We start from the raw sequence: 108838 nt of genomic DNA, 5'->3' as shown, positions 1-108838 counted from the left end.
AATGTTTCAACTGAGAAAATGTATCATTTAAAGAGAAAAATTAGGTGATTTTAAATTTTATGACAACAACACATCTCAAAAAGGTTGGGACAAGGCCATGTTTCCCACTGTGAGACATCCCCTTTTCTCTTTACAACAGTCTGTAAACGTCTGGGGACTGAGGAGACAAGTTGCTCAAGTTTAGGGATAGGAATGTTAACCCATTCTTGTCTAATGTAGGATTCTAGTTGCTCGACTGTCTTAGGTCTTTTTTGTCGTATCTTGCGTTTTATGATGCGCCAAATGTTTTCTATGGGTGAAAGATCTGGACTGCAGGCTGGCCAGTTCAGTACCCGGACCCTTCTTCTACGCAGCCATGATGCTGTAATTGATGCAGTATGTGGTTTGGCATTGTCATGTTGGAAAATGCAAGGTCTTCCCTGAAAGAGACGTCGTCTGGATGGGAGCATATGTTGCTCTAGAACCTGGATATACCTTTCAGCATTGATGGTGTCTTTCCAGATGTGTAAGCTGCCCATGCCACACGCACTAATGCAACCCCATACCATCAGAGATGCAGGCTTCTGAACTGAGCGCTGATAACAACTTGGGTCGTCCTTCTCCTCTTTAGTCCGAATGACACGGCGTCCCTGATTTCCATCAAGAACTTCAACTTTTGATTCGTCTGACCACAGAACAGTTTTCCACTTTGCCACAGTCCATTTTAAATGAGCCTTGGCCCAGAGAAGACGTCTGCGCTTCTGGATCGTGTTTAGATACGGCTTCTTCTTTGAACTATAGAGTTTTAGCTGGCAACGGTGGATGGCACGGTGAATTGTGTTCACAGATAATGTTCTCCGGAAATATTCCTGAGCCCATTTTGTGATTTCCAATACAGAAGCATGCCTGTATGTGATGCAGTGCCGTCTAAGGGCCCGAAGATCACGGGCACCCAGTATGGTTTTCCGGCCTTGACCCTTACGCACAGAGATTCTTCCAGATTCTCTGAATCTTTTGATGATATTATGCACTGTAGATGATGATATGTTCAAACTCTTTGCAATTTTACACTGTCGAACTCCTTTCTGATATTGCTCCACTATTTGTCGGCGCAGAATTAGGGGGATTGGTGATCCTCTTCCCATCTTTACTTCTGAGAGCCGCTGCCACTCCAAGATGCTCTTTTTATACCCAGTCATGTTAATGACCTATTGCCAATTGACCTAATGAGTTGCAATTTGGTCCTCCAGCTGTTCCTTTTTTGTACCTTTAACTTTTCCAGCCTCTTATTGCCCCTGTCCCAACTTTTTTGAGATGTGTTGCTGTCATGAAATTTCAAATGAGCCAATATTTGGCATGAAATTTCAAAATGTCTCACTTTTGACATTTGATATGTTGTCTATGTTCTATTGTGAATACAATATCAGTTTTTGAGATTTGTAAATTATTGCATTCCGTTTTTATTTACAATTTGTTCTTTGTCCCAACTTTTTTGGAATCGGGGTTGTACAGTATAGTGTTTTTTTTAAACCACACTGTAAAAAATCATTTGTTAACCATTGTCTCCTGAGTTTACTCTGACCTGGGAAACTGGGGGGGGGGGGGGGTTGGAGGCATGGCCCTTATCAGAATTTTAACAATTAATAATATGTAAATGATAAGTTAAAAAGCCTGGTTGCCATCCATAATCTGAAGGGTGAAGTTCCTGGTAGCTGTGGGTCTGTTACCTGTTTACGTGTCCCCCTCCCTCATTAGCCAACAGGGCCCACTAGCCAACAGAAATTAAGCCCATAACCACCCTCTTGCATGTGCCTGTGAATTTGCAGAAGCAGCAGTCAGTGATGCTGGCTAACAGGAAGGTAAATTATTTCTTGTTCTCCAAAACTGCCAGTTCAAATTAAAATCTGAACCATTATAATATCTGAAGCGGCACAACAAGTGAGTGATCTGTGCATTTCATCCGGAGACGGCGACTCCACATCACAGCATTGAGAGAAAATGAATTTAATTTGTGTTTCAGAGGAGTCCGGTCATCTTTCACCTGTCCGCTTGTTCTCATGTGATATTTGGGCTTGTAGTCATGGACAGGTTATGAAGTATATATGTGCCATTTGTCAGCAATTATATTACATTAATAACACTTATTGCCCAGTGGCCAGAGGCCCAGGAGATTAGATTAGATTAGATTAGATTAGATTAGATTAGATTAGATTAGATTAGATTAGATTAGATTAGATTCACTTTATTGATCCCACATCAGGGAAATTCACGTGTTACAGTAGCAAGAAAATGTCATACAGATAACAAATAAAACTGAAATAAAAATTAGACAAACGAAAGACTAAATACAGAGGGCTATTTACATTATCTACTGAGAAAAAGTCTAGAAATATTGCCTTATTGAGAGGCTCGGAAAAAAAATTGCACATTACAGGTAGACTCTGTATATATATATATAGAATAGTCTTTATTGTCCCAAAGGGATATTTGTTTTCACATCAGACAAGTCAATGTTATCAGGTTCAGCATTAATCAGATCTTTGTGACTCACATCTCATAAACAAGTACATACATACATAAACACCATTTACATATACACCTCCACATACTTCCACATACATATGCACATATACTCCTAGCTCCTACATACACCCCATACTTTCACCAACCCTTCTCATTTACCCAGCTATGCCACCATACATACATTCATTCATTGCCCCACATACAACACATATCTTCACTCATACTCCACCTCCACATTCCCTAATGTCACCATATTCAAGCATTTTTTATAACAAGTATTTTCCCTTCCAGCCCCCTGAGCATATAGCCCCACACTCAGCACCCCCACCCTCCCTCCACAGTTCAACTCCCTTCCTTTTCCGCATGAGGGGTGTATATTTGTCACAAAACTTTGTTTAATGCAGTGATCGCTGAGGAAACAAAACTTTTCTTGAAATGTGCTTTTTTCCAGTCCAGGGCTCTATATCTGCGGCCAGATGGAAGAAGGATGAAGAACCGGTTCAGAGGGTGGTCAGGGCTGCTTGCTATTGTGCGGGCTAGACGTGTGATGGCTGTGTCATTTGCTTCAGTGAGGCTGGGGGTGGGGAGATGTATTATCTTGGATGCTAAATTGGAGATTTTAATAAGCTTATTCTTGCTGGTGACAGTTAATATATTAAAGAAACAGGGGGAGCAATAGAGTAGAAGGGGTTGGATGATGCTCTTGTATAGTAGCAGAAGAAGATGGGGGGCAACAGACAGTGATTTTAGTTTGCGTATGATATACAGTCTCTGGTGTGCACGTTTCTGTGTGATGGTAACATGTTCATTGAAGTTTAATTTATTGTCAATTGTGAGACCGAGGTATTTGAAAGTACTGACCTGTTCGACTAGTTGACCATGAATGGAAATATGAGTAAATCCAGAGGGTGGTGTTGATGCATAGATGACCAGTTCTTTTGTTTTGTCGACGTTGAGTTGGAAGTAACTGTCAGAGCACCACTGTGCAAAGTCTGTGATGGACTGGTGGTAAGCTGTGATGGAGTTATTTTCTGACAATAATCTGACAATGGCTGTGTCATCTGCATATTTATAGTAAGTGGTGTTGGGTATTGAGCTTTGGCAGTCATTTGTGTAAAGTGTGAACAGAAATGGACTGAGAACGCAACCTTGTGGAGCACCCGTGTTGGTAATAATGGTAGATGATGTTGTCCCAATTTTCACTGTCTGTGGCCTGTTGCTGAGAAAGTTGTAAATCCAATGAATAAGGGGAGGGATGATGTTCAGATGCTGTAATTTCTTGATTAGTTGATGGCGTTGAATTGTACTGAATGCGGAACTGAAGTCAACAAACAGAACTGAGGCAAAATTATGAGTAGTCTGAAGGTGATGAAGGAGAGAGTGGAGAAGGCATGCCACTGCATCCTCTGTCCCCCTTTTTGGCCTGTATGCAAATTGATATGGATCCAGTTGTATGCTAACGGTTGGTAAGATGAGGTGCAATATGATTTTTTCCATGCATTTCATAACTACTGATGTCAATGCAACTGGGCGGAAGTGGTTGGGTTCTGAGGGACGTGGTTTCTTGGGAACAGGTATAATGGTTGAAGTTTTCCGAAGAGTGGGTATTATTGCTGTCCTGTAGGATTCCCAGAAGATGGAGTGAAAGATGGGGGCAGGTTCCATTGCACAGCTTTTTAACACCTTTGCCTAGATGCCATCCGGCCCTGGTGCCTTACCCAGTTTGCACCTGGCCAGCTCTCGCTGCACATCCTCTTCTGTGAATAACGGATAATGGGGTTCATGAGGGGGGAGAGAGCTGAGTAGTTCCTCACAGATGGAGGTGTGATCATAAATGTAAAACCGGTGGAAGAAACTGTTCAGGGAATTAACAAGATGAAGGGAATCTGGGCTCGGTAGGTGATAATGGCTATTGCCTTGATCTGTAAGTTTTTTGATCTTTTGAAATGCCTGTTTTGCGTTCATGTTGCTGAATTCATGTTCCAGTTTATTTTTATATTCCATTTTGGCTCTGATAATGTCATTCTTTATCTGTCTATTGAGTAATTTGAGAGTGGCCCAGTCCTTATTCCTAAATGCTATTCTTTTTTCTCTGAGTGAGTGTTTAATGTGGGGACTAATCCAGGGTTTGGAGTTTGGGTATTTCTTGACAGTTCTTGTAGGGATAGTCATGTGAATGCAGAAGTTAATGTAATCTGTAACAGTAGACACCCTCTCATCCAGAGTACCTTGGAAAATATCCCAGTCTGTACAGGCCAGGGAGCCCTGAAGTTGTTGTATGGCGTCCTCCGACCAGAGGGTGACACTGTACGTTATGGGCTTGATCCGTTTCAGATCCGGTCTGTACTGCGGGAGGAGGAAGATGACGTTGTGGTCTGAAAACCCGAGTGGTGGGAAGGCTTGTGATGTAAAAGTGCCGGCGATGTTGCCATAACACAGGTCCAAGGTGTTTTCCTTCCTTGTTGGAACATCCACGTACTGGTAGAATGATGGCAAGACGTCACTGAGTCTGCAGTTGTTAAAATCACCCAGTACAAATACTGGGGCCTCCGAATAGGTGGCTAGCATGGTGTTAGTGCTGTCAGCTACTAGCTCTGCTGCTACCTTAGCATTAGTGCTCGGCGCAATGTAAACACAGATGACAACTACCGTCGGGAATTCCCTCGGAAGATGAAAGGGACGCAGGCTCACGGTCAACATCTCTACGTCCGGTGTACAAATCTTATTGTGGATCTTGATGCTGTCACACCATCTGTTGGTTTTTTTTTTGTAATTCACATTTTTTTTTATTTTTTTTCAAACATATACATAAGGACAATTACAACACCCAAACACAACATAGCCGCACAGCAGATCCCCCCTTCTTCCCCTCCCCCAGCACACATCACAATGCACAGTACCTTAGGTCAGTTAGTATTGTACCTCATTTCTCACTGATCCTCCCCTTTAATATATGTAAGGAAACTATCCCACATAGCAGAAAACTTTGACACAGAGTCTTTCACTTTCAAATCAAATCAAATCAAATCAAGTTTATTTGTACAGCGCTTTTAACAATAAACATTGTCGCAAAGCAGCTTTACAGAATTTGAACGACTTAAAACATGAGCTAATTTAATATCTGCTTTAATATCAACAGATCTTCATTTAAGGTACGTGAATCTTTTCATCATGGCACCCCTTCAGCCTGTTCAGTGTGCTGAGTGCAGGATGTTTAGTCATTCTTCCTCCGTCACTAGCGATAGCTCTATTAGCTTTACTTGTGATAAGTGCAGATTAGTTAGCTCTCTGACGGAGAAGATTTCAGTGCTAGAAGCGCGTGTCCAGGCTTTAGAGCAGGTTAGTGAGCGTGAGAACAGTGTAGTTTCTGTTAGGGAAAGTCTGGACGCCCTAGGTGGAGTTAGCAATCCCCCAACTCCGGCATTAGAGCCCTTACAGCGGGGCGAATGGGTGACGGCTCGGCGGCATAAGCGTAGAGCCAAAGCTACCGCTGAGGCTCGCCCACGGGAGCACCACTCCTCTCCGCGTCACGTGTCGAACAGGTTTGCTCTCCTTAGTGATGCACCCACTGAGAAACCTGAAAGAGCTCTGGTTATAGGGGACTCTATCATACGGCACGTGAAATTAGCTCAGCCTTTAGGGGCACCAGCAGCTTTAGTCAGGTGTATACCGGGAGCCAGGGCGCCGGACATAGCAGGTAATCTTAGGGTCCTAGGCAAGCACAGGTTCTCAAAGATAGTTATCCATGCAGGAGCTAATGATATACGCCTTCGTCAGTCTGAGGTTACTAAGAGTAACTTTGTAGAGGTGTTTAAATTAGCGAAGGCGATGTCCGATGCTGTAGTATGCTCTGGCCCCATCCCAATGCGGCGTGGCGATGTAGCTTACAGCAGGTTATGGTCGCTGAACTGCTGGCTGTCCAGGTGGTGCTCTGAAAACAGTGTGGGCTTTATAGATAATTGGGCTAATTTTGAGGGCACTGCTGGCCTGTTAGGGCGGGACGGTATCCATCCCACTCGGGAAGGTGCTGCTCTCATTTCCTGCAGCATAGGTCATAGTCTCAGAACAGGCCTAGTTAATTTCTGACAATCCAGAGCCAAGGCCAGGGAGCAGACGAACAGGCTAAACCGACTGTCTGCTAGCTGCACAGAGTCGTCACTCAGGGCCCACTACATCGAGACTGTGTCTGTTCCCCGAGCTCAACAAAAAGGTAGAAATTTTCAGAGAGTTTGTTCCAGTAACCTAATCAATATAAAATTAGATCAGACTGACTGTACAGCTGCTGCCAGCACCTTTGATCTAAAGGTGGGGCTATTAAATATTAGATCTCTTACATCTAAAGCGCTAATGGTTAATGAACTCATTACTGATCAGGAGTTTAATGTACTGTGTTTAACAGAAACATGGATTAAGCCAAATGAATATATAGCATTAAATGAAGCGAGTCCTCCTGGATACAGTTATATACACCAGCCTCGTCTAACTGGCAGAGGAGGAGGCGTTGCGGTTATTTATAACGATTATCTAGGTGTAACACACAAACCTGGTTATAAATTTAATACATTTGAAGTTCTTCATACTCATATAATGTATGTAGCCTCAAAAAATAAGTCTACCCAGTTAATTCCATTGCTTATTATTTACAGGCCCCCGGGGCCATATTCTGAGTTTCTTTCTGAATTTGCAGATTTTATCTCAGATCTGGTTATTTCCTTAGACAAAGCTTTAGTTGTCGGAGATTTTAATATTCACTTCGATAACCCAGAAGACCCTTTAAAAACAGCGTTTGTGTCCATCTTAGATTCAGTCGGGATTAAGCAGAATGTCATAGGACCGACCCATAATGGTGGTCATACCCTTGATCTAATACTAACATTCAGATTAAACGTAGACAATATAGTCATACTTCCACAGTCTGAAGTTATCTCAGATCATTGTCTCATCTCATTCAAAATATTGTCTTTCACTTTGGCAAACATTAGTTCGTAAGAGGCTGTACTTGTCATGAGCTCGATCCAGTCCTTATAGCAAGGTGCACTTGTACTTTTCCATTTCTTTAAAATAACTTTGGCTGTAGTAAGGAAGCCTGCAAGAATTAATCCAAACTGTGCCTTTGTAAGATCAGCCGTTAGCACCGTTCGATCGCGGAGCAAGCAGAGCCGAGGTGAACCCGGCAAGGGCTGCTCCAACCACTCTTCCATAGTCCCAATCACTTGAGTCCATAAGGGAGAGACAAGTGGACAGTCCCACATGCGGTGTAGAAAAGTACCCCTAGAATTCTTACATTTCCAACATTCATCGCTATTGATTAGACCAAGTCACTTAAGCCTAACAGGCGTCCAGTAGTATTTATGAATTATTTTGTAATGTACAAATCTTGTCTTAACATCTCTCACTGACCAACCCATGTTATGCACAATATCATCCCAAACACCTTGTTCCAATTCAAGACCTAAATCTTTTTGCCATATTAACCTCAGATTTTCATTTTTACCATACAGAGCATTAGCAGCCATGTTATAAAAAACAGAAGATGACTGCCCAAACCTTGGAAACTTAAGGAAACTTTGCAGGACATTCTCAACCTGTCTTGTATTATAACCCATAGACAATACAGAACTTTGTAACTGAAGATATTTCCCAAAATCCCACTTGTCATTTACAATATATTTTTCTTTGAGCCCTTGAAATGAAACAAACACTCCCTCCTCAAAAAGATCAGCAATAGTGGTAATACCCTTATCGTGCCATGTCTTCCAGAACACTGGTCTCTTCCCTATTTTAATTGCAGGATTGTCCCATATAGATGAGTAAGCCTATTTGTAAGGACTCACTCCAAGCAATTTATGGACTTTTGTCCAGACATACCTGGAATGTTGAAATATGGGATTGACTTCTTGGGCATCTAGTAGTTTTTGAGACAAAGCATCTATGTATCTAAATGGAAAGGTCAGAGACCTCTCAATTTCTAACCATCCCAATTTTAAGTCATTCTGTGTCCAGTGCTCACACAGTCTGAACACTTCAAAGGAGATACTATACAGCTCCACATTTGGCAAAGCCAGTCCACCCTTTCTCCTAGTAGTAAATAATTTATTTAAACTAATCCTAGGTTTCTTTCCCTCCCACAAATACTCTTTAACCATATCATTATATTGCCTTATCAACGAATCAGGAATAGTCAGAGGAATCATCATGGAAACATAGTTGACCTTTGAAGAGACCATCATTTTAACTGTATTTATTTTACCCCACAAAGATAAATGTAATACTTTCCACCTATCAAAGCTGGTCTTAATATTCTGAAGAATTGGATTCGCATTAATTTGTACCAATGTTTGGAAATCCATGGTCAACCTTATGCCCAGATATTTCATTCCTGATGGTATCCAAGTGAATGCAAACGCCCCAATATCTGCCTTTGAGCAACTACTGGACACTGGCATTACTTCAGATTTTTGCCAATTGATTTTATAGCCATGTCCCAACAGCCAGCCGCTGTGTCCGGGGATCAGGTCGTCGAGGCCCCTGCCTTCGACTGCCACCCAATCCACATTGCACCAAACCCCTACTGCTACCTCTGTGGGTGGTGAACCCACAGGAGGTCGGGCCCACGTCACCTCTTCGGGCTGAGCCCGGCCGGGCCCCATGGGCAAAGGCCCGGCCACCAAGCGCTCGCATACGAGCCCCAACCCCGGGCCTGGCTCCAGGGTGGGGCCCCGGCTGCGTCCTACCGGGTGACGTCACGGTCCTGGATTTTTTCTCCATAGGGGGTTTTTGGTGAACTGCTCTTGGTCTGGCCTGTCACCTAGGACCTGTCTGCCTTGGGAAACCCTACCAGGGGCATAATGCCCCCGACAACATAGCTCCTAGGATCATTCAAGCACACAAACCCCTCCACCACAATAAGGTGGCAGTTCTAGGAGGGGACAGGCAGGGTCACAAACTGTGAAATAACAGGTTCTTTTGGCCCATTAGCCTACTGTCCAATATACATGATGGTGGTGTTGGGGGGGGAGGGTATATTTTAACATTTTATATTTTAAAATTGTGGCATGTTGTTTAAAAATTGATTATTATTGAAAGCAGCTCTTTGTCAGGAACCTCAGCAGTAACAGCAGAGTGTTCTGGAATAGGCACAAGCACTGACCTTGGGGAGCCAAACATAGAGCTGGGTGCCACACATTTCATTCAATGACACTTTCCCTATATTTTACTTATTCTGACTGAGAAATGTTTTATTGACAAATTTGATAACCCTTCACTTTTAATCCAGGTCTGTAGTATGAAATGTTCTCGGCTGTGTTTTTGTTTAAAAATGTTTTCCAAATTGTAGCTGTGTTTAATTCATATCCAGAAAAATATATATTCCAATATAATATACTCAGCATAAACATTTTAAATAGATTCTATATTTTTGGTCCATCCATGACATATTACTAAAGTAGCCTATTTACTGTTGTTGATGTGGGTCACTTGCTGTTAGCCAATTCACTTTCTCGTACCAGGAGAGCTGAAAGGAACGAGTATTATTCCCTACCTTTTTCACCAAGCCAATTTGAGGCGTTGGTCTACCCTGCTCTTTAATTTTAATTTTTTCCTCGAAAGGAAGACTGGCAAATGGCTTCGCCAAAATTAAATCAGCAATGCTTGGCATCCGTGCGCAGCTTTCTTGCTAGCTGACTAGCCCCCTCAAGTTCAAGTTCAGTCACTCAAATAAATGAAATTTCTGGAAATAAGATAGCAAACTTGACAACACTATATTTACACTTTATTTACAATGAAAATATATACAAACTAAAAAAAAGCTGGTAGAAACCGTATGTAATGAATGAAATCGAAATGTAAGCTGATCTCTTACAATACACCACAGCACTTGCGAATCCGCATGGGACTGAACTGAAATTCACCGCTGCCTGTCTATAGTTGAAACGAGCTGTCAATCAAAGAATATATCCGGCCGCTTTCACCAATCACCAGTCTCCTCGCGGAAACTGCCATGTCCCTCCCACTGTGAGGCTGGGAGTCCGTGGGCGGGCGTTTTCGCAGTATTTGTCCAATAACCGTCTTGCATTTTGATATTGAAAAGCGCAGAGCTCCCAAATGCCATTGAAGTGCACTGAGGCTGGGCTGCATCGCGCTGTCACGAGGGGGAAAAACTCACGCACACATTAGGTGAACTGGGGAAAGTTATAACGGAATGATTTCGCACTGTAGTTGGGTTGAGCACATATATTTCTATGATTCTGGATCTGAAATAGCAACGTTATAAGGTCGGCTATAACATAAGCCTAGCACAATTCATCCTACACAATGTTCGTCATTTTTAGAGGAGGCTGAGCCTCCCTCATTGTCTTAGAGCAATCGCCCGTGTTCTCCGGGTTACGCTGTAGTTTGTGCCCCTCTGAAGGTCTCTGTTTGGCCCTGATCACAATATTTCTGTTTTTGTCTTTGAAAATATTCTATCTTAAACACAGTGATCACATTTTAATCATGTGATGAAGGATAAACACTACTGACCAGTGTAAACAGTTCAGAAACTCAAGAACTGCACACTTTCACAGGGGAACTGTGTAGGAGCTTCAAGTACAAGGAGTCTCATCATCTCAACCACAGAAACAGAACGTAACGATGTCATTATATTTATCTCTTGTTTAATTCCTGCTTCTTAGTTTTACACCCATAATCACATCCCTAAATCACTAAAACCATGAAATTGAAAATGGAATATGTTTCTCTCTCGAAGATAAGAACATAGACAGCAGTGAGGAGCAGTAACACCAAAATTTATTTAACACGTATGATTATAAAGCCCATGATTTACAGTTTAACATACTGTAATAAAGACAAACTACACAGCCAGAGTTTTATTTAGAGAACGTATCATACAGTATATTAAAAAATGAGATTAATAATCATTAATAATAATAATTTTTAAAGCAGGAATTTTACTGAGCAACAATTTACCATTAGAACATAGATTCAGAAGCAGAAACATTTCTATGCATCATGAACTCCTGTTTACTTCCTGGTTTCTCCAGTTCTCAGTGTAGCGCCACTTTCCTCGGTCACACCCTCTCATTAGGGCCCGAGCACCGAGGTGCGCGGGGCCACATCGGCCTTGCGCACCGGTCAGTGCAAACCCTATTGTATTTGGAAGGATTATTATTATTATTCCCTTTTTTCCTGCCTCGTTTGGCCTTTTTTGAGCTGGTTCCCATGGTTCAAAACGAGCAAAATTTGGTACACACATCAGTCATCGTAACCACTACTCAGCCACAGAGATTTGGTCCCGGGTGTGGCTCAGGAACTCCATAGCGCCCCCTAATGTCATGGAGTCCCCTGATCGGCATATAGTTTCAGCTACACACACCAAATTCGGTATGTATGTAGAGCTCCCCAAGACGAACAACTTTCATATATACATTGCATTAGCCATGCCCAACAGGAAGTGAGGTAATTGGGCTTATATGCGTTTGGACACATCGTCAATTTTAATATACTCCTCCTAGACGGTTCATCAGATTCATGTCAACCTTGGTATACATGATGCCAAGATGTTGCTGATGTTACATTGTGAAGGGATTTTTGATATGTTGTAATATGTTGAAATGGCAATATTATGAATTTTAATATCTTGCCACATAAACAGCAAATATGTCAAAAAGTCATAGTACAGTTAAGGATTTGTCTGAAACTTCTCAGGTTAGTGGATAACGTGATTATGATAACATGTAGATGCCCAATATGCCTTTCTGGTATAGTGCCACCAACTGGCCAAGGAAAGAATAGCGTTTTGAATATGTGTGTTTTGACACATGATCAGTTTTAAGATACTCCTCCTGGACAGTTCATCAGATTCATGTGAAATTTGGCATACATGATGACGAGATGTTGCTGATGTTAAATTGCAAAGGGATTTTTGATATCTTGTAATATCTTGAAATGGCCTTATGATTTTAGTATCTTGCCACATATATAGGAAATGTGTCAGAAAGGCACAGTGCATTGAATGTATGGTCAGAAACTTCTTAGTTTAATAGATGTTATGATTATGATGATATATAGACACTCAGTGGACCTGCCTGTTATAGCGCCACCACCTGGCCAAGCAGAAAATATGCCAGAAATTGGCATTGCCTTAACTGATTGATCGAAAACTTTACAAAATATTGTATGTCATGATTGTGATGATGTTCCCATGTGTAGTCCACATGCCTAGGACAGCGCCACCATCTGGCCAAGTAGGAAATTGCAAAAAAAAATAATTGATGGATTTACAGTTGAAACCAGAACTTTACATACACATGCTAAAGTTGACTAAAATGAGGAATTAAAAGAATCATCTTTTGGGAATTGATCTTAATATAATGTCTTAATTGAAAAATTAGGAAAAATCCAACCTTTAAGGACACCAATTTTCTTTGTGAATGAATAATGTATTGTTATTACTGCCATCATTCTGCATTTTGTTGCAGACATATGCAAACTTTGCATGCATACACATACACACACACACACTGTGCAGATATAGGAAAGCTAAGATGACTTAAGATTACAGCGTGAGATGGAGATAAGGTGGAGACACGTATAGTTTTGTACATATACAAATGTACATTTTCACACCACAGAAACACACACACACATTTACAGTCTTTGTCTGTCTATCTCTCATCCATCAAGCAGGTCATGGCATTTGCAACATGCACATCACCTTTGAACATTTGATGAATATATGACATGTGATTGTTTTGTTGGGTGGCGGAATCTCCTGGGTTGCGGAACCGCACGTGCGAGGGCCCGTCAAGGCCGCTAGCGGCTTTAATGTAGGGGTTTTTTTTAAAGATATTTTTTGGGCTTTTTTTCACCTTTATTGGATAGGACAGTGTAGAGACAGGACAGGAAATGAGTGGGAGAGAGAGACAGGGAGGGATCGGGAAATGACCTCGGGTCGGAATCGAACCCGGGTCCCCGGATTTATGATATGGCGCCTGAGCCACGACGCCCCCTAATGTAGGTTTTTTTTCACTTTTTGTTCTTTGCCCCATATGTGCTGTTAGTTTGTGTGTGTGTGTGTGTGTGTGTGTGTGTGTGTGTGTGTGTGTGTGTGTGTGTGTGTAAACCTCTCTGTGTATTCTGTGTTCTCCACGTTCCTCAGGAACAGGAAGGTGACAGTTTGATTATTATTTATTATCCTGACCTTTGACCTGGCGTGATCATAATGAATCTATAACTGGATAACATAAAATACAAGCTTGTGTGTGTGTGTGTGTGTGTGTGTGTGTGTGTGTGTGTGTGTGTGTGTGTGTGTGTGCATGCGTGTGCGTGTGTGTGTTTATCCCATTGTGTGTATGAAAGTCTTGTGCACTTCTCTGTAGGCATTACGCAGCAGCACGTAGGGGAAACAGTTCTCCAACACATCCTGACTGAGGAACGGAGACTGTTCCACTATCTACAACACACACACACGCACACAAATTATTCATGAGCAACACTTACTCTGATGTAAATACTAGTTAATGAGGTGATGTTCAGGGTGTGTTTGTGTGTTAGCTGGGTTTAGCCATGATCAAATTCAGTTGTGTGTGTAAATAAAATAAATGTGTGATCACCATGTCCAGCAGAAGGTAGACTGAGTCTCTGTGTTTGATCTCCACTTTCTCTACGTTCTCTCCAAGCTGCAGTAATGCTGATGATGCAATCTGTAAACAAACAATAAACAAATCATTGTCAAACTCTGTTATACTTTATGATTGAGCTTAATGATTGTGTGTGTGTGTGTGTGTGTGTGTGTGTGTGTGTGTGTGTGTGTGTGTGTGTGTGTGTGTGTACCTGAAGGAACTCGCGGAGGTGCTGTTCGATGTTCTTGTTCTGAACAGTGAACATGGCAATAGCGAGGTGGTTAATGGCGGAGGCGAGACAGTGGATGTTGTTTTGGTGACCTGTAGAGAAAAAAAAACAGAAATGTGTTATGATTCAAATCCTCCTGTTTACTTCCTGTTTTAATTACTCTCTTCTCTGCCCACACCCCTGACCACTGCCTCTGTGTGTGTGTGTGTGTGTGTGTGTGTGTGTTCACCTCCATGTTCTCGGCTGTAGAATGAGTTGGGGTCGATGGCGAGAATGGGCAGTGAGACAGCAGCGAACACCAGCAGCAGACACGCTAGTTTATATTCCTCCTCCACTGAGGCATTGTCTAAACACACACACACACAATTAAATTATATCTTTAATCAAACTAGTGATTCAGTGAATGACAGTAAATCATAACTAATCAGTAAGCTGAGAGTGTCAGTGTGACTCACCTGAGCGCATGTTAGCGATGGCAGTAACGAGGGCCGAGTCGATATCACACTGCACTCCAGCAGAACACGCCAGCTCATACACACCCAACACCACCTACAGATCACACAGCACTACACGCTTATACACTTTGTGTGTGTGTGTGTGTGTGTGTGTGTGTGTGTGTGTGTGTGTGTGTGTGTAGTTATATATTGTGGTGACAGCTGGTCCTTGCACACAAGCAGAGCTCTCCTCACTCGGCTGCCTCAGTGGTGCTGAACAAACAGAACCCCCTCCACTCTGAAGAAACAGCACCTTTTCAGCATCACTGTTTTGGGCCAGCTGCAGCCACATGGCTGAGGGGCAGAGAGACACAACTCAGCGTGGCTGAAGCGCACTAAAGGGCACACCCACCTATCCTCCACAAGGAGCTGGGCGATCAGTGGGTGTGTGTGTGTGTATATGACCATAACACACATATGTGCTTGCTGAACATCCCATTCATTGTAGGAGCCAAATTTAGTTTAAACTTGCTTTGGTTTAGAGACTTATATTTTTGCTTTAGATTTACTGCCAATTAGCTTGGAACTTTTATTTTGACATAGCTTTAGGTCACCTGTTCAGGTAAGGATGGTGTCTTCCATGTGCTCAGTCTAGTCTCAGTTAGACAATGGAAGATGCTGGTGACCAATAGTTTTTTTTTTTTACCATTTCCAAGATATACTTGAACAATAAGCTTCAAAGATATACTTAAACAATTAGATCTTAGATTACTTTGATTTCACCCTTTGGAACTTACACCTTTGGAATAACCCTTTTGTGGATCTCTATAAACAATTAGATTTTAGACCACTGTGTGCCACCTGCCTGCTATCTACTCTTCTCCATCCCTGCCCTCTTCCTGCCATCATTGAACGCAGGTATGAGTAACAGCCGGACACAGTGTTTGAGATAAACAAATAACAACTGAACAGCATCTAAAGTTTTTGTACTTTGTTTGACCATTACACATCTAGTTGACTTGATTATTTGAATCATTTATGTGACTTGTAGAAGTGATTCAGTGTGACTCAGCTTTCAGAGACAGTGTGTGTGTGTGTGTGTGTGTGTGTGTGTGTGTGTGTGTGTGTGTGTGTTTCTGTGTGTCTGTGCATGTGTGTGTGTGTGTGTGTGTGTGTGTGTGTGTGTGTGTGTGTGTGTGTGTGCGAGAGACCTTGATGTCGGTGTCAGGGTTGATCAGGTCTTTTACACATTCGATGGGTCCCATCAGGAATGGACAGTGTTTGTGCATCACCTACACACAGAAAGTTCATAACAATAAACACACACACACACACACACACACACACACACACACACACTTTGACTGACTTTGCTGTGTGGGCTGTATAGAGCATTGGGTTAAACACTCACTGTCAGGATTTAATCCTGAATTTACACTCATCAGTATTCAGACCTCGTGTGTAAGTACAGAATTAATGCTATTTAGAAGTCATGTGATAGTTATGCATGCAGGAGCGGAGTTTATCTACAACAGAGGCGTGTCTCAGTTACGCTTGATTCTGATCTTGAACTGAAGCGAATGTTTCTTGTGTGATATCGGCTCGAGTGAGGAGCAGTGTTCAGTCCAGCGCCACCGTCTGACTGTTTGCTGTAACTACAGTACTGATGCTGAACTTTGTTTTAGCTGTAAATACACACACACACTGTGCAATGTCATTCAAGGTCAATATTAAAGACAAAACTATGACATTATTAATTATTTAATAATATCATCCCTTTAAAGTTAACTGAAAGGTTGTTTTTCCTCACAGAGGACATCAGAGGAGACACGTCCTCATCAGGGACATGCCTTATCTGGAGCAGTGAATTTTTATGGATAAAATTATGAATGAACTTAAAGTGAGCTGTAAATATTGGTGTAAATTTTGGATGTAACTCATCGGCTCTGAGCCTGACCCTGACTGTATAATTATTTCTTTAGCACACTGGATTAAATTCACTTTGTAATGTGGGGTGTGTCGACTCTCCTGTAAGCTGAAGGACAGCGTGTCTGTATGGACACCACTGTAATATAGATATATTATTCAGTGTGATGTTGGACTCTGGGCGGCACGGTGGTGTAGTGGTTAGCGCTGTCGCCTCACAGCAAGAAGGTCCGGGTTCGAGCCCCGTGGCCGGCGAGGGCCTTTCTGTGCAGAGTTTGCATGTTCTCCCCGTGTCCGCGTGGGTTTCCTCCGGGTGCTCCGGTTTCCCCCACAGTCCAAAGACATGCAGGTTAGGTTAACTGGTGACTCTAAATTGAGCGTAGGTGTGAATGTGAGTGTGAATGGTTGTCTGTGTCTATGTGCAGCCCTGTGATGACCTGGCGACTTGTCCAGGGTGAACCCCGCCTTTCACCCGTAGTCAGCTGGGATAGGCTCCAGCTCACCTGCGACCCTGTAGAGCAGGATAAAGTGGCTACAGATAATGAGATGAGATGTTATACCTCCTCCAGCGCTTCCTGAGCCATGGTGCGAAACGACAGAATCACTCCGATGATGGTCAAACGCTTCAGCACGTTCTCACAGCCTGTACACACAAAATCATAATAATATATAACGGGTTCTCAAACATTTGAGATCTGGGCCCCCCCGACTGTTGTTATTATTATTATTATTATTATTATTATTGCCCTGCGATAACCTGGCGACTTGTCCCAGGTGTACCCTGCCTTTCGCCCGTAGTCAGCTGGGATAGGCTCCAGCTTGCCTGCGACCCTGTACACTGTAAAAAAAATATTTGTTGTTTTAACTTAAAAAAGTTAGTGCAAGGGCTGCCTTAAAATTTTGAGTTCACTGGAATTCACATAGTAAGTTAAATAGTTGTGAACTTACTATATTAATTTCAGTGAACTCAAAATTTTAAGGCAACCCTTGCACTAACTTTTTTAAGTTAAAACAACAAATTATTTTTTACAGTGTAGAACAGGATAAGCGGCTACAGATAATGGATGGATTATTATTATTATTATTATTATTATTATTATTATTATTGGGCTGTTTTTCATTGTTGTGTATTATTGTAGTGGAATGTTACTAAGTTTAGCAGCGGCACTTTCCCCCAGCATTATTCTGTAAATATCCTGTGCTGCAGGCAAAATCAGTGTCTCAGCTATAGCATGTGGCTTCCCAAGTTAAGCTATTCTTTGGGAGACCATGTGTGAAGCTTCGAGACACTGACTAGACACTGTGGTATGCTTGATTATGGTGGACTTTTGTAGATGAAGGGCATCACGCCTTCTTTTGAAATAATCCACCAGTTTGTTTGTCATGTCAGGGTGCTTGGTGTCCAAATGCCTCTTTAATTTGCATGGTTTCATGCTGTCATTGGCGAGCACCTCCGCACAAACAACACATTGCGGACGTGGTTCCAGTGTGCCAGTAACAGAAAAACCGTATTGTAAATAACTTTCATCATATTTGCGGAATTTTGTTTTTTTGGGAACTGGTGCATCAGTGGGACCAGCTCTTTTTTCATGAATTAGAAATTTGTCCATATTGTTTATTAACCTGATAAAAGATTGTTATGCTGTGTGAACGTAGCAAAGGGACTTGCTCAGCTAAGAATGCTAGCACCTTACCACCACGCACCAGACATAACGCCACTAAAATGAGCAATCTACAAACCATGCTTAATGTAATTAAGTTAAAATATAATTAACTGTGATACGGTGTTGGACCTTACAATTTTTAATCGAAGAAAAAAGGTGGGGGAAAGAGAGAAAAAAGTAGGAGAAAGATAAAAGAAAGGAGAAAGAGTATGTTGACAAGTAAGCAAAAGAGACAAAGGAGAAAGTAAGTTGACAAGTAGGAAAGAGAGATGGTAAGATCGGATTTAAATGGAGTTTTAAAGCGAGAAAAGGGGGCTGAAATAGTCTTTAAAAAGACTTTTAAATTATTACTGCAGTAGCAGTGCTGGAAGGCTAAATATATATGAAGGATATATAGCCTTTAAAAAGGCTGCTGGTAAAAGGTAATTGAAAAGCTAATAGAAGGCGATATGAAAGCTGCAATGGTATGAGCTTCACTCGATTGCACAGTGGTGTGTTTCGGATGCCTGTGATCTCTTATGTACTTGAGGTGTGTCTATAAAAGTTCCTTGCTGAGATTTCAAAGAATAACTCTCCATTTTCATTGGCTGGACTAAAGACGAAGACATTCGTTATTTGTTGGTGCAACTGTAAACCAGACCCTTGCATTTGCCACTGATTGGTCTGTGACCACACGCCCCACTCGCCGAGTGTCCCCAGTTTGAGAACCACTGATATATAATATAATAAAGGTGGCTGTTCCGGCTCAGAGATGTAATGATGTTAAATAACCGTGTTCAGTGTGTTAGAGCCTCCTGTAACCTGCTGGAATTCCAATATCGGGATCTTTAACTTGGAATGATGTCACTCATCTAACACACCACAGGCAGTGTATATCAGCACTGGAACACTGATTGTGTGTGTGTGTGTGTGTGTGTGTGTGTGTGTGTGTGTGTGTGTGTGTGTGTGTGTGTGTGTGTGTGTGTGTGTGTGCTCTGTGTTCTTACCTGTGAGTCTCTTCTGAAGGTTGCTTGTGATGTCAGGGTTATCAAAATTTGCTCGGATCTGCACCAAAACATCCATGTTCTCAAACACCAGCTTCTGCTCAACAAAACCATACACACACAACACACACACACACACACACACACACACACACACACACACACACACACACACACCAAACATCACAACACTCAAAATTACACCACAGCAAATCAATAAATTCACATCAAATGAAAAACAGGTACAAACTAATAATAATAATAATAATAATAATAATAATAATAATAATGAAATATTGTACTCATATATGCTGAAAGAGTGAACAATGTGTTATTATTATTATTATTATTATTATTATTATTATTATTATTATTACAGGGTTATACCTTGAGCTCTGAGATCTGAGATGTGATGTGCCACATCAGATTCTCTCCTAGAAACTTCATTCCATACGGACCAATCAGTTCTGCCAGAGCACGCAACTCTACACACACACACACACACACACACACACACAAATAATAAACTAATATAAATATGGATCTACATTATTACATTTACATAATGTATTAACAGAAGAGTTTTGTTCAGTTTTGTCCTGTTAATAAATATTAATAAACATTGTTTTATTATTTACATTCTGAGCGTATTCTGATCAGCCATAACATTCTGACCACTGACAGGTGAAGTGATTAACATTGATTATCTCATGGCACCTGTTGAGGGGTGGGATATATTTGGCAGCAAGAGAACAGTCAGTTCTTGAAGTTGATGTGTTGAAAACAGGAAAAATGTGTGAGCGTAAGGATCTGAGCGACTCTGACAAGGGCCAAATTGTCATGGCAAGATGACTGCCCATTTTTCCTGTTTCCAACACATCAACTTCAAGAACTGACTGTTCTCTTGCTGCCGAATATATCCCACCCCTTGACAGGTGCCACTGTAATGAGATAATCATTGTTATTCACTTCACCTCTCAGTGGGTTTAATGTGTGTGTCATACAGAGACTGCGTGTATGTTTATTATTTATTACAGTCAACAGAGCAGAAATTCCTCAAAACATGAGAACCTAGAGAGTCTCACAGGTGTGTGTGTGTGTGTGTGTGTGTGTGTGTGTGTGTGTGTGTGTGTGTATACTTACCGCAGATGTCTGAGTACTCCTGGGCTCTGAAGCTGTGTTCGTTCTCCACACTGAGATTGATGAAGCAGTGCATTGTGGGACAGTGAATGATGACGCCTCCACTCGCCTGCCGCAACAAACTCTCCAAATACCTTCAGCAGAACCCTCAACCAATTATCATCTCATTATCATCTTATTATCATATCATTATCCCCTCATCACTAATTAACTAATGTAATGATTGAAGAGACAAACATGAACTCAGTTGTTTAAAGGTGCCACAGAACAGGAACCTGTATTTTTCTTTTAAATGGTGAAAAAGGAGACTTCAGTATATGGAACTGACAATGAACCTCAAATACTGCTGTCTCCTCCTTGAAACTCAAACCCACAAAAGAGGGCAGTAAAACAGGCCAAATCCAAAACCCTTAACTGTTTTGTGACAGTCCAGACTCATCAATATTCATGCCCCAAAATTTGCATACACCAGCCCATGTTCTAGAACCGGCTTAACTTCTGCATGCGGGAAGGTGTGTGCAGTGTGTGTGTGTGTGTGTGTGTGTGTGTGATTGTGTGTGTGTGATTGTGTAATGTGTGTGCAGTGTTAGTGTATGTGTGTAAAGTGTGTAGTGTGTGTGCAGGGTGTGTGTGTGTGTGTGTGTAGAGTGTGTAGTGTGCAGTCTGTGTGTGTGTGTGTGTGTGTGTGTGTGTAGAGTGAGTGTGTGTGTAGAGTGTGTAGTGTGTGTCTGTGTGTATGTAGGCTGTGTGTGTGCAGTGTGAGTGTGCAGTGTGAGTGTGTGTAGTGTGAGTGTGTGTGTAGGGTGTGTGTGTGTGTGTGTGTGTGTGTGTGTGTGTGTGTGTAGTGTGGGTGTGTAATGTGTGTGTAGTGTGGGTGTGTAATGTGTGAGTGTGTGTGTGTAGGGTGTGTGCAGTGTGAGTGTGTGTGTAGGGTGTGTTGAGTGTGTGTGTGTGTGTGTGTGTGTGTGTGTGTGTGTGTGTGTGTGTGCGTGTAGTGTGTGTGTGTGTGTGTGTGTGAGCGCAGTGTGTGTGTGTGTGTGTGTGTGTGTGTGTCTGTGTCTGTGTGTGTGTGTGTGTAGGCTGTGTGTGGGGACCGGCAATAGGCAGAGCCCAACAGACCGGACTACCGGCAGTCCCCTGCAGCTTGAAACAGATTGAAGGTCGTCGTGAGTCTCTCATGCCACTGGAAATTATTCTGCTAGGGCGAAGAATGGTGGGAGTGAGGATTGCGCACCCACACCCTCACCCTAAACTCTTTCCTCGCGCAAGCTCCTTGCTCCACCCACCCACTCCACCCACTAACCCTAACCCCGCCTCCTCCCCTACACCCCAACAAAGCCCTGTGGCGATGTGGAATGGCGGTAGGCACAGGCCAAGGATGTGGCTGGGAGTGCCTAGCCAAACCATACACACAGGTGGCAGTGGAGTGATGGTCGTTGTGTTACGGGATGGGGCAGCGCATCACCTAGGCAGCTTTCACTGCGTCTGAGCAGCTCCACACTGCTCACCCCTGACGGGGAAGGACCTGGAAAAGGTGGTCTAAAAATTGTCTGCTCCCCCAAACTCTGGATGGCTAGGCGCAGCCATCAGAGCATCCCTTACTGCGGCCGAAAAACCAGAAAAAATATACATTTACACATTGCTACCTGGAATGTTCGCACCCTTCTGGACACACCTGAACCATCCAACAGGCCTTGCCAAAGGACAGCTCTTGTAGCCCTCGAGCTTGCAAGATATAACATCAACATTGCAGCACTCAGTGAGACCAGGCTACATGGTGAGGATTCCCTGATGGAGGTGGGTGCAGGCTACACCTTCTTCTGGAAAGGGGTTCCTGAAGGTGTGCGTCGCATCCACGGTGTGGGTTTTGCTGTGAAAACCAAACTACTTCAGCAAATCCCAGAATCTCCTGTAGGCATCAGTGAGCGCCTCATGACATGGTGCATTCCTCTTGCCAAGAAGCGCTTTATTACACTCATCAGTGCTTATGCGCCAACCCTGGATGCAGATAACAACATAAAAGAAGATTTCTACAGTTGTCTTGATGCAGTCATCCAGAAAATCCCAGCCGCTGACAAACTCCTCCTTATGGGTGACTTTAATGCAAGAGTGGGCACCGAACATCTCATCTGGAAGAAGATCATTGGTCAGCATGGAGTAGGAAAAATGAATAACAACGGGCACTGTCTACTATCCCTCTGTGCAGCGCACCAGTTGCTTGTCACAAGCACCACCTTCCAGATGAAAAAACACCATAAAACCACCTGGCAACATCCGAGATCTAAACACTGGCACCTTTTGGACTACACCATCGTCCGCCAAAGGGACAGACAGGACGTGATGATCACCAGAGCCATGCGTGGCACGGAGTGCTGGACTGACCACCGCATGGTCAGATCCAAATTATGCCTGGTCATTCCACCTTGCCGCCCTAAGACAGCCCCAAACAGAAGATTGAACACCACCGCTCTCTCCAACCCAGACACGATTAATGATCTCTGTCGCCACCTTGCATGCAACCTCGCTCATATCCCGGAGGAAGCTGATCCCAAAGACTGGCCATCTCTATCTGTAGCCATCCACTCCGCAGCCTCAACAGCCCTTGGCGCCAAGGTCAAACAGCATCAGGACTGGTTTGACAATCACTCTTCCCATATCCACGTGACCCTGCAAGAAAAACAGCAAGCCCACAAAGCCCTGCTCTCCAACCCACAATCCTCCATGCTAAAAGCCAATTATACCAAGGCTAGAGCCAAAACACAACTGGCACTAAGGGCCATGGAAGACACCTGGTGGCTGGAGAAAGCAAAAGAAATTCAACATCTTGCTGATTGCAATGACATGCATGGCTTCTACGATGCCATCAAAGCTCTCTATGGACCAAGGAAGCAAATCTTCACTCCTGTTCAATCTGCTGCTGGAGACAGCCTCCTAAAGGACCGCCAAGAGATCCTTGAGCGCTGGGCCGAACATTTTAAAAGCCTCCTCAATCACACCAACCCTGCAGACCCGAACATCCTTGACAAACTGCCAGTTATGCCTCAGATGCAATATCTAGACATCCTACCACACTTCTCAGAAACATGCAAGGCTATCAGGAGCCTAAAAAACAACAAAAGCCCAGGACCTGATGGTATCCCAGCGGAGGTGTTCAAACATGGGGGCTATCTCCTCACGCACCGTGTACACCTCCTGATCACCCAGATCTGGCAGTCTGAGAAAGTACCACAGGACTGGAAGGATGCCAACATCATTGTCCTCTATAAGCAGAAAGGGGACAGAGCAGACTGTGGCAACAGTCGAGGAATATCACTCCTCTCTACTGCAGGCAAAGTCCTAGCAAAGATTATGCTCTCCCGGCTGGTGGAGTACATCTCAGAATGTACTCTCCCTGAAACACAGTGTGGCCTCCGGAAGACCAGATCCACAACCGACATGATCTTTGCTCTACGGCAGCTACTTGAGAAAAGTAGAGAGCAGCGCAAAGACCTCTACATCGCCTTCATCAACCTCAGCAAAGCCTTTGACACCATAAACCATGACATGCTCTGGGAACAACTCTGCAAACTTGGTGTACCACCCAAATTCCTCTCCATCCTGCAACAACTACATGATGGCATGCAAGCCAGAGTTGTTATGGGAGGACTCCAGTCTAAGCCCTTTAAGGTCAATGTTGGGGTGAAGCAAGGCTGTGTCCTGGCACCAGTACTATTCAACCTCCTCCTCTCAGCAATCACCCGACTGTTCCACCGTGCCCTGCAGCACAAAGATGGTATAGACCTGGAATACTGCCTTGACGGTAACCTGTTTAACATCCGACGGCTCCAAGCTCATACCAAAACATCAACCTGCCACATCCATGAGCTCCAGTATGCAGATGACTGTGCTGTCCTGGCACACAGCCCAGACTCCTTGCAGCATGCCTTGGACACCATCTCAGTGCTGTATCAGTCCTTCGGTCTTCAAGTAAGCACCAAGAAGACGGAGGTCATGGCGCAACTCTGTGCTAAACCCCCCTCATCTGTTGGCTTCCATATCAATGGCAGTCCACTCAGCTTTGTTCATTATTTCACGTACCTGGGCTCCACACTCTCTGCAGACTCCTCCCTTGACAGAGAAATACACTACCGGATCAACAAAGCCTCATCAGCCTTTGGGCGCCTTAGGAAAAGAGTATTTGACAACAACAACTTAAAAATCAGCACCAAAGTAGCAGTCTACAATGCAGTCTGTGTCTCCACCCTACTCTATGGGGCGGAAACATGGACCCCATACAGATGCCACATAAATAGCCTGGAGATGTTTCACATCAGAAGCCTCCAAAAAATACTCAACCTGTCCTGGGAAGACCGCATCCCCCACACTGACATTCTGACTGTGACTGGCACCACCAGTATGGAAGCAGCTCTGGCCAATAGGCATTTACGCTGGGTTGGCCACACCATTCGCATGCCTGGCTATCGCCTCCCACGCCAAGTCCTGTATGGACAGTTGCTCAACTCCAAGCAGGCTGCTGGTGGCCAGAAGAGGCAATACAGGGATTTTACAAAAGAACTCTTGAAGCGCTGCAACATCAACCCTGGCCATCTCGAGGCACTAGCATCCAATAGACCAGCCTGGAGAGCCACGTGCAACAAAGCAGCTGAACAAATCAACGACATCTTCATCCAAAGGAGGACCGCAAGACGTGCACAACGACACCGGCAGGCAGACCCCACCCCCCAAACATCAGGGCATGCCTGCTCCATCTGTGGAAGAGTGTGCGGCTCCAAGATTGGCCTCCATAGTCACATGAGGTGGCATCAACGCCAACAACGTTGAACCCCCCCCCCAACCCCTGGAGCAAGCGTCATCATCGGACACAATGGACAGCTAAGAAGAGGCTGTGGGTGTAGAGTGTGAGTGTGTGTGCAGTGTGAGTGTGTGTGTAGTGTGTGTGTGAGAGTGTAGTGTTAGTGTGTAGTGTGTGTGTGTACTGTGTGTGTGTGCGTGTGTGTGTAGAGTGTGCAGTGTGAGTGTGTGTGTGTGTGTGTAGTGTGTGTGCAGTGTGAGTAAGTGTGTGTGTCTAGAGTGTGTGTGTGTGTGTGTGCTGTGTGTGTGTGTGTGTGTGTGTGTGTGTGTGTGTGTGCAGTGTGTGTGTGTGTGTGTAGGGTGAGTGTGTGTGTAGAGTGTGTAGTGTGTGTTCAGTGTGTGTGTGTAGAGTGTGTGTAGGGTGTGTATGTGTGTGTGTATAGACCCTTTTCAGTCACGTGACCTTCGTAAACGCGACTGCCATTTTGGACATGTAGTGGACTTCGGCTCGAATCAGTTTGAATGCGAGGAAGGCGACAAACGAAAAACATAAAAGAAAAAGGAGCGAGATGCAGAAAACACCTTCACTATCCAGCGACGTAGGGCATTTACAGGGCGAGCAGAGGGAGAGGTATTTGCAAAAATTGAGGTTAGCAGGCTTAGAGAACGATGTTTACCTGCTTCCACCAGGATTGTTCACTGACGTACGGAAGTACACGAAGCCCTCGTCTTTACCTGACTTCGGCCCACATGATCTGTATACCTATGTTGTTAAAAACCCATCGCCATACACATACACGCCAACGTCCGAGGCTCCGGAGCGCGCTCCGGCTTGCTCCAGGAGTGCTCCGGCCGAGGTTACGGAGCGCGCTCCGGCTTGCTCCAGGAGTGCTCCGGCCGAGGTTACGGAGCGCGCTTCGGCTTGCTCCAGGAGTGCTCCGGCCGAGGTTACGGAGCGCGCTCCGGCTTGCTCCAGGAGTGCTCCGGCCGAGGTTACGGAGCGCGCTCCGGCTTGCTCCAGGAGTGCTCCGGCCGAGGTTACGGAGCGCGCTCCGGCTTGCTCCAGGAGTGCTCCGGCCGAGGTTACGGAGCGCGCTCCGGCTTGCTCCAGGAGTGCTCCGGCCGAGGTTACGGAGCGCGCTCCGGCTTGCTCCAGGAGTGCTCCGGCCGAGGTTCCGGATAGCGCTTCGGCTTGCTCCAGGAGTGCTCCAGCCGAGGTTACGGAGCGTGCTCCGGCTTGCTCCGGAGCAAGCCGGAGTGCGCTGCTTAATTTGAGTGCAACCTCGACCGGAGTGCGCTCCGGAACCTCGGCCGGAGCACTCCGGGAGCAAGCCGGCGCGCGCTGCTTAATTTGAGGGGAACCTCGGCCGGAGCACTCCGGGAGCAAGCCGGCGCGCGCTGCTTAATTTGAGGGGGAGCAAGCCGGAGCGCGCTCCAGAACCTCGGACGTTGGCTCTGGCAGCTATTTATACTGGATCCGGTGTAAATAGCTGCCGGATCATAATTACAGTAAACTAGTAAATACAGTAAAGGAAAAACTTGAGACTGAAAGGTTTTAACAGTCATCCAAATGACTGAACGTAAACATTGCTACAGTAACATACCAGCTACTTGTTGACATTAGCTAGTCAACAATAGCTACTACAGAAGAACAAAGAGGTTACAATGGGTTATTTTAGCCTATTTGGTTACACACTCGCCGCCACAGATTGTTAACAGCAATGTAATGCCTTTTCTGGCTAATTTTATTCGTCTTACCTCCAACAAAGTGGTCACTGCACAAGTGTTGGTATGCCGAGGGCTGCCAATCTGTTAATGGCCGCTATCCGTCTTCTCCGTCGGGATCCGATAAAATGATAACCCTTGCCTTGTGTGTTGATGGTTACTACATCCAGGTGCACAACAATATAGTGGCATGATGGAAGTCTTGCTGAAAATAAACACTTTTTTTGCTGCCGTTCCTCAATGTTGGCTGTGGTAAACTACTGGTAGTACATGTCCAAAATGGCGGCCGCGTTTGTCGTGACGTCACGTGAAAAGGGTCCATAGAGTGTGTAGTGTGTGTGCATTTATGAAAAGTATGACAATGCATTGACAGTATGTACCAGTTTGTGTAGAGCGTGGTGATGGTGTGTGTGCCGTGTGCGTCAAGTGGGTGTGTGTGTTGCAGCAGAACGCTCTTCATGACGCGGCTGACATCGATGTTGATGAAGGTGCTCAGTGTGTGTAAACTTGTCATGTAGGACTCGATCAGCGCCAGCAGCTCTGAGGGACGACAGATCTCACGCGTATTTGGGTTAAAGTTTACCAAACGCACAATGACCCTGTAAAACACACACACACACACACACACACACACACACACACACACACACACACACACACACACACACATTTGGTCACATTGAGGTGGTTAGTGGTGCTCAGTGGTTATGGCTCTGGGTTACAGGGAACACTGTAGCATGGCTAACCCTGACCTCTGACCCCAACTTCCTAACAAGCTGGAATGAAAGAATTTCAGTGCACTGTAATGTTTATGTGACAAATAAAGGCTTCTTCTTGAATCTTCAGCTCTGGATGGAAACAACATTCTCTGTGTAATGAATAAACAATGAAGTGAGTTCCTGTTGTTACTGACATTACAGCAGTGATAAACACTCATGCAGCGTCTCTTTATTCTCTCTCTCAGAGTTAATAAAATAGAAAAACATCCCAGGGTTGAAGCTGTTCTGTACGGAGGAACGGGCTAAAATTCCTCCAAGCCGGTGTACAGGACTGATCAACAGTTACTGCAAACATTTAGTTGCAGTTATTGCTGCACAAGGGGGTCACACCAGATACTGAAAGCAAAGGGTCACATACTTTTGCCACTCACAGATATGCAATATTGGATCATTTTCCTCAATAAATAAATGACCAAGTATAATATTTTTGTCTCATTTGTTTAACTGGGTTCTCTTTATCTACTTTTAGGACTTGTGTGAAAATCTGATGATGTTTTAGGTCATATTTATGCAGAAATATAGAAAATTCTAAAGGGTTCACAAACTTTCAAGCACCACTGTCAGGTACTGTGTGTGTGTGTGTGTGTGTGTGTGTGTGTGTGTGTGTGAGAGAGAGAGAGTGAGTGAGTGAGAGGTTACTTGCTGAGGCGCAGTTCCAGCTGTGTGATGAGGAACTCTGCAGGAACTATGAGGTGTTTAAACACACTGAATTCTGAACACACACTGTACGAGGAGCCGAGCTCAGTCAGAGCTACATGCAGCTTATCCATCCTGTGAACACACAGTAATCACATTATTATCTCCTGTGTGTGTGTGTGTGTGTGTGTGTGTGTGTGTGTGTGTGTGTGTGTGTGTGTGTAGTGAGACTGACGTGGTCATAACAGATCTGTTCTTTCTCTGACTTTCAGCTCCTGGTTTGTTTTTCACTGTCTCTCCTTTCTTTGGTGGAGGTTTTTTCAGTTTCTTGTTGCGTGCAGTACTGATGGTCTGCACAGAGTGTTTTGGCAATAACTACACACACACACACACACACACACACACACACACACACACACAATGGTTTGTCAGCAAGATGAATTTATCACACGTTTGAATATTCCCATTGGTAATATGCACATGAGTTTAGTGCATATTGTGTGTGTGTGTGTGTGTGTGTGTGTGTGTGTGTGTGTGTGTGTGTGTGTACCTGTTCATGCAGGTTACTGTGTTCAGCAGAAAGGTCCAGAAACACTGAACATGTCTGATTAGCGATCTGCTCCAGGAACATCACACACAACCTCAGAGTGTGTTTCTCCATCAGCTCTGCCTACACACACACACACACACACACACACACACACACACACACACACACACACACACACACACACACACAGGCGTTTGTTTCCACCCACAGAACTGTTGCTCACTCACTCAGTGTTTTTTGAGATCACAATTTTTCCCATTCTGATGTTTGAACAGGGCGGCACGGTGGTGTAGTGGTTAGCGCTGTCGCCTCACAGCAAGAAGGTCCGGGTTCGAGCCCCGTGGCCGGCGAGGGCCTTTCTGTGTGGAGTTTGCATGTTCTCCCCGTGTCCGCGTGGGTTTCCTCCGGGTGCTCCGGTTTCCCCCACAGTCCAAAGACATGCAGGTTAGGTTAACTGGTGACTCTAAATTGAGCGTAGGTGTGAATGTGAGTGTGAATGGTTGTCTGTGTCTATGTGTCAGCCCTGTGATGACCTGGTGACTTGTCCAGGGTGAACCCCGCCTTTCGCCCGTAGTCAGCTGGGATAGGATCCAGCTCGCCTGCAACCCTGTAGAACAGGATAAAGCGGCTACAGATGATGAGATGAGATGATGTTTGAACATTAACTGAAGCTCTTGATTTGTATCTGCGGGATTTGATGCATCGTGCTGCTGTCGAGGGATCGGCTGATTACAGAACTGCAGAAAACAGCAGGGGGATGTAGGGGTGTTCCTAATAAAGTGGCTGGGTGAGTGTACATGCACTGCAGTTTAAACTGTTTGTGTGTGTGTATATAAAGATATTTGTGTGTGTATTTTATACACCTCTTGAGAGTCAATTGAATTTGTGTTGTGTTTTTAATAATAGACACTGTGGCAAAGCAGCCAGACAGAAAAATAAAACTTTTAAATATATGAACTAATAAATTGATTCCTATAACACAGTGTGTGTGTGTGTGTGTGTGTGTGTGTGTGTGTGTGTGTGTGTGTGTGTGTGTTACATACCTCTTCAGGACACAATGTGTGTGTGCAGTGGTTGAAGTGAGAGCAGGTCATTGGGAAGGCCATCAGGAACCTGTGCATCGATGCATCTTCACTGCTCAGAGAGAACAAACGCTCACAAACCCGTGGGTAAAACCTAATACACACACACACACACACACACACACACACACACACACACACACACTTAAAACCCAAAATACACACATAAGTAAAACCTGTGTGTGTGTGTGTGTGTGTGTGTGTGTGTACCCAAGTATGGATAGATCAGCGGTCTCAGTGAGAAGTTTGTCCAAGTCATCCATCATTCGTGTGTGAAACTGCGTCAAGTTCATAATTTTAGCGAGATCAGTGTAATCCTTCAGAGCTAAAGGGGCTTTAGACACACTTGTGTACGCCTAATCTCACACACACACACATACACACAAAAAAAATCATACTGGTTATAATATGATAAAAATTCACAGAACAGGAATACACACAGGAAGCCCATTTCAGTGATGTTTACGTTTGTTCCCCACTCACAGTGAAAAGCTGACATTTCCATTATTATGCTGTAATGGTGTCGTGTGTGAACGGGAGCAAAACAGCAAAGTTGAAACACTAATCTTACTCCCATTGACCGAGCAACCGTTATGGAAATCTTCTGTTTCAGCTCCAGTGGAAATCAGAACCGTCAGATTTATGTGTTGTGACGGTGGCGATGTTTTTAGTAGTGATGTAAATGATGACGTAGTGACGTTGCGACAGCACTCACACTGCCTCAGTGTAAAACAAACAGCGGTGACTCAAAACAACAAGCAAAGAAAACATCAGTAGATACAGTGGGAGCGGCACCTCCACAGGAGACATGATCCAAGCTCTAACGTGGAGAGAGAAAACCGTTGATAGGAGGGAACTGGATATAAAGCTTGTTTATCATGAACATACCTCCCTATGATAAAGTTTCATTTATAAATTACACACAATATTACATCATCAACAGTAACTAATATAAAATAAAACAAAATATATTGTAATAAAAGTTATGTGAATATGCTCTCTCTCTCTCTCTCTCTCTCTCTCTCTCTCTCTGAATTCTGATGTTTCCACATAATATTTATCAGGGTTGAGGCACAGCAAGTGTGGAAACCTTTTATTCTCACAGGAGAGTCAAAATAACAAAAAAACACCAAGCATGAAAACACAACAGTAGAAGTGATGAGCTTCGGCATGGAAAATAAAAACAAACACAAGACAAACTAACAGAAACTAGGGTTTAAGTGTGTTAAGTGTACCTGTAATCGTAACCAGTCAAGTCTAAGAGCTTTAAAATCCAGTTCATCACCACACTCCACTGCAGATAAAAAAAAAAGATATTTTAAATAAACACAGACATAATGAAATAAACACTGGGCATTTGGATATTTTAATAATTATAAATGTAAATATAATGGAATAAAAGTTACACTGTTTGAGTGTGAGTGCACTCAGATCCGAGACAAACGATGTCATGAGCACTGATTCCTCTTCAGGACACACCACCATGCTCTGAAGATCATAAACACTTATCACTGTCACTTCATCACGGTCTGAGGTGTGTGTGATCATTCAACATTCTATACATTCCACACGTCCTGTACATTCAATGCAGTGATACCTGTATGGTGTCGTTGAGTATGAGAGCGTCGAAGCGAGAGAGATACTGCAGATGGTAGCGCTGAATAACGGCACTGTAACGCTGCACCAGAGCGCGAAGCCTCTCCATGTAGAACAGCAGCTCTGCTATCAGCCTACAGGGGGCACAGTCCTCATTACATATTCATCACGGACCACTTACTTCAGGTAACAGCACAGCAGTGAAAATATTCTGCTATACTATGTGAAAATATTTAAAATATACTTTAGACAAATACTGCATTAAAACAATGTGTAGAGATGAAACAATAGAACCTGAGAATAACAAAATAATTTCTTAAAATTAAAGTAGACATTTTAAATCTTGGCATTAGAAATGAGAAAAATTCAAATATTTTTTAAATTAATAATTATTATCACTAACATTTTAAATTTGTTAGAATTAATTTTTAAATGTTAGAAATTTGTTGGAATTTGTCATTAAAGAATTAGACATTTTAAAGACATTCTTGGATTTTTTTTTAACTGCTCACACTCACGCGTCAGTGTAATCTTCAGGAGTTTTAGTTTTGGGGACATTTTCATGATGACGCACCAACCAGCAGATTTCATCACGTGAGAACGACAGAGCCATAAACACAAACAATACCTGAGAGAGAAAAGAGATGAGCATCACTGCATGAATATGTACTGAAATAAATTTGCTGTTATGTCACTTCATTAATAATTAAATACAATTAATATAACAGGAAGAACAGATTTCACACTGAAAAGAAATTAAAGTTTATGTGATGATTCGACCTTTGGTCCAAGCAGAGCTGGTTGATCCTCCAGCACCTTTGTCAGCTCCTTTAAAGCATTTCTCAGGAAGTGTCGTTTCTCCCGATGAATTGCTCCACTGCACAGTTTAACCCAGAACACAGTGTTTATTCAGGTTCACTGATTAAATACATCATCAGGAATCTGTAACTTACCAGTTGGCCGTTGCGTGTTCTTTACACTCTTTAATATCAGCAAGTCGTTTACTGTAACTACAGAGAGAAAAAGAAATTGAAGTATTTACTGCTCTGATCAGAATCAGAAACACTTTAGTGTCAATGAGTCATGCTCACAGGAATCGGATTTGTTTTGGTACCAAAGTGCAAAATTAAACAATACATCAAAAACAGACAGTGGAGCAGGATCAGACAGTGATTTAGGATCAGACAGTACAGCAGGATCAGACAGTGATTTAGGATCAGACAGTACAGCAGGATCAGACAGTGGAGCAGGATCAGACAGTGATTTAGGATCAGACAGTACAGCAGGATCAGACAGTGGAGCAGGATCAGACAGTACAACAGGATCAGACAGTGGAGCAGGATCAGACAGTGGAGCAGGATTAGACAGTGGAGCAGGATCAGACAGTGCATCAGGATCAGACAGTGGAGCAGGATCAGACAGTGGAGCAGGATCAGACAATACAGCAGGATCAGACAATACAGCAGGATCAGACAGTGCATCAGGATCAGACAGTGCAGCAGGATCAGACAGTGGAGCAGGATCAGACAATACAGCAGGATCAGACAGTGGAGCAGGATCAGACAGTGCATCAGGTTCAGACAGTACAGCAGGATCAGACAGTGGAGCAGGATCAGACAATACAGCAGGATCAGACAGTGGAGCAGGATCAGACAGTGCATCAGGATCAGACAGTACAGCAGGATCAGACAGTGGAGCAGGATCAGACAATACAGCAGGATCAGACAATACAGCAGGATCAGACAGTACAGCAAGATCAGACAGTGCATCAGGATCAGACAGTACAGCAGGATCAGACAGTAGAGCAGGATCAGACAATACAGCAGGATCAGACAATACAGCAGGATCAGACAGTACAGCAAGATCAGACAGTGCATCAGGATCAGACAGTACAGAAAGATCAGACAGTGCATCAGGATCAGACAGTACAGCAGGATCAGACAGTACACCAGTATCAGACAGTACAGCAGGAGCTGACAATGCATCAGTATCAGACAGTCCATCAGGGTTGGACAGTGGAGCAGGATCAGACAGTACAGCAGGATCAGACAGTGGAGCAGGATCAGACAGTACAGCAGGGTCAGACAGTACAGCAGGATCAGACAGTACATCAGGATCAGACAGTACAGCAGGAGCTGACAGTGCATCACTATCAGACAGTCCATCAGGGTTGGACAGTGGAGCAGGATCAGACAGTACAGCAAGATCAGACAGTGGAGCAGGATCAGACAGTACAGCAGGATCAGACAGTACACCAGTATCAGACAGTGCAGCAAGATCAGACAGTACAGCAGGAGCTGACAATGCATCAGTATCAGACAGTCCATCAGGGTTGGACAGTGGAGCAGGATCAGACAATACAGCAGGATTAGACAGTGGAGCAGGAGCAGACAGTACAGCAGGATCAGACAGTGGAGCAGGATCAGACAATACAGCAGGATCAGACAATACAGCAGGATCAGACAGTGCATCAGGATCAGACAGTGCAGCAGGATCAGACAGTGGAGCAGGATCAGACAATACAGCAGGATCAGACAGTGGAGCAGGATCAGACAGTGCATCAGGATCAGACAGTACAGCAGGATCAGACAGTGGAGCAGGATCAGACAATACAGCAGGATCAGACAGTGCATCAGGTTCAGACAGTACAGCAGGATCAGACAGTGGAGCAGGATCAGACAATACAGCAGGATCAGACAGTGGAGCAGGATCAGACAGTGCATCAGGATCAGACAGTACAGCAGGATCAGACAGTGGAGCAGGATCAGACAATACAGCAGGATCAGACAGTACAGCAAGATCAGACAGTGCATCAGGATCAGACAGTACAGCAGGATCAGACACTGCACTAGACAGAACACTTGGGTGTTTGGTGTCAACAGTGCCTTTTACTGCCCTCCTCTTTGCCCTGATCGCGTACTAGAGAAGGAGAATCTCGTTACTTTGGTGAATGAGTTCATTTCACTCAATTTGTTCAAAAGATCATTCATTTGTTAATTTGTTCGTTCTGAATGCTAGCACTTCCAGAAAGACCAATATGTTGCAATTCATTCCTCCAAATAATTCAGCACCAATGTTCGTTCATTTTCTTTTTGTCAAACTTAAAATTCAGTAAAGTTCCCCCGACGCTAAAATAAATTATTGGCGAATGTGATGAAGATAATATCTGGAAATAGGCTACAAGTAACCTGGATTTTCAATAACTAAAACAGACACCGTTTAGGCTTGTTTTGTGAAATCATTTGAATCACTTTTATTCCACGGCTGTTTCAAATATTACAGAAAGTTAATATAGACAACAGGATTTATGTAAATAGTGCACTATGTTCCCACTGTGCTCGCTGCTCCATTTAGTAGGCAATGTTTTTAAAAAGCTGGTTTGTTCACTGAAATGCCAAACAACCGTAAATAAAAGAAGGCCACTGGTTCGTTCGTTCTCTAGTAGCACTTCTGGGTAAGACCGATAGGCCCGATATTGCTGTACCCAGTTCTTGGTCATCTAAATCTCATCCTCTTGCTCCAGGCTCCCACAGTCATCTGTAGTTGCTTGATTGACATGTGAGTGAGCCAATCAGTCTTCAGCTTTTAACTCATTCTGGGAGGAGCTGAGAAACCAATGAGAGAGACGAATGAATGAGAGTCAATGCACTAGAGCTTGTAGACAGCAGAAAGACAAAGAGTCAGACGAATGAATCAGTGATCAGTTTCCATTTAGTCATTTGGGTCATTCGTTCAAAAAGATTTGTTTATTCAGTTTCTATATCTATGATGTATAGGTCCTTGATTTTTAGTGAGTTCACAGTTGACGATCTTCTCTGGTGAGTGGACCACTTGATGCAGTCTAGTCTTACAGATGGAAGAGACTGAGGGGAACCAGACTGTGATGGAGGTCATGAAGTTTAGTGTGATGTTGGAAGGGAGAGGAGGGAGGCTGGAAGGTGTCGATGAGAGGTTGATGGGAGATATTGTTGATGGGCAGGTAGGATATGTATGTGAAGGATATGTGTCATCAGTGGTCAAAATGGCAGCAGCTGGTTGGCCAGATTGAGTAAGGCAGGTTCTTGGGGGATTTTAAGTTTGAAGTTGCAGAGTCTCTTCAAGGGCCTCCAGACAGCCCTGCTGTTGTTTTCTGCAGTGTTGCTCTCTTTCTTATAGAAGAAGCCTTTATCTGTCACATGCACATTCAAGCACAGTGAAATTCATCCTCTGCATTTAACCCATCTGAAGCAGTGAACACACACATGCACACACAAGTGAGCAAGGAGTACACACACACCTAGAGCAGTGGGCAGCTATGCTAACAGTGCCCGGGGAGCAGTTGGGGCTTAGGTGCCTTGCTCAAGGGTACTTCAGCTCAAGGCAGCCCCATGTTAACCTAACCGCATGTCTTTGGACTGTGGGGTAAACCGGAGCACCCGGAGGAAACCCACGCAGACACAGGGAGAACATCCAAACTCCACACAGAAAGGCCCCTGTCAGCCACTGGGCTTGAACCCAGAACTTTCTTGCTGTGAGGCAACAATGCTAACCACCACACCGCCATGCCGCCCCTATCTGGCCTTTACTGCTCTCAGTGTGCTGCTGAAGTGCCATTTCACAAGGCGGCATTCTTCCCTGTTATAAGATCTGAAAGACTGGCCTTTATTTGATCCCTCAGTTCTTCACTGGACCATGGTTGGTCATTATTAGGTGCTTTCGGACCAAACAGTTCTTGGGACTCATTGAGAGGAACTACCCCCTGGGGAGCTCCCCTGAGAATGACATTCCTTCAAATGATTTTTTTTCTGTTTGTATTCACACTGCCAGTAGGAACACTGAAGTGACATTAGTCAGCTTTGCTAGCATGATGTTAGCAGGAGGTGCTATCGAAGATTTTTATATTTTGCTTAGGCACATAAAAATCATGCTGTATTTCTTCTATTGCATATCCGCTCAATAAAACCTGGTCCATTTGTCAGTCCATTCGTCCATGATTTTTTTTTCCCTTTTTTAAAGTTACAGTGGTATGCAAAAGTTTGGGCACCTGTGGTCAAAATACTGTGAACAGTTAAGCAAGTTGAAGATGAAATGATCTCCAAAAGGCATAAAGTTAAAGATGACTCATTCCCTTTATATTTTAAGCAAAAACAATTTTTTATTTTCATCTTTTACATTTTCAAAATGACAAAAAAGGAAAAGGGCCCGAAGCAAAAGTTTGGGCACCCTGCATGGTTAGTACCTAGTAACACCCCCTTTGGCAAGTATCACAGCTTGTAAACACTTTTTGTAGCCGGCTAATAATCTTTCAGTTCTTACCTGGGGGATTTTCACACATTCGTCCTTGCAAAAGGCTTCCAGTTCTACAAGTTTCTTGGGCTGTCTTGCATGCACTGCTCTTTTGAGATCTATCCACAGATTTTCAATGATGTTTAGGTCAGGGGACTGTGAGGGCCCGGGCAAAACCTTCAGCTTGTGCCTCTTGAGGTATTCCGTTGTAGATTTTGAGGTGTGTTTTGGATCATCGTCTTATTGTAGGACCCGTCCTCTTTTTAACTTCAACTTTTTTACAGATGGTGTGATGTTTGCTTCCAGAATTTACTGGTATTTATTCGAATCCATGCTTCCCTTGACCAATGAAATGTGCCCTGTGCCACTGGCTGCAACACAACCCCAAAGCATGATCGATCCACACCCATGCTTCAGAGTTGGAGAGGTGTTCTTTTCCTGGAATTTGGCACCCTTTTTTCTCCAAACATACCTTTGCACATTGTGGCCAAAAAGTTCTATTTTGATTTCATCAGTCCACAGGACTTGTTTCCAAAATGCATCAGGCTTATTTAGATGTTCATTTGCAAACTTCAGACGCTGAATTTTGTGGCTAGGACGCAGGAACGGTTTTCTTCTGATGACTCATCCATGAAGGTCATATTTGTTCAGGTGTCGCTGCATAGTAGAACAGTGCACCACCACTCCAGGGTCTGCTAAATCTTTCTGAAGGTCTTTTGCAGTCAAACAGGGGTTTTTATTTGCCTTTCTAGCAATCCAACGAGCAGTTCTTTCAGAAAGTTTTCTTCATCTTCCAAACCTCACCTTGATCTCCGCTGTTTCTGTTAACTGCCATTTCTTAATAACATTACGATCTGCAGAAACAGCTACCTGAAAACACTTTGCTATGTTCTTGTAGCCTTCTCTGACTGTCGTAGAACTGTTGGGCCTCTTGGGGGGAAGAGACTACTTACTTACTTAGGCCCTTCGCCCCCTGCGGAGCATCGGCCATCGATCAGTTTCCTCCAGCGTATCCGGTTCTGGGCCCTCCTCCCTATCTCGGTCCAATCCAATCCTGCCTCCCTCATCTCCTTTTCTAGATCTCTCCTCCAGCTATTCCTTGGTCTGCCTCTTCTTCGTTTACCCTGAGGGTTCCACTTGAGGGCCTGGCGTATGATGTTACTTGCTGGCTTACGCAGGGTATGGCCTATCCAGCCCCATTCCCTCCTTCTGATCTGCAATTCCACTGGTTCCTCATTCGCCCGCTCCCATAGCTCTTCATTTGCGACTTTGTCCTTCTAGCTTATCTTTAGGATACGCCTTAAACAGGTGTTAACAAAGGTCTGGATCTTGCTCAGTGTTTTCTTTATCATTCTCCAAGTCTCTGCATCATATAACAGGACAGACTTCACGTTTGATCTAAAAATCCGTAACTTGGTTCTAGTAGTTAGCTCTTTAGATGACCACACGTTCTTTAACATGAGGAACACTCCCCTTGCCTTTCCAATCCTTACTTGCACATCCTTATCTGTCCCTCCTACTCTATTTACCACACTTCCCAAATACGTGAACTCCTCGACGTCCTCTAGTTGATGTCCATTTACTACTACTGGTACCTCACTTGTGGTATTCATCCGCATTATCTTAGTCTTCCCTATGTTAACTTTCAAGCCAAGCTTGTCTGACTCCTCTGCTAGTCTTGATGTTTTTTCTTGCATTTGCAGCTGGTTATGTGAAAACAGTGCAAGATCGTCAGCATAATCCAGGTCATCTAACTGCTCCCAGGGAGTCCACTGTATCCCGTTCTTGCTCCCGCTTGTTATCGTTCTCATTATCCAGTCGATAGCCAGTAGAAAGAGGAAAGGAGATAGCAGACATCCCTGCCGTACACCAGTTCTTACTTCGAAAGGTTCTGAAAATTGTCCTTCGTGGGCCACTCTGCACTTCATACTTGTATAGCTGGACTTAATCAAGGTGATAAGCTTCTCTGGAATCCCATAGAAGTATAATAGCTTCCAGAGTGACTCTCGATCTACACTATCAAAGGCTTTTCCATAGTCCACAAAGTTTACATACAGGGATGAATTCCATTCCAAGGGTTGTTCTATGATGACTCGTAAGGTGCATATTTGGTCTATACAAGAGCGATCTCTCCTAAATCCCGCTTGCTGGTCTCTCAACAACTTATCCACGGCATCCTTCATTCTTACCAGTAGTATTCTGTTAAACACCTTGCCCGGAACAGAAAGCAGCATAATGCCTCTATGGTTGTTACAATTTCCAAGATCACCCTTCTTAGGAACTTTCACAATGATCCCTTCTCTCCACTCTTCTGGGATACTCTCCTCTTCCCATATCCTAGCAAATAGCCTATGGAGGATTTCCACTGATGTTGTTAAATCCACCTTCATAGCTTCAGCAGGAACCCCGTCAGGTCCTGATGCTTTACCATTCTTTAGAGCCTGAATGGCAGCCTTTATTTCCGATTTGCTAGGGTTTTCGCAATTCAGGGGAAGAGTTGCATCTGGCAGGGGGATGTCCGGTTGATGTTCTGGTGCAGGATGGTTTAGAGAAGGTACTCATCCTCTATCTGTCTAAGGCACATTGTTCAGTTTAAGGTTGTACATCGGCTTCATTGGTCTAAGGCTCGACTAGCTCTAGCATACAATGATTTTGACCCTACCTGCCCATCGCTTAAGTTGTTCCTCAGCTGTAGTCAATGGCTTTCCATTTTTGCTCCGCACTGGTTTCAGTATCCTCTGATGCTTCCCCGCCATTCTTCTGGTGTAACTATACAGGTCTTTCATATTTCTCTTCTCTGCTGCTTCTTCTGCTGCCTTTGCCAGATTGTCAATATAACTTCTTTTATCCTGTCGAACACTTCTCTTCACTGCTCTGTGGGCACTTCCATACTGTTCACTGGCCTTTGCCTTCGCTGCTCTTGTTCGCGAGTTGTTCAATACCTCTTTGCACCTTTTCCTAGCCTTGATCTTCTCCATTGTTCCTAGAGACATCCAATCCTTCTCTGTCGATTTCTTCTTACCTATTGTCTCTTCACATGCTTTGATCCAAACGTTCTTCACTTGTCTCCATTCCGTCTCAATGTCTGCCACTCCCTCCACTTCATATAGATCTTGTAACACTTGAAATCTATTTGACATACTTAAACAAAACTGGTCTCTCATAGTTGATTCCCTGAGAAGGTCAACATTGTATCTTGTCCTGCCACTTGTTGGTTGTCCATGGTGCTTAAGGTGCAACTTTAGGGTGGCAATAACAAGGTGGTGATCTGATGCCACGTCTGCGCCTCTTTTAACTCAGACATCTTGTAAGGTTCTTTTAAATTTCTTGCTGATGCAAAAGTGATCGATTTGGTTCTCTGTCATTCCATCGGGTGACACCCACGTAGCTTTGTGTATCGACTTATGTGGGAAAACACTCCCTCCGATTACAAGTTGGTGTAGTGCGCATAAGTCGGCAAATAATTCTCCATTTTCATTCATTTCTCCCATTCCATGCTTACCCATTACTTCCTCATATCCGGTGTTGTCAGATCCTATTTTGGCATTTAAGTCTCCCATGAGAATGGTGATATCTTTGGGTCTCTCTTTAGGGGTGTTCACACGGCAACTTTTACTCCGGTGTAGCACCGGGGCTGCCCCGGTAGAGCGTTCACACGGTACAAAGTTATACCGGTGCAGCCCCTGAAAGCTGCTTAAACCGGTGCAAATCTAACCCTGCTCGGGAGGTGGTTTAAGAAATTTACTCCGGAGTAAATGCTAGTTTGCGGGGCAGCACCGATATAAAATGGGACGTCTGAACGCTACAGGGGTAGACTCGCTACGCGTGAGGAGAGTTGATTACATAAGGGTATTGCATAATTTGCATCCTGGTATTTTGCGCTTCCAAAATGGCGAATATCAACAACAACAGAACTGCGTGTCTTCCAGTGTTGCCAGATTTGGCAGTTTTAAGTGCATTTTGGCGGATTTGAACATATTTTGGGATGGAAAACGTCAGCAATATCTGGCAACACTGGTGTCTTCATCCACGTTGTTTTCCCGGCGCTTGGTGATGCCATGACAACCGGGAAAAAGAAGTACATTTTCACGCATGCGCATATTTCATTTCCGCATTATTACTATCGGAAATGATAGTAATAATGATAGGAAATGATAGTAATAAAAGGAAATATCAAAACTTTATTACTATCAAAGGAAATGATAGTAATAAAGTTTTTGCTACTATAACACGGTCGCAGAAACTGCCGTGTGACCGCAAGTGGGGCTGCACCGGTGCTAACACGCTTCTCTCTAGTAAGCAGGGTTGTGACGTGTGAACGCTGCGCAAAATTTACACCGGTGTAAGATATATCGCAACAAAATACATCGGTGCAGCATCGATGCAAATATGTGCCGTGTGAACACCCTATTTGTTAAGTAGATCTTGTAGTGTGGAATAGAACTCTTCCTTCTTGGTCTGTTCTGCAACATTTGTAGGGGCATAACACTGTATAATACTAACCTTGATGTTCTTCTGCTTGGTTAAGAATTTAGCTGTCACAATTCTTGGACTGACTGGCTCCCAACTTATAAGAGTTTTTGCTGCATCTTTAGATAACATTAATGCAATGCCTTCTGTATGGGGGGCATTCACTTCTTCATGACCTGAGAACAAAACTACTTCCCCAGTTGATAAAGTTAGTCAACCAGCGTGGTTCCATCGCACTTCGCTCAGCCCCAGGACTGATAAATGGTAGTTTCTCATCTCCCTTACTATCTGTGCTGCTTTTCCTGATTCGAACATCGTTCTTACATTCCAATTCCCTATTCTGATAGTCTTCCTGGGCGTCAGTAAAACATTCGGCCTCACAGCTTCCGGTTGGCTTTCACTGTGCCGCGTCATAAACCTTCTACTAGAAAGCTCTACTTCCCCCAGGACCGATTGTTGTTGTAGGTTACTTCTCGATGATTCTGTAACATTCCTTTTTTTACAGTAGAGGGTTGTTAGCCCTAAACCAACCTCCCAAGGGAGGAAAGTGTGGGATCACTCTTTGTCTAGCCCCTACCTTTCGACCTGTTCGGCATGGATGACCCTACCGGGAACCACGTGGCTCCTGCCGACATAGCTCTAGAGGTCATTGGGACACGCAAACCGCCCCACCACGAATAAGGTGGTGATCCCATCGGAGCGGTGGGGGGAAGAGAAGTTGAATGTTTTCTTGCCGAATTTCACTCGAAGTCACGCTGGGTAGAGCAACCTGAACCACACCTTCTTCTGATATACAGTAGCAGCCGTTTAACATCTTTGAATTCCGCCCGTTTTTTCGCAAGGGTTTTTGTCAAATCAGGGTAGATCCATAGGCTGATCCCTCTGAACTGCACTTCATGTGCCCTTGCCCAATTCAAAGCCTTTTCTTTCTCCTGAAATTTGTGAAAACATACAATGAAAGGGCAAGGTGGGTCTCCTTCAGAGGGCTTTTCACCAAGTGACCGGTGTGCTCACTCCAATTCTGGTGGTTTATCAAAGACACCTGGCATGACTTCCATTAACATGTCGGATACAAACTTCACCGTTAACTGTCCCTTCTCGCTGTCCTCCGGGACGTTTAATATCCGCAGGTTGACCCTTCGTGATCGGTTTTCAAGGTCCTCTAGTCGGTCGAGAAGCATCACGTTTTGTTCCTCAAGATGTTGTATCTTTTTCTCTGCTACGGTCAGAGCTGCGAAGTTATCCCCCGCCAAAGTTTCAGTGGTGTTCAGCCGTGTCTGGAAATCAGTTACAGTCTCTGTTAAAGCACTCACCGATGCTTGGAGAGGGATGATGGATTCTTTAATTAAAGCTGAGATGTCCTCTTTCAACGAAGCTCGTTGTTTGCCAAGCTCAGCGACAAGTTGGGTCATAGAAACTGTCTCTGAAGTTTTATCACTGGGAGGGCTAATGTTGCTAGCCATGGCGGTGAGTTTTGCAGCTGGAGTTTTCGACAAAGCAGCTCTTGTTGTCATGTTGTCAGAGAAAAATGCGCGTATATTGTGATGTAAAACGATATTTGTAGCAGATGTCAGGCAGTAAGGTGGAGATATGCCCTTAATTGCGTTATTTCAAGGTTATTGAAAAGTTATGACGGGAGCTCCGCGTTCCTGCTGCCTATCCTCTCATGGCCAAACCGGAAAAAAAACACTGTATTGGATCTTGTTTTGATGAATCAATGTACACTTACATCACTCATGGTTCTTCTTGCGCTGGGAGAGAACTTACCTGGTGATAGGAGCTAAAAAGTCCCTCAAAACACCATTCTAAGGACTACGGTCATCCTCAGTTCCTGCAGTGTGACACACAAAAAAGGAGGAACTTCCTCCAACAATTCTCAGAACGATGAAAAAGTTCCTCCGGTCTGAAAACACCTATTGCACCTCACAATGGACTTGTTAGGGAGGCACATATCTTCACTAAAGGAGATGTAGGATGGAGGATGTAAGTGTATCAGTATAATCACCAATGTTGCTACATCAGCCTTCCATTGCCTCCCAGTCAATGAAGTCCAGGCAGTCTCTGGCTGATTGTTTTAGTGAGCTTAGACTGCTCCAGTTTCCTCTTATATAGGAGAACATATATGATCATAGAATGGTCTGAGTTACCAAGAGGTGTGTGTGAAAAGTGACAGAATGCCCCTTGGTGTAGAAATTGTTGAGGGTCTTTTCGTCCTGAGTGGAACAGTGGATCAGCTGATGGCATTTAGGAAGATCATGGTTCATATTACTGTGATTGAAATCATCCATCAGAAAATTCACACTGCTGGGAAATTTATTTTCCAGATCATGAATGTGATCACTGTGCTGAGGTGGAATACTGGCTCCAACAAGTGCTTTAGTTTAGCCAAGATTATACCAAGCAGAATTTCGAGATATGAGCATGAGGTCATCTATTAGTACAAGTCATCTATCTTGATAGCAAGAAGGGAGGGCACATTATTATTATTATTATTATTATTATTATTATTGTTGTTGTTGTTATTGCCTTATCACTACCAACGAGCTAACGCACCTCCTCGCATGCCTCTGTAAAGCCTGTGTGAGCTGTTTGCCAGACAGCATCTTTATTTATCTTTGGTTGGTGATCTAAAGCCAAATAGCATCAAATTTCAAATAGAAAACTGGGCGTTAATTCTGGGGGAAAGTTGTCCTTTAGTTTCAGAAATTCCTCTCATGAAAAGGAAAACTTTTATTCCTTCCATGGGCACTTAATACACACTAACCTGATCTTTAATTTAATCATCAATCTGATTGTCAAAACTGACAGTTTATTTCACATTCCATTAGTCTGGAATGTGTGTAACATTTAAACACAGTACAGCTAATTCACTGAACAGCGCGCGCACGCACACACACACACACACACACACACACACACACACACACACACACACACACACACGCACACACACACACACACACACACACACACACACACACACACACACACGCACGCGACATTAGCAGATACAATGACTAATGAATGTCAGTAAACTGTCAGAATGGCGCCCAAAACTGAGAACCAGAACTGAACCGTCTCTCACCCTTTGATGGAGTCGAAATGTTCTTCAGACAGTTTGTGGACATTAATAACTTCGTCTCTGATGAGTGTGATATAAAAACCACTGCGTAAAGCCATTTTCCACAGATCCAGAGATGCAGCGTTTGATGCCAGACTGCCATGGCACAACAGGAATCCCACTGAAACACACACACACACACACACACACACACACACACACACACACACACACACACACACACACAGAGCTTTACTAATTAAAGTTCACTACATGCACTGGTGAATTACAGAGAAAATAATCTGATTCACTGAAACTGAGGTCATCAAAATGTTTCCATTAAAAATAAACCAGACTTTCATTACATTAAAAAAAAAGTTGTTGTTTTTTAAGAACTTAGTAATGAATGTGAGCAGGTCATGGACTACAGACATTGTTTTACATCCCTCTACTGATACAAAAACCATCCTGATTAATGATCTTAATTTACATGACCTTGCTGTCAACATCTACAATTTCAGTCGTCCGGAGTTAGCAAATCGTTTTACAGGAGTTTGGATTTAAATCCGTATAAAATTTAGAATAAAATACAACAAAAACAAAATCTTTATTGTTGTATTATAAATAACACACTCACAAGTAATCCAGCGCTCCATCACCTCCACAGATAAGTACTCACATGCCATCTGTAACACACACACACACACACACACACACACACACACACACACAATGAATCATGTCACTGGTCTCAGGGTTAATCAGGACTGTATTATAATATTATAATGACATGGTAATAAACTATGTCACTGGTCTCAGGGTTAATCAGGACTGTATTATAATATTATAATGAGATGGTAATGAACCGTGTCACTGGTCTCAGGGTTAATCATGGCTGCTGGCGTGTTGATGATGCTCAGAAGCTGAGCACTACGCCACTGCTCCACCTGCAGGTTCCTCCGAGGATAAACAAACTGCAGCGACACCAGAGCTTCTGTCACTGACTAACACACACACACACACACACACACACACACACATGGTCACAGGTCACAGTTACCCTCCTTTAAACAGAAACTGTGATTTTGGGGAAGAGCAGGATTAAACCTGAGCTGCTGTATATTAAGGAGCACTGTGAGAGTGAGGGCAGGGTAACAGTGATGGGCGAAGCTAGAGTCAGGTAGGTGAGTGTGTGTGTGTGTGTGTGTGTGTGTGTGTGTGTGTGTGTCAGAGGTAAGAAGTAATGTATCAGGTATCTGTACTTTATTGAATATTTATTCTTCTGACAACTTTTTACTTTTACTCCCTCCATTTTAACACAAATATCTGTACTTTTGTCTCCCTACATTTTCAAATCAGGTTCGTTACTTTAGTTCAATGCATCTGAGGGGAATTATCAATTATATTATATATTTTTATTTTGTATCATTGCACACCTAATTATCATGACTAATTTCAAAATGAATGAATGAGACAAAAACACATAGAAAAGATAATACTGATTACCCAAACCCAATCTGGCAACCCTGATTCTAAATTGAAACATGAACTAAGGTAAAATTCAGAAAACTGAAACAAATGGATTTTCATTGAACTTTTAAATTTTAAAATTTTTGTGTAAACATACCAGTGTGTGTGTGTGTGTGTGTGTGTGTGTGTGTGTGTGTGTGTGCGTGTACCTTGGTGTGTGGTCCAAACTCCTCAGTGAGTTTTTTTAGAGGATTTTCATACTCAATGATCATTTGTCCAAGGCGAGGAAATGACGGGTCGCTGCACAAACAACAAAAACATCAGAATTAAAAACATATCTTTCACAAACACCACATGGTTTTGGTTTCTGGATGGGAACACAAACCCTGGACACACCCTTTACCACAACTGTTATTCACCTTGAGAGTTTGTGTGTGTGTGTGTGTGTGTGTGTGTGTGTTGGATTAACCTGCTGCCATTTGAGAGCTCGTATGCACAGTTGTACATGCCAATCAGAGGTTTTCTATCATCAATGCGTGATAACATGAGAATGACAGAAGCGTAGGTGATGATCAGGTCCAGGTAATTCTTAGTGAAGTCAAAGTTCACCGCCTGAAACAGTTTATTGATTAGAATCATAACAATGAGGATTAATAACACAATCCCAGTGTTACTGAGTGCTCTATGAAAATCCTGTCCATCACTTACAATGTTAAAGAAGCACTGGCAGGCGTCGATGGTGTTCAGTACCTCATAAACATGATCCTTCAGTCAAACAGAAAAAACAGCACATAAACTTCACACTGACTTTATACTGTAACAGTGACACATTACACCTTAATTTATAACGTCATTTACAGTATAATATTGTGATTCATCAAAGCAATAATTTGTATAACAAACCCATCTGTGACCTTTCAATCTTAAAAAGACCAAATAATATCACAATAATTACACATGTTAAATATGTAAATAAATATAGATCCATATATACAGTGTTCTTCAATAAGAAATTACAGCAACGCAATGGTGAAGCTTTACGTTTTCTTAAAAAAACATGAATAAGTCAGTTTAAATATTAATAATAATAATAATCTATTAGCTGTTTGAAATTCTTTACTGAGAATACAATGATGGGGGGAGGTTGTTTTGTTTTTAATTAAAGCTGTACAACAAAAATTCTCACCCTGAACTCCATAACATCAATAAAAGAATCATAAAAACTGCTGAGAGCCTCCAGGATGGCTGATTTCTGTTTCTGAATGCTGCTGAGTTGCTGCTGTATTTTCACATTAAACACACAAACAAAAAACATTTAAACTGAAATTCAACAAAACAACACAAAACAATACGACAGTCATAAACTCATAACAAAGAAAGTGACATCATGCTGAACGAAAATGCAGTTACAGTCAATAATCTGTGTGTGTGTGTGTGTGTGTGTGTGTGTGTGTGTGTGTGTGTGTGTGTGTGTGTGTGTGTTACTGTGTGAAAATTACACTTCCTCCTCTGAAGTCAATGTTCGGAAATTTCCTGTTGATGAACTTTACTGCAGGTTCCATTGATTTATCAGTGAGAAACACAGGCCGTCGTTTTGGATCCGCACATGTCTTCAAGGAACAGAAGAAATATTAATTTTAGATTGCGATTAATAACACAGGACTTTTAAAATGAAAAAAGAGACGTTGTTTGTTTTGAACTCCATGTGGCGGAGTGTTGATTAGTAACACTAATCAACACTCAGTGGAGTTTATTGGATGTGCCTAGAAACTCTGAGATGCTTTTGGGAAGTGTTTATGAAATCATCCTCAACTCTGACCTGGAATCCCAGCAAAACTCTGATGCATTTCTCTCCATCATCATGTTGCCTTACTTGATTCTAATATCTATAGTTTACCAAAATATGTTTTATCAAATCTGTTTACCATCTTAAAGCTGAAATAATAATACACTTAACATTGTGCTAAACTGCAAGCCATCATGGTGTTAATCTTTATTTTCAGGGAAAATTTGCTACGAGACTGTTAACATCCTTTATGAAGAGGTGTAACTGAGACAAAGTGATGTTTCTACATTGTAATAAATGACTGAAGGTTCAGAGTGATTCCTCTTTAAACAACAGTCTAAAGTTTCTTCCTTCTCCTTTACACAGTAAGTGAACTCTCACTCTGACTGCGTGCTGAAGTAGAATTTAATCTCATTCTGTTTCTGTTTGAAAATAGGAAGCTGTGAGTGCAGACAATGACATACCAAAACCCACCATGTTGGACTGGATAACATTTATCACATCATTACACATGAGGGTTAGGATCACACTCAGTCCTACAAAATGGCTCACACACTACACAACACTACACAACTAGAGAGAGAGAGAGAGAGAGTGTGGGTTTATGTTGAGCTGCTAGTTTCCTGTTTGCACTTCCTTGTTGATTCTCTGCCCTAAATTATAACAAAATCTTTATACCATTTAACACATAAACACATACATTTTATTTTATTTTATTGTACTCACTTTATATAGCACTGATGTAGATCAATGAGATTCCAATACAGAGATTAATATTAATAAACTTGTGTACATGGATAAAGCCATTTAATTCAACAATCCTCAGTACATCTGTATTTTTTACCCATAGAAATATTAATTAGAAACAAAGTGTTCAATTACAAACATTTAATGACAGTCATAAATGCATTTTATAAATGTTCCCTCTGCGAGGAGGTGCTCCTGTCCGTCATGTTCCTGTTTTTCTGGGGCGTTGAAGAAGTAAGAAGGCTTTGCAAGAACATTTATATTTTTACATCTTTTTTATGAATTGAATATTTCTGACCTTTTTGATGTGATTCATGCGGATTAACACTCCTCTTCCCCGCTCGTTTAGAACCACCAGTTTCTCTGCCAGTTTTAGTTGGTAAGCCATGATTGCCACACACACTCACACACACACACACACATACACACAGTCACACACATTCACAGTGGAACACTATAGCCACCCCCACTTCAAAGAGGAGGAGCTAATTAGAACCAATAAAAGATGAGCTTTCCATATGCAGATAAGTTACATTTAGTTTAGTTAAGCTTGTTCTCAGAAACACACGAATATTAAAGTGAACCATGTTCAATAAAACTTTTATCACCAGTTTATTTTGATTATTCTGTTATTACTATTATATAGTGAATTAACAAATAAAATATTGTAACAATAGTACTTTATTGGTAAGATGCATGTACTAATAGAATAAATTTTAATAATATTTAAAATAACTAAATTTATTACTACTTTGGGACACACACAGTTGGGACAGTTCATGTTACAGGGTTTTTCTTGTGGTTTACAAATATAAAAATGTGGGAGTTTACCTGCATGAGGATTAAGCTTATTTCTGATACACTTTAGTGTAGGCCTCTCTCTGTATTTGGTCATGTCACTGTAGTGACGTCTTTTCCAACCATCAAAGTTTCGATGGAAACTTAACTAACTCACTAACAGTAGGGAAGAGTTACAGTAGTGGTTTCCTGTTGCCTTCTACTGGACTATTATTATAGAGGTTTTCTCCTCTCAACCATTCACCCCTCCGGGTAGCCAGTTAACTTAACCCCAGGTCTTTGAACTGTGGGAGGAAACCGAAGCACCCAGAGGAAACCCATGCAGACAAGGGGAGAATATGCAAACTCCACACAGAAAGGCCCCCGTTGGCCATGAGGTTCGTACCCAGAACCATCTTGCTGTGAGGCGACCGTGATAACCACTACACCACTGTGCCACCCAGCGTAGGTCTGTAATAGTCTAATGTCTATAATGATCAAAGACAATGTAAGTTAACTTCGGTTAACTAATTTGTGATTTATCAAATGTCAGACTAAACATTGCTTGGTGCCGTGAGACACTAAACGTGTGCTGTTATAAACCGTCAGCAGATACACCATCCACTGGCACATTTTGATACCAATAAAAATGTCATAAAATAAGCTGAAATGCTTGGAAATTGTATATTTCAATGCCATTAATTTTTTTTTTTAAATTTCTCCTTTGATCGGTCACTGTGTGGCCTCAGCCTCTGGCATTACATCAGAAATGGACCAGCATTTGGAAGTTGGAAACTTGGGACCTATGATCTCAGTATCTCAGTATTCCAGTATCTCAGTATGAGGTTATGGGATATTTCAGGTCGAAAGGCGGAGTACACCCTGGACAAGTCGCCAGGTCATCACAGGGCTGACACATAGACACAGACAACCATTCACACTCACATTCACACCTACGCTCAATTTAGAGTCACCAGTTAACCTAACCTGCATGTCTTTGGACTGTGGGGGAAACCGGAGCACCCGGAGGAAACCCACGCGGACACGGGGAGAACATGCAAACTCCGCACAGAAAGGCCCTCGCCGGCCACTGGGCTCAAATTACTAATGTGAAGCCTGACAATTTAAGTAACCCTGTAGTTAACAATATAACTGTATCAGATCAGCAATTAGAATGTTTTACTCCCCTTAGGGAATCTGAACTAATTTCATTAATCTCTGCATTAAAATCCTCAACTTGTGTACTAGATCCCTTACCTACATGACTATTCAAACAGATAATGCCTGGAGTAATTTAACCGCTTCTAAAAATAATCAATTATTCTCTTAGGATTGGCTATGTACCCAAATCCTTTAAGCTAGCAGTTATCAAACTCCTGATTAAAAAACCTGACCTTGATCCCTGTCAGCTGTCCAATTATTGGCCAATAGCAAACCTCCCCTTTATTTCCAAGATCCTAGAAAAAGCTGTCACACAGCAGTTATGCTCATATTTACATAGGAATAACATCCATGAAATGTCATCATCATCATCATCATCATGGATGTCACGTCGAAGTCGACGAAGACTACTGGTGGTGGATGGCGCGGGTATGGGCTGCGAGGCCAGCAGCCGATGCACACGGTCTTGAACAGGTGGCACATCTATAAGGGGCGTCAGCAGAGTCAGGAGCTTTCCAACTAAGGCGGGCCTGGTGGATGTTATACACCCTCTTTTCCTCAAAGATGGAGATTCCCTTCTGAATGGTGGCTTTCCAGAGTGGGTGGTTTTGTGCTAGCAGTTCAAGCTCACAAGCAGCAATGCCACACTTCTTAAAAAAGTCCTTTACAGAGTCTTTGTAGCACTTCCTGGGCCACAGGCGCAGATAGAGGGTGGGACGGGTGGGATTCGTCCCACCCAGATTTAAATTCACCTCGTTCGGTCCCCCCCCACTTATAGGGAGGAAAAAACGTCTATGCTGTCTTTCTTTGCACAAGGCAAACCTCACAGAAAAATCAAAAGACTAATTACCATTCGGTTTATTGAGGTGCACAGCAGTACATACATAGTTGCAACAACTCACATAAAACAAAACAAAGACTGATATTCGGTTGGTTGAGCTGCGCAGACTGCACAGGTTGCGAGCTCGAGCTTGGTTGCTATGGTTACCCACAACAAGTTTGACAGGCATATCGGGGACAGCTCCTAGTTCAGGACCCCAACACGGCATGATGAAGGGTGCCAAACCGAAAAGGCAGAAAATGATTGCATCGTTTTTTCAAAAAACAATGACTGTAAGTAAACTGTGCCTTACTTTATCATATCACCTTGCAATTTTTTGATAGTCTGTTCAAAGTAATGTCATAGTGAAAGTAAAATCGTACGGAGTAGAGATGCCTTTCTGGTAGCCTCCTTCTTTCAGTGGTAGCCTGTAGATACAGTGCTCAGAAGGCAGTTTTAATGTTTAATCTGGCGTTCCTTCATCCCTGCAAGCTAACGGTTGCAGGGATGAAGGAGTGATGGTTTTTTTGTCTTAGCTGAGTAATGTCGCCGCCCTGAGGGCATCAGAGTATATTCCTCACACAACACATGTTGGGGGTGGGGGTGGGGTTGGTTTGCTGGCAGCTTTGTCCCCCCCAGTTCAAAAAACGTATCTGCGCCCCTGTCCTGGGCCTTCCAACTCGGTGCTCGCCACTGGCGAGCTCACCATAGAATAATTGCTTGGGAGTTCTATGATTGTTCATACGGATGAGGTGACCTGTCCATTGGAGTTGTTTCTTCATGATGACGCTTTCAACAGATTGACACTTGGATCTGCATAACACCTCAAGATTGGACACTTTCTCCTCCCAGGATATCTTCAGGATCTTTCTAAGGCAGCGTTGCTGAAAGGCCTTGAGTTGCTGGATGTGGCGGCGGTATGTTGTCCAGCACTCTCCTCCATAGAGAAGGGTACTTAAGACGATGGCTCGATACATAGCAACCTTTGTGGATGGAGTTATGGTGTGGCTATTCCACACCCTCTTTTGCAGGCGTCCGAAGGATGCGCTAGCCTTTGCGATGCAGCTGGAGATCTCTCTATCCAGTTGGGCATCACTCGACAGAATGCTCCCTAAGTACACGAAGGCATCTGTGTTCTTCAGAAGCTTGCCATCAATACATACTGCTGGATTGATGTACTGTGTATTGGGGGGGGGGGGGCTGCTAACCAGTAGAAAAGCTGCTGACCAGTAGCTGCAGTCCGTCCTCGCTGTGGGAGAAAAGAGCACAGTCATCAGCGAAGAGTAGATCTTGGATCAGCTGGTGGCTGACCTTGGTTTTGGCATGCAATCTTGAGATATTGAATATGTTGCCATCGGCTCTGAACCTGATATAGACACCTTGGTCTCTGCAGTTAGCCAGTGCCTCGTCAAGCGTAGCGCCAAAGAAGATGATGAATAATATAGGGGCAATCACACAACCTTGTTTGACCCCAGTTGTTATTGGAAAGGGGTCGGAGAGCTGACCATCTGCACACACACACACTTGCATACCGTCATGGAGCCCCACGAGTATTCTGATGAACTTATCCGGAACACCCTGCTTCCCCAAGATCTTCCAGAGGCCGGTGCGCGGGACGGAGTCAAACGCCTTGGTTAGATCGATAAAGGAAGTGTAAAGGCCGACATTTTGCTCCACACACTTATCTTGAAGCTGTCTGGTGACGAAGATCATGTCAGTTGTTCCCCGCTCTCTTCTAAAGCCACACTGCGACTCGGAGATGATGTCATCGAAGATGGAGTGGGCAAGTCGGCATTGCATGATCTTAGTGAGTATTTTGGAGGTGATGGCTAGGAGAGATATACCGCGATGGTTGTCACAGTCACGGGAGTCTCCTTTGCGTTTGAAGATGGTAATGATAACAGCGTCCCTGAATTGGTCAGGGATGTCCTCGCTCCGCCATATGCACAGTAAAAGGTCGTGGATCTTGTCCATCAGGATGACACCGCCGTACTTGAAGACTTCAGCTGGTAGTCCATCTTCACCAGCAGCCTTGCCAGTCTGCAGAGAGTGGATGGCATCGCACACTTTTTTCCTGCTAGGAGGGTCAGCCAGATCTTCCATGATTTCTCTCTGTTTCATGACATCGATGCTGTCTTGTTGGACATAAGTTGGCTTATTTAGGAGGACACTAAAGTGTCCTACCCAGCGTTTCAGAATGTCAGACATCTCTGTAAGGAGTTCCCCCTCTGGTGAATAAATGGGGCTTGGACCATGCAAGGCGGGGCCATAGAGCTTTTTCAGAGAGTGAAAGAAGTTTCTCATATCATTGGTGTCAGTATAGCGTTGAATTTGCATAGCCTTTTCCAGTAACCAATCATTTTTCAGCTGTCTGGTCCTCTGCTGGAGGGAGTTTCTAGCCACTGCAAATTCCTTTTTCGCTGATCTGGTGTTCCGATTTACACATCTTAGATAAGCAGCATTCTTCCTCTCAATTAGGAGATGCATTTCCTCAAAGTTATCAGTGAACCAGTCAGGTTGCTTCCTTTTGGCTATCCCAAGCACGTCTACCGCTGTTTTGTAGATAGAGGACTGTAGATGGTCCCACTTGACAGTTGAAGAGTTGGATTCCGTGGTGTCGGCTGAATTTAGCGTCACTTCAAGGCGTTCTTGAAAACAAGCCCTAGTTACAGGATCTTTAAGTCGGGTGACGTTGAATTTCTTTACCGGCTGTTTGTTGCATTTCGTCATCGGAGGTTTGATAATAAGCTTAAGTGAAGATTTCACCATTCTATGGTCTGTATTGCATTCAGCACCTCTCATGACCCTTGTGATGGAAACATCCTGTATGTCCTGGGTTCTTACAATAACGTAGTCAATGAGGTGCCAATGTTTGGATCTTGGGTGTCTCCAAGTATTTTTGTAGATCGATGGGAGCTGGACGAGGGTATTAGTGATTGAGAGCTGGTGCTCATGACAAAGGGACAGGAGAAGGAGTCCATTGGAGTTGCACTTCCCAGTACCATGGGGGCCGATGGTTTTTGGCCATGCCAGGTTGTTCCTGCCAACATGAGCATTGAAATCTCCTAGGATTATCAGCTTGTCCTCGATGGGTGTCTCGATGATTAGTCTATTAAGAACAGAGTAGAATTGTTCTTTCACTGGCTCCTCATTAGTTATTGTTGGGGCATAGGCACCAACGATAGTAGCATGGCGATTTTTCCCAAGAGGTAGCCTGGCAGCGATGAGACATTCATTTATTGCTTGAGGGAGCGATTGGAGATTCTTTGCAATGGATGTTTTCATAACTATAGCGACACCATGGAGATGTTTATCAGAGGTTGGAAGACCACTCCAAAAGAAGGTGTAGCCTGATGTATCTTCGTGAAGTTGCCCAGAATCCACAAGGCGAGTTTCACAAAGTACTGCTACATCAATCAAATATCTGTCCACTCTAGTCCAATTTGTGCTGTTTTACGTTCACTGTTGAGTGTACAAACATTCCAGGTAGCGACCTTGAGAGGTCTTATACATTTCTTATTGACTCGACCGCATTGAAGGGATAACCCATCAGCCACGGTGAGCTGACCGGGTGAGGAGGAGCAACCAATGTTTAGGGTTCCTTTTCTAACCCATTCCCTGTATGGGGAGAGCAGTGGCCTCTCTAAATAGAGCTGCTCTGACATCTGGAATGCTGCTGAACCGTTATATTGCTCCAGTTGGTGTAACAGAGCGACCATCAGTTCCAGACCACCAACATGCAGGTTCTTGCCTATGACTGCCAGTATTATCCTGTACCTGTTGCTTCGCCAGTCCCCCATCACTGTTGGACTTTCCATCCACCAGTTTCCTGTGCACAGATTTGCTTTAGGTGATGAAGCTGTTGCGCCGCAACTACCGCACCCTCTCCTCCTCCTCACCAGAGTCCGGTGGCAAGCATTGCAAGACAACCAGAGGTGACTCAGACACAGTGGAAATTGGCTGCAAGATGGAAGGCAGCAGTACTTCCCAATGTTCCACAGTGATGCTAGGAAGGTCTGGTTTTTTTATTTCGGGGTTGTCTCCCCTAGATCCATCGCGTTCTGCAAAAACTAGGGGTGGCGCTGAGAGACACTGCGTACGGTCTTCATTATGTGAGAGGCTAGATGGTTTGGCCGCTTGCTGATGACAAGATGGCCATATATTGCGCATCACGTAACGCTAGATATGGGGAGACCAGTCTGGGACACCGTGTTGTTATAGGCCAGCCAGAAAGGTACTACTCCTCCAGTATCCTTTGCCCCCATGAAATGTATCAGTCAGGATTTAGACCTCATCATAGCACAGAGACAGCTCTGGTTAAAGTAGTAAACGACCTACTGTTGGTGTCTGATCAGGGCTGTGTCTCGCTGCTTGTGTTGCTTGACCTTAGTGCAGCATTTGATACCACTGATCATCCCATTCTTCTGGAAAGACTAGAAAATGTTGTGGGAGTTAAGGGAATGGCCCTCTCCTGGCTCAGCTCTTATTTAACTGATCACTATCAGTATGTTGATGTAAATGGTGAGTTTTCTAGACATACTGAGGTAAAGGTTGGTGTTCCATAAGGTTCTGTTTTAGGCCCACTGCTTTTTTCTTGATAGATGTTCCCTCTGGGTGATATTATTTGTAAGCATGGTATTAGTTTCCACTGTTATGCTGATGACACACAGTTGTATGTTTCTGCAAAGCCAAATGAGAGACACCAGCTTAATAGAATTGAGGAATGTGTAAAGGACATTAGACACTGGATGCTTATGAACTTCCTTTTGTTTAACTCTGACAAAACAGAAGTACTCGTACTCAGACTGCATGCAGCTAGAAGTAGGTTTTCTGATTACACAGTAACTCTGGATGGCCTTTCTGTTTCTTCACGTGCAGCAGTAAAAGAGCTCGGTTTGATCATTGACTCCAGTCTTTCATTTGAAACTCATATTGATAACATTATCCAGATAGCTTTCTTTCATTTCAGAAATATTGCTAAGATAAGAAATTTAATGTCACTACACAATGCAGAAAAAATAGTCCATGCTTTTGTTACTTCTAGGTTGGATTATTGTAATGCCTTACTGTTTGGATGTTCCAATAAGTGCATAAACAAGCTCCAATTAGTTCAAAATGCAGCAGCAAGAGTCCTTACTAGAACTAGAAAATATGACCACATCACCCCTGTCATATCCACACTACATTGGCTCCCAATCAAATTTCGTATTGTTTATAAAATACTACTATTGACCTTTAAAGCACTGAATGGTCTCACGCCACAGTACCTGAGCGAACTTCTGGTCCTTTATGACCTGCCACGGGGTTTAAATGCAAAGGAGGGACATGACAACAATGAAGACTACGTAGTTCTTCTTAATTTACACACAAATGTATTTATTCCACTTGAAAGGTGCACGTCAAACCAGCTACTTAGATCAAAAGGTGCAGGCTATCTGCTGGTACCTCATATAGTGAAGGCTACATCAGGGGGCACAGCCTTTTCTTACAAAGCCCCACAGTTATGGAACAGCCTTCCAAATAGTGTTTGAGACTCAGACACAATGTCAGCATTTAAGTCTAGGCTGAAATCATCTGTTTAGACAAGACTTTTGTTAATTTTATGAGGTAAAGGAGTAGATCTGGAGGATCCTCAGACAGTGTTTTGGTAAACTGGGATGTATGGATGCTGTCAGTCCCCACTCGCTTGCTCACTCGAGTTTGTTGATGGTGTAGTAGCTGCTGCTTTATGTCCCGGGGCTCCTTCATGTCTTACCTTCTGGCTCTCCTCTTTTAGTTATGCTGTCATAGTTACTTTTGCCGGAGTCCCTGCTTGTACTCAGTGCAAAATGTATACTGTTCCTACTCATCAGGTGACACTGGGCATACCTAACAACCTGTGTTCTCTCTCTCTCTCTCCCCCCAACTCTGTCTGTCCCTCTAAGTTACATGTCAATCCTGAGATCGAGATGCTGAACCTCTTCTGCTCCTGCCTGATCCATCCTGATGCCCTATGTCTGGTTGGAGTCTCCTCACATCGCTCCTGTGGAGGACGGCCCCCATATGGACAGTTGAAAGTCACACTTGGAAGATGATCTGGACACTTACAGTAATGCCTTTATGTCTGAGGATTACAGTTGACTTGCTAACTTTAGGACTGCAGTTGTCATGAACAGTTGTGCACTTAAGTTTCCATCAATGAACAGTTTATAACTTCAACAAAACTGACTTCATGTTAAAACTGTTAAAATGTTATAATCATGCTATCTGTTATCACCCAAATGAGGATGGGTTCCCTTTTGAGTCTGGTTCCTCTCGTGGCTTCTTCCTCATGTTGTCTGAGGGAGTTTTTCCTTGCCGCCGTCACCACAGGCTTCATCATTGAGGATAGACTAGGGATAAAATTAGCTCATGTTTAAAGTCACTAAGATTCTGTAAAGCTGCTTTGCGACAATGTCTGTTGTTAAAAGCACTATAAAAATAAACTTGACTTGACATATGTGAACATGATCCAGAAATGCTGGCATTTTCTCTGGGCCAAAACTCATTTAAAATGGACTGAGGCAAAGTGGAAAACTGTCCTATGGTCTGACGAATCAAAATTTAAAATTCTTTTTGGAAACCATGGATGCCGCATCCTCCGGACTAAAGAGGAGAGGGACCATCTACCTTGTTATCAGTGCTTAGTTCAAAAGCCTACATCTCTGATGGTATGGAAGGCATTAGTGCCTATGGCATGGGCAGCTTGCACATCCGGAAAGGCACCATCAAAGGTATATACAGGTTTTAGAGCAACATATGCTCCCATCCAGACGACATCTTTTTCCAGGAAGGATTTGCATATTTCTGCAAGACAATGCTAAACCGTATACTGCATCTATTACAACAGCATGGCTTTATAGTAAAAGAGTATGGGTGCTAAACTGGCCTGCCTGCAGTCCAGACCTTTCACCAATTGAAAATATTTGGCGCATCATGAAATGAAAAATATGACAAAGAAAACCCAGGACTGCTGAGCAGCTAGAATCCTATATCAGTCAGGAATGGGACAACATTTCTCTCCCAAAACTCCAGCGATTGGTCTCCTCAGTTCCCAAACGTTTACGCACTGTTGTTAAAAGAAGAGGGGACGCAACACAGTGATAAACATGGCCCTGTCCCAACTTTTTTGAGACGTGTTGCTGCCATCAAATTCAAAATTACCTTTTTTTTCTTAAAATAGTACATTTTCTCAGTTTAAACATTTTATATGTTGTCTATGTTCTATTGTGAAAAATATATGGGTTTATGAGATTTGCAAATCATTGAATTCTGTTTTTATTTATATTTTACACAGCATCCCAACTTTTTTGGAACTGGAGTTGTACACTATATTTGAATGTCACTTATATGACAGTACTGAAAAGCCCTCAAATGTCAGCAGTAGGCTCAGTGTATAATGTTTTTGTTTGAACCTTTAGTAACAATTGCAGATGAATTAATCCATCCATTATCCGTAGCCACTTATCCTGTGCAGGGTCGTGGGTGGGCTGGATCCTATCCCAGCTGACTACGGGCGAAAGGCGGGGTTCACCCTGGACAAGTCGCCAGGTCATCACAGGGCTGACACATAGACACAGACAACCATTCACACTCACATTCACACCTACGCTCAATTTAGAGTCACCAGTTAACCTAACCTGCATGTCTTTGGACTGTGGGGGAAACCGGAGCACCCGGAGGAAACCCACGCGGACACGGGGAGAACATGCAAACTCCGCACAGAAAGGCCCTCGCCGGCCACGGGGCTCGAACCCGGACCTTCTTGCTGTGAGGCGACTGCGCTAACCACTACACCACCGTGCTGCCCATTAATTAATTAATTAATTGGTTTATCTATTTGTTTATTTATTTAGAATGAATATATTTTGACTGGTTGTGTTTAATATGTTTATGTTTGAATAATTATTAGTAGAATATATCACTCTGTACTTTTGCTGAAATGGTAATAAATAAATAAATAAATAAATAAAGGGGGAAACGCTCTCTCCCGCCTTTTTCCGCTTGGAAACGCCCCTTCCCCCGTCCGAACCCTAACAGCGAAGAGTTCGCTCAAATTTACAGATCAATAAATCATTCGTACCGGAACAATGCACGGTCACAGTACATATAGATCTCATCCTATGAAGCGGCAGCAGCAGCAGGAGCTCCATTCCAAGATTCTAATTGGTTAGTCAATTCTCATGAAGCGTTCTGATTGGCTGATTTGTTCTGCGTCCGTCCGTCAGTCACTGCCGTTTAGCATGTTCGGTTGAATTGTTGGAAGTTTTTCTAAAGCAGCTTGAGAAACTCCTTCCGTCTAAAATGAGTGGTGAGTTTAATTTCTTTTTTTACTTTTTCTAACTTAATTTTACCAAATTGAGTTGATAAGCGGTTTCATTAAGTACCCATGAGTATGAAATAAAGAGTTCTGAGAAATCTTAGACGGTCTTCAGAAAGTTTTGTGTTCGTGGAATTTGATTCCTGATAAACTGGTAGAGCAGCTCGGTGTGTAATTAGGGTTAGCTCACTCGGCTAACTGGGTTTGTGAGGTAACTTTAATAAAAATGGCTTTTCAGTAGGTTACTCACTGCAGGTAAAAGTGTTTATTCTCCTCCTGAACACTCGGGATCAGTGCAGAGGTTTTAACCCGAAAGAGTCCTTTTAATCATTTATTATTGAAGTAGTGAGAGGACAGGGCTGTCCTGTCAGGGCGAATCATTAGCTTTAGTTAGCGTTAGTCAGGTAGTTACTGTTGGAATCACACCCATAAAGTTTCATATCTGTTTTTCTATGATGATGATGATTATGATTATTATTATTATTATTATTATTATGATCATAAATTTATTTCAGTATTTATTCCACACAGTCCAGTAGAGCTGAAGCAGTGAACACTGGAGCTCAGATGGATTTTACATATTGTGCTTATTTTACTTATTAACCATAAAGACAACAGGACATTTTATTTAATTTAAAGATATATTTTAATATCAGAAGTCTGATGGAAATCTTACATCTTATGTGTGGAATTTCACTTTCAGTTTATTCTCTTCACAGATCAGCAGAGTGAGATGAGCACTTCAGTGGAAACCGATGGAGAATCTCTGAAGAAAACCAACAGTTCAGGCCAAGTAAGAGAGTGTGTGTGTGTGTGTGTGTGTGTGTGTGTGTGTAAAAGAGTGTGCCTGATGTCTGTCGTACAGTGTTTGTTTATTCATATGGAAGTTTAATCTTATTATTAAAAGGCTGGCTCACTCTTCCCAGAATCCTCTGCACCAAGTACCGAATCTCCATTTTAACATCGGTGGATATTAACAATACAGCGAAATCCTCAGCTATAGATCTTAAACTGTAAAAAGAAATTGAAGATTTGTTCACGGCGTTTATATTATAATTCTTGAGACTGATCTGTTACATTACCGTATGGATATTCTGTTGTAACGGACCAGAACCGGCCTCAGCCGTCTATTGCGCAGCCATGAAGGAAAGAAAATATCAGGCATGTTCTTCTCAAAACTTCACGTATGACATGTAGATGAAGAAAAAGTCCAAGATGGGTTTTGAAGGGACCACAAACAGTGGATTTCAGAGGTTTTGCTGCACAGTGAGCTAACAGAGTAGTGGCCATGTGATTTCAAAACAAAGACAATGAACTGGATTCTGGGAAGAGTGAGTCGCCCCTTTTAAGTCTTTTGGGTATTAAGAGTCTTTATGATGCTAAAGGATTTTTTTTGTGTGCGTGTGTTAAGCATTAGTCAGTGTAGGGTTAAGACCTATAGATCGGGGCTTGATATGTTTAATTTTTTTAAATTATTTTTATTTTTTTCCCCCCTGGCCGATACTGATGACTCGTAGTTAAGGACATCAGTCACCGATATTTGAGGTCGAGTTGCCATAAAGTTGATGTTTGTGGTTTTGAAAATTTTCAAGAATTCAATTTGTACTCTCAATTTACATTAAATTAACATGTTTAATATTAGAACATTTATTAAAAAAGAGCACTTTGAACAAAACACTGTGTAAAAGGTAGACTGACGACAGTCATCGTCTCAAGGTGTGTGTGAGAGTGAGCGAGTGCATTGTAAGTTTTTTGCCTCTGCATTAGTGAACCTCCACATGTTCTGCTCTTTCCTCTCACTGGAAGTGAAGGCAAGCGCAGCTTCATTCCTGTGTTTCTCACAAACACTGAAAAGTACACTTGATTGAATTTACTCGACACGTGGTCCACATTCCACCAATCCATTTACACTGTGGGTGGGACTAAAGAAGTTGTGCCCCCCGCCCATCAGATATGTACATGCATAAAACATTTTAACTGGCAAGGAACCAAGTTTAAGAGCCAATTCTGATAATTGGGAAAATGCTGAATATCAGCTCTGATTATTGGTTGCTCCTACTATAGATTATTAACTAGAGTTTTAACTAAACTTAAACTGGACACACTCTGAAATCCCACCTGCTGAGGAGTGTGTGGGCGTTTCAGTCTGCATAATGATTGATAGGGATGTTTCTATGATAAAGGTGGAAAAGTGGGTAGAAATGTGGAACTGTGTGTTTTAGATGAGCCGTGTATCTGAGTATTTTGTACACGTTCTCACTGCCATATTTCACAAAGATATACAGTGGTGCTTGAAAGTTTGTGAACCCATTAGAATTTTCTATATTTCTGCATAAATATGACCTAAAACATCATCAGATTTTCACACAAGTCCTAAAAGTAGATAAAGAGAACCCAGTTAAACAAATGAGACAAAAATATTATACTTGGTCATTTATTTATTGAGGAAAATGATCCAATATTACATATCTGTCAGTTGCAAAAGTATGTGAACCTTTGCTTTCAGTATCTGGTGTGACCCCCTTATGCAGCGATAACTGCAACTAAATATTTCCGATAACTGTTGATCAGTCCTGCACACCGGCTTGGAGGAATTTTAGCCCGTTCCTCCGTACAGAACAGCTTCAACTCTGGGATGTTGGTGGGTTTCCTCACATGAACTGCTCGCTTCAGGCCCTTCCACAGCATTTTGATTGGATTAAGGTCAGGACTTTGACTTGGCCATTCCAAAACATTAAATTTATTCTTCTTTAAATATTCTTTGGGAGAACGACTTGTGTGCTTAGGGTCATTGTCTTGCTGCATGACTCACCTTCTCTTGAGATTCAGTTCATGGACAGATGTCCTGACATTTTCCTTTAGAATTTGCTGGTATAATTCAGAATTCATTGTTCCATCAATGATGGCAAGCCGTCCTGGCCCAGATGCAGCAAAACAGGCCCAAGCCATGATACTACCACCACCATGTTTCACAGATGGGATAAGGTTCTTATGCTGCAATGCAGTGTTTTCCTTTCTCCAAACATAACGCTTCTCATTTAAACCAAAAAGTTCTATTATGGTCTCATCCGTCCACAAGACGTTTTTCCAATAGCCTTCTGGCTTGTCCATGTGATCTTTAGCAAACTGCAGACAAGCAGCGATATTCTTTTTGGAGAGCAGTGGCTTTCTCCTTGCAACCCTGCCATGCACACCATTGTTGTTCAGTGTTCTCCTGATGGTGGACTCATGAACATTAACATTAGCCAATGTGAGAGAGGCCTTCAGTTGCTTAGAAGTTACCCTGGGGTCCTTTGTTCTCGCTGACTATTACACGCCTTGCTCTTGGAGTGATCTTTGTTGGTCGACCACTCCTGGGGAGGGTAACAATGGTCTTGAATTTCCTCCATTTGTACACAATCTGTCTGACTGTGGATTGGTGGAGTCCAAACTCTTTAGAGATGGTTTTGTAACCTTTTCCAGCCTGATGAGCATCAACAACGCTTTTTCTGAGGTCCTCAGAAATCTCCTTTGTTCATGCCATGACACACTTCCACAAACATGTGTTGTGAAGATCAGACTTTGATAGATCCCTGTTCTTTAAATAAAACAGGGTGTCCACTCACACCTGATTGTCATCCCATTGATTGAAAACACCTGACTCTAATTTCACTTTCAAATTCACTGCTAATCCTAGAGGTTCACATACTTTTGCCACTCACATATATGTAATAATGGATAATTTTCCTCAATAAATAAATGACCAAGTATAATATTTTTGTCTCATTTGTTTGACTGGGTTCTCTTTATCTACTTTTAGGACTTGTGTGAAAATCTGATGTTTTAGATCATATTTATGCAGAAATATAGAAAATTCTAAAGGGTTCACAAACTTTCAAGCACCACTGTAGTGACTGTCATAACTGCTATACTGCTTTAGAATGTTTTTAAAGGCTACACTGGAGATACGCAGGAGATACGCAGAACCATGGCCTCACTTTTTGTTTATAAATGCCTTAAGACCTCAAGAATGGCATAGGAATAGTTTTAAGTGTTAACAATAAATCTAATATAGTAATTTTTACGATTAAAATGATCCATATAGGTAGCAGTCTGAGTGAATGACCTTGACATCTGTGATGTCACAGCAGGAAGTCTATCGGTCTCATCGCCATTTCCGCTATACTAAAACACAGAGCTGACTGCAACTCCGATCCTCCATTATGAGCTAATTTATCGCCATGCCACGTAGATGTGGAAGACGCTGGACTCTTACAGAAATGCTTTTATGGCTGAGGACTACAGTTGACTTGCTAACTTTAGGACTGCAGTTGTCATGAACAGTTTTGCACTCAAGTTTCCATCAATGAAGAGTTTATAACATCAACGAAACTGACTTCATGTTAAAACTGTTAATGTTATAGTTATGTTGTCTGTTGTTGCCCAAATGAGGATGGGTTCCCTTTTGAGTCTGGTTCCTCTCGAGGTTTCTTCCTCATGTCGTCTGAGGGAGTTTTTCCTTGCCACCGTCGCCACAGGCTTCATCATCGGGGATAGATTAGGGATAAAATTAGCTCATGTTTTAAGTCATTCAAATTCTGTGAAGCTGCTTTGCGACAATGTTTATTGTTAAAAGCGCGATACAAATAAACTCGACTTGACGTGTTGCTGGCGGGTGCGGCAACATGATAGAAGGTGGATTTACGCTGCATTCCTGGCCCAAGAATGTTCAAACTGCAAAGGTTTGGACGCGTTTTGCGAGAAGTTCACGGGTATATTGGGCGCCTATGAAGTGGTCTCTCCTCTCCTCTGCTCTGCACATTTTACTGAAGACTCGCACGAGATCTTTGATCTGTTGAGGAGTGTTGGCTATAAGCCTGGATTGAAAGAGGGTGCAGTACCAACAATTTAAAGGAAAAGAAAACTACAAGAAAAGGAAAGCAAGTTCAGTTCTCCCAGAGTGTGAGCCGAGGGTTCTGGCTAAAACCCGGGATGGGACGGGACATATTATCGCTCGGGCAGTGACCTCCCCGTGGTTGTTGCTAAAACCGGTGCCATCCTGTCCCATCCCGGGTTTTAGAAATTGTCTGAGCTGAGCAGTAATGGCGGAGTACTCTGTATGGACAAAATGGAGAATGAATGGACCAGCTGTCTGATTTCTCCGCTGGATATGCTCGCCTCAGCAGCAATATCTCGCCCTTACGTGGAAGAAGTGAATGAACGGAGGACTGAACGAACAACTGAAAGTCAGATTGTTTTTAAAACAATCGGCCACAAGCTCGGCCTTCAAGAAGTGAGAACGCAGATGGGTAAGCTCCGACTCTCATTTGGATACAAAACAACAAAAACAACACTTGTTGTTTTCCTGCATTTAGATTAATACATGTAACTTGTATTGTGTTTAAGATACCGGTATAAGATTATTTAATTCGCTTCAAAATGTAATTCTCAGTTCATCTGATTATTTAATTAGCCTTTTATATTTTATCAGTGAAAACGCATGCATGTACATGTATGTTGCATAAGTTATAACACTTATCCTGTTTTAATGAGTCAACCCACAATCAGTGAAGTCAAGTCAGTCTTAGTTGAGCAAGTCGGTAATGGTGTTTCTTACTTTCACCATAATATTTTTTTATTTATATGACTTTGGTCTATAGCTGTAAAAGGGCCTCGGCCTTAAAACCGGTTACCAGTGTGATGTCACGCACTCAGGGCTGGCTGGCTCAGCGGGGCAGCTCCAATGCCAACTTTGTGGTTGATTTTAACTGTCAAAAATATTTTTTTTATTCCCATTTATGCAGCATACAAGAGCATAGCTGCCAACTACTACGAATAAATCGTATTTATTACGATTTGTCGTTTTGATTACGAAAATACGAATTTACTACAATAAAATACGATTTTGCCAATTTTCATGGGTCATTTTCAAAGTCTATCACCGGTGGGATTCGTATTTGAACCCGCTCTGACCAATCAGCGCAACAGTGACTGTGACGTAGTCAGAGCGACAGAAAGCAGTGGGGGAGGGTAAACCATAGACATATAAACATAGATGTCGCATTCTGCGTAGAATCATACGTCATCCTCGCCACCATATTGACTGCGTTTACTGTACCAACAGGTTTACCGTCCAAACGAGATCACATGGGATTACCTTTCACAGGTGAGACTGGAAAAATACTTTTCAATACTGTTCCTTCAGTCTTCAGTTTCCCAGCTCATCTCCACCGGGGAGGTGTAGAGTTATATGCAGTGAGAATTAGAGAATACAGTGCCACACTATGATGAATGTTTTTAACCTTTCTGAATGGGAAGGAATCAGTGATGGATTTTGTTTTGGTATGACGTGAGAACCTGGCCGAACTCAGTTTGGCGCTCATTCAGCTCACTTTGTGGCCTCAGGTTTTGGGAGCTTGCTACGGTATGCTGACTGATTAGCTTACCTGAGCTATCTATCGCGTATCTGTCGCTAGTTTGCAGTGTACAGGGTATTTCGCACACTATTTATAACCATCACATTAAAAGTTATGTGTTGTTCTGATGCCTGTTTGTTTCCCAAATATATACGTGTGTGTGTTAATGGGTGAATAAAAGGCATGGAGTTAAATATTATTGTAGAAAGGGGCTTTATGAAGTTCAGTCCATTTACTTGCATTGGTTTACGGGGAAGATTTGCGACATCCAATATGGCGGACACTCTGACGTATCCCAGCAACGGGCCGCCAGCTCAATGCAGCGTCTGTTTATATGTCTATGGGGTAAACAAACAGCATGTGGAGAGGGACACCACTGGAGTGTCGAGTGTTTTGGTGAAGATTCAGCGATCATGGAATGAGCGGAGAGCCTCTTCCTGCTCATGTTTCAATGAAAACTCCAAGTCTAATTCTTCTAAAACTGATTCCAAAGCGGAGTCAAACGCGCACTGTTCACTAGCACTTTCTCCAGCGTCGCGCAGCTTTGTCGTCACTCCTGCAAAAGCCCGCCCAAAGAATCCAAACAAAAACCTTGCGTTGTGATTGGCCGGCACGATTTGATGCCCGGGGTGTGTTGTTGATTCTGTTCTTTTTGATTTGTAGTCATGTGAAGAAGCAAGTTGAAATTGACACTTTTTTGAGCCGTTTCACTTTGTGCCAAGCATGTTTTGAGGCATTTTTATGTTTGGTGTTGATTACTAGAGGTTCCTTTTATGTTTGATCTGTGCCAAATTGCTTTGATGATATGTATTCTAGTTCCAGGTAAATTTGTTTCCATTGTTGAAAAGAACTTTGCAAAATAATGTAAGATGATAGTTTAGTTTGTAGAATAAATTTTGTCAAACTATTTTGTTTGTGTGATTTTTCAGGGTAGTTTTGCTAGAAAGCTTTGGCGGTGGGGGGGGGCTTTGCCCCCCCACCGAGACTCAGTACCCAACCTTGTATTACTATTTACAATTTCAGAATGTTGGCAGCTATGCAAGAGTCAAGGATTGAGATGCTATCCACTCAAATGTATTTAGAAATAAAGGTTCTGCGTATCTCCTTTAAACATGAGCTGGTGTTTGGTTCAGGCAGTGTTTCAGGGTGTGTGTATGAGATGTTTGGTACAGGCAGTGTCCATGTCTTTCAGGTAATCTCTCTCAGCGTATTTATTTACCCAGGATGCTTTTCCTCCACAGGAAACCCAGCAGCCGTCTCCTTTAGCCCTTTTAGCTGCCACGTGCAGTCGAATAGATGAAAATGACACACAACAGGAAGCAGCTCAGATTGATGTAAGCTCCACTCAGATGTCTCAGAACGCTAACGGCTGGCAGATTATCCCTCAGATCATTCCTCAGATAAACAGCAGCTGTGATAAAGGCGGGCCTCAGAAGCCGGGCAGCGGTGAGACGGAGCAGCAGCAGTTTGTTTTGTCTCCTACAGCGTTACAGGGTCAGCAGGTCCTCACGGCACTGTCTGGGGTTTTACCCAATATTCAGTACCAGGTCATTCCTCAGTTTCACACTGTGGACGGACAGCAGCTCCAGTTCACTCAGACTTCCCATGATGCTTCTGGAACAGGAACGGGGCAGATACAGCTTGTTTCATCAACCAATGGGAGCCAGCCTCTCATTACCACAGCAGGCAGTCAGACTGCAGGAAGTGGAAACATCCTCACAGTTCCTGGGGTGATTCCTCTCCATAACCTCACATTGGGAAACTCAGTTCTGACCAATCAGACGCCATTTATTAACATGCCTTTAGCGCTCAATAACTTCACTCTACTTCCTGTTAGCACAGGAGCCAACACACTGAAAAGTGATGACGTGTCCAATGGAGCCAATCAGCACGTTGTCCAAAATCAACAGACAATAGCAGCAGCCTCCACATCAGAGTGTGTCAGCAGCACACACACTGTGAGCACACACGCTCCCAGTTCGTACACAGACGTTGTTTCAGCTCCAAACAGCACTGTGACCGCCAACACGTTCCAGAACGTCACTGCAGGAATCTCAGTCCAGTCTGACGGCAGAGATGCGCAGCAGATCCTTATCCAGCCTCAGCAACTCCTTCAGGGTACATCCACTTTACCAACCGTCCAATCAGGAGCCATTCCTGCAAGCCATGTGATTGCTGCACACACTCTTCCTCAAGATGGCCTGCAGGGCCTTCAGAACCTGCAGCTCCCGTCGATCAATAACGGGCCGATCCTGCTGAGGACGGTGGGGCCGAACGGGCAGGTCAGCTGGCAGACGCTTCAGCTGCAGAATCCTGCTGGAGCTCAGATCACTGTGGCATCACTCCCTTCTGTGACATCGGTTCCTTCACTCACACAGCCTGGCACCATTAACCTGAACAGTGCTGGACTGCAGATGCATCAACTACAAGAAGTTCCGATCACCATCAACACTGCAGGTCAGCATCTTACAGTGATGGCTGAAATGTGTCCATACGTCTAGTATACCAGTAAAGCCTTCATAAATAATGTGGGTTGGGTTCGAGTTGATTCTTGCTCTGATGTCCCCATGAACTGGGGGAAGTGGCTATTTTAATTGAGAGGCTGCCAGTGTCTCTCACTGTGCTCATTATTGCTGCTACTTTTATTAATCACTACACAGAACATCAGTAACAGAGAATTCTTAACAAATAATGTGCAATGTAGGGTTGGGAACTGAAACTTGGTTCCAAATTAGAACTGAACTGAAAGTGGCAGGTTCCGGGTACCCGTATTTAATATTAAAAAAAAAAAAATTGAATTCCGGTTCTGCTTATTGATTCTGCAGTAACTCTTTATTATCGGAAACAAAAGCTACGTATTGGGTAGGACGTGGGTAATGATCTGCCAGGACCTGTCTATGTGATCATGTCTTTCAGGACATGATTACATCACACATCAATGCAACAGTGTGTTTGTGTAAATATGAGCTAGTATGCATGGCTAATAACAATCTTGTGAAAGATGAACTTGTTGTAAACGGTCAAGTTATGTTTGTTATCTAAACCACAGCTTTGTTTCATTTGGCCCATGTGAACTTGGAAGGGGAAAAATAATACTGGAACAGCCCGTAGAACACTACTGCTCGATATTTTCACATGACCCAGAATTCACAGCAGATCTGTACAGTGGCGGTTGCTACACTACAGTGCGCACCTTATAGTGCTTAACTACAGCGCTCATGACATGGAAAGGAAAAAAAATATACAACACAGCCACTGTTTATTAATTTGTTTACACAGTATCTGTTCATTCCCTTGTAGTTAAATCGTGTGTGTATCTCTCTCACACACACACACAAAATTACATTACACACACACACCTTTTCGTGTCCTGAGCAGGTCTCTGTACTTAAACTGAAGGACAGAAACGCCCCCCCCCCCCCCCCCCCCCCTTTTTTTTGGTAATTCAAGACACAATGTTCTTTCAGACAATCTTTAATATTTACTCATCTTTCTGTATGAATAATGTTGCCCTAAGATAGACAGTTCCACTGAAAATGATTTAAGTAACAGGTGAGTATGGGGGGGGGGAGGGATTACATCTTTATATAATAAATCTTGATCTACTTTTCCTTTGCAGTTAACGCCAGCAGGCTCCTTCTCCAACTCTCAGCTTGATCTCTGTGATTATGGTGTCGCTCTCAGGCGAGCAGCTTACAGCCAGAAACAGGAACTATGTTTATATTCCAATTAGCTACTCCTGTTTCTTATTAAAGCAACTGGTATCCAATAAAGTGTTATGATACAGAAGAAAGCATTCATATAAAAAAAATATTTTATAATATGCATGTTATCTAACATGGCATACATTTCTGTTAGTTATTTTTCTACAAACATCCTATTCTAATTTATGAGCCTAGGTTATTGGTGTTAGTTGATTTTGTTAAATTTATATGTATACTTCAATTATGGCTCTTTAGGATCTCACTAAAATGCTGATGTGGGCCAGGCAAAATTTGCATTTGACACCATTGGCCTAAACATTTTAATTTTTATTATTTTTTACATTTTTATTTTTATATATAATATTTAAAAAAAACATTTTGGAATTGAAATGGGGAATTGATAAGAAACAAGACTGATGAGCAGAATCAGGATTGATAAAATTCAAACAATACCCAACCCTAATGCCATGACACTCTGTCTAATGGTGCGATACATAAGTTGCAGTTAAAATAAAAACATTAATTTGTTAAAATTTTCACACCGCCTCAGAATTGTATCTGTACATCAATAACAGAAATAAAATAAGATTGAAATTAAAACTCAGGGGTGTAGGTGTTCACCTTGTGCATGTGACTTCAGTCATCAACATTACATCTGATTTGGTGTAAAATATTTTTTTACAACAAACTGCTGTATATTAGATTATCTCCAATTCGGGGATACATATTCGTAGTGCACTCGTGTCTGATGCCATATTTGAGTAATAGTCAGGGCAGCCATGACCTAAAGGTTAGCAAAGCAGCCTGGGGCTCAGAGGGTTGCTGGTTCGATTCCCTGGACCAGCAGGAAAATCCATAGCTGAAGTGCCCTTGAGCAAGGTACCTAACTCTCAAGTGCCCCCCCCCCGGCACTGTGTGTGTCTGTCCTTGTTGTACGTTGCTCTGTAATGTAAGGTAAAATAGTTATAAAGCCTTATGTTATTTAGGTCACATGACTGTAATGTTATCTGCGTTTAGGTGAATCTCAATGTAGCTTCTGAATACTCTATAGAGAAACTAATACCAACATGAACTGGTATTATATTTAAAATATTCATGCTGGGCCTAGTGATGCTGAAGGTCTTTATTTTTGGGTAGAAAGTGACGCATTATGATCTGATTATTATCTGTAATGCACTAACTCGAACTTGGTACTTTATTCAGACAAGCTTTGTCCACTTGATTTACTGATGCTGATTTATGATGTTACTATATGTTACATTGAATTGTATATGTAGGTTCTGATATGGTGTGTGTGTGTGTGTGTGTAGGTGATCAGGGAGCTGCAGGAGACGTCATGGATGAGTCCTTGCTGGATCAGAGTTTAGACACAACTCCACCGAGTCGCCGCTCCCGCAGGGAAGCGTGCACATGTCCATTCTGCAAAGATGGAGATGGACGGTAATGCGCGCGTGCACACAAAAATGCATATGTGTTATTTACCCGCTGGGAGGTCCGTATCGTGAAATACCGTGACCGAGGTCTTGAAAGTACTAACTGAGGGCAAGGTCATGGTATTTCACCATACGGACTGACCTTAAAATGCATATCACGGGTAAATTCAGGAGCGAGATCAATGTAATTCTCCTATTTTATATTAAACTTTGGTTCAATATCTGTCACATTTTGTGCAATTTTTTTTACCTTGCGCAATACCAGAAAAATTCAGTTGAAATCAAGCCATTTGAGGCGAATTGGTCCGCCTCTGAAAAAACTTGGCATTTGGATTTCCCGGGAAACATTGATTTTCGTGACGTCACGTGCGGGACGTCTCCCTCTGAATCCTACGTCAGCGCTGGTTTGTTTGAGAAAATGACCTGGCGGTTTTCTGCAAATTTCTTCGTTATCACGTAATTATTAAAATGGTTAACAGATGTATCGTAGGAGGGTGTAGCAACACCAATCATGATGGGATTAGTACTCATCGTTTTCCAAAAGACCGGACAATGAGAGAGAAATGGGAGCGCTTGGTCTACACAGGCTGTGCACTGAAACCGTGCAAAGCTCGCGCAGCCTGCTGGCGCTTCCGCAGGTAACGTCACGAATCTGGCTCCAGACTCCCTTGGGATTTTTCCAGATGCATTTTATTTTATTTTTTCTGCTGTAGACAGATGGCCTTGTGCAAAATTGTCCTTCTGGATGAGTGTGTAAAGGGACATACTTTCATATAAAATAACCCCTGAAATTGGTCCAGAATATGCACTTTAAGCTGGTAAATAATATATTTATTTTTTTCTTTACCAAATTTTAACAGAAAACGAGAGCGCCCGAAAGGGAAAACCGAGCTGAGGCGAGCCGAGCCGCCATTTTTGAATCCTCATTCACTGCTGTAATGCAAATTGCTTCCTCCTCAATATACAAGTGCACTTCCATGGCAGGAAAAAAACCCCTACATTTTGCTGCCTATGTAGTCCCCTATTTATACAAAATTGAGTCATTCAGGATTCAGACATGTTTTTGCTCTGCGTTAGCAACAGTTCCAGGTTTTTAGCTTTCTCCTGAAATGTTTTCTTTTATTTCTTCTTCCTCAGGGTAGTAAAACTCACTTTCACTGTGAAGACTGTCGTTATCGCTATCCGTGATGTAAAATTAATGCTATTCTCCTGAGAAATGCGAAAATAAATGTTGACAAAAATTGCTACGATGTTTGTTGTTGTGAACGAGCGAGTTGCCAGAGGTCCGTAACCGGGGTCCATATTGTAGGATACGGACCTGCTTGCCAGCCAATCAGAGCGCAGGATTTGATGGAAACCGGACCGTGAAAAAATAAACTCATTTATGCAATACGGCACCAGCCATGTTTTGTTTGAGTGGCTGCCTTCCTAGTGATTTTGACTGAAGTGTTCATGATATTGTCTGGAATATATACAGTGGTGCTTGAAAGTTTGTGAACCCTTTAGAATTTTCTATATTTCTGCATAAATATGACCTAAAAAAACATCGGATTTTCACACAAGTCCTAAAAGTAGAGAAAGAGAACCCAGTTAAACAAATGAGACAGAAATATTATACTTGCTCATTTATTTATTGAAGAAAATGATCCAATATTACATATCTGTGAGTGGCAAAAGTATGTGACCCTTTGCTTTCAGTATCTGGTGTGACCCCCTTGTGCAGCGATAACTGCAACTAAATGTTTGCGGTAACTGTTGATCAGTCCTGTACACCGGCTTGGAGGAATTTTAGCCCGTTCCTCCGTACAGAACAGCTTCAACCCTGGGATGTTGGTGGGTTTCCTCACATGAACTACTCACTTCAGGTCCTTCCACAACATTTTGATTGGATTAAAGTCAGGACTTTGACTTGGCTATTCCAAAACATTCACTTTATTCTTCTTTAACCATTCTTTGGTAGAACGACTTGTGTGCTTAGGGCCGTTGTCTTGCTGCATGACCCACCTTCTCTTGAGATTCAGTTCATGGACAGATGTCCTGACATTTTCCTTTAGAATTCGCTGGTATAATTCAGAATTCATTGTTCCATCAATGATGGCAAGCCGTCCTGGCCCAGATGCAGCAAAACAGGCCCAAACCATGATACTACCACCACCATGTTTCACAGATGGGATAAGGTTCTTATGCTGCAATGCAGGGTTTTCCTTTCTCCAAACATAACGCTTCTCATTTAAACCAAAAAGTTCTATTTTGGTCTCATCTGTCCACAAAACATTTGTCCAATAGCCTTCTGGCTTGTCCACATGATCTTTAGCAGACTGTAGACAAGCAGTAATGTTCTTTTTGGAGAGCAGTGGCTTTCTCCTTGGAACCCTGCCATGCACACCATTGTTGTTCAGTATTTCGATTACGTTCATTATGTCTTATATTAAATATAGTTAGTATTTTTTTTTTTTCTTTTTTAACAGACATCTAATTTTTAGGTTTGTTTACCTGACATGTTTCGACGTATAACTTCCGTCTTCCTCAGAGTGTCTCCGGATGTTGTTGGTGACGCATCTTTTATCAGCTGATGTTTCTGAAGGCGTGGCCTTCCTGTCTGGATTGACAGGTCGGTCACGCCTTATACTGTCTGTTCGTCCCCTGCAAGATGGCACTCCAGGTATGGGAGAGCATGTATGCTCCCTCATCCCGGTTGATGGTCCTCGGGCTTCGCTTACGGATCTCCATGGCCTCCCTGATCCAGCGCTGATGTTTGTTATCTTCTGTGCGGATGACTCTGGCATTCCCCCAGTCCATAATGTGATTTTCCCTTTTGCAATGATCTGTTATAGCTGACTTATAATTTTCCTGTTGTGCCTTTTCTTTTATTGTTCGGGTTTGTCTTGTAGCTGTCTCCTTTTCGCACTCTTTCTTATGTTCATTTTTTCTTGTATTGAAACTCCTTCCTGTTTCCCCAATGTAAGTTTTATTGCATAATTGGCATGGAATCTCATATATGGTGTTGCATCTGTTGTCCGGATGTATTCTGTCTTTGGGATGAACCAGGATCTGACGGAGTGTTGTGTGTGGTTTGACAGGTGTGTTAATGTTGTGTTTCCTCATTACTCTTTGAATGCGTTCAGTTATTCCCCTGATGTATGGTAATGTAACTACTCCCCTGTGTTCTTGTTTGTTAGTTTGTTTTTTCCCTTTCTTCTGTGTTTTGTTGTTCTTAACCTGTTCCGCCCCTTTGGATATTGCCCATTGTGGATATTGACATGCCTTCAGTGCGTGTTGTATATGTTGTTCCTCCTGTTCTTTGTCCTGTGAATCTGTAATTATTGCTGTGCGTTCATGTAATGTTCTAACTACTGATATTTTGTGCATTATGGGGTGTTCGGAAGTCCAGTTTAAATATTGGTCGGTGTGTGTGGGTTTCCTGTGTACTTTTATTTTGATGTCCCCATCTTCCGTGTGTTGTATTTTCAAATCCAAAAATGCTATTGACTGCTCTGTCTCTTCTTCATGTGTGAATTTTATATTGCCGGTATTGTCTATGGTGTTGAGATGGTCGGTGAGCTGTTGAGTGTGTCCCCTCTTCACTTTTTCCAATATGTCGTCCACATACCGTTTCCAGAGTGTTGGTCTGTATTCCGATGGTATTGTAGTGAGTGCTTTCTGCTCCAGATCTTCCATGAAAAAGCCGCACATGATGGCTGATAGTGGGTCTCCCATGGCAAAACCTTCCTTCTGTCTGTAAATTGTATTCCTGAACTGAAAGTATGTGGATGTGGCGATGAATTGAAGGAGCTGAGTGATGTCTTGTACAGTGAGGTTTGTGCGTTTCTTGAGCGTCCTGTCTGTTTTTAATTTGTCTTGTACTACCTGTATGGTGGCTTCCGTGGGTGTTCTGGTGAAAAGAGATATGACGTCGTGTGATATGAAAACTTCATCTTGCTGCATTTTGATGTTTTTTAGTTCTTCTGCCAGTTGTTTTGAGTTTTTGCAATGTTGGTCTGTGAGTCCTAGTAATGGTTTAATTATTTCGGTGAGTGCTTTTGATAAGTTGTATGTGACTGAACCAATGCTGTCTACTATGGGGCGTAATGGTGTTCCTGGTTTGTGTATTTTTGGTGTGCCGTAAATCCTGGGGATGACGTTGGCTGTGGGTACTAAATGATTGTAAGCCTGCTTGTCTATTTTGTTTTCTTCGAGTAGTGGTTTGAGTAGTGCTTTAAGTTTCTTTTTCTTGTCTTCTGTTGGGTCTTTTTTTAATATTTCAAATGCGTTGTCACTGAGTAATTCATTCATTTTTCGTTCATATTCATCCGTGTCCATAATGACTGTTGTCCTGCCTTTATCTGCTGGGAGGATTGGAATACAGACCAACACTCTGGAAACGGTATGTGGACGACATATTGGAAAAAGTGAAGAGGGGACACACTCAACAGCTCACCGACCATCTCAACACCATAGACAATACCGGCAATATAAAATTCACACATGAAGAAGAGACAGAGCAGTCAATAGCATTTTTGGATTTGAAAATACAACACACGGAAGATGGGGACATCAAAATAAAAGTACACAGGAAACCCACACACACCGACCAATATTTAAACTGGACTTCCGAACACCCCATAATGCACAAAATATCAGTAGTTAGAACATTACATGAACGCACAGCAATAATTACAGATTCACAGGACAAAGAACAGGAGGAACAACATATACAACACGCACTGAAGGCATGTCAATATCCACAATGGGCAATATCCAAAGGGGCGGAACAGGTTAAGAACAACAAAACACAGAAGAAAGGGAAAAAACAAACTAACAAACAAGAACACAGGGGAGTAGTTACATTACCATACATCAGGGGAATAACTGAACGCATTCAAAGAGTAATGAGGAAACACAACATTAACACACCTGTCAAACCACACACAACACTCCGTCAGATCCTGGTTCATCCCAAAGACAGAATACATCCGGACAACAGATGCAACACCATATATGAGATTCCATGCCAATTATGCAATAAAACTTACATTGGGGAAACAGGAAGGAGTTTCAATACAAGAAAAAATGAACATAAGAAAGAGTGCGAAAAGGAGACAGCTACAAGACAAACCCGAACAATAAAAGAAAAGGCACAACAGGAAAATTATAAGTCAGCTATAACAGATCATTGCAAAAGGGAAAATCACATTATGGACTGGGGGAATGCCAGAGTCATCCGCACAGAAGATAACAAACATCAGCGCTGGATCAGGGAGGCCATGGAGATCCGTAAGCGAAGCCCGAGGACCATCAACCGGGATGAGGGAGCATACATGCTCTCCCATACCTGGAGTGCCATCTTGCAGGGGACGAACAGACAGTATAAGGCGTGACCGACCTGTCAATCCAGACAGGAAGGCCACGCCTTCAGAAACATCAGCTGATAAAAGATGCGTCACCAACAACATCCGGAGACACTCTGAGGAAGACGGAAGTTATACGTCGAAACATGTCAGGTAAACAAACCTAAAAATTAGATGTCTGTTAAAAAAGAAAAAAAAAAATACTAACTATTGTTGTTCAGTGTTCTCCTGATGGTGGACTCATGAACATTAACATTAGCCAATGTGAGAGAGGCCTTCAGTTGCTTAGAAGTTACCCTGGGGTCCTTTGTGACCTCGCCGACTATTACATGCCTTGCTCTTGGAGTGATCTTTGTTGGTCGACCACTCCTGGGGAGGGTAACAATGGTCTTGAGTTTCCTGCATTTGTACACAATCTGTCTGACTGTGGATTGGTGGAGTCCAAACTCTTTAGAGATGGTTTTGTAATGTTTTCCAGCCTGATGAGCATCAACAACGCTTTTTCTGAGGTCCTCAGAAATCTCCTTTGTTCGTGGCATGATACACTTCCACAAACATGTGTTGTGAAGATCAGACTTTGATAGATCCCTGTTCTTTAAATAAAACAGGGTGTCCACTCACACCTGATTGTCATCCCATTGATTGAAAACACCTGACTCTAATTTCACCTTCAAATTAACTGCTAATCCTAGAGGTTCACATACTTTTGCCACTGACAGATATGTAATATTGGATCATTTTCCTCAATAAATAAATGACCAAGTATAATATTTTTGTCTCATTTGTTTAACTGGGTTCTCTTTATCTACCTTTAGGACTTGTGTGAAAATCCGATGATGTTTTAGGTCATATTTATGCAGAAATATAGAAAATTCTAAAGGGTTCACAAACTTTCAAGCACCACTGTGTGTGTGTGTGTGTGTATATGTGTGTGTGTGTGTATATATATATATATATATATATATATATATATATATATATATATATATATATATAAAATCTGATTATTACTGTGTGTAGCACTGACCCCAGTAAGAAGAAACAGCACATCTGCCACATCACGGGCTGTGGGAAGGTTTATGGGAAGACGTCTCACCTGCGGGCGCACTTGCGCTGGCACTCGGGTGAGCGGCCGTTCGTCTGCACTTGGCCTCACTGCGGAAAACGATTCACCCGCTCAGACGAACTGCAGAGACACCGGCGCACACACACTGGTACGTGCGCATGCACACAACACGGGTCAAAGTTGTCAGAGCGGGAGTGAACTAACCTGATAATTACAACCCCGATTCCATAAAAGTTGAAACGTTGTGTAAAGTGTAAATAAAAACACAATACAATGATTTCCAAATCCTTTTTGACCTTGTATTCAATTGAATATAATATAAAGACAAAACATTTTAATGCTCAAACTGAAACTTTTGTTTTTTGTAAATATACACTCATTCTGAAATTGATGCCTGCAACACGTTCCAAAAAAAATTGGGACGGGGCAGTGAAAGACTGGGAATGTTGTGGAATGATCCAAAACCACCTGTTTGGAACTTTTAGTGATTTCACCATCAACAATCCATAACATCAAAACATTGAGAGAATCCTGAGAAATCTCTGCACGTCAAGGGCAACGGCCAAATACTAACATTGAAATCCTGTGACCTTTGACCCCTCAGGCAGCACTGCATTAAAAACTGACATGACTGTAGAAAGCACATGACTACATGGGCTCAGGAACACTTCAGAAAACGGTCATCAGTAAACACGGTTCATCGCTGCATCTATCATGCCAATCAAAAGCCAAATATCAACAACATCCAGAAACACCGGTGAATTCTCTGGGCCCAAGCTCATCTGAGACAGACTGAGGCAATGTGGAAAAGTGTGCTGTGGTCTGACGAGTCCACATTTCACATTGATTTTGGAAATCATGGATGTTGTGTCCTCCAGGTTGGAGAGGAAAAGGACCATCCAGATTGTTACCAGCACAAAGTTCAAAAGCCAGCATCTGTGATGGTATTGGGGATGTGTTTGTGCCCATGGCAGGGGGAACTTGCACATCTGTGAAGGCTCCATTAACGCTGAAAGGTTCATGCAGGTTTTGGAGCGACACATGCTGCCATCCCGACAGCATCCTTTTTCAAGGATGGGTAGGGTTAGGAATGAATACTCGTATGTCAGGTGTAATAATTTGTAATAACTTGTCATAACTTTGTTCCAGTAGAGTGTGCTGTCTGAGCGCATTGATGTTGCATGGTACAAGTGCTGCTTGTGGGTGATGTCATGGGCAGGGACCAGGTAGTCTGGGTGGGAAGGCAGTGCAGCATGGCAGTGGATAGTGTTGGTGGGTGGGCAGTGTATCGTCTGTTCCCCCATTTTGATGCCCCCCACCCCACAATCTGAAATGAATGAATTTTTCTGTGTGTAGGTGAAAAGAAGTTTTCATGTCCAGAGTGTCCAAAGCGCTTCATGCGTAGTGATCACCTGTCCAAACATGTTCGTACTCACACGAAGAAGAAGCCGATGGGGAGCGCAGAGAGTGGGCCAGACCAGACACTTCTTACCATGGAGACGCTGTCACCAGACGGCATGGCGCGGTTAGCAAGCAGTGGTATCAATGTAGTGCAAGTGGGAGACATGCATCCCATTAACCTCAACACTAACGGCTTCTAACCGCCATTAATCAGGTGAGACATCACCCAGGTATTACTGTTATTGTTCTTTACCTGCAGTTAACCTCTCTCTCTGTGTGTCTCTCTCTCTCTCTCTCTCTCTCTCTCTCGTGCGCAGGTTCTGAGGTGGCTGAGATTGTTGTATATGTTTTTCCTTTTTAAAAACAACCCCAAAGCCATTAAATAGTCATTTAGCTGTCCTTAAGCCCTCGTTAAGCCATTATGATGTCACACGTTTGTCAGAGTGAATAATTTAAACACTTATTGCTTTGTTTTTGTATATAAATTATATTTTTCTAAACTCTGTGCCGTTGTGTTGTGTGATTCATGCACAATCTTAAATGTTTTATATCAGATTAACTAGCATGAGAGCTTACTGCCGTGTGTGCATATACAGACATGAACACACACTGATCCCATGCACTCTGTATCATGCTTCTGCTCAATAAATCATCTTTCTGTAATTAAAGATGGCTGAATCGATTACTATCCATTTCTGTGATGTCTGTACACACACATTTTTGTGTTTTATAATAAAATTCAACATGAACCCTAACCTTCCTGTTTATTCAGCAGATGTGATCTCACCGTGTTGTATACAGTCTGTACCAGGGATTCTCAACCTTTTCTGCTTTAAGGCCCACGTATTCATACTTGTAACAAGTCGGGCCCCATTAAAAAAGATCCCCAACTATTTTGGCTCATCTATTTTATTAGAATCTAATAACCTACTGTAAAGTGTATTAACAGGATGTAACATCACTCCCTGTTACAGATGGGAGCCTAGAAATTAAATAAATGCAATAAAAACAAACTGTTTGTAATTGTAGGTGTCCTATTTAAACCCATGCATGCAGGGCATCCTCAGTCAAAAGGGATTAATGATCCAAAAGTGGAGTCTGGTCCATTAACACAAGAACTTACTGCCATGTTTGTGTTCAGTAAATAAACAAGTTATTAAAACCAAGCAGTACACTCGAAAGAAGTGGATATAGAAACCACTCAATGGGATTAGATCCTTACATGCTAACAAAGAAGGATTTTTCCTATGAAAGAAAAGTTTACTTGTTAAATTTAACATTAGTAGAATAAATTTTGATCCTATTGTAGCTGGAACTAAATACAAAGACCATAGTTATGCACACAATTAACTTAATGTAAAGGTAATTACCAACAGATTAAATTTTTTTAAAGATTGTGTTTATTTTTAGTCTTTTGTAATTATTTCTATCTGTACATGCATGACCCACCAGCTCTGCTGATCAACTTGTGTTTAAATAAAGTTATTCATTCATTATGAGTTGGGAAATTATCCATCCATTGAGTTCCCCGACGTCTCAGACTACCTGGTGCTGCAGACATCGTCCTACACGGACGCACTCATGAAAACCTGGAAGAGCATGGAGGAGAACAACTTTTTATGTGTGGCTGGGTTAAAGATCTGGGGATCAGGACACAAGATGAATCCTGTATCATTTTTGCCCAGGTTAGAAGGAGTTTCTGGGCTTTGTACGGGTCTTTGTGATGGTTGCTAAGACGCTAGAAGTTTTAGTATCTGGTGGAAACAAAGCACAGCCGCTCGATTCTCAATCCTACCTGCTCTTCTCTTCCAGCAGATCCATATAATTTACCCATCACCCTATTTATTTATTCTGTCCACTGCATGTGCACACTGTGTGCGCGCGTGCTGGGGGTTTAAATGCAAAGGAGGGACATGGCAGTAATAAAGACTAGTTCTTAATTTACCCACAAATGTACTTATTCCACTTGAAAGGTGTTCGTCAAACCAGCTACTTGGATCAGAAGGTGCAGGCTATCTGCTGGTACCTCATACAGTGAAGGCTACATCATGGGGCGGAGCCTTTTCTTACAAAGCCCCACAGTTATGGAACAGCCTTCCAAGTAGTGTTCGGGACTCAGACACAGTTAAACTATTAAAAATGTTATAATCACATTGTCTATTATCACCCAAATGAGGATGGGTTCCCTTTTGAGTCTGGTTCCTCTCGAGGTTTCTTCCTCATGTCGTCTGAGGGAGTTTTTCTCGCCACCGTCGCGGCAGGCTTCATCATTGGGGATAGATTAGGGATAAAATTAGCTCAAAGTCACTAAAATTCTGTAAAGCTGCTTTGCGACAATGTCTACTGTTAAAAGCGCTGTAGAAATAAACTTGACTTGACCTAATAAAGTGCTCAGTGAGTGTAAACGTCACACATCTCTTCATGGCGGTTTCATACCCGTTAAACTCATCTCCGGTCCACACGGTGGCGCCAGTCTCTGAGTTTTGGAGGCGTAGTATTTTATCCTTTGACTCCGGAAGTAAATTTTCCTCCACCAGTGTTAGACGCGTTGGTTGTTGTGCTTGTTGAGATGTGCTGTTTTCTCACATTGTGTCTTTGTGACAGTAAAATAATTGTCTGTAATGGATGTTAAAGTAATTTTTTCAGGAAATTTGTTTGCATCAGGAATTTAATGCGTGTTTGTGTTCGTTAGACAGTTAGCTTAGCTTTCTTTGCTTGCCGCTCAGAGGAGACGCGAGTTTATGTAATTATTAATCCGTAAATTCGGTGATTACTGTGGTGGAGATTAAACGCGGTGTGAAGATGAGTTTAGCGAACAGCAGAGAGCAGAGAAGCACCGCAGGGAACCGGATGGCAAAAATCCTGGAAGCGGAGGAAGAGGATGAGTTTTACAAAACCACATACGGAGGATTTAATGATGTGAGTTTTCTCTCTCTCACTCTCTGTATGCGCGTGCATGTGTGCGTTTCTTTGGTTTAAGGACAATATCAGCATTTGCTGTTTACTGACACCGCGGGGTTCCGTACTGAATAGGGTGTGTGTGTGTGTGTGTGTGTGTGTGTGCGCTGCTATAGGAGTCTGGTGATGATGAGTACCATGGTGATCACTCGGACACTGAGGATGAGGTGGACAGCGACTTCGATTTGGATGAAGGCGACGAACCGGACAGTGAACAGGAAGAGGAGACGCCGCGCAGACGGAGCCGGATACTCACTAAAGCCTACAGAGTGAGAAACACGCGCGCACACACTCGCTCACAGTGTCAGGGTTCTGGATGAAATTGAATTTTTATAATAATCACAAAAGTGTCATCAAATTGAGTGATTTCTAAAAACAGTTAGGAAGTAGTTTTACAGAAAACACGGAATCAATTTATATTCATAGGCTAATGAGCAGTGCCAAGTAAAACAAGTGTGTGTTTGGTTTATATTTTATTTTTTTAGGAGCCTGTAAAGGTAATGAAGCCCAGGGTCAAACATCCATCTGAGGAGCCGAAGGCTGAGAAACCAAAAGCAGAAAAACGTTCAACTCACGAGCTGCAGGAGATTGGAGAAAGTGTGTACGAAGCATACACAACACATTTTCACTAATGCCGCTTTTCCACTACAAACGCGGCTGAGCCGTGCCGTGCTGAGCGGGGCTGTTGGAGTTGCATTTCGACTACAACCGCGCTGAACCGTGCTGGCTGGAAGTGGGTGGACACATTGGGTGGAGTTAGCAAAAGTGGGTGGACATCACGTGATGTCGTTAAGCAGCGCAAACAGTGACATCAGTGAGCTTTTAAGCGGTAGTCTCACGACCCGGATAGTAAACAATAAACATGGACATGGAGTCGTTAGTGTTGCTGGTCTTGGTGCTGTGGCTTGTAGTCACCGACAACGCCAACAGATACTGGCAAGAGCGTATAGATGAGGCGAGGCGCATAAGGCTTCAGAAATTCTCGTAATTCTTCTTCTTCTTCCGGGTTTACGGTGTTTACAGATCCCAGCGTGCTCGCGGGGCGTGTGTGGGCATGTGAGGACACTCCTCCTCACCAATCAGTGCACAGGGGAGTGTCTGCTCACGCCCCCAGCCTCACTCGGCTTGCTTTGGCTCACTTCAGCCCCACTCCAAAACAGTGCGAGTTTTAGGGGCTAAGCAGGGCTGAAGCGAGCTGAGTCGTGCTGTTTTTTGGTAGTCGAAACGCGAGCCGTGTCGGGCTGAAGTGAGCTGAAAAGGGGTAGTGGAAAAGGGCCATAAAGCCGACGGAGTGAAACACACACAGACAGGGCCTTATTTGCCAGTCTTTTAGTAAAGTTGTGTGTAAATGTTATTTTAACTCTCATCTGTAGCAGTAAAAAAAGTATATAATCTAACAGTATAACAGTGCCCAAAATTTCAAAACCTGGAGCTAAATTACAGAAAAGATTAATTATTTTTGAATTAAGTGCAATGAAACTAAAATGGTTGACAATGAAATGGGGGGGGGCACTACGGGGAAAGTTCCATGTTTATTTTATTTGTGTGTGCATTTCGGATTCACTCAGCTAGAAATTCCTTGCATCCTCAGCGATGGTGCGTTAGGAAAATAGGGCCCGTCTGTGTCCACAGATCCAAATGATCTGCAGAACGCTAAGGAGAATACGACACATTGCAGTTTGAGAAGCACCAGATCGATCGCTCACTCACTCACTGTGGGCTCTAATGAAGAGCTCCACAGGATTGAAGAAACTGCATCAACAAACAGAACTGACTTCCAGCACCATTCTTAAACAAGTGACTTATTTGTCTTAAATTATGTTGACTTGCTTTTTTTTCATCCTTAATATTTTTAAATTCATGGCATTAATATGAAATGACAGAGTTTCACCAACGTTGTATTAAATTTGTCTCACTAAAAAGACACAAGCTATTCAATCCTGGCAGCGTAATCCAGTAGTTAGTCTTCCAATTAAATTAACACGCACTCAGGAGCACAAGTTGGATGTGAACATTTTTCCGAAATTGCATTGAATACCAAATGTTACTGTGTAAATGCTCTCATAAATAATTTCTGAACAAATCCATTTGTACCTGACTTGATAAATGAGGCCCAGCGTATTTTTTGCATGGTGGTTAGTGTGACACATTTCTCTCTATAGTGCGGAAGTCAGTGAGGAAGTCGACTAGTGAGCACACGAGGAAGACGTTTGAGCGTCTGCAAGAGCGCCAGCAGGAGGCACCGAGACGCCGCAGAGTTCATAGAGACAAACCACTGAGTCAGGAAGAGTTACTGAGAGAAGCTCAGCACACTGCACAGAGCAACCTGGAGTCACTGGGTACACACACACTCACTGATGGCTGTAGTAGGAATAATCTTATGAGGTAGACAACTTTAACATGGGAGATGATGTATTGTGTGTGTGTGTGTGTATATTATAGAGAATTATGAGCGCCTTGAGGCTGATAAGAAGAAGCAGGTACAAAAGAAGAGGAGGTTTGAGGGTCCAACAATCCGTTATCACTCCGTTCTGATGTCTGAGCCACCAATCAAAGATGAGAACGTGGATGTCGAGGGGTATGCACACGCGCGCACTCACTCACACAGTTATCAGGTATTCGTTAGAACCTGTGAAAACAATAGAAGGTGCGGTGGTAGTAAACAAAGAATTTCATACCAGTGTGCATTAATAATAATGCAACAAAACAAATGCGTAACCCCAAACAGTGTTTTGGTGGTGTTCTACTCAGTGAGGACAGTTTTCTGGACAGACAGCATTTTACAAACGAGACTTGAGTTGCACACTTGGCTAAGATGTTAAGCTAATGCTATGTTCCTCTGATATAATGATGTTATCTGCAGTGTTCATCTGACACAACAGCTTAGTCTGCAGTGTTTGACATCTTTTTGTTTAGTGTTGTAGCGAGGTCGTCTGCATCAATGTGGGCCTCCCCCCCCAATCCCCCCCAGTCCCCAAACGAACAAATCCTGTTAATGAGCTGAATATTTAAAATAAAAAAACATGTCGTGTGTTAGTGAAATTCTTGGGTAAGTTAGTGCATTATTGTCAGCAAGTACTGAACTTTGTGACACTTATTTACATCACACACGTTTTAATGTCACGTTCTCCATTTGGGTGGCACAGTGGTGTAGTGGTTATCACTGTTGCCTCACAACAAGAAGGTTCTGGGTTTGAACCTCATGGCCGACAGGGGCCTTTCTTTTTTGAAGCACTTTTTTTTTTTTGAGCAAGGTCTTTTTATTGATAATTCAAAATTGCAGCAAAAAGAACATCATACAGAGACTGTCCCAGAGTTTACCAGACATCATGAGCATGAATGAATGCAAATCAAATAGAGACTGTCCCACCCACCCCTTGACGTACAAAAATAAGTAAATAAATAAATAAATAAAACCCACATACAGTCAGACCAGTCCATTGCATGCAGAAATTAATTACATAAATAGATGTGTGTGTGTGTATATATAGGGGAGCATTGTGCGCCTCATGAGAGTTTGTCAGCTTCCATATTTGCCGCAAAAGTCAGGAATGGTTGCCATGTAGAAAAGAAGCGTGCAGTTGACCCTTTAATAAAGCAGCGGATCTTCTCCAGTTGCAAGTAATACATAACGTTCTTAATCCAGTGACCATAACTTGGAGGTGAAGAGTCTTTCCATTTACACAAGCTTAGCCTCCTGGCCGGGAGGGAGCAAAAAGCAACAATATCGGTTTGGTTCACGCTTAAGTTGACATCCTGAGGGGTTACTCCAAATATCGCCATGGACACGAATGGGGTGATTGATTGGCCACAGATTTTTGAAAACGTTTCAAATATCAGGCCCAGTAGTTTGATATTTTTGAGCATGCCCATAACATATGGCATAAAGTGTCTGGGGCCTGTTTACATCGATCGCAGGTAGGGTCAAAATCACTGTATGCTAGAGCCAGTCGAGCCTTAGACCAATGAAGCCGATGTACAACCTTAAACTGAACAATGTGCCTTAGACAGATAGAGGATGAGTACCTTCTCTGAATAGCTTTGTGCCACACATCATCCTGTATCCATTCCCCAATATCTTCTTCCAACTTTTGTTTCAAAGAGTTCAAAGGTTCAGGATTGTAAACAGTAAGCATTTCATAGATTTTACTTATGGTCTGGTTTTCCTCTATGCTGCATCTAAGGACAGAGTCTAAAAGGGATAGGGTAGGACAGAAAGGAAAGCAGCTGGACTGAGACCCCGTCCACACGTAGCCGGGTATCTGCTAAATCGAAGATATTTTTCTACGTTTTGGCCTGTCATCCACATGAAAACACATCAAAAACGAATATTTAAAAAAACTCCGGGCAAAGTGAAGATTTTTGAAAACTCCGTGTATGCCTTTTCGTGTGGACAGAGATAACCGGAGGTTTGCGTTTTAGAACGTCACAATCTGCGCCAAAAAAATGACAACAAATCTGCCCTGACGTCAAACGTGCGACCTTTGTTTACTGCAGAAGCCAGATAAAGCATGGACTTAAGCTAGCCGCACACTACGGCGATCCACGCGGTACCGAACCGACCCATTTCAGAGCCGACTCCCGACTGTTAACGAGTGCAGTCGCGATTGAAGCGACACGTGACAACTTAATAGCTTTGTGATTGGCTATTGGATATAGTTACTGTTAAATCCAACACTTGAAGATGCTACAGGCTGAATTACAAATGACACAACACGGAATATGTAGCGCACTATCTAGGCTGCATGAGCTATTATTCCCAACCTTAAATAGTGCACTTATATAGGGGAGTTAAAGCGATTTGGAATTCAGCCACACAACTTGAGCAGAGTGGCTTTCCAGCCCACTGTGTCTATGGATAAAGCTTCAGTCTATGGAATTACAGTATATACCTGCATTAGGTGCTACCAACACGTAGTTCTCGCGCTAGAAATTGTGTTTAATGATGTCACGTGTTATATGCGAAAGATATGATTGGCTATTGCTCGCGACTCTCGCCGATCAGTCTGGCTCCCGATTAGTTTTTTGAATCGGCTGTGAGATGAGTCGGTACCATCGAAAACTAGTCTTTACGCCTGACTCGCGACTTCAGTTGGCTCGGTACGCTGAAAATTGGCGTAGTGTGCGGCTAGCTAAAGAGTAATGGATCGGAGGAGTGCCTTGAAAGCGTTAATTATTGTGCAGGTGCTATTTACATGTTTAATTTTAGAAGCCCAACTACTGCTCCAAGAGCACAGGCGATGTGATTAGGGGGTAGGATTTGGGGAAATAACCATCTACAGGTTTGGAATGCTTATGAATGTGATTGAAAACGCAGATGTTCGGTTATGTGTGGAAGGGATTTTTTTTCGAAGACGAGGTGGTGTGGATAAAACATTTTTATAAACGGAGGGGGGGAAAATGTTCGGTTTTAAAAATACCCGGCTACGTGTGTACATGGCATGAGAGGCCATAAAGCTCCTGAGCTGCAAATACCTATAGAAATGTGTTCTGGGGATGTCAAGTTTCCCCATTAGCTGCTCAAAAGAGGCAAAGGTTCCATCAGTACAGAGGTCATTTTTGACCATACCTCAAATGCTGTATCTGTTATAGTGGGGATAAACATACGTTTTCTTGCAATTGGTGTAATGAGTGGCGGGTCATTAAGTTTGAAATGGCGTCTAAATTGATACCAAAACTTAGTGGTGTATTTCACAATTGGATTTGTCGTGAGACCAGATATAGGTTGCATCAATGGCAGTTTAGCACACAACAGTGACAGCAGAGAATGCAAAGTAGATTTCCTTTTCATAGTTACCCAACTTTTGCGGTAAGGTCTATTTGGATCCAGTATAACATTAATATTGGCTGACCGATGATATAAAAAGTTTGGAAGTGACATTTCCCCCTGCTTTGTGAGGCTGTTGCAATATTCTTTTCTTGATCCTAGGCCTCTTTTTATTCCAAATAAAATTTGAAATTTGAGCATCTAGATTGTTGAACATTTTTATAAGGAATATTGATAAACTCAGAAAAAGATAAAGAAATTTGGGTAAGACAGTCATCTTGACCAGGTTAATTCTGCCACCAAGAGAAAAAGCTACTGAATCTCAGTGGTCAAAGTCTTGTTTCACACACGATAAAGTAGGTAGTTGGCTTTATATAGATCATTATATTTGTGTTATCCAGACCCCCAGATATTTAAATTTTTTAGGGCTGATCTTAAAAGGAGATATGAGAGAGGGTTCATCTGAGGTTCCTGTACCATCTCATTATCTGTAGCCGCTTTATCCTTCTACAGGGTCGCAGGCAAGCTGGAGCCTATCCCAGCTGACTACGGGCGAAAGGCGGGGTTCACCCTGGACAAGTCGCCAGGTCATCACAGGGCTGACACATAGACACAGACAACCATTCACACTCACATTCACACCTACGCTCAATTTAGAGTCACCAGTTAACCTAACCTGCATGTCTTTGGACTGTGGGGGAAACCGGAGCACCCGGAGGAAACCCACGCGGACACGGGGAGAACATGCAAACTCCGCACAGAAGGGCCCTCGCCGGCCACGGGGCTCGAACCCAGGACCTTCTTGCTGTGAGGCGACAGCGCTAACCACTACACCACCGTGCCGCCCGTTCCTGTACCAATTAGTATTAATTCACTTTTCTGAAAGTTGACCTTATAATCAGAGATCTGACCAAATTTATTAAGTAATTCTGTCAGGTTTGAAATACTGGAAGAGGGCTCGGAAATATAAAGTAGCATATCGTCAGCGTATAGTGACGCTTTATGTTCTGACGCCCCTCTCTGGATTCCTTTGATGCTGTTGGACATTCTCAGAGCAATAGCAAGTGGTTCAATTACCACAGCAAAAAGAAGTGGTGACAGGGGGCACCCCTATCTTGTACCTTGCTGTAGCTTAAAAAAAGACGACAGGTTATTGTTAGTGCGCGCAGCGGCCAGTGGAGACCAGTAGAGAGTTTCAATTCAGGATAGAACTTTAGGACTAAAGCCAAATTTTTTTTAGAGTGTAGAAAAGGAAGTCCCATTCCACGCGATCAAATGCTTTTTCTGCATCTAACGAAAGGATCACTTCTGGTGTATTAGATGTGGAGGGACTATAAAGAATAATTGCAAGGTGTCTAATATTAAAAAAAGTAAATTCTTAATAAAACCAGTTTGGTCTGGTGAGATGATTTGTGGAAGGATTTTCTCTAAACGTCTGGCCAGAATTTTAGCAAGAGTTTTGGCATCCGTATTCAAGAGTGGGATTGGTCGATAGGAACGACATTCAAGGTGGTCTTTTTTTTTTTTTTAGAATTAATGAGGTAATTGCCTGAGATGTAGTGGGGAGGCAAAGATTGGGACACGAAGGCCAGTTCAAAAATGGATAACAGCAAAGGGGAGAGCTGGGTAAAAAATGTTTAAAAAAAAAAACTCAGTCGGATATCCGTCTGGGCCTGGGGATGTGCCATTCTGCATACTACTAATTGCCAAATTGATCTCACGGGTTCTTATTGGAGACAGGGGCCTTTCTGTGTGGAGTTTGCATGTTCTCCCCATATCTGTGCACGTATATCCTCCGGATGCTCCGGTTTCCTCCCACGGTTCAAAGACATGCAGATTCGGTAAAATACCCGGCCACTGGGGTTGTACAAACCAGTGCATACTTGATGCCAGTCCCAAATAGATTGGGGAGGGTTCTGTCAGAAAGGGCATCCGGTGTAAAGCCTACACCAAATCAAATATGTGAACAGATCTGCTGTGGCGACCCCTAACAGGAGCAGCCGGAAAGAAGTATTCTCCATTTTAATGTCATCACTTGCTCTTCTCCTTTAGGCTGGATCAGGACACACCCCTCTCAGCTTCCTCTTCCTGTACTGCAGCATCGGGGGCTGGGGCTCTCTGCTCGCGTACCTTCATCACCTTCAGTGACGATGATGCATTTGAGTCTGCTTTCCCACAAATGGCCCGTGTCAGCCCTGACCTCCCCGTTCAGGAAGTATGTCCTGTTACCCATAATCCGGCTTTATATCGCGACCCAGTTACAGACATCCCGTATGCTGATGTACGTGCTTTCCGGATCATTCGTGAAGCTTACCGTAAATATGTTGCTGCACATGGCTTCCCTAATGACACACACTCTGAGCCAGCAGGGGGTGCCAAAACCCTACGTCTAAAGGGACTGACTGTGTAAACACATGAACACAATATGCTCACTCCAACAGGGAGCAACAAGACTGCAGTAAAAAGGACTCTTTCTCCCATCCCCTCTCACACACACGTGCACACTACTGTTATTGTTATTCACACATTAAAGATGATCATAAACTTTGCTCAAGTTTTGTTCTTTTCTGCATTTGTTTACCATGTGTTTCATCAGCTACTTGCTTTTTTTCACAAACCACCTTTTGTATTGTTTGTGTTGAACTTTTAAATTGCTTTATTTGGTAAGTTATATAACACTAGAGCTGGGTTGACTTACTTAATCAGAAGGTTTTCTACAACAGTATCTCTGATGGTAGGTCGTGGTGAGAAGAGTCTGGCTGCAGTCTGCTGCAGACTGGAGCGCCACTCTTGAGAGGAAACACGTGGCCTATGCTCAGATGCTGCATTCCATTTACCTCAGAAGTCAGAGCTAGGAATGATGTCGCGCCCGAGTCAACGTTGGTGCAGTACAGGAAGTCTGAAAACCAGTACCAGCAATTTGCATAATTCGGGTAAGATTTATCCACAGTAAGCAATACCAGTTGATAGTGCAACATGTGTTAGGGTGACGTGAGGGTTAGGTTAAGGTTAGGGTAGGGTTAGGATTTCTGGAAAGATCCACATCTTGGCCGAGGCCAAAGCCGTGTTGTGCACTGTCCTTCCCAAGCCCCATCCTCGATGCTCCACAAGTGCCTGGTAAGTACCCCCATGTTATACTTTCCATTATTATTTGAGGCTAGGTTTTGGGTTAGGCGTAGGTTTAGGGTTAGGATTTGGGTCGGGGTAGGATTTCCACAAAGGTCCACATCCTGTCCTAGGCTAGGGCCGTGTTGCGCACTGTCCTTCCCAGCCCAGGTTAGGTCAGGGTTTGGGGCAGGGTTAGGTTTGGGTAGGGTTAGGGTTTCCACAAAGATCCATGTCCTCGAATAGGCCAGGGCTGTTAGGTTAGGGTAGGGTTAGGGTTTGGGTAAAAAAAAAGTGTTTACAAGTTTAATTCAAGGTAGATGAAAACAATTAAAAAGGTAAACAAAGACATTTTGACATAGACATAACTGTAAGATAAGGAAAACATTACCTGTGCTCAAAATGGAAATATATATCCACAAAAAGATCATCAACACCGACAGACAACTTCTTCACTCCATCTCCCACACAAAGATTAATTAAATGACAGATGCAGCCAATGTTGAAACAGTTGGGCTGCTTTGCTCTAATCCTGGTCAGCACCGAATTTCTTTTCCCAATCATAACATTACAGTTGTCAGAGGCAAACCCAACACAGTTGTCCCACAGAATATCAAGTTTCCTACAATATGTACAATGTGACATTGTAAATGTGTGTAGCAGATCACATGATTTTTATATTTTTTCCAATAATTTTAATAATATAATGATAATAAACAAGATTGTAGAGGTTTAATATTGCAACAGACATGTTCTTTTATAGCATAAATATTAATAAACTGGTATAATTAATGAAGTGACAACTAAAATAATTTCAACTTTCATTAAACCTGAAAAAATGCTTATTTCAAGTGTGAAAATATAAAATACCTCAAAACCTCATCCAGAACAGTGAAGATCGCCTCGCTGGTGCCAATGTTACACACTGGCATGTCCAGGATCCTAGATTTCGCTCCAGTGTCTGTGAAAATCTTCACCAAGATTGCTAGTCTCTTATCCATTTTCTTATCATTCGATTCGTCAATCATGATGGAGAATGGCGATGTCTGACAGTGGTCAATGACAGGCTGTGTTGCTTCAGTAGCCAGGCTCTTCTTGATGATTTGTGTGGTCTTTGTACGTTTGCAGCTGATGCTTTTCGCGATTGTACTGTCCATACAAATGTTGGGCAGAAGCTCTGTCAGATGATCAGCGACGGCCATGGGCAAATTGTGTTGTGCTATGAAGTTACACAACATGACTTCGGCCTTCACAACAGTTGTTGGCATATCAATTTTTGAGCGCGCAAATACTGTCATCAGTGGCTGATTTTGCCTTTGGCTTGCATTCCGCTGATGATGTTTCAATTTTAAATGTTCTTTCACATCATACACTCCCGATGCTGCAACTCTGATGTCACGCACACACAGTGTGCAGTGTGCGTATTCGTCGTTTTTGGAGGCTGCCAGTTGGATTATGCCATTGAAAAGGTCCTTCCATTCAGGGAGAAACCTACCGCTGTGTTGTGTTTTGAATTTCTTTGCCGGAGCGCCCATTCAGAATCGTTTCAGTCGCTACTGAAAGTCGCTCAGGTGGAAATACGCTTTTCAAACAAAATGTTACTTCACGGTTGGCAGGATTCTCGCAATGCGGTGTGCGCGTGATCAAAAGTGGAACAAATTCTCGCTACCACAAGATAATGCGTGATTTCATAAGACTCTTTACTGGCTGTCTGTGCTTTCTGTGGTGTACAGTACGTTTGTAAATGTTATGCGCTCTTTTATCATCGTGGGAATTGATTATAGCTCTAAATAAATATTGAAGTTTTTTTAAAGAATCCGTATAACTTTATTTGTACGCCCGTATACTACGCTTATTGAATCAAATCCGTATAAAATACGGACATTCCGTATAGACCCTTTTCACGTGACGTCACGACAAACGCAGCCGCCATTTTGGACATGTACTACCAGTAGTTTACCACAGCCAGCATTGAGGAACGGCAGCAAAAAAAGTGTTTATTTTCAGCAAGACTTCCATCATGCCACTATATTGCTGTGCACCTGGATGTAGTAACCATCAACACACAAGGCAAGGGTTATCATTTTATCAGATCCCGACGGAGAAGACGGATAGCGGCCATTAAAAAAAAATTAACACATTGGCAGCCCTCGGCATACCAGCGCTTGTGCAGTGACCACTTTGTTGGAGGTAAGACGAATAAAATTAGCCAGAAAAGGCATTACATTGCTGTTAACATTCTGTGGTGGCGAGTGTGTAACCAAATAGGCTAAAATAACCCATTGTAACCTCTTTGTTCTTCTGTAGTAGCTATTAGCTAACGACATTAGCTAGCGTTGTGTTCCTTTGCTGTTGGTAGACTGTAGGACAGATCAGAGGCAGTGTCCTACAAACAGCGCTTAATTTGAGGGGGAGCAAGCCGGAGCGCGCTCCGGAACCTCGGGCGTTGGCTCCGGCAGCTATTTACACTGGATCCGGTGATCCGACACCTCTCTTGACTATATAACAAAAAAAACAAAACCCAAATAATTAAATAAAAAAAAAAATGCAAGTTTATTTAGTGTTAATGTCTGATTTTGATATCTGCCTTGTTGGTGATTTCCCTCATGAAACGACATCCACAAAATATCTGCAGATGAACTTAATTTGCAGTGTTATTACAAAACATGCCCAGAAGCGCCGCGCCCCGCCCCCTTTTTTTCCGCACCGGAGCCGCTCATCCTCTGCGCTCCGGGACCTCCCACTTTACAAATTAAAGCACTGCCTACAAATAAGTGTTCAAAATAAGAGGAACATGTATTTGTCTCTTAAATCCAGGCCGTTCCCTGTAATCTGTAACACTGGGTTGGAGAAAGTAATGGCAAATAGTGAGTGCACAAACCATAGAAGGTAAACTGTACACAGCGCCAGGGCAGTGTGATGGTATGTCTACTTTTAGATTGTGTTAGCTTATCAATGAACACACTCGTCACTCGACGAGTTTCACGTCTTTACGACGGATACTTAAATGTGTGTTCGGTATTATTGTTGCAGTCTAAGCAGTCATTGTAGCAGCTAGATGAGTGAGAACCGAAAGGGTCTGTGCCATAAACCGTTATTTCTGTACGGCGTTGCTAATGTGTCGTTACTGTTGTTATTTCTCCCTCTGCTCGCCCTGTAAATGCCCTACGTCGCTGGATAGCGAAGGTGTTTTCTGCATCTCGCTCCTTTTTCTTGTATGTTCTCCGTTTGTCGCCTTCCTCGCATTCAAACCAATTCGAGCCGAAGTCCGCTACATGTCCAAAATGGTGGTCGCGTTTACGAAGGTCACGTGACTGAAAAGGGTCTATAGGTTGACATGTATGCAAAGGCATGCAGGTTAGGTCAATTGATGGCTCTAAATTGACCGTAGGTGTGAGTGTGAATAGTTGTTTGTCTCTGTGTCAGCCCTGTGATGACCTGGCGACTTGTCCAGGATGAACCCCACCTCTCGCCCATAGTCAGCTGGGATAGGCTCCAGCTTGCCTGCAACCCTGTTGAACAGGATAAGGGGCTACAGATAATGGATGGATAAATAGTTTATAGTCTAGGTTTTTTGCCTTCCCAAAAATATCCTGAGTCATGATTAACAGACTGATTTACTGTGTAATAAACAGTGCAGGTATAAAACTGCTGCGTCACGATTCACTCAAGAACAAAACTCTTTTCCTGACTGTTTTACTGTCGGCTGAGGGAGTTTCACGCCTCAAGCCTGCTCAAAAGGGATAAATAAATTCATGAGGGATAAAAGTTGTGTTTTTTTTTTTTTTTTCGTAAAGTTGCTTTGTAATAATTTTTGTTGTTCAAAGTGCGGTACAAATAAACTGACCACTTTTCCGTGTATCAGTAGCAGTTAGTCTGTATTAGCCAATCTGACTTTACCCCGCCTACTGCGTGGTTAAATTCTCCTATCTGATTGGCTTTTTGTAGCTCTGTCACATTGCCACAGTAAGAATAAATCAGAAAAGGCGATCGGTTCCTCACACAGATCTGGAAAGAGGTTGTTGCTTCAACGGTGATGGAATGGAACGGCTTCCTGCTCTCATTCTGTTTCTTAGTCCGCATTTAAAGTTTATTTTTGCTTTTTCAGTTTTGTTTAAGAAAACGATAAAACCAGCTGAAATGGAGACTTCTCAGATCCGTCAGAACTACCACTGCGACTGCGAGGCCGCCGTTAAGATGGTGAACCTGGAGCTTTACTCCTCCTACACCTACACCTCCATGGTGAGGAGCTCAGAGTGTGTACTAATGTGGTGGGATTCGAGGTGGGGAGCTGACGGAGTGGGTGTGAGATGTGTTCCTGTACTTTTACAGTTCAGTTTTTTTAATATCATTATTATTTATTTTACCTCAGGCCTACTACTTGACTCGGGATGACATCGTGCTTGAGGGTTTCATCTCATCTCATCTCATTATCTCTAGCCGCTTTATCCTTCTACAGGGTCGCAGGCAAGCTGGAGCCTATCCCAGCTGACTACGGGCGAAAGGCGGGGTACACCCTGGACAAGTCGCCAGGTCATCGCAGGGCTGACACATAGACACAGACAACCATTCACACTCACATTCACACCTACGGTCAATTTAGAGTCACCAGTTAACCTAACCTGCATGTCTTTGGACTGTGGGGGAAACCGGAGCACCCGGAGGAAACCCACGCGGACACGGGGAGAACATGCAAACTCCACACAGAAAGGCCCTCGCCGGCCCCGGGGCTCGAACCCAGGACCTTCTTGCTGTGAGGCGACAGCGCTAACCACTACACCACCGTGCCGCCGTGCTCGAGGGTTTCGCGCATTTTTTCAAGGAGAATGCGCACGAGGAGGGCTAGCATGCGGAGAAGTTTATGTGCTTCCAGAACAAGAGGCGGCCGCATTTTCCTCCAGGATGTCAAGGTGAAAGTGCACTGCTTTATTTCTCGATTATTGGGTTTCACGTGACCTCACATCCGCTTCATTAGTGATTCAGAACTTTAGCTGGTGGTCAACCAAAGCTCAGTTGACAAAGCGTTTGTACGAAGAAGGTGCATTGCTTGCATGAACTAGATAGAACTCGACGCCGTCGATGGGGATGCCTCCGCCCGGTAGACTACATGCCTTATTAAGTTGTGTTGTGATTTGGGGATGGACATTTGACCTCACAGTAATCTTGACCTGGTGAAATTACTTGTATTAGCCCTGGAGATATTGTGTCCACAAGGCAGGGTTCCCGTGGGTCCTTAAAGTCTTAAATACAACTTTCGGTTTTCGAGGCCTAAAAATGTCTTAAATTGTTTGGAATGACTGGATTTTTCGAAAGGGAGGTATTAAATTTAATATTGGACCGAACGAGTGAAATGTCCCCATCCGGTTTGGGGTATTTTTTTTTTTAACCGTAATTTTAAAAGTGACCAGCGTACCTTTTGGGGGCAACATTGGTTCTGTGCGTCTTCTATGCATTCCGTAGATCAAGAGCTAACGTTAGGAGGCTACTGGAGGAAGTGTGGTGTGGTGTGGTGGTTGTGAAGAGTGAGAGATACGCAGGTAGCTTACGTGGGTGGTAGAAAGCGTTGATAATTATGGGAAGATGTCTGTTTAACGACAAGTGGTTGCGGGATGATAAATACCCCCAAAATAAGGAGAAGAATCATTTGCGATAAAAAGTGCTTGGATCGCACAAATTGTTTAAAGATGGTAATGCAGCGCTGGGGACACGGCGGACTGGGAAACTGTTTTTTCACGGACACGAGGCGCGCGCGCGCGTGTGTTAGAGGTCAAGCGCTCCAGAGTGAAACGCAGGGGGGTTCGCGCATGCGCACAAGAGTCAGGTGGAAAATGGGACTTATAGGAAATACTACTAATAATAGTGATTAGCATCATTTTTTTTACACAATTAACATTGTTTATTGTACTAAGCTTAATATAAATATATAAACAACCTTTATTTCAAAACTCAATTAAAAAGAACTCCAGAAAATACAATAATTCTAAATATAGTACAATATAATTTGTACAAAAAGTTTGTTTTATTACTTATCGTCTACAAGTGTTTTTAATATAATAATAAGAATATAATTAACAGCCACTAATAATAATTAGTAGTAATAGTAATTATTATTGATTATTAATCATTACTACGTATGAATTAGTGATTAATAAGTACTAGGGATTATTAAATGTTATAAAATTAAGTTATTAAAAATTATTACAAATAATTATTAAAACGTAGTAATTGGTAGAATACAAACAAATACTCATAGATTATAGATAATTTTTTAAAATGGTGAACATTGATATAAAATAACTACTACTACTACTGCTACTACTACTACTACTAATAAACAATAATACTACTAGTAATACTTGTTGTAAATGTTTCAGTTCAATTGTTATATCAATGTTCACTATTAAAAACAAATTATCTATAATCCATGAATAATTGTTTGCATCACTACTACTACTAATAATTGCTACTTTTTTAATAATAATTTTAACTAATCTTATAACTCAACTTTTTATAGCATTTTAATAATCACTACTTATTTATTAGTATAATTTAGTAGTTGATAATTACTAATTATTAAATTACATTTTGATAATCACTGCTTATTAATTTAGTAATTGATACTGAATTATAATAATTGCTACTCTAATATAGCTAATAAGTAGTGATTAAAATGTTATAAAATTGAGTTAAGTTTTTTAAATTATTATTTAAAAAGTAGTTTATTATTAGTAGTAGTAATACAAACAATTATTCATGGATTATAGATAATTATTTTTGAATAATGAACATTGATATAACAATTGCACTGATGATAATAGTTTAGTTATTACAACACATTGATTAATATTGATAATGGTTATGAAAGGTGACAGTTGTTTTTCTGTGTTTAATGTAATGCTCTGATTGTATGACTGCATAAACAGGTTTATGCTGTTACCTGCTATAATGCAGAAGATACTCGAGAACTTCCTCAGCCAGCTGTATACTGTACCACACTCACACTGATTTTGCTGTCAGACACAAAATCACACATCATATACCCTGTCCACACTAGGGATTTTGTACTGATACGATACTACTTTCGTACCGCAACACCTGTCCACACTAGCAACTATACCGGTACTGTAGCGGTATAACTGTATCGGTACGAAACCTACAAATGTATGGGTTTCGTACCGGTACAGTATCGGTTCTGTAGCGCTTCACTGTAGTGTGGACAGATGAAGCGGTTCTGTATCGATACAAATATAATGCGCATGCGCAATGAACCATTCCTACGTCTTCCGAGTTATTCATACAATACAATACGCACGTGTTTTCCAGCTGTAAATAAAACATCAAAATGGCTCAAAACGACCGTGGAGCTACATGGAGCAAAGAAAGAAAGGAAAGAGGGAGGAAGAGGGGGAAAAGGGAGAGAAAGGGAGGGGAAGAGAAGGGAAGAGGGAGAAAGGGAGGGGAAGAGAAGGGAAGAGGGAGAAAGGGAGGGGAAGAGAAGGGAAGAGGGAGAAAGTAAGGGGGGAGAAAGGGAGATTCGTTTTCTTTGTTTCTTTCTCAACTGCCTCGCGCGTTTTGTACGATTCGACTGAATAAATGACCACCAGAAATACAGACTGTACATTGACAACAAAAAGTGCACACACGTTGTTTCATCCGGCATATTCTCAGAAGGAAGTTACTCGGTAACCACGGAAACATTATGCGCACGCGCATTTCAACTACCGTGAAAGAAAACCGCAAACATTTCTCGCTAGTGTGGACAGATGCACTAAACTGTACCGGTGTACTTTGTATCGAGACAGTTATACCACTATTGTACCGGTATATATGTGAACACAGCAAAAGATAACCTTTGGGGATTGAAATAATGCCGGCTAAGGTTGTTCAGCTGGTTCTACTTGCCGTTTATTGATTTCGTTTTTGAAATGATTCATGGTGTTTTCTCCAGTAAACACCAGTCTTCTCCTTGCTGCTACGGTAGTTCTGCAGGCCCAAAACACATGACTTTGCTTCAGCTGTTTGCATGTCTAACAGTTGCCATTGATGCACCCTGTTGTTCACCAATTGTGTGCATTCTTCTTAAAATTAGTAAAAAAAAACTATTGCAGAAAACAGTTTTAAGTTGTTGTATTTATTATTATTCTTTGCCATGGTACAGTCTTAATTTTTCCATTTAGAGGTCTTGAAAAGGTCTTAAAAGTCTTTAAATTTGTACTTGAAAAATGTGCAGATGCCCTGCAAGGTTTTTGGACAGACATTTGACCTCACAGTGACCTTGACCTTAGACCTTTTGATCTCAAAATCTAATCAGTTTGTCTTTGTCCCCAAATGTACAAATGCTGAAAGTTTGGTGAAATTCCTTTCATTTGCCTTGGAGATCAGAATCAGAAACACTTTATTGCCATGTATGCGGGGACACACGAGGAATTTGACTCCGGTTTCACTTAGCTCTCATAGTACAAAACAGATAAAAAGCGTATACACAAACCAACAACAAAAAAAAAAAAGGGGGGGGGGGTGCAATAGTTGCATAGCGCAAAGTAATCTAGGTAAGTCAAGTATGAAATGGATAAATATAAAGTATACAGTGTGCACAGAATGACTATGAGTGTTCAGATATTTTACAAGTGATATTACTGATATGAGTCTGGATTTTAGCTGTTCATCGCAGAAAGGATTTTCTGTTTTGGTGCAATATGGTGCATAGTGCAAAGATGAAATTGTAAATATAAAGAAGTATAAATATAATATAAGTAACAATGAGCACAGAATGACTGTATGAGTGTGCAGATATTTTGCAAGTGATATTTACTGATATACGAATCCGGATTTTAGCTGTTCATCACAGAGACAGCCTGAGGGAAGAAACTATTCTTGTCTGGCTGTTTTTGCATACAGTGATCTATATCGCCTCCCAGAGGGTTAGGGTTAGGTAAGGGGATAAAAGCGAGGTTTGGCACCCCCTGCCATCCTCCTTTTTGGCTCTGGAGTCAGTTCTGAAGGTCCTACAGCGATGTTCCACCCCTCTATGGATTCAGCTGACCCAGGGCTATCCACTGATAACGGAACCGTTATGCTGCGACATCGGGGGGCGGAGCCAGAGCCGAAAAAAGGGTTATTTTATTTTATTTTGGCGATATCTCCGGAACGGAAGGTCGTAGAGACACGGGACCACTTCTGGCGTGTTCAGAGACCTCGAATTATGTGGGCCGCTACCCACTCCCGAATCTCTACGACCTTCCGTTCCGGAGATATTCAACAAAAACAATTTTCCCATAGACTTACATGGAGTGAAAATTTTATTAAGTCCCACAGCCAGGAACGTCCTCCTCCGAGAACTGGCTCAATGTCACTTCCGTGACAGATGTTGTTTTGCACGCGCCCCGTTCAGCCCCTCTAGGTCGACTGGACGTCTTGCCCTCATTTGCACGATCGTCCAGCGCGGAGGCCAGTTCTGCTTGGGCCTGGTCAAGGGTGGCTCTTTGAAGCTTTTTGCCATAATTGCGAGTAGCCCACCTAGTGGCCGTATCAAACAGAGGGTGCCAATTGCCCCTGATCTCACTCTTTAATTTCTCTAAGAGAGAGTCTATATTTTGTTTATAATGTTCTTCCAAAATCAAATTGGTGTTATAGAGCCAGTTCCTCGCATTACCCTCTAATAGTAATTGAGTGCGCTCTGAAGGAGAGGCCGGCTTTATGATCGTGCACAAGGTTTCAGTGAGCCTTTGTAAAGATGGCGGTTGGCGTGTGGGGCTCAAAGAGGTTGAAACCTTGCTTAAGTGATGAATCGAATGGATGAGGCTATGCATCGATTTGATGTTCTGCCTGTCCCGGTCAGTGATTGGTGTATTGTTTTGTGTGCTGTTTTTAGTAGGGGTTGTTGCTGTCCATCTCACCTTAGTCCTTTGATTAGAGGTGTCTCGATTTTGAGTTCTGCCCCTAAAGACACTCCGTGAGTGGTTCCCTTTATCAGCTAAGACCACAAACCTATTATCTGAATAATAAGGGTTACGACTCTTTTTCTGTTCCTTTTTGTTGAATGGGGGTCTATATTCAATAATACGTGGGTTATGGTACCATTGTGCTAAATGCATAAGGCCTCGACGGGACCTGCCCCGTTGTACCACCGTCCACTCACTCATATTGTGAAAAAGAAGACAGAAGAAGGGGGAAATAGAAGGAAATAAACTTTGTTTAAAACAAGGGGGGGGAAAGGGGGGGCAAGCCAGTCGCGACGTTTCGGTACAGTATGTACCTTCTTCGGGCGTTGGCTTGCTAGAGACAAAAATATATAAATAAATAAACAAACAAACAAACAAACAGTACGTTTTAAATGTATTTGGGTTTGATGATATTTCGATGCAATTACACGGTTTGGCCACAAGATGTCAGTGAAAGACCACAAAAAACTTTTGAATAGGTAGTGTTCTGTTTAGTCTAGAAATAGACTTTTGGAAGATAAATGCTGGATTTTGCTTAAAACAAAACCAAAAAAAATTGGAGCTTCCTTCAGTCTAGAAATAGACTTTTGGGAGATAAATGCTGGATAGCAGGAGAATCAATGCATGTGTGCCAGTGTTTGAGCCTGTGTTCTATTTATACTCTTAGGAAGGCCCCTCCCCTTCCTTGTTAGAGAATGACTAAGCAAATTCCATTTTCCATTGAGTTTGAATGGGCTAAAATTGGTTATAAAAACTAACTAAAATTATTAAATTTAATCATTTGAATACTTTTACATGTTTCTTAAATGCCATTAGCAATTTTCTATCGAATCTATTTTCAATTTTCCATATGTACCCTTACAGTTTTTTTTCTTTTGTATTGGAGTGAATGGGTTGCAGTTAATCTTTAGAATTGTACCAAATATTTAAATAATTCCATTGGACATTTATGGTTTTTAACCCCAATCAGGACTTTCTTATGAATAGGTAATAACCACTTTCCCTTTATTTTCCTTTTTTGAGTGTTTATTGTTTTCCTTTTAAATTTTCTTTCACCTTTTAGGCATACCAGTGATTTTTCTCGGCCAATTTCACATGCCCATCAGGAGAAACATGGACAGGGGATACGTGCTGGCACCGCTTAACATCCAGACAGGACCCGGGAGGCACTGGCTGGTTAGGATTTCCACAAAGATCCACGTCCTAGCCTAGGCCAAGGCCGTGTTGTGCACTGTCCTTCCCGAGTCCATTCCCCGATGCCCCACAGATGCCAGGTAAGTACTCCCATGTGTATTTGGATTATTATTCCGAGCCCCAGTTGGGGTTTATTGGGGTTGGGGTTAGGGTTAAGGTTAGGCTTTAGGGTTGGGGTTAGGGTTACCACAAAGATCCATGTCCTGGCCTAGGCCAAGGCTGTGTTGTGCACTGTCCTTCTCAAGCCCCATCCCCGACGCTCCACAGATGCCAAGCAAGCACCCTAACGTGTTAGGGTTAGGGTGAATATGGTAAATGTCTGCCCAGACCATATCAGACCATTTTGGTTTTTTTGGCTCTAGCGTCTGTTCAGAATGTCCTAGAGTGATGTGCGACCCCTCCCTGGATTCAGCTGGCCCAGGGCTATCTGCTGATACCAAACCCATTATGCTGCGACATCGGGGGCGGAGCCAGAGCCGAAAAAATGGGTTATTTTATTTTATTTTGACGATATCTCCGGAACGGAAGGTCGGAGAGACACGGGACCACTTCTGGCATGTTCAGAGACCTCGAATTATGTGGGACACCACCCACTCCTGAGTCTCTACGACCTTCCATTCCGGAGTTATCCGGTTAGGGTTATAGGGTCAATGTCTGCCCAGACCATATCGGACCATTTGGTTTTTTGGCTCTAGCGTCCGTTCGGAAGGTCCTAGAGTGATGTGCGACCCCTCCCTGGATTCAGCTGGCCCAGGGCTATCGACTGATACCAAACCCGTTACGCTGCGACATCGGGGGCGGAGCCAGAGCCGAAAAAATGGGTTATTTTATTTTGTTTTGACGATATCTCCGGAACGGAAGGTCGGAGAGACACGGGACCACTTCTGACGTGTTCAGAGACCTCGAATTATGTGGGTTAGGGGTTAGGTTAGGGGTTAGGGTTGGGTTAGGGGTTAGGGGTAGGGTAAATAAGGTAAATGTCTGACCAGACCATATCAGACCATTAGATTTTTTGGCTCTAGCGTCTGTTCCGAAGGTCCTAGAGTGATGTGCGACCCCTCCCTGGATTCAGCTGGCCCAGGGCTATCCGCTGATACCAAATCCGTTACGCTGCGACATCAGGGGCGGAGCCAGAGCCGAAAAAATGGGTTATTTTATTTTGACGATATCTCCGGAACGGAAGGTCGGAGAGACACGGGACCACTTCTGGCATGTTCAGAGACCTCGAATTATGTGGGTTAGGGTTAAGGGTTAGGGTTGGGTTAGGGTAAATAAGGTAAATGTCTGCCCAGACCATATCAGACCATTTGGTTTTTTGGCTCTAGCGTCCGTTCGGAAGGTCCTAGAGTGATGTGTGACCCCTCCCTGGATTCAGCTGGCCCAGGGCTATCCGCTGATACCAAACCCGTTATGCTGCGACATCGGGGGCGGAGCCAGAGCCAAAAAAATGGGTTATTTTATTTTATTTTGATGATATCTCCGGAACGGAAGGTCGTAGAGACACGGGACCACTTCTGGCGTGTTCAGAGACCTTGGGTTAAGTGGGATGCCACCCACCTCCAAATCTCTACGACCTTCCGTTCTGGAGATATTCAACAAAAACAATTTTCCCATAGACTTACATGGAGTGAAAATTTTATTAAGTCCCACAGCCAGGAACGTCGTCCTCCGAGAACTGGCTCAATGTCACTTCCGTGACAGATGTTGTTTTGCACGCGCCCCGTTCAGCCCCTCTAGGTCGACTGGACGTCTTGCCCTCATTTGCACGATCGTCCAGCGCGGAGGCCAGTTCTGCTTGGGCCTGGTCAAGGGTGGCTCTTTGAAGCTTTTTGCCATAATTGCGAGTAGCCCACCTAGTGGCCGTATCAAACAGAGGGTGCCAATTGCCCCTGATCTCACTCTTTAATTTCTCCAAGAGAGAGTCTATATTTTGTTTATAATGTTCTTCCAAAATCAAATTGGTGTGTTAGAGCCAGTTCCTCACATTACCCTCTAACAGTAATTGAGTAGGCTCTGAAGGAGAGGCCGGCTTTATGATCGTGCACAAGGTTTCAGTGAGCCTTTGTAAAGATGGCGGTTGGCGTGTGGGGCTCCAAGAGGTTGAAACCTTCCTTAAGTGATGAATCGAATGGATGAGGCTATACATCGATTTGATGTTCTGCCTGTCCCGGTCAGTGATTGGTGTATTGTTTTGTGTGCTGTTTTTAGTAGGAGTTGTTGCTGCCCATCTCACCTTAGTCCTTTGATTAGAGGTGTCTCGATTTTGAGTTCTGCCCCTAATGACACTCCGTGAGTGGTTCCCTTTATCAGCTAAGACCGCAAACCTATTATCTGAATAATAAGGGTTACGACTCTTTTTCTGTTCCTTTTTGTTGAATGGGGGTCTATATTCAATAATACGTGGGTTATGGTACCATTGTGCTAAATGCATAAGGCCTCGACGGGACCTGCCCCATTGTACCACCGTCCACTCACTCATACTGTGAAAAAGAAGACAGAAGAAGGGGGAAATAGAAGGAAATGAACTTTGTTTAAAACAAGGGGGGGGAAAGGGGGGGCAAGCCAGTCGCGACGTTTCGGTACAGTATGTACCTTCTTCGGGCGTTGGCTTGCTAGAGACAAAAATATATAAATAAATAAACAGTACGTTTTAAATGTATTTGGGTTTGATGATAATATTTCGATGCAATTACACGGTTTGGCCACAAGATGTCAGTGAAAGACCACAAAAAACTTTTGAATAGGTAGTGTTCTGTTTAGTCTAGAAATAGACTTTTGGAAGATAAATGCTGGATTTTGTTTAATCAAAAAAAAAAAAAAAAACCAGAGCTTCCTTCAGTCTAGGGGTTAGGGTAAATAAGGTAAATGTCTGCCCAGACCATATCAGACCATTCGGTTTTTTGGCTCTAGCGTCCGTTCGGAAGGTCCTAGAGTGATGTGCGGCCCCTCCCTGGATACAGCTGGCCCAGGGCTATCCACTGATACCAAACCCGTTAAGCTGCGACATCGGTTAGGGTTAGGGGGTAAATAAGGTAAATGTCTGCCCAGACCATATCAGACCATTTGGTGTTAGGGTTACCACAAAGATCCACGTCCTGGCCTAGGCCAAGGCCGTGTTGTGCACTGTCCTTCCCAAGCCCCATCCCCGACGCTCCACAGATGCCAAGCAAGCACCCCAACGTGTATTTGGACTATCCTTCCATTCTCCTTTGATGTTAAGCGTGGCGTGGGGATTGTATCTCAGTCAATTTTAGGACACATCATCAGTAGTGTTCCTTTGAATCATGGGGTGTTTCGGCCTTTCAACACCAGACACCCTCATCAAAGGTGGCCAGCCACAGGGTGATCAAACCCGAGCTTGTGTCCCATGCCCAATCACAAGTCCAGGATTTGGGGATGGGTTAGGGTTATGATTTGGGGTTAGGATTAGAATTTAGAATTGGGATTATGGTTAGAATTAAGGTTAAGGTTAGGATTTGGGGTTGAGGTTAGAATTAGGGTTAGGGTTAGACGCTGGTGGCCAATATTCCGTTTTTAAAGAAATGATAATATTTAAATGCAATTACATGGTTTGGCCACAAGATGGCAGTGAGCCCTCTTCAGTCTAGAAATAGACTTTTGGAAGATTAATGCTGGATTTTGTTGAAAACAATAAATCAAAGCTCTCTTCAGTCTAGAAACAGACTTTTATCGCTTACCCCTTGCTGCTCCCCCAATCTGCAAACAGCACTCAGAACCAAAAAGTCATTATGTGTCAGACCGACCTCCAAAAGCTGCAGAACCACATCCTCGAAACAAAGAAAAGACAGTTATTCAGTGGCTGTCCTGTTTTTTATGCTGCATTCGTGTGCTATGGGAATTATGGTAAATACCAAACGCCGACATGGGAAGAAAATTTTGATACACGAGTTGCCGAGATGAGATGAACTTTAACCGTTTCAACATGGCGGCAAGCGGTACAAGACACTTGAATGCTAAGCATTGTACGCTACTAAAGTTTTTTTTTACTAGTACTAGTGGGTAGTTTTTGGTGTCTATGCAATGTTGCGTCATTAACAAGTGTAATATAATACATTAGAAATCTGTTTCCTTTAAAAATGCGTTGTTATGGTTTGTTTTTACCTATCCAGAGCAGACGCTATTGCTAATGATAGCTAACTAACTATTGCTAACTTGAATCTGGTCCACCATCTTTAATTTGTCAACAACAACAAAAGCATGTGAACACAACACACTGGTAAATACCACTTCCCAACTGGAAAATATCATCTTCCCATAGCACATGAACGCAGCATTAGCCTTAAGCTACAAATGGCTTGTTTACCCTTGACTTTGTGGCTCGTTTTGCCTTGACTTCTGTGTAGCTTTTTTTCTTTTACTCAGTCTTGTGGCTTGTTTTGCCTTGACTTCTTTTTCCTTTGACTCTGTGGCTTGTCCTGCCGTGACTTCTGTGTAGCTTTTTTCCTTTCACTCAGTCTTGTGGCTTGTTTTGCCTTGACTTCTTTTTCCTTTGACTCTGTGGCTTGTCCTGCCTTGACTTCTTTTTCCTTTTACTCAGTCTTTGTGGCTTCATGTAGCTCCTGAAATCCGCTGGAGGCCGCTGACATTTTTGCTTCTCCCTAGTATAGTCTCCACTGTGCAACCTTGTGGCTTGTTGTGGCTTGTTTTCCTTGGGGAGGCCCCTCCCCTTCCTTGTTGGGGAATGACTAAGCAATTGTTTTTCCTTAACTTAGTGGCTTGTTTTGCTTTGACAGGATATTTCCCTTAGACATTTATGGTTTTAAACCCCAATTAGGACTTTCTTATATTAGGACTAGGGTTAGGTTAGGGTTAGGGTTGACTTGTGGAACCGGCCCCATTGCGGGGACTGTGGAGTTGGATGTTTTTTGTCGTGACCGGTCACGACAGATTACGACCATTGTTAAGCCTATGTAACTTGGAATCCAAGAATCAAGTTTGTGGAATTGGGCTAGCTTAGCACAGTCGGCTAGGCCGAGGGCATATTGGCCTCTAGGTGGCGCTCTAACACTAGAGACATGTTTTCTGGACTCCAGACTAGTTTTTTGGAACTTGCCCCAAACTCAATTCTGATTGGCTGGGGACCACCCCTGGACCCTAGGCCATGCCCTCCAGACTCGATTTTTGGAATTGGGACTAGTTTTTTGGAACTTGCCCCAAACTCGATTCTGATTGGCTGGGACACGCCCCCCGACCCTAGGCCACGCCCCCCAGACTCGATTTTTGGAATTGGGACTAGTTTTTTGGAACTTGCCCCAAACTCGATTCTGATTGGCTGGGACACGCCCCCCGACCCTAGGCCACGCCCCCAGACTCAATTTTTGGAATTGGGACTAGTGCCCCAAACTCGATTCTGATTGGCTGGGACACGCCCCCCCGACCCTGGGACACGCCCCCCCAGACCCGATTTCCGGATCCGAGACTACTTTTTTGGAAATCGCTCGAAACTTAATTCCGATATGCCAGGACGTGCCCCCGGACCCCAGGCCACTCCCCCAAAGTGTTTTTTTGGGAAACCGGGAACGAGTTCCAAAAAACTAGTCCGAGTTCCAAAAATCAAGTCCGACCGTCTCGCCCCTAAAACGGGGTCGAATCGTAACAAATGCGGTATCGGTAGATAGCCCTAAGCGAGACAAAACGGGGGGATACTCGTCTGACCTCCGTACGACCTTCCTGTCCGGAACGGCGGCCCGAAACGTACTAGGCCAAAGGCCCATAAAAATAGTTGGAAATATTCACAAAAAAATCAGGAAAAGGTGCTATTGACCCGGAATCAAGTCTACCCCCCCCCAAATCGAGGGCGCTGAGCGCGCCTGACTTGGAACCGAGTCTCTAGCACCTTCCTGTCCCGAGATACGCCCGAAGGTGAAAGGTCAGAAAAAAAGTGTAAAAATATTTGTGAAAAATTACCCGAATGTCCCCGCGGCTTCAAAATCGTCGCACACCCTAACTCCTGGTCCCCGATCGTGGCCGATGCATCCGCAAAGCCGTAGGACCTTTAGTTTCAGAGTTATTCAAAAACAAACCCTAACCCATTCATTTCAATGGAAGGCCGGTAGTGAAAATTTGCCCAAGTCCCACTTGCCAAAAAACTTCCCGGGGGAAGGTGTTAGGAGCACGTTTCAGCCCATTTTGGAGTCGACCTATTTTGGAGACATGATTTTTTTAAAAATGTTTTTGTGAAAGGTTAGGCCTCGTTCCGGTTATAGGATACTGTCATTAGGCCTAATTCTGGAAATGAAGTCTATTTCCCTAACCCGCTATCCCTAACTCCTTCACTTCAGAGCGAGCCCTTTTGCAGGCTGAAAGTTGTATGTGTACAAAAAAGGATGCGTGGGGCTCAGGGTATCCATATTTAATGGATTTAAAAAAAAAAAAAAAACAATAATAAGAATGACTAGACAATTCCCCTGTGGGAAATCGCGAGAGTGATGCAGCGCGCTTAGCCAGGCCCTGTGAGGAGACCCCAGAAAATCACACCAAGATTCCCTGTCGAACTGAAGTTGAGAGGCACAGTGTTATTGTTTGTGTTTTGGCACCATCTGCTGGCGAGATCTCACGTATATCCAAAGAAGCCCATATAAATGAATCGGGAAAAACGGGTCGTGCAAAGTAATAGCACACCGAGTCCGATCGAGCCGCACGGTTTGATGTCAGAAATGACTTTTCTGACTTGGAATGAAGTCTATTTCCCTAACCTGCTACCACTAACTCCTTCACTTCAGAGCAAGCCCTTTTGCAGGCTGAAAGTTGTATGTGTACAAAAAAGGATGCGTGGGGCTCAGGGTAACCATATTTAACAGATTTTTGAAAAAAAAAAATGGCCTCGTTGCCAGCCCCTACATCAAAGGCCTAATACCCATACTCGACACCGTGGGCCTAAAATCATCCAAAAGGTTTTTTTTTTTTTTTTTTCCCCCCCACTCCCAGGGCTTATATGGGATGCTGAAACACA

The 108838-nt window shown here is 42.9% G+C and overlaps 3 protein-coding genes across 6 annotated transcripts; 2 read left to right on the top strand and 1 right to left on the bottom strand.

The window, feature by feature from the left end:
- Positions 1-12920: 12920 nt before the first annotated feature.
- Positions 12921-48889, bottom strand: nckap1l (NCK associated protein 1 like). 2 transcript variants are annotated; one of them, XM_060910369.1, is made up of 31 exons: positions 48756-48889; positions 47424-47534; positions 47111-47203; positions 46633-46689; positions 46394-46536; positions 46134-46224; positions 45321-45458; positions 45092-45140; positions 44479-44635; positions 32612-32668; positions 32439-32535; positions 32177-32286; positions 31660-31792; positions 31469-31550; positions 31298-31356; positions 30273-30418; positions 30024-30156; positions 28981-29100; positions 28666-28805; positions 28434-28565; positions 27396-27614; positions 20503-20633; positions 19747-19844; positions 19363-19456; positions 17273-17355; positions 15998-16078; positions 14808-14901; positions 14582-14698; positions 14335-14444; positions 14115-14204; positions 12921-13954 (listed from the first exon to the last, which is right to left on the bottom strand). In XM_060910369.1, exons 1-31 carry the CDS (start codon positions 48843-48845, stop codon positions 13838-13840), a joined length of 3372 nt encoding a protein of 1123 aa, XP_060766352.1. In that variant the 5' UTR covers positions 48846-48889; the 3' UTR covers positions 12921-13837. The 2 variants fall into 2 exon arrangements, with proteins under 2 accessions (XP_060766352.1, XP_060766353.1); XM_060910370.1 differs by lacking the exon at positions 27396-27614.
- Positions 48890-59461: 10572 nt separating this feature from the next.
- On the top strand, positions 59462-79568 carry sp1 (sp1 transcription factor). 3 transcript variants are annotated; one of them, XM_060910098.1, is made up of 7 exons: positions 59462-59544; positions 60273-60346; positions 67190-68405; positions 70963-71092; positions 77454-77647; positions 78856-79114; positions 79218-79568. In XM_060910098.1, the coding sequence occupies exons 1-6, from the start codon at positions 59538-59540 to the stop codon at positions 79098-79100; spliced, it is 1866 nt and encodes a 621-aa protein (XP_060766081.1). In that variant the 5' UTR covers positions 59462-59537; the 3' UTR covers positions 79101-79114; positions 79218-79568. The 3 variants fall into 3 exon arrangements, with proteins under 3 accessions (XP_060766081.1, XP_060766079.1, XP_060766082.1); XM_060910096.1 differs by having other exon boundaries at positions 78856-79568; XM_060910099.1 differs by having other exon boundaries at positions 59485-59544; positions 60257-60346; positions 78856-79568.
- A 1859-nt stretch (positions 79569-81427) lies between these two features.
- On the top strand, positions 81428-90174 carry vps72a (vacuolar protein sorting 72 homolog a). The gene is made up of 6 exons (XM_060910100.1): positions 81428-81819; positions 81975-82127; positions 82344-82455; positions 84021-84197; positions 84301-84436; positions 89678-90174. Exons 1-6 carry the CDS (start codon positions 81703-81705, stop codon positions 90033-90035), a joined length of 1053 nt encoding a protein of 350 aa, XP_060766083.1. The 5' UTR covers positions 81428-81702; the 3' UTR covers positions 90036-90174.
- The last annotated feature ends 18664 nt before the right edge of the window (positions 90175-108838 follow it).

Source organism: Neoarius graeffei, chromosome 26 (genome assembly GCF_027579695.1).
Source record: "Neoarius graeffei isolate fNeoGra1 chromosome 26, fNeoGra1.pri, whole genome shotgun sequence".
NCBI lineage: Eukaryota > Metazoa > Chordata > Actinopteri > Siluriformes > Ariidae > Neoarius > Neoarius graeffei.
Note: the sequence above shows the minus strand (reverse complement) of the source record. Positions and strands in the feature narration are given on the sequence as shown.

Excerpts from the sequence above, each read along its gene's own strand:
- vps72a (XM_060910100.1), top strand. The coding sequence starts at position 81,703 with ATGAGTTTAGCGAACAGCAGAGAGCAGAGAAGCACCGCAGGGAACCGG. Across the intron at positions 82,128-82,343 it reads TACTCACTAAAGCCTACAGA|GAGCCTGTAAAGGTAATGAA; the intron begins GTGAGAAACACG and ends TTATTTTTTTAG. Across the intron at positions 84,437-89,677 it reads GAGAACGTGGATGTCGAGGG|GCTGGATCAGGACACACCCC; the intron begins GTATGCACACGC and ends CTTCTCCTTTAG.
- sp1 (XM_060910098.1), top strand. Across the intron at positions 60,347-67,189 it reads AAACCAACAGTTCAGGCCAA|GAAACCCAGCAGCCGTCTCC; the intron begins GTAAGAGAGTGT and ends TTTCCTCCACAG. Across the intron at positions 68,406-70,962 it reads GATCACCATCAACACTGCAG|GTGATCAGGGAGCTGCAGGA; the intron begins GTCAGCATCTTA and ends GTGTGTGTGTAG.
- nckap1l (XM_060910369.1), bottom strand. The coding sequence starts at position 48,845 with ATGGCTTACCAACTAAAACTGGCAGAGAAACTGGTGGTTCTAAACGAG. Across the intron at positions 45,459-46,133 it reads AGTTTGGACCACACACCAAG|TCAGTGACAGAAGCTCTGGT; the intron begins GTACACGCACAC and ends TGTGTGTGTTAG. Across the intron at positions 32,669-44,478 it reads CATTTCGACTCCATCAAAGG|TTACAGTAAACGACTTGCTG; the intron begins GTGAGAGACGGT and ends TTCTCTCTGTAG.